This window comes from Ceratotherium simum, chromosome 6 (genome assembly GCF_057802395.1).
Source record: "Ceratotherium simum simum isolate JZ-2026a chromosome 6, ASM5780239v1, whole genome shotgun sequence".
Lineage (NCBI taxonomy): Eukaryota > Metazoa > Chordata > Mammalia > Perissodactyla > Rhinocerotidae > Ceratotherium > Ceratotherium simum.
The window spans coordinates 12954149-13098327 of record NC_141905.1 but is presented as its reverse complement, the minus strand read 5'-3'; the positions used below and the strand labels follow the sequence as shown (position 1 = coordinate 13098327).

General features: G+C 36.0%; 1 long non-coding RNA gene across 2 annotated transcripts; it reads right to left on the bottom strand.

Annotated features, from left to right (window-relative positions):
* Positions 1-76947: 76947 nt before the first annotated feature.
* On the bottom strand, positions 76948-121928 carry LOC147916769 (uncharacterized). 2 transcript variants are annotated; one of them, XR_015552557.1, is made up of 3 exons: positions 121782-121928; positions 99685-99798; positions 76948-77091 (listed from the first exon to the last, which is right to left on the bottom strand). It is a non-coding gene; the product is annotated as an uncharacterized LOC147916769 (long non-coding RNA). The 2 variants fall into 2 exon arrangements; XR_015552558.1 differs by lacking the exon at positions 121782-121928 and adding an exon at positions 120650-121519.
* Between the last annotated feature and the right edge of the window lie 22251 nt (positions 121929-144179).

The following is a 144179-nucleotide window of genomic DNA, read 5'->3' as shown; positions in this document are numbered from 1 at the left end:
TAATGCTTTTAGAATTTGCTCAAATTTAACCTACTATCAACTTAAAATAGACTGATATATATATATATATATATATGTTATTATATAAGAACCTCATGGTAACTACAAACCAAAATCCAATAATAGATACACAAAAAAATAAAGAGAAAAGAATACAAACATAATACTAAAAGAAGTCTTCAAATCACAAGGGAAGAAAGAAGGAGAACAAAACAACAGAGAAGAATTACAATATCAACCAGAAAACAACTAACAAAATGGCAATAAGTGCATACCTATCCATAATTACTTTAAATGTAGATGGACTAAACACTCCAATCAAAAGACTTAGGGTGGCTGAATGGATAAAACAAAAAGACCCATATATATAATGCCTACAAGAAACTCACTTCAGATCTAAGGACACACACAGACTGAAAGTGAGGGGATGAAAAAAGATATCTCATGCAAATGGAAATGCAAAGAAAGCTGGAGCAACAATACTTATATCAGATAAAATAGACTTTAAAACAAAGACTAACAACAGACAAAGAAGGGCATTACACAATGATCAAGTGATAAATCCAACAAGAAGTTATAACACTTGTACATGTATATGCACCCAACATAGGAGTACATAAATACATAAAGCAAATATTAACATACATAAAAGGAGACATTTAACGTAATACAATAATAGAAGAGGACTTTAGTACCCCACTTTCATCAATGGATAGATCATCCAGACAGAAAATCAATAAGGAAACATTTGCCTTAAATGACACATTAGACCAGATGGACTTAATACATATATAAAGAATATTCCATCCAAAACCAGCAGAATACACATTCTTTTCAAGTGGACATGGAACATTCTCCAGGATCGATCACATGTGAGGCTACAAAACAAATCTCAATAAATTTTAAAAGATTGAAATCATATCAAGCATCTTTTCTGACCACAAGAGTATGAGACAAGAAGTCAACTATAAGAAGTAAATGGAAAAAACATAAACATGTGGAGTCTAAACAACATGGTAATAAACAACCAATGGGTCAATGAAGAATTCAAAGAGGAAATAAAAAAATACCTTGAGACAAATGAAAATGGAAACAACATTTCAAAATCTATGGGACACAGCAAAGGGATTTCTAAGAGGAACACTTAGAGTAATACAGTCCTACCTCAGGAAAAAAGAAAAATCTCAAATAAACAATCTAACCTAAACCTAAAGGTACTAGGCAAAGATGAATATACAAAACTCAAAGTTAGTAGAAGGAAGGAAATAATAAAAATTAGAGCAAAAATAAATGAAATAGAGACTAAAAAAAAAAAAAAACTAGAAAAGATCAATGAAACTAAGAGCTGGTTCTTTGAAACGATAAACAAAATTGATAAAACTTTAGCCAGAGTCATCAAGAAAAAAAGAGAGAAGGCCCAAATAAATAAAATCAGAAATGAAAGAGAAGTTACAACCGACACCATAGAAATACAAAAATATCATAAAAAATTAATATGAACAATTATACACCAACAAATTGGACAACCTAGAAGAAATGGATAAATTCCTAGAAACATACAATCTTCCAAGACTGAATCAGGAACAAATAGAACAAATGAAGAGACTGATTATTAGTAATGAAATTGAATCAGTAATCAAAAAACTCCCAACAAACAAAGGTCCGGGACCAGAGAACTTCACAGGTGAATTCTACCAAACATTGAAAGAAGAGTTAATCTCTATTTTTCTCAAATTATTTCAAAAGATTGAAGAGGAAGGAAAACTTCCAAACTCATTCTATAAGGCCAGCATTAATCTGATACCAGAACCAAAGACACTATAAAAAAGGAAAATTATAGGCCAATATGCTTGATAAACATAGATGCAAAATTCTTCAAGAAAATATTAGCAAACCAAATTCAACAATACATTAAAAGGGTCATATATCACATGATTTATTCCAGTGATGCAAGGATGGTTCAATATCCACAAATCAATCAATGTGATACACCACTTTAACAAAAGAAAGGATAAAAATCATATGATCATCTCAACAGATGCAGAAAAAAGCTTTTGACTAAATCCAACATCCATTTATATAAAAACTCTCAACAAAGTGAGTATAGAGAGAACATACCTCAACATGATAAAGGCCGTTTATGACAAACCATAGCTATCATCATACTCAACAGTTAAAAACCTGAAAACATTTCTTCTAGGATCAGGAACAAGACAAGGATGCCCATTCTCACCACTTTTAGTCAACATGATATTGGAAGTCTGAGCCACAGCAATCAGACAATAAAAAGAAAGAAAAGGCATTTAAATTGGAAGGGAAGAAAAACTGTCACTGTTTGCAGAAGACAAGATACTACATATAGAAAACCCTAAAGACTCCACCAAAAAACTATTAGAACTAATAAATGAATTCAGTAAAGTTTCAGAGTACAAAATCGACAAAGAAAAATCAGTTGGATTTCTAAACACTAAGAAAAATCCATCTGATTGAGAAATTAAGAAAACAATCCCATTTACAATTGCATCAAAAAAATAATAAAATACCTAGGATAAATTTAACCATGGAGATGAAAAACTTGTACTCTGAAAACTGTAAGACATTGATGAAAGAAACTGAAGATGACACAGATAAATGGAAAGATTTACCATGCTCATGGATTGGAAGAGTTAACATTGTTAAAATGTCCATACTACCCAAAGCAATCTACAGATTCAAAGCAATCTCTATCAAAACACCAATAGCGTTTTTTCGGAACTAGAATAAATAATCCTACAATTTGTATGGAACCATGAAAGACCCTGAATAGCCAAAGCAATCTCGAGAAAGAACAAACCTGGAGGTATCATGTTGCCTGATTTCAAACTATACTACAAAACTATAGTAGTCAAAACAAGATGGTACTGGCACAAAAAACGACACATAGATCAATAGAACAGAATAGAGAGCTCAGAAATAAATGCATGTTTATACGATCAATTAATTTATGACAAAGGAGCCAAGAATATACACGGGGAAAAGACAGTCTCTTCAATGAATGGTCTTGGGAAAACGGAATAGCTATATGTAAAATAATGAAACTATCTTTTAAGAATGGACCACTGCCTTACACCATATGCAAAAATCAACTCAAAACGGATTAAAGACTTGAATGTAAGACCCAAAACCATAAAACTCCTAGAAGAGAACATAGGCAGTAATCTCCTTGACATCAGTCTCAGCAATATGTTTTTGGACCTGACTCTACAGGCAAGGGCAACAAAAGCAAAAATAAACAAATGGGACTTCATCAAATGAAAAAGCTTTTGCATAGCAAGGGAAACTATCAACAAAATAAAAAGCCAACCTACTGAATGGGAGAAGATATTTGCAAATGATATATCTGATAAGGGGTTAATATTCAAAATATATACAGAACTCATACAACTCAATATAAAAAAAAAATTAAAAATGATTAAAAAATGGGCAAAGGACCTGAATAGACATTTTTCCAAGAAAGACACACAGATGGCCAACAGACCCATGAAAAGATGCTCAATATCACTAATCATCAGGGAAATGCAAATCAAAGCCACAGTGAGATATCACCTCACACCTGTCAGAATGGCTCTCACCAAAGACAACAAATAACAAGTGCTGGCAAGGACATGGAGAAAAGGGAAGCCTTGCGCACTGTTGGTGAGAATGTAAATTGGTGCAGCCACTATAGAAAATAGTATGGGGGTTTTCCAAAACACTAAAAATAGAACTACCATAGGATGCAGCAATTCCACTTCTGGGTATTTCTCTGAAGTAAACAAAACCACTAGTTCAAAAAGATGTAGGCACTCCATATGTTCATTGCAGCAGTATTTACAATAGCCAAGATATGGAAGCAACCTAAGTGTCCATCAATAGACTAGTGGATAAAGAAGCAGTATATATATATACAACGGAATATTACTCATCCATAAAATAGAATGGCATCTTGCCATTTGCGACATCATTAGACCTAGAGGATATTATGCTAAGTGAAATAAGTCGGACAGAAAAAGACAAATACTATATGATTTCACTTATAGGTGGAATTAAATAAACAAAACAAGCAAACAAAACAAAACAGAAACAGACTCATATACACAGAGAACAAACTGGTGGTTGCCAGAGGAGAGGGGTTTGAGGATCTGAGTGAAACAGTTGAAGGGGATTGAGAGGTAGAAACTTTTAGTTACAAAATAAATAAGTCTTGGGGATGTAATATATAGCACAGGGAATACAATCAATAATACTGTAATAACTTGTATGGTGACAGAAGGTTATTAGACTTATCCTGGATCATTTTGTAATGTATATAAATGTCAAATCACTATGCTGTATACCTGAAACTAACATAATAGTGCATGTCAACTATAGCTCAATAAAAATAAATAAATAATCCTTCAGCACAGTAGTGTGTACCACATATTGGATTTTAGAAATGTCTGAATCTTTGAAGAATTGTCTTGTAAATCAACCTGAGCATACTACAATCGTATTGAACTTTTTTGTAAATGGGTCCACTAAAGTTGGGAGCCTTTTTGTTTCCAACACCAGTTAAAATATTTAATCAAATTATTCAATAAATATAGTATCAAAAATGTTTGAAGCTTTTACTGAATAAACAAAGTATACAAACAAACATACATTAGAAGATCAAGAGAGAAACTGAACAAATTAAAGAAAGAGCATGCAACCTGTTCAAACAATTTCATTTGTAAATTGTATAAGCTCTTTCTATAATATGTTGACATACAGGAGGAAATTTTTCATGAGGTTTCTATTTTTAACAGGATAAGTGGATTTTTTTTACTAGCGTGGAATGAAATTAAGAAGGCCTATAATTTTGCAGCATAAACAAAACAATATATTTCAAGAGTTTTTTTTCTACTGAAACTATTCGAAAAAGAAAAGAATTCTTAGTGTACACCAAAGTACACTAAAAGACAATATCTATGAAAATATTTAGGCTAAAATATTGAAAATTTTCAATACAAAATATTCTCCAGTGAGCAAAATTTTCTCTGAGCGTAGGTTTATATTACTCCTATAGAGAGAATATTGTTCCCAATTACAAAGAAGAGTGAAAAATTTAGATTTATAATCTATAAAATAAAATTTCAAAAAACATGACAATTTTATGGAAGAAATTTGAAAATATTAAGACCATATAAAAAAAAATACATTCAACATGCAAATGGAGACTGATTAATCAACTGATTAATGAAAGTGATTATATCTAAATCTAAGATTATTTTGCTTATTTATTTAAATGCTTAAATAATAAATATAATGTTGTTTTTTCAATTTTATTCCTTGTACACAGATGTTATCTTAATTTTCAGAAATAATTTGATTCCTAAAAACAGTTTTAGGACTGGATTATTTAATTCGTCAACCAATGTATTATAACCTATTTATCAGTCAATAAATACCAACTTAAAATTAATAATGTTTGTTTTAGAACACCTTTAACTCCCACAGTGTTCCAGTGTCTGCAAATAACTTCTATGGTAATGCTGCCTATGAATGAGTAATACCCTTGTTCTTTACCCAGAGGAATTCATGCACGAGATCACCAAGACAGGTTCAAAAATTTTCATAGCTGTATTATAAGAGCTTAAAATTAGAAACAATCCAATTGCTCAAAAGCAGAAGAATGAATAAATAAATCATAGTTTTGTTATGGAATAGATTACTATAGAAATGAAAATGAAACAGTGGAACAACATGGATGAATCATACACATATAAACCTAAGGTAAAAGGGAAGGACATAAAGGGGTACATACTCTATGAGCACGCTCACAAATGTCAAAAACAGACTAAACTATCATTACTGGTTAGACATTCATAGAGACTAAAACCCTAAAAACATTTCAAAATCATTGTTACTTGTAAGGAGAGGAAAGACTGGAGGTTTCTGGGGTTGTGCAAATATTTTATTTCTTGACCTTGATAGGGTTTAAATAAATGTTTCCCTTATAACAATTCATAAAACCTACATTTCAGTTTCATTTGTTTTTCTGTATATGTGTCAAATTTTCATTTAAAAAAAGGTATACAGATGAACAGCCTGAAAAATATTTTGAAAATTTTTATTCCTCGTTTTGTCATTTGCTAAAGTAGTTGATACTTTGGAAATAGGAAGCTATTTAACAATTATAAATTATACTTACATCAAGGTGATTTTTCTAATCTAAGTGAGCATGTACATGTACTGGCTTGTTTGTATGTTTTGGGAGATGTGTGTGTGTGTGTGTGTGTGTTTGTGGGCATGGGGGTGTGTGTTTTCATGTACATTTGCATGAGAGAGTGTGTGTATGCTTTGCAGCAAGGTAGGGATACATTTTTCTGGTATGGGAGAATATGATTATCACGGAAATATTAAGATAAACTGGGAATTTGAAAATGGAAACCCCCAAACAGAAAGAAAATGTCAAGTAAATTAAATAAAAGAAATCAGTGTATTGCTTTCATCGTCAAATGCTTTACAACACATACTGTAACAGTTTATTCCCAGCTTCTTGTTTTCTCAGTATGTGGTTCATGCAACCATAACTACTTTGTGGAAACAGAACCCTTAGTTACACGAGGAAGAGCTCCACTTGTTATTCTCAGATTATTCTCATTTCATAATTCTTTTCACTAGCTCTTTATGAGTATTATCCCAAAACAAAAACAAGAAACACCTGCTATTTTGTACATACTTTTTAATTAATTCATCAGTAGCTTTAGCATAAAAGAAAGAAATCAAGCAAATTATGACTCCACTTGGGAACTGTGAGAACAGGTAAAGAATGTGAATATTTTCATTTCAAAGTAATTTGGTTTCTTTGCCTTTTGTAATTATGGAGCACAAAATTCTTTTTGGTTTGCCACTTATAATTTTCATCATTGCCTTTTATAATATTTATTGAAAAGAGTCTCTGAATATTGGGCACTGCAAATTACAAAGAAACACACACAAACACCCCACTCCACCCCATATACACAGATGACATAGTCCAGCATTTTCTAAAAGATTAAAGTTTCATTATAATCATTCTGCCATTCTCTCAAATTCTGAATTCACTTCTTCAATCCTTTCAGCTTATAATTTGTCACTTTGATTCTCAGGTAGCAAAATTCACTTAAACAAAGATTTATTGATTGACTGTTACATAATATATTGAATAATTGCTCAAGCTCTCAAGCTTACAGATCTGGTTTTGAATAGTAGCTCAAATTATAATAAACTGTCAGCTTTAGGCATATTAGTTAACTTCCATACAATTCTATTTCCTCACCTGCAAAATGGTCACAATATCCTGAAATAAAATGAAGAAAAATGAAGTAATTATTATCAAGAAAAATGAAGTAATTGTTAGAAAGTTAGTCGATTAAGATTATTGAACAATTGGCACATCCCCAGCTTTGTCTAGTAATGCAAACATTTGGTGAAAACTTTTGTTGTTGTTGTTTGGTTTCAACTTAAATGAATGGAATGTAAACCAGAATATTTCTAGGATTACATCAAATTTTGTATATATATATATATAGATATAGATATAGATATATATATAGATATATAGATAAGTTAAAAAAATAATAATTTGACTTTATCACCAAAAGAAGTTGCTTGCATTGCATTTTTGCATTGTCTGATGTACTTACAAGTGCAAACCATGTGCTAATTATTAGTAAATACATTAGAGCAAACAGCTTCACAGCTCCTCATCTCTGTCCAAGTTGGAAAGGCTAGGAAAACACACAATCCATTTTTATTCTCTAGGATACGCTGAGTGAAAAAAAAGAAAGAGAAGATGAATGAAGTAAAAAGACAGAACTAAATGTTTTAATATACCATCTTCACTGAGTATTATTTTTTTAATTTTTAAAATCTTTGGAGGTTCATTTTATAAATACCTGTTATTATCACTCTACAGGATAGTGAGGTTAAAATAAAACAATTATTTGTGAATTATATTGTCGTATTTAAGGTCCATACTGAGTTTGAAAATTTCCGACCTGATCTTTCTAGCCATGGAGGTTATTACTATAATAGTCTAAGTTATCAGTACTTCTATTCCTAATGCATCACAATAGGTCCGTAAGATGAAGCAACTTTGGGTGGCAGGGAAAAGAATCTCACTGGAGGAGTGCAAGCAACCAAATGAATGGAGACTGCCATGACCAACCAACACTGGGAGCAAAGAGATAAGTATTTACTTCCATGTATCTGGGAGAACAAGTCCAGACTAATTTTCTCAAGCTTGGTGTTTTTCTCTGTAAAATAGATGGGAGAAATATAGCGGCAGTAGTATGGTCTGCATTTTTGTTTGGAAAGTGAATTTTCAAGGTTCAGGAAAATTATGGGCTTGATATTCAGGACTGTGGACACTGAGGCCCCAGTGCAGATACAAATTAATGTCTTGTCACAGTCTGGGGCATGGCTAATGGACTGACTTGGCCTGAGGGCCCAGGGAGCTAAGAATATACAAGCATTGATGGAAGATGAAAACAAGTGAAAGACAATGTGGAATTCAATTCTGTGACCCCATACTTGAAAATGAAAGAATAAGGTAATAGAGTGGCAGCAATTCTGATGAAGTCATGGCAAAGGAATCGTATGAGTGACGCTTCTACTCCTGCAGGATTCCACAGAACATATCTCTAAGCTCAGTCCACAAGGGGTATAACACACAAGGAAGCAATCTGACGTGGCTTGGGTCTAATCTCTTGAGACCTAAGGGTCCTGGATCATCCATAATACAAAGGGGCATCTATTTCACTGAGAAAAATACTAGCCTTCAGGAAATTAGTCTGGACTTGCTATCAGTGATGTGTGGAAGTGAAAAGATATCTCTCCACTCTCCATTATTGGTTGGTTCACAGTCCTCGTTCATTTATTCAACAAATATATATTCAGAAATGTCTACACACAGTTGCAAATGTAACAGACATATTCTTCTTTGTTAGAGCTTATTGTCTAGAGGAAGAGAGAAATAACATACAAGTAAACAATCAAACACTAATGTGAAATAACCTGAGAATGATGCTATGGTAGAATCAAATCAGAAGCTAGGTAAATATTCAAAGGGAAAGGACACACGTAGACAGCTTAGACAGAGCAGGCCTTCGGAGGAGTTGGAACTGGAAGGATATAAAGATGCCAGCCATTCAGAGCACAGGGAGGAGGAAGAGGCACCAGTCATACTTCTCAGGAACCACACACTCGTGTGCTCTCATAGAGTCCTATCAACTGGTGATGTTTGTCAAATCTGTATAAATTTTCCTGACGCATCCAAAAATCTAAGGCTAACAATATGAACTGTACTATCCAGCACCTTAAATCAATGTGCAAAAAACAAATCATTACGTCATCACCCCATACTCAAGAGTGTTCCATCTCAAAATTCAAATTTTCTATGACTATCAGTGTTTTAACACAAACACTAAACCAGGCTTAAAATTCAGGAGTCATTCCATAGCTACAGCTTCTTATGAAACGTTCCTGGTGATTTTTTCTTTTTGAATGAACTATGAATATACAAAAAGTTATATGTATTTTATATTTACACATATATAATACAATATTTATTAAAAAGCCACTACTGAGCCTAAGAAAAAAACACTGGCAATATTACTGATACCTTCCGAATGCCTCTTCCCAATTTTATCTTTCCTACCCACCAAAGTTAACCATTATTTTGAATTCTATATTTGTCATTCTCTGATTTTTCTTTATGTTTTCAAACCTTGATAAATGTAGGTGTATAAATTCTTCAGTAATTTACTTTCTCATTGAATTACATTCAATATATGTTTCGAAGACTCTGTTAGTGTGTATAGCTATCATTCATTCAACTTCACTGCTGTATACTATTCCATTATACGAATTTGCCAAAATAAGCTTATCTATTTTCCCATTAATAGACAATAAGTGGTTTCCAATTTTTTGTTACTATAAACAATGCTATTATGAACCTTATCCTTGTGGATATGAGAAATAGTTTTCATATGATATATAACTAGCAGTGAAATTGCTAGGTCATAGTGTTGTCTCATATCCAATTAATAGGTAATATCATTATATTTTCCAAAAAGATTGTACCAATTTACATTCCACAAGCAGGTTCCAAGTGTTCTGTTCCACATCTCTACCATTTTCAGATTTTTTTAGTTTCTGCCAATGTATTACATGTAAACTAGTACCTCATTTTAGTTTAAATTTGCATTTCTCTAATGACTCGATGTGCAGAATATTTTCATTTGTTTTGAGGCATTCTTATTTCTTATATGAAATGTCTGATCATGTCTGTTGTTGTTTTTATCTATTGGATTTATTGTCACTTGCTTGCTGTGTTTCAAAAGTTTTTATATATTCTTCATATGATTTCATTGTTGCAAAGAAGTTTTTAAGTTGAATGTAATTAAATTTACCAAAACTTTTTGGTTTGATTTAGTGAATCCATCCCTAGCCCAAAGTTAAATTTCTCCTAAAATTTTAAAAATTTTGCCTCTCACATTTATCTTTAACATATCTAGAATTAATTTTTGTGTATTGTATGAGATAAGGATCCCAATAAATATATTCTTTCAGATAGATAGCTATTATTGAACAGTCTGCCCATTCACTACTGGTCTGCAATACCATCTCATTCATATACCACATTCCTGTGTGTGCATGGGTCTGATCTTGGGCTCTTTTTTATGTTCCATTTTTTACTTTTCCTATCATTTAACCAAAAGCACACTGCCTTAGTTGCTACAATTTTATGGTAATTTTTTATACCAAGTACAAAAGTTCCCCCTACTTATTCTTACATATACATTTTAGAACTAGCTTTTCAAGTTAAAAATATATATATACTGGCTTTCTGGTTGGAATTCCATGGCTTGATCTGTTGTCAGGGAAATTGACATTGTTATGACACCTTAGGAACATTTTACATCTCTCTAGTAAATTTAGGTCTTATTTAATATCTTTCAATAAAGTTTTATAATGTTCTCCACAAAGTTTTGCATACCTTTGCTATATATATTCATAGGTACTTATTATTGATGTTGTTGCTATGCAAAAGGGATTTTTTGTTTAACAACATACACGTGCTTTTTTTTTTGGTGAGGAAGATTGTCCTTGAGCTAACATCTGTGTCCATCTTCCTCGATTTTGTATGTGGGATGCCGCCACAGCATGGCTTGATGCGTGGCGCATCAGTCCGCGCCTGGGATTCGAACCTGCAGACGCCGGGCCACAGAAGCGGAGTGCGCAAACTTAACCACTATGCCACTGGGCCAGCCCCTCACATGCTATTAATAGCATTCAGATATATTCTTTGGTACTTTGGTAATCTATTCTCATTGCTATGCTAAGTAAAATTTTCCTTTTGATAACATAGGTAGAAATGAAGTTCATTATTTTATATCAATCTTACTTTCAGTAAATTTGCTATTTTATTAATTTTAGTAATTTGTAATCCCTGCAGAATTTCTCTTTGAAATATTCTCACATCTGTCCCTTCCTCACGCCTAACTAGCTTGCACCTCATCTTGTACTTTCTTACACCAGGTCCCCATTCTCATCAGGCCTGAATTTCCAGAATAGCTTCTCAAATCTGTCTGTTGTCTAGTGCTTCACCAAACCCTAATCTAGCCTATAGAGAATTTCTTTTTTGTTGTTGTTGTGAGGAAGATCAGCCCTGAGCTAACATCTGCCAATCCTCCTCTTTGTGTTGAGGAAGACTGGCCCTGGGCTAACATCCACGCCTATCTTCCTCCACTTTATATGGGATGCCACCACAGCCTGGCTTGCCAAGCGGTACATCAGTGCATGCCCGGGATCCGAACCAGTGAAGCCCGAGCTGCCACAGCGGAGTGTGCACACTTAACTGCTTGTGCCATCGGGCCGGCCCCACATCGAGAATTTCTTAATGAATGTAAAACCGGTGGATAGTTAGCTATTAATGATTAGGTAGCTAGTAACTAAAGTTTTTTTGGCAATTATTAATTGTAGTGTTTAGTTGTTCACCTACTCATTGTTAGCTGTACTGTTTTATGTTTTTCTTTTTGCTGAGAAATATTTGTCCTGAGCTAACGTCTGCTGCCAATCTTCCTCTTTCTTTTATCCTCCCCAAAGCCCCAGTACACAGTTGTATATTCTAGTCGTAAGTCCTTCTAGTTCTTCTACGTGAGCTGCTGCCACAGCATGGCTACTGACGGATGAGTGATGTGGTTCTGCACACAGGAACCAAACCTGGGCTGCCGAAGCGGAGCGTGCCAGACTTTAACCGCTAGGCCATCAGGGCTGGCTCATGTACTGATTATTTTTAAAAGTCAAGTAGATAGGCAATATATTATCTGATTCCCACTAGGTTCCTCATAGATAACATCTCTCTGACGCTTGGGTCACCATAGTAACAGGTGCTTGAGTCGTTTTTCAGGAGCTAAGAGTCAACCCTATCTGGTTCAGGCTGATCGAGACCACCAAGCCACCAACGGGCCAGTGAAGGGGTCGAATAGGTGACATCCTGACATCAGGGAGCCGAAAACTCCACCCTTAGAGCATGTCAACACCGCCATTTTGTGAACATGCATTCTATGAAGAGCCATGAAGTTTGACTGTGCTTGCGCAGATCATCAATTACCTCACTCCTCCTTGCCTCCAATCATCTATTTCCACACTTCAGACCACCCCACGCCTTTACCCCATAAAAATCCCTAATCCCCATTTTTCAGGGGGGTGGATTTAAGATTTGTTCTCCCATCTCCTCACTTGGCTGCCCTGTGAATAAACACTTTCTCTGCTGCAAACTCGTCATCTCAGTGAATGTCTTTTCATGCTTCAGGCAAAATGAACCTAGTTCAGTAGCAAATGGAAATGAGCCTTTCTCCCCGATAAAAATGTTCAATGGCTAAAATTCATATTCTACTAGATTTTCCCTGCCTCTCATTTAATTTCTTCTAAAAAAGTCTTCCCTTATGTATACTTACAATCTCAGTTTCCATCTTGGTATCTTCCTCTTACATCAAACCAGCAACCACCTTTGCCATCTCTCTCCCTTTACTCCAATGTGCCACATTTACTTACATCTCTGAATGCCTCTGTTTTAAGCATTAGTGCCTGTCTTCTAATGTTTTTCTTACTTCCTATATTACAAAAAATATTCTCACCTTTGAAATTCTAGTTAAGCCCCACTTCTACTTGAGGCTTTCTCCTGTGGTCCAATCCACTTTGATAGCTCACTATCCTAAATTCCTTAGTAATTACTCTTTGCATTCTTATGCTGTTAGAATACAACATAATGTGTTGTTTTCACATTTTTATGTTTCATCTAAAAACAATAATATATTGATTTCATAACATGTGTCAGACACTGGGTCCACAACCAAACCTCTTTGATATGTTTTGAATATGACACTGTGCATCCCAAAAGTAACTTAATACATTAACCTAAAAAGTAATAGCTGCTCAATCAATATCTGTTTATTAATATCCTTTGTTTAGTCTTCAACTCCTATGATAGAGAAATTGTGCACATGATAAACATTTAATGTACACATTTATTTAATGAAAATTAATGAATACATTTTATTAAGAAAATAAGATGTTCTCTTGAAGGTAAAGTGAGTTTCATTTTTTCCTTTCTAACTTGGGAAGATTTTAGAGAAATGGTAGGTTGTCTTTGGAAAAATTTTTATACAGTATAATGAAAATGCCAGAAACTTAGTAGATATTTTGTCTGGTTTGCCTAAGCTCTATTAATATAAGCTGTCTTATTCCAAATCAACTTAGCAAAATTCAGAATAAATCATCATGACTTTGTTTGCTGTTAACATTAAGTAGGCTATGTTAACACTTCATTGTAAGTATATTTTGCTTATTTCTCTCTCCTAGGCTTTATCGATATGGGGATATATGCCTGTGAGTGTCAAACATCTTATCTATAAAAGAGAATATTTTAGTTTAATATCTTACCTAACCACTTACAAGGTACAATTTCTATGGCCCACTATTTACTTAAGAATCAATTAATTTGCTTTCGACCACCTCCTTTAAAGACTACAGTATCTCTAATTTCATCCACAGTTTAATCTGTTTGAACTTTAAATAAAGACAGGAAGGAGCCATGCGTGATACAACACTTATAATAAACTCCCTAAATGGAAAAAGGTTTTGTAATTCCAAATATCAAAGTTTATAATATAATTGAATAGCAAATATTTGGACAAGTAAAGGAAAATTCTCTCCTGTCATTTTATTTCAGGGAAGTAGTAGATGCTAAAAATGCATGTTTCCCATTGTAGGTCTTGTTATTTCAGGAAATATCGATGTAGACAGCTAATTAAGCTCTATATAAATACCCTTACAAGTACTGAAAACTTACAAACCATTAGTTTATACTCTCTCAATACCTTCCTAAAAGCTAAAATTATTTTCTTCCAGAATGTAATGACTATGATATTTCATCATGTTTTTTACGCAGTGATATAATTTATTTTACTATGATGGATAGTAAACATTTCCTGCTATTTTCCTCCCATCCTTCAAAAAATAGCCCATTTAAGAAAGATATGAAAACTGCCATAAACCATCTTTGAGAAATGCTGACAGAAAGTTAGAACAAGAGCTTAACTAAATGTTTTATCAGAGATTTTAATATTATAATATGCTTTATGAAATTTCAGGAGGGGCAACATGGGGTATGAGATTTCCTGAAAATCTGTAACCATGGAACCCTTCTGTTTTCAACTTTATCATAGGACTGAAGACATATTTTTAAAAATCTTGGTATAGTGGAAATATTATGGGTTTTGGATTCCTGAAGACTACAGTAGATGCCCCTTATGCACGGTGTCATTTTCCATGGTTTCAGTCACCTGGGTTAACCACACTCTGAAAATAGTAAAAGGAAAATTCCAGAAACAAACAATACATAAGTTTTAAACTTCAGCCCATTCTGAGTAACACGATGAAATCTTGTACCACTCTGCTCTGTCCCGCTTCGGATGTGAATCATCCCTTTGTCCAGCATATCCATGCTGTACATACTACCCAGTATTAGTCACTTAGTAGCCTTCTCAGTTCTCAGTTGTGTTCAAGTAACCCATATCTTACTTAATGATGACCCCAAAGTGCAAGAGTAGTGATGCTGGCAATTCAGACATGCCAAAGAGAAGTTATTGTTGTCAATCTGCTATTGTGCCTAATCTATAAATTAAATTTTATCATAGATAAGTATGTATTGGAAAAAACATAGTATATAGTATAGAGTTTGTACTATCCATGGTTTTAGACACTGGGGGTCTTGGAACGCATCTCACACGGATATGGGGGACTACTGTACATTCAAATCCCAATTCCTCCCAGTTCTGCCTCTGTTAATTAAATTTTTGATCCATGATATCACCACATGTGAACAGGAAATATTACAGACCTAATAGGGCCATTGTATAACTGCTATAAGATAGTTCAGTTGACTCAATTCAACAAACGTATACTTAGGTCCCAGAAAATGACCAGCACTTGGTGAGGAGCTGGAGATAAAAAGATGAGTAAGACATAACCCCTGACCTCAAGGAATTCATTGTTTTCAAACTCACTGGCCATTTGCTGCCATGGGAATTTTCTCTTTGGCCACATTCCTCTTGGTTCTCTACATCTTTCACTCTTCTCTGGATGCCAGCTCCAACCTGCTACCATCCTAATCAGAACAATTTAGCTCTCCATTTTCCCAAAACAACTATCCTTGAACATCCAAAACCCTTAGATGGCAAACAAAAGGCCATATATTCTAGGTATCTATGTTTACAAATAGAAAGGAAGGCAAAATGTTTCAAATAAGAGTTTTCTCTTGAACAGACTCCAGACAAAATTCTTAACAATTCTCTCATCCAGTCTTCTCATATGTAGGGTGAAGCGATTGAAATTTTCTATTTTCTATTTTGAATTAGAATTGAAATTACCATAGCAATTGAAATATTTCTATTTTCTTGAAGGCCCTGAGTTTATCTGGATGTGGTTATTACTATTATTTTGTCCATTTACACTTAGTTGTTCCTATATAAAACAAAATTCTTTTCAGCCAAATCATATACACATAGATAGTAGACCTTTTATCTTTAAAAATCAGCAGTTGTTCCCATTAACACAGTAGTACATCTGAATGAAGAAAGGGAAAACAGACATAAAACTGCAAATTAACATAAGGAATAAATTCATATGAACATTAAATGTTTCTTAAGTAATAAATTAGTATATACTCAGCTAAAGAAATCATAATTTATTCCTATTCAAAATAAACATTTGAGTAACTAGTATATCAAAGGAATAAAGGCAGTTGCAAAAATACAAAAATGAAGATACATCCTCAGCTTTAAAATAATTTAAATTTCTACTAATGATAAACAATTAAGTATTTATTGAAGCACTGCTGTGTATTTAGCATTGTTAGAGGTCTTTTTGTTTTTGTTTTGTTTTGGACGTGAGGGAAAAAATTAGAAGGTGAAGCTTCAGATTAGAATTTACAGAAAGGAAAAAGAAATTCTTGAGAAATAGAGTCTCTGAGCAGATAATGCGTACTCCTGCCTCTAAGATAACAATAATCATAGAACGTGTCAAATATACATATACCCTAAGGGAAAAATACTCTCAGCTATTATGCAAGTTTTGGCTGATTTTTGTTTTCCTAGTTGATTGGTTATTGTAATTGGCCATTATAGAGGCAAAATCTTTTTTAAATTGTGTTTGGCAAGAAAAACAATAAAATAAGGCATAGTGAAATACACTAAATAATGAGAATTAAAGTTAAATTTTCAAATTGGCTTTTGTTACCGCACACATACACAGGTTCTTTACCTGCCACACAAGAAGGACCAAATAAAAACTGGAACACCAGGCTTATGGCAAGGAAAGGGTTTTTACTTTGGGTGATGTCAGCCTGGAGACGAGAGTGAGCCCTCAAATTTGTCTCATCTCCCTGAAAGATGGGAGGCAAGAGGTTTTAAAGGTTGCGAGGAATGTGGCTGCTTGTAGGGAGGGGGAGCCTGTGGCCTTGCTGGTCGGCGCTTTCCCACCCGCCTGTCTTTGGCCTTGTGAGGCTGCTTGCAGGGAAGGGAAGGGTGAGATAAGGGAATCCGCAGGTGGGTGTCCTTGGTTGTCTGCCTCCGTGGTGGAGGGTGGATTCTGGTGCCAGGAAGCAGGAGTTGGGATCTGGGAAGCTTCAGCTTCTTGATATTCTCTGGGTATCAGTTTCCCTGTAATAAAACTTCAAAAGACCCATCCCTAGCCAAAACTTCAGTGTAAGCCCAGTGTGAGTTCACCTCCACTTTTAACCATTTGTAACTTCTATTTGCCTTCTGAAGTTCAGGGACACAAAGGTTTAAAAAAACCGATGTTTACATATGAATGTAACTTAGAGAAGCGGGAAAGAGGATGAATGCCTTTGGTTTTAAGCCCACGTATGTTGGGTTTAACGTAGGGGAACTGATATTAGGGCTGGTGCAGTCTAAGTTGGCATAAAAAATATTTCCAGAAGTATTCCCCTTCTGCCACTACTTTATAGCCTGCTTTGAATTTGGGTAGCAGAACAAGACCTGGGAACCCGTGCTTTTACCCCAATCCGTAAAAATCCAGAAATGAGAATTTATGGAAGAAAAAGGATAATAGGGGCAAGATCGGATTCTTGAATCAACTAAGGATTTAGAAAATAAGCTTTTTTTTTTTTACATTACATGAATAATTTTATTCCCAACTCTAACAAAAGCTTGTGAAGTCACTTTGTCTCCTCTCGTAATTTTTCATCTTGCAAAAGGAAAAAATATTATTAGTCACTTCTTTTCTATGGAAGTAATGTATGGAAAGAAAATTGTCCCTCTACCCTCTTAGGTTTAATGACTGGGCCCAACAAATTATATAGAAAAAGACAGATTGACAGGAGAAAAGGCATACAAATTTCATTGATCTTAATGTTTTTTCATGCACGGGGACTTCACAGAAAAGAAGAGCCAAAGAGGTGGTTACACTTGAGAGCTTATATACCATTTTAACACAGGGCAATAAATTCTGGAGAAGTGACTAGACAAAGGAAAGGGAGTTTGGGCTTCTAGGGGCAGTAAATTGTGGGAAGGTAAATATATGGGGAAACTAATGGAAGATAAGGGTTATTTTAGTAAGATTTGTTTGTGCAGAATCATCTTAGTGCTGACTTCCTGTCTTCCCTGTAGCCATAAAACTCCCCTGGGGAAAGAATTTATGGCAGTCTTCATTTCTCAGAAATTTCTGCTTTTAGTCAGACAAAGGAAGCTCCAAGAAGACTCCTTCCTGAATCTATTGATTCTCAATTGCCTTCAGCTCAAAATAATCTGTATTCCAAAGTGGCATATTCTGAGGTAGCATATTCTGATCCCCTTCAGTAGCAAAGCTTAAAATCACAGCCTCAAACAACAGTGTTGTTACTATAGTTGTACAGTTTCCCGTAGCAGAAACTAAAATCAATTAACTCTTGATTCTGAACGGTTGTCAGGAGTCATCCCCACTCAGGATTCCAACTGTAGTTTCATTTCCTGGGATAGCGTCAGCCTAAGGTAGAGAGCCAGATTCCCTCAGGCACTTGCAAAATTCTGACTACCTTAGGCCATTCTAGAGGTTCCTTCCTCCGCTAGATTTACCTAAATTTTCAAGGATCTTACCGTAAACAAATGTATCCACCTATTCAGAACATAAGCTCACAATTTCTGAAAATGCATTATTGGTGTGATGTATATACCCAGGAAGAGGAGCCTACTCTCTCTTTTTTCACACATCCTATGTGATGCTGTAGATTTCAGAATAAGTTCAGTTAATCCAATCGGGTGCCACGTGAAAATTGGAGATTAATAGCTTCCCTTTCTCTTCCACCTTTACATCTTGCTCGAATGTCAAATGCCTCTTGTTAAGGAAATCTCTGTGGGATCCTGCTGGTAAGTAAGGCTGAGAAAAATAGTTTTCAGGGTTTACCTTCCTTTAGCAGAGGGGAGAGTTTAGAAAAGTGAGGGTAATAAAGACCATCAAGAAATACATACGATGTGTTGATATGTTACATAGGTAACACACAAGATAGGATATGTTACATAGGTCTGATTTAGAGTTATCATAACAATTATTATAAAACTGTTTCTTTGACCTTTTTGGTTCTACCCAACAAAACATCAGAGTAGTTTTTTTTTTTTTCAAATTACTTTATCCTCTCCTACGGAATCTTTTATTTTTTTAATTGTACAATCACAAAAATAAGTTTTATAGAATTAGATTCTTACTGGTGAGATTAATAAAATGGCTAAAGCATTATGCACATTTACCCCCAAAGAGTACTGTAACTTTTGACCAAAGAAGTAGAGCTTACATGCCAAAGAAATCATATCAAGTTTCAGAGGCGGCTAAATAGAGTAAGTAACTAAGTATTAAGCCCACTGTACCCCTACCTTAGGCAGCCGGTGAATCAAAGGCTGTTGTTCTTCTTGGTGGTCCTTCTCAAAACTTTCTCTAATCTTAGATTATGAAGTGTGTTAAGTATCGCTCGTGCCTCCATAATATTTCATGTCAAAATTTGCTAAGACACTCCTTGCTATTAGACTGTAAATTCAAAGATAAGAATAACTCCACAAATGACTACATTCTATCAATTTGTGTATCCCGTATGTGCCTATCAAAGATGTGAAAACTGAAACACATAATGTGTGAGTCTAGTTCTCTACTATCCTTCAGCTCGAGGGAGTCTTTCTCAGTCAGCACACTCAGACTAAAAATTATAAAAGAGCAGACTCCACTCATTTCTTTTTGTGTGCAGGATCTAAAAGTAAACTACAGCTCCCAGACCAGGCCACAGTGTATATTTTACTCATATGTCTAAATAAGTGCACTGTCTATGTTATGCAATATGACATAGAAATAGAGCAGCATATAGCTTTAAAAAACACCATTTCTGTCATTTTGAATCAAAAGGTGTGGGAGTAGATGGGTAATGACCTTGGATGAGAGAGAAGATCAAGTGCAGGAGGAATTATCAGAGTCTGATGACTGGGGCAACACTCTACAAAGTAGACGCAAAACTTAGTTTTCGTAATGATTTTTCTACTCAGCCTGCATTTTTTTTAGTTTCGGGTTACTGCTGACAATTTAAGAACTGAACATCAAGTCAAATCTCCAGTGAATCCAGGTGGGTATAAAAAATGTTGCTTAACTGAACTGAGTATAATTATAAATAAGAACATGAGCATTTATTCAGCTCAGAGAGGGTATTATGCGTTGGGTTGGAAGTTACAACTTGTGTTATCCAGGCTGTTCTTAGCAGATTCTGTCTGTGGAGTGTTTGGCAGTCAAGGTTACCAGCTGTTCTTCAAGACCAGCCAGGTTAATAATTTTTGCTCTGTTGTATAACAACAGAAACTGAGATAGGCTATAGAAACCTTGGAACAAATACAGAATAAATTATGTTATTTTAAACATTTTTTAAGCCATATGATAAAATATATATGAATGTGTGTATAAAGTATCAAATGAGGCTAGGTAATTACCCTCTTAATGTGAAAGATCCATTTACTCAAGCTGGAAATTTCAAGCAGTATCAGAATGTCAGCGTTTGGGGGGCTGGCCTGGTGGCCCAAGTGGTTAAGTGTGCGCGCTCTGCTGCGGCGTCCCGGGGTTTGCTGGTTCGGATCCCAGGCACGCACGGATGCACTGCTTATCAAGCCACGCTGTGGCAGCGTCCCATATAAAGTGGAGGAAGATGGGCACGGATGTTAGCCCAGGGCCAGTCTTCCTCAGCAAAAAAAAAGAGGAGGATTGGCAGATGTTAGCACAGGGCTGATCTCCTCACAATAAATAAATAAATAAATAAATAAATAAATGTTTAAAAAAAAAAGAATGTCAACGTTTGAGATTTTTGGATTAAGTTAACTAAAGTGGTTGTGTGGGCTCTATAAATTCAATTTACTATATTGATGTGAGCACATGAAAATATATGATTTTGAAGTAAAATCGTAATCATGAATAAGGTAAATATTGCCTAAGTTGTTCTTTCAACTCAAATATGTTGGTTATTTAATAAATCTCTTCTCGATATATCTGTTTTCAGCTTAGTCATATAAAGAGCTCGGAAGGCATCAGTCCCATTGTTACAACATGAAACAAGCTAAACAAACTGAAAATCAATGACTTTTCTTAGACCCATCAAAGAATTGAGGTAACATGACAAATAGTTTCCCAGAACTCTCGAGAGGCGAGTGAATACAGAGAATCACCACCCAGATCAGCTTACCTGGAGCAGAAACCACTGGCGCCAAACACTGGTAGGAACATTTAAATGGCAATTTTCATGAATTTCTGGAGGTTGAATGTAGACTAGCTTGAAAGTAAGAAAGTCCTGAAGGCTGGGTCTTATGAGAACCCACACTTCTGTGGATTTTACTTCCAGGAACCCCACAAAATTCTCATGGTGAAGAGCCAGGAAAGATTCCTTCATGGCTCTGGTAGGGAGAAGTAAAAGTAGCCATTTAAAAATATACCCAGAGTGTTTTCCGTAAGAAAGGCTTGCTCTCTAATAAAAAAAGACTTTATCAGAGCCTCAGTTCACCTAGGAGTAAGAGCAATACACCCAACTGGAGGCCCTCTACATTTCCTGTCTCACCTAGGGTGGGGAAGAAATTTTAAAAAAGCTAAGATACACTTGTGAAAGTCACATCCCAGGCACACAAGCCTACTAAAAAACTGAGATTTCATCAGAGATTACAGAACACTTCCCATCCCCCACTCCTTACCAACATTTCAAATGACTCCAGTATAATGACAGTGGATGCAGCTGAAAGAGCCACAAGACACAGAATCTAAGGAGCTCTTGGGGAATCAAAGACAGCATGAGAGACAGGGATACTGGAGGAATCTGAAGACCCTGGAACCTGCACCTACAGCAAATGTTACACACAGCCCAACTCCTAGCCCAATTAACATACAACTTCATATTAAAAGCATGTTTCTCGCATTCCTATTACTCAATATATCATGTCCATATTTCAACAAAATTAAAAGACACACTAAAAGGCAAGAACAAATATAATCTGAAGGGACAAGGCAAGCATCAGAACCAGACTCAGATATGACACAGAAGTTGGAATTATCAAATAGGGATTTAAAATAACTATAATTACTATAATAAGAATTCTAATGGGAAAAGTAGACAACATGCAATAACAGATGGGTAATGTAAGCAGAAAGGTGGAAACTAAGAAAAAATAAAAAGGAAATGCTAAAAATAAAAAACACTAACAGCAATGAAGAATGCCTTTGATGGGCTTATCAAGAGAGTGAGTAAGCCTGAAGATTTGTCAATAGAAACATCACCAACTGAAATACAAAGAGAAAAACTCATGAAAAAAACAGAACATCCAAGAACTGTGAGACAATTTTAAAAGGTATAATATCCTTATAATTGGAACACCAGAAGGAAAAAAGATAGAGAAAGCAGAAGCAATATTTTAAGTAATAATGGTTGAAAACTTTCCAAAATTAATGACATATACCAATCCATAGATACAGGAAGCTCAGAATACCAAACAGGATAATTACCAAAAAAACTACACTTAGGCATATCCATTCAAACTATAGAAAACCAAATACAAAAAGAAAATTTTCAAAGAAGCCAGAAGTAAAAAATACCTACCTACAGAAAAAAAAAGAAATTCTGCCTACTTTTCATTAGAAACCACGCAAACAAGGCAAGAGTGGAATAAAATATTGAGTGTTAAAAGTAAAACCCACCAATCTAGAATTCTCTATTTGACAAAATTATCCTTCAAAAATGAAAGAGAAATAAAGACTTTCTCAGAAAAATAAAAAGTAAGGGAATTCTTTGCAATGAAACCAGCCCTTCAAGATAAAGTTAAAAGAAGCTCTACAAGAAGGAAAATGCTATAGGTCAGAAACTTGGATCTACATAAATAAAGGAAAATAATCAGAAAAAGAATAAAATAAGATAAATAAAAAATTTTATTTTTTTTGATTCTTAATTGATACAGTAGCTAACTTTCTGTTCAAAGTTATGATAGTAACAATGTATTATGTGATTATATTATGTGGATAAGCGAAGTGAATCATAGCAAAATCATAAGGGAGGAGAGAAAACTTGGGAATACTGTTATAAGTGATGTGCTCTATCCACAGAAATGGTACAACGGTATTTGAAAGTGGGCTTAGATTACTTGTTAGAGTATACTGCAAGCTTTAAGGCAATCAATAATAAAAAGAAATTAAAAAGAAATATAATATGCAAAGAGAAAAGAGAAAATGGAGTTATGTATAATGTTCGATTAAATCCAGAGAAGGCATGAAAAGAGAAGTAAAAAGTAAACAAAGAGCAAGTACAAGGAATAGAAAACAGGTTACAAATTTGGTATAATACATATATATATGATATGCACATGATATAAATAAGTGATTGAACACATACAAAAAGGGAGAGAAGCAACAAATTTCCATCACAGAAGATTTCTGCATAGTCTACGTAGATACTCTTCTCTCAAAAAGGGAGAGCACAAACCTCCTCTCATTAAGTGTGTTCTACATACAGTGACTTCCTTCTGAAAAGGTCCATATGAAAAATAAAGGAAAAATATGAACTTTACAGTGCAGAAAACTGACAAACACCACCTCAGCCAGGTGACCAAGGTCAATATCAACAGTGATGTCACATGGATAGTATGACTCTGAATATGATGTCAACATGGCACAACCTCTGTGGTCTTCCTTCTAAAGACCCAATCATGAGAAAAATATCAGGCAAATTCCAATACAGAGGAATTCTACAAACTACCTGACTAGTACTCCTCAAAACTATCAAGGTCATCAGAAACAAGGAAATTTTGAGAAACTATCACAGTCAAGAGGAGGCGAAAGAGACAAAACAACTAAATATAATATGGTATCTGAGACGAGATCCTGAAACAGAAAAGGACATCAGGTAAAACTAAGGAAATCTGAATAAACTATATACTTTAGTTAATAATAATGTATCAATATCAGTTCATTAATGGTAACAAATGTACCACACTAACATAAGATGTTAGTTAAAGGGGAAACTAGGTGCCTGGCATACGGGCATATAGGAACTCTCTGTATTATTAATTTTTCTGTAAATCTAAAACTGTTCTAAAAAATAAAATCTATTATTTAAAAAAAATCTCTTCATTATATTCTAGTAGTTTAATACAATGTCCTTATTGACACTCTTGAAGAATATATATGCCTGTATTTCCTTTTGAAGGCATACATTGGAATTATGTTTCAATGTTATTTTCATGTGATTAATATTGCTTATGTAAATAGCTAAATAAACATAAAAATCAGGTTATTTAAGAAATAAAAGAATAACTGTTTCTTATATTTCGATGAATGGTCCCATATGTTAATTCAGTGACTATCAGTGGGAGAGCTCACATTGTGAAACTAAGAGCTAGTGTCAAAATCAGAGTGAGCAGGAAAATGCATACACTAGCCTGAAAAGGATGGAGCTTGGTGCCCTTCAAAGCACAGACCATGGGACTTGAGAGCAGGAAGTTAAAAGAGTCCACCTGGAAAGAAATGGGGAAGACACAAAGCACAGTGATTCCATTTAGGTCTCTCCCTTTCATATAAAAGTGGACATGAAACTGAAGAAACTGTTCCTGAGACGCAATCTGGTTTTCTCCACACCAGAGGCAACAGCTGTATATGTGTCAAATTACAATCTGGTGTCCTTGCTGGCAATGAAACATCTTAAGGACTCTTTCTTTAACGTCCAGCTTATTTGAAAAGATGAATTTTTCTTAATAGAAAAGATAAGAAAAATGAAAAAAAAGCATCAGAAAATAGATGCTCTGAGCTAGAGCAGAAGAATCAAATGCAGTGTCAAGAGGCTTAGTGGTGAGAATATGCATTGCAGAGGAGGAAGGAAAGCCAGGTGTCTTCTCGGATTGTATTAGAAAGATAAGACTCTTAGCTGAGAGAGTGAAGCCCATCGTGAGGAGACTTGTTATAGGTCCAGCTAGGAGCAATGCCTCCTGGGGAGGTGGCTCCCTGCTGGAGCGCATGCTCAATAGCATTTAAAACTGTTCTGTCTTCTGTAGTGTGCCTAAGTTAAAGACCATTAACTTGCTAGCCAAACCTTCACAAGAATACTGTCCACTTGGGGGGGTTTATACTAACCAAAAGAAAGTGAGGACACTGAAGCACCTGGGCACAGAGATGGTGTTTATAATTTTTATTCCATTGGGATGTTGAGATGTTGGAAAAGAAAGATGGGTTTGGAAAGAGAAGAGCAGCCTCTACAGAGCAGAGTTTTTCCTGTGAAAAACAGGAAGTGGCTTTGAGTAGGAGGCCTGCCTTGGAATGACACCAGTACATGTGTGAGTCCAGCCTCCTCCCCTCCTCCCCCAGCCCGCACCTCCAGGGTAGCTGCAATACAATGAGTGCTCACCAAGGTCTGTGTGTCATCTGTCATAGCATACGTCACTAATATTGTACTTATCTACTAGGCTGTAATAGAAGATGGAGATGGTGACTCATTGTTGTATTCTTCGCACTTGACTTATAGTTTGCTCAACTAGGTTTTCATAAAGGAAAAGGAAGGGTAAGTCTGGGAAAAGGGAGCAATGAGCCGAATGATACGCCCAAGAAGAGGGCAGGTTCCATATCTCTCTAGTTCCCCTCTATAAACTCGGCATCTATCTAGCATCATGCCTGGCATATAGTAAGATCTCATTAAATTTTTGTTTAATTAAATATTTATTTAATTCATTACTCCAAGGTGGCAGTGTGCATTTTGGAAGGAGAGAAACCACTGGAATCAAGTAGACATGGATTTAAATCCTAGTTCTGCCACTTATTGGCACTGTGACCTACAGGAAGTTATTTGAACCTTGATTCCTGTATGCATACAAGAACAATATTTATTTTACAGAACTATAAACAGGATTACAAAATATACATATGGCATCCAACAAAAGACCAGGTGTAGTAGACTGTAGACATTAAAGACGTGTAGCTACGATTAGTCTTATTGTTGTTTCATGTTATTTTTTCCCCATAATGACATAAGTTATATGTTATCAAGGGTAGGGGAAATCTCTTTTTCTTTATGGCCCCTGCAATGGCCTAGCTAAGTATACAAATACTTCTATTTACCCAAACCTTAACTGAATAAAACTAATTTTACTTGAAATTTGAAGTATACAAAAGTAATGTAATGCCACAAAGTATGTAGATATCTCCCACTGATATAGGAAGGATACATATCAATACACAATTACTCATAACCTATGTAACTATGTATTCCAGAGCTCCCTTACTTGATTTGCTAACCCATTGCAATCACAGAAGAATGTACAACCAGAGAGTTATTCAAATTAAAATTTTGTCATTTTCCAACTATCACTTTGAGGACTTCCACACTCATGATTTCTAAAAATAGAACAGGCAGTTTCTATGCCTTCCTCTATAAATAAAGTGACCATCTAATAAAAAAGAGTTCATTTACTAATCAGTGCTCTGCCCATGTTGAAGAAAACCCTTTGTAAATGCACGTATTCCTACACACCAAGGAGGGATGACATCAGCTCCATACTTAATACAATATCATTTTTTGTTGGTTACAAATAGTAAAAATAATCCACTTTCGCTTTTGAAGTTTGTTGTCTAATAAAATATAAAAAAGAATAGTAGCAAATTTCTTATTAATTTCAGGTAAGTAAATTTTTATATTTATTATTGTGTTTGCATTTAAAGAAAAATCAAAGGTTTAAAGAAAATCTAGCTTGTGTCTCTCTTTCTCTCTCACTCTCTCACTCATACCGTTGGACGGCTTGTGGCATCTTTTGAATATTTATTACCAATTTTGAAAAGAATAAATCTCAAGGAATATCTAGCCCTTTCTTTACAGTTGCTTTCTCTCAAATTCACAAAAAAAAAAAAAAAAAGAAAGAAACCTCCTTGTCAATGAGGCTGCCTGATAACAAAGGAAAACTGTTAACTTTGCTCAGTCCTTGCCTCAAAACATCCTTCCTTTCTGCTCATTCTGCCATTCACTGTCAAGATATAAGAAAAGCTATGGGCTTCTGAATCTTTTGGTTAATGCTGAAGGCAAGGCAGGAGAAGAAGGTAGATGCTTACCCTTTAAAAGACTAGATAGAAATCAGGTAAAACAAAAGAAAAGATAAATAGTTTTAAGAAACTAACTTCAATTTTTATTTTTACATAGAGAAATTGGATGAGATTTTTCTATTTCCATAATTCTGCATAGGTCCGTGAGAACAATAACAGACTGTAGTGTGTGTGTGCACGTGAGTGTGCACGCGTGCATGTTTGGCTCATTTATACGATAAATACAATTCTTCCTTCTGATCGCATTGTGCATAATCTCATTTAATATTTGAGCTCTACTAAGAGAGAGTTGGTTCAACAAGGGTTAAGACACCTTCACAATCAGATTGGAATATAAAATTCCTTTGACACCCATAAAGTTCTTTATATGAATGTCTTCCACAAAGGTCTCAGCCTTATAATGAAAAGAAGCCAGACATAAGTGCACAGTTGTTCATTTCTTCTTTCATTTTACATATTAGTATTTATATAATTTACTGGACCCACTCCTTTTCTTTTTCAATAATAGCTTTATTGAAAATATAGAATAGAGTATATTCACATGCTATGTGAATTATAATTCATATACTATAAAATTCACCCTTTTAAAGTGCACAATTCAATGGTTTTCAGTATATTCCCAAAGTTGTTTCACCACCACAATCTAATTTTAGAACATTTTCATCTCAAAAAACTTCCTACTCATTAACAGTTACTCTCCATTTCTCCCTCTTCCCAGACTCTGGAAACCACTAATCTCCTTTCTGACTCTCTGAATTTGTCTATTCTGGACATTTCATATTACTTCTTTTCTTTTACACCTTTACATAAGTTTTCTCAACACCAGTCACCTGGCATGTTTCCCTTGGGCATTTAAGTCAGAGTTGTATCTCCATAAAGAGAGAAATTATATATTAAAAATTTTTTTTTTCTTTTTTCATTATTGAGGTATAATTGACATATTATATTAGTTTCAGGTGTACGACATAATGATTCAGTATTTGTATATATTGCTAAGTAATCAAAACAATAAGTCTAGTTAATATCTGTCACCACACATAGTAACACAGTTTTTTTTCTTATGGAGAGGACTTTTAAGATTTACTCTCTTAGCAACTCTCAAATACGCAATACGGTACTATTAACTGTAGTCACCATGCTGTACATTACATCCCCAGGACTTACATATTTTATTACTGGAAGTTTGTACCTTTTGACCCCCTTCATTCATTTTTCCCACCCCCTGCCATTGGCAACCACCAATCTGTTCTCTGTATCTATTTAAAAATCTCTTTTAAGGGAAGAATTCTTCAGCTTATTTCTTAAAGAATAATGTTTTATGAAATGATGAAGCTCCTTAGAATAATTAATTCATTTCAACAAATATTTATTGAAGCATTTAATCAGTGTGTCTCCAAGTGTGAAGTTTGGGTGATCTAAACAGAATCACCTAGGGTGCTTTTTAAAGATATTTGGGATCCATCTCACATCTACTGATTTAGACTTTCAAGGAGGGGACAAGGGAAACTGCACCTTAACAGGGCCCCTCGGTTATTCTTAAGATTTGTCAATCAGAGGCCTACTCTGACTAAGGTCTGGAGAGAAGGCAGATGATTAAGATATGGTATTTAATCTTAGATGGTTTCAACCACATTTAGTTTATACATTTTGCCAGTAATATTTTAGTAAAATTATACAAATATATTGATAGGAGAAGGAGCACTAAAAGAGAAGAGTCCCAGTGATCAGCCACTTTCTACTTCTTACAAAATACTCCTCAAATACTATTTTTTTATTTATTGTGTGTCATATGGTACCAAATGCTGTGACATAAATACATTTTCCATATTTGATTTTGCATTAAAAATATTCATGTTAGCATGAATTCATTCAATTTTTATTCATTAAATGAATATTTATGGAGTTACTATTATGTGTCAAGCACTGTTAAAGGCAGTAAATAAAATAAGTTAAGTCTTCAAACTGTAAAATTAAAGGAATACGAGGTGAATACAAGCAATATTCACAAAAGTGAACACTGTGGATAGGTGAAGGCTTCATGGAAGGAGGAAAATGAACTGGTTCTCTGAGGGTGGATAGGATCCCTCTGGAAACCAATAGATAGAGGGCAGTCATATAGTGGAAGATACAGAAATAAAAGAGTATATAGCACTAAAACACTGGAGCGTTTGATTCAAGTTAGATTCCACCAATCAATCTACCTCTTTAGACTCATGTATCTGCTGACACCTGGAATATATAAGAGAGACCTGACTAAAATAACTAATACAGGACTATCTTTTATTTGGGCCATGTAAGAACCTGGAGACCAGTATTGGGGATACCCAAGGAGAGACTGTTAATAAGCATATCCTAGTGAAAACAGCTCTGTACTCTCCAGGGGAAAATGTATCCATCTTCCAATGTGAGCTTGGTCTTCTCAATCCTAAAGAGCTGAGAAGCCAAATGGTTGTCTCAATCCTTTCTACAGACAAGAGAAGGAGAAGAGATAGAAGAACAAAATGTTGACCTTACATGCTCTAAAGGGGGATTGAGAACCTGCTGCCGCTCAACTACTGGCCCATAAGTATAGAATCTTGTTAATTCTGTCACGAATGTGGCTATTTCTTCCGGAGGTACCCCAGAAGATGGGTTGGAACATCAACAAACAAGGAAAGAACAATAGTAATACATCTAATATAGCTGAGCAAGCAAAGAGAGAGAGAGAGAGAAAGCTTAAAGGACCAAAAAAATAAATAAATGAAAGAAAGAAAAGAAAGAAAGGAAGGAAGGGAGGGAGGGAGGAGGGAGGAATTATATATATATATATTTATATAATTAAAGAATTATATATATATATAATTAAAGAATTATATATATATATAATTAAAGAATTATATATATATAATTAAAGAATTATATATATAATTAAAGAATTATATATATATAATTAAAGAATTATATATATATATAATTAAAGAATTATATATATATATAATTAAAGAATTATATATATATATAATTAAAGAATTATATATATATAATTAAAGAATTATATATATATAATTAAAGAATTATATATACATATAATTAAAGAATTATATATACATATAATTAAAGAATTATATATACATATAGATGAAATTGATGAGACAATGTCTAAGACCTCAATAAAATGATCATAAGGATGCTCAAGATTGAAGAGAAATTCTTGAAATCAAATTGATGTAAATTATCAAAATTGAAGAGAAATTCTTGACATTGAGAGGAAAAATATAAAAAGAATCTGGGATTAAAAGTAGTAAACCATCCCAATTAAAACTCTGAGTTAGGGTGCAGGGAAGGAGAGAGAAAAGAGAAAGTCTCTTTCAGATTGTGATGAGAAAGGAGAGTAGGGAAGTAAATATGTTCTTAAGAGAGAGTGCTTGTAGAGAAGGGCGCTGGAGAGCAGGGATGAAATCCTTGTGAGGGAATCACTGGGGACATGTCCCCAAGTACAGTAGGGAAACATGAGTGTGTTTATGACAGCCATGACAGTGACAATGACTATTAATGAAACAAATGCTACCAGAAAAATGAATACAACTTGTTCAATGCTTTAAAAAAATTTTTTTAAAGGATAAAGAGAAAAGAAATTATAGACAAACATCTATTAGTATAAATAAATAAAAAAGAGGAAAGCAATCAAATAAGTAATCAACAATGTTGAATAAACACAGACATATGTAAGATCTATATTAGAGAGAAAGAAATATATGTCACATTTTTATCCTAAACAAATAAAATTGGAAATAAATTACAAAAACCATACCAACATAATCTTACCTACTTAGAAATTAAGCAACAACTGCCCACAATAACTGTTGGATGAAAATAGAAAATGCACATCATTTACAAAGGTAAAGAAAGAACACATCATGCCAAAACCTATACAACCTAGCAGAACTGTAAGTGGGAAAATGGTATTGCCTTAAGTGCTTTAATTATTAAAGGAAACAATTACTGTGCTGAGATTTTTAATACATTATTTTGAATCTAATTCAAATAATTTTTTGTGTGTGTGGTGAGGAAGACTGGCCCTGAGCTAACATCTGTGCCAATCCTCCTTCATTTTGTACGTGGGATGCTGCTGCAGCACGACTTAACAAATGGTGTGTAGGTCCACGCCCAGGATCCGAATCCAGGAACCCCAGGCTGCCAAAGCAGAGCACATGAACATAACCACTATGCCACTGGGCCGGCCCCTCAAACAACATCTTTTAAGATTCATGGTTTTCAGTCATTTTAACATCTACATTTAATCAGCCCCATCAATTGAATGGTTTCAATGGGAGTTTTAAGGCAAAAGAAAAGACATTGATAAAAAAATTCAATGCAGTAAGTTATTGGATGAAAACTGAAATATTCATTAGAACGTCAAAATCAGAGCATTTGAAACAACTGGATAATTCGGTAAATTTTAAAAATCTGTATTAGTCAGCTCAGGTTGTCATAACAAAATGTAACAGCTAGATCTTAAGTTAGCATGAGGGAAGCCATCTTAGGGAAAGGGAGCAATATTGTAACGGTGATCCTGACTCACTAGTCTCTTAAGAATGCACCCTGGCCTGTACATAGCCTAGATAATTAAGCACCTCTTGCTTTTGCAAAATACATGATCTGCTAGTTCTACGACTCTTGCTTACGTATATCTCCCAATTGTGATAAGACGATAACTTTGTTCTCCGAGTGCCCCAGAGACACGATGACCTTCAGAACAAAAACTCTGCATTGGTACCCATCACGGATGACAGAAGAAAGAGATAATGAGGTGCCTTGAAGTCGGTCACAGCAGATGGTTGACATTACTAAACCCCCTCCTTTCCTGCTCATTTCCCCTATACAATTGCCTCAAGATTCTGTATGATTTTAAGATGGTTCTTTAGGACACTAGTCTACCAACTTCCAATTATGCCAGCTAATTGTATAAACTTTCCTTTCTCAACGACCGGCTTATTTGCAATTGATTGGCACCGGATTGCAGCGAGCAGAACGAGCTCCTTTTCACTTGGTTACAAAAATACCACAGACTGGGTGACTTAAACAACAAGAATTTATTTCTCACTTTTCTGGAAGCTGGGAAGTTCAAGGTCAACATGCTAGCCAGTTCTATTCCCCAATGAGGACTGTCTTTCTGGCTTGAAGACAGCAGCCTTCTCACTGTGTCCTCACATAGCAGAGAGAGACAGAGAGCTCTGGTCTCTGTACCTTCTCATAGGACACTTATTATAATGACACTTTTTATAAGGACACATCATGGTTGCTCCATCCTCATGACCTCATCTAAACTTAATTATCTCCCAAAGGTCTTATCTCCAAACATCACTACATTTGGGGTTAGGGCTTCAATGTATGAATTTTGGAGGGGACACAATTCATTCCATAGCAATACCCATCATGGACTTTGTATTTTCGTTACCTTTATTTAGAACTTCCATTCAATTTAAAATTAGTTCAATGTTATACTCCAGCACAGCAACAATTTTGCAATATGCTTCAATGCTATTTAAACGTTTATGTGTACAATAAGTTAGCCAGTCATTTTGTGAGTTGAGTGATTGTAAACATGCTTCCTGCATATAGCCTAAGAAGGACTTTGATATCGGCAGTCATATACCTTTAAGTATACTCTTTCTTCCTTTCTAAAAACTGCAAAACTAAACACGGCCAGCTGTTGAAAGTATCCATTAAACGTTAACTGCTCCAGGGAAAATTTTCACAATCCATGCCTTACACATAAGAAGCTATCTCTGAGATTATTGTTGTAATACTTAACTACACTGCTAACAACAGATGATAGCTTAGCAGCTAATAAACTTGCCACTCCAGCTATTACAAGGTAGGTTAACGTAGTTGAAAGAAGAGTGATAAAATAACCAGGTATCATTAAAACTAAGGCAAACACAATCACATGGTAGTAACTAATTAACATGACACACGCAAATCTTCAATATTATTCACTGTTCGACATCCTTTATATTAAGTGATTATATGAATTCTTTGTAAGGAATGATTACATATAATCCTTCATACGACATTAAGCTCTTCCTCTGTTCTGTGGAAACCAACAAGCCCACCCAAATGAGAACAAGCAAAGGCTTTAATCAGAGCTTGCAGTAACAAGCGAGTCAGTCACCACCACTTGTGCTTGGCAGAGACTCAAAAGGCAGGCAGAAGAGTGTGAGAACTTTATAGTGGAAAAAAATGGAAGGTTTCAGGTTTGCCCTGATTGGAGGTTGTTGGCATGCGGAAGTTGTAGGTGGGCTAATTAGAAGTGGGGCATTCTAAGTGATTGGTTAGAGGAGCACATTTGGCTTTCTTTGGTTGGTCATAAGTTAGAAGTAGAAGCAAAAATCAGGGAAGCTGGCAGTTATTGATTACTTCCATCTTGGGCTGATTGCTACAGAGGTTGTGGTTCGGCTTCCTGAACTAGTTGCTGCAGATTGTAGATCAGGGTTCTATTTTTATATATATAGGGTCTGGCTGTTGTCCATTTGTATGTTCAGTCTCTCAGTTCCCATCCTGACAAATATCTGACAAATATTGTCCCAATAAATTTGTATTCATAATGGTTTTGGGCAGTGTCAGAAGAAATAGACAAGTCTTACTTCTAAGAAAATGCAATCGATCTGATCATCTCTCATTTTAGATACTTTTTTTTACATTAATAGGTTTCTTCTTTTCATAAGTATATTTTCTGCTACCTCCTATATTAACTAAATTATTTTTCAAGCATATAATTTTAAACCCATAAAAATATATATATAGGGCTAAAATAGCCCTATTTCATTTTAAGGCATGTATATAAGTTGTGAAAACGTTTCAGAACATATATCATCTTGTCTTTTTGCCATTATCACAACATTCTTAAGTGCTAATGTATATGACACCTATAGATAGCGAATACATTATAGGTGTCATTTTTAAGTTCACTTGAATGAGGTTTTCAGCATCCCCAGACACGCATATCAATACAGATATTCTAGTCTATTACCTATGGTCACAGGGCCAATGTTAGCTTCAGAGTAATCAAAGCCACCACCCCCATAACAACAATTATCATTACCATTTATCACGCCATTACTGTCTGCCAGGATCTCTGTGTATATTGACATTTAAGTTTATTTAATCTTTACAACACTTGAAATGTAATCTAAAATAGAAAGCTAAGTTATCTTGACTCATTTATTTGTTCAGGAAACATTTGTTGAGCCTCTGTGAGGCTCCAGGACAATCCACTAAAGTGGATGAGTCAGAAGTCAAATCCAGCTTTCTATATTCTCACTCAAATGTGTCCAGTCTTTCTTGAGAGCTGAGGTTTGTTCAAAGGAAATAAATCTTCTGAATTATAGGCTCTAACTTATGGACAAAAATGTCCCTGGTCAGTTTTTCTACCACTGAAATTAAGTGCATAGAGCACTTAAAAAGAAGAATCCAAGGAATAGAAGTTTATACTTTCTCTTTAATATTTTCTTCTGAACTGATATTTGCTGATTATTTTTTCCAATTGGCAAACAGTACTCATCACATGCTGCTTGAGGGTGTTAATTAGATATCCATATGAGATAAGGTGATGAACAGAAAATAGGAGTTCATAAAGTAGCAAAAATATATTCCACGTGATGGTTAATTTTACGTGTCAACTTGACTTCACCATAGGAGGCACAGACATTTCATCAAACATTATTCTAGGTGTTTCTGTGAGAATGTTTCTGGATGAGATTTACATTTATCAGTAGACTGAGAAGCAGATTGCCTCCCATAATGTGGGTGGGCCTCGTCTAATCAATTGAAGACCTAAATAGAACAAAAAGGCTGAGTAAGAGGGAACTCCTCCTGCCTCAGTGCTTGAGCTGGACCATTGATCTTTTTCAGTCTTTGGACTTGGATTGAAACATTGGCTCTTCGTGCATCTCCAGTCTGCTTGTTTTCAGGTGAGAACTTACACCATCAGCACCCAGGTATGTTTTCAGGCCTTTGGACTTGGGCTGGAAATACACATTGGCCCTCTTGAGTCGCCAGCTTGCCTATTCCTTATAATAAGTCTCTCTCACTCTCTCCATCTCTCTCTCTTTCTCTCTCTCAGAAGTCAACATAAATCCTATTGGTTCTGTTTCTCTGGAGAACCCTGACTTAAGTAAACCATCTACGTTCTCTGCTGGCAGCAGAAAACAATAGCACAATTTTTCTAGAAGGCAATTGAGCTATTTATTGGAAAAAACATTTTTCAATGTTTTTTAAAACATGCACTTTGGAGATGTTTTCAATTTGCAGATCTATCAGAAAGAAATAATCAGAAATAAACACAAAAATTTATTTACATGGAAACCTATTGCAATGTTATGTATGATTACAAAAAAATTCAAATATATAATTTAGATATAAAATGCTAGACTAATGGTAAATAAAATGTAGGATAGTTAAATGGGGAAATGTTATGCAATTATAAGTAATATGTTTTAAAAATCAAATTATATATTAATATTTGGATAATTTTTATGTTTATAATTCTCTGTATTATAGTTGATTTTTCTGTTTGCTTTTTAATGGCCACAATACTTTGTAGTAACTCCTTCAAGAATTGTGTTCTATTTCTCTACCTTTTAAATCTGGGATTGGTCATGGGCAAACCATGAAACAAAAAGAAGTACATACACAGTATATTATAATTTATGCAAATTTTAAACCATTTAAAATATTTAAAATAAAATAATACTATGCATTGTTTATGGAAAAATTCATAGGTAATGAAATTATTAAATCACAGATGGGAAGTGTAACCACCGGCCCATTTAGAGCCAGTTCGAAGAGACCCCATCTCTTATCAACAAAGTGATTAAGGATTGTCTTTCAGAAAAACTGCAAAGTCACATAGCCAGGGCATGCGCAAAAGAAGAAATTGTGACCTGAAATGACCTCGGAACAAAAGATCCTCCTTCTATGGAACCCAAGGACCGGGCTACAACCGGAACTGGAAAGCCATACTCTTATCAGAAGCAAGGGGTCCCTCATTCAGGAAGATCTGGTGTTAAAATTCCTTCCCAACTTCATCACAAATGTTTAGAACCTCATCATAAATGTTTAAAACCTCACCGTAAATACCTGAAGCCCACCAATCAAAACCTGTCCCACCAGCATTTCTGCGTGCCAACCTGTTCTCCCTAACCTCTTAAATTTTGTTCCAAATCCTGAATCGGGGAGATGGATCTGAGGGCACATGCCCCCTATCTCCCTGGAGATGGATCTTGCAGAATAGAGCTGATTTCTCCCTTCAAAGGCTGGTGCCATAATTAATTCACTTATTTATGCCCATTGGACAGAGAACCCCAATTTTGTGCAGTAACAGAAGGATAATCAATTACCTCATGTTTGTGGTTTCTTCAGATGATGAAGGGGAGGGAACAGAGTTGAGAGAAGATGTTGCAAAAGGAGTCTCAACTATATTTATTTAGTTTTATTTATATAACTTTTTAAATACCAAAAATAAATACAGCTTAATATTATTTTTAAGAGATGTGTACAAATGTTTGTTATATCATTTTATGTGTTTGAAATATGTTTCTTTTAAACGAAAATATACAATAAAGTTACCTGAAAGCCTAATAGAAATAAAGAAAAAATGTATAAGATAAACACTTGCAAATGATTATATGAAACATCAAATATTTCTTAGATATCGTTTTAACCAGTTAGAATGTAGAATGCAGAAAATATTAAATCCAAAATAACTATAAAATATAAAATTCCTAAGAATATTTTAATAAGAAATGCACATCATATATGACGACTTGATTAAAGAAACGTAGAAATATGTACCTGAACAGGTAGAAGGAATTTTCAAACGCTAATTCTTTAATTAAATAGTTTTATGTAATTTCAAATAAATGTCTGTGGAGACTAATTTGATATCCCACAGAGAGGATGTAAATTCAGTAAAATTGTAAGCAGCCAAATAGTTAAGATATTTGAGAAGAAGACATAAGGAGAAAGACATTGAAATTTCGACAATTAAAAAAATAGGTTATGCAAAGATAATACTAAAACTTCAATGGATCATGATTCTTAAGAGATATAACCTAGCATTCTTATCTATAAGAATTTCTTAATTCTTATTTACATGAATTCAGTACATTACCTTTCATTACAAAGAGCTAAAGAATGAACTAAATCAATAAACAGTGTAGAGTCAATTAACCAAACTCTTAGAAAAAATATTAGTTCTCCAGGATCTCCATCAAATATTTGAATGTAGAATTGCTGGGTACTGAATCTCCTACCCCTGCATTGCTGTCACCACTACACCGGGTTTCACTCAAATACAGACAGCACTAAGAAAATGGAGATTTGCGGCCACAGTGTCTGCTGGAGAAATTATCTCTGGGCCACAGAATCCCTGGGGGAGCCAGTATCAGCTCCCAAAACTAGGAGCGACCCTTTCGTTTTCTTAAAATATGAGCAATAAGTATACAACATTGGAGACATAAGGAAAATAGCAGCCAGAATGGACAACTTCACGCTCTAAAATGAGAAAAACTCCACCAAACAAAACAGAATTAATGAAAGAAATGAGAGGGCTTTAAAAGTATCTAATTAGTATTCTCAGTCAGACTCAAGAAAATTGCAGCAATAAAAACAAAAGCAAGTTGCAAAGAAAGAGAGGCAATCAGACAGCAAGAAGAGTTCTTGGAAATAGCAAGCATGATTGCAAAAATTCATAACTCAATAGTCGTTCAAGAACAAAATGTATATTTCCAGGAAGGAAATTTGTGAAGATCAACTGTGTTAAAACTATGGGAAAATGAGAAGACAAAACACATAGAGAAAAGATAAAATAGGTGCTTGGCACATCTATGCAAGCCAACACTCACTAAACAGCATATAGAAAGAAAAAAGGATGCAAATTAATAATCAAACAAATTATACATGACAAATTTCCATAGTTGAAGAAAACATTTTGAGAAAACACACGCAAATCCTATTAGAAATTTTGACTTCCTAAGATCAAGTTAAAACGCAACAAGTTTCCAGATACATGCAAAAAACATAGCACCAAAATAAACCAAAACAGCAAACAAACAAAAAACTCAGGTTTACAAAGGAAAGAGAATCACAATTGTTGTGTGGTTCTTATCTGCAATACTGTAGCTCAAAGTTAACAGAATTAGGAGAAATCATTGCAAACCCCTCAAACTAGAGTGCAATTGGAAGGCAAAAGCAGGAGAAACAGGTTAACTTAGAGTATATTAAGCATGTTCTTATTTCTTTTTTTACTATATATGTACATATTGCCACACAAAAAGGTGGGAAATTGGACTTTTTAGCTGTTTTAATACATTAATATTATGACATATATTAACATTTATGGAGCCTACAGGGTGCTCTGGAACCAATTCCAATGTGTGTGTGGGGTGGGGGATAGGGGGATTTCCCCACCAACCAGCAACGCTCTGACACCAGCTGCACGTCCTACAATTTAACTGAATTCTGACGCTATCTACCTGGAGATAATGTCAGATCCCACAGGTTAAAGGCTCAGTCCCACAGGACTGCCCTCCCCCCTTCTTCAGACACCAGTAAGCCCAGGTTGTCACCTGTGCCTCTGACCTATCAACTATAAATCTGAGGTTCCCACAAACCCCTCCTTTGGCTCGATTAATTTGCAGAACTCAGGAAAACTGTTTACTTACTGTTTACCAGTGTATTATAACAGGATATGATAAAGGATACAGATGAACATCCAGATGAAAGAGATGTGTAGGGCAAGGGGAGTGGGAAGGGGCTCGGAGCCTCCATGCACTCCTAAAATGCACCACTCTCCCCAGTCTCTACCTGTTCACCAAACGAGAGGCTCTCTGAACCCCATACTATTGGGATTTTGATGGAGGCTTCATCATGTAGGCATGATGGATCACTAACTCCGTTTTTAGCCCTTCTCCCTTCTTAAGGAAATGGGGGGCAGCGCTGAAAAGTCCAAGCTTCTAATCAGGGCTTGGTCTTTCTGGTGACCAGCCCTCACCCAGGAGCCATCCAGAAGCCCACCCAGAATCACCTTATTAGAACAAAAGATGCTCTTCCCACTCAGGAAAGTCCAAGGTTTTCAGGAGCCCTTTGTCAGGAACTGGGGTCCGAGATCCAGTATTAGCACAAAAGATGCCCCTAGTGCTCTTGCCGTTTAGGAATTTACGGGGGTTTCAGTTGCTCTGTGTCAGACACAAATCACAATATCACAGAGTCTCTGTTAGGGGACTAATCGTGATTTCCCTGCCTTCAAGGAGCTCACCTTCCATTAGAGCAGACAGGAAACCAAAGCTAAACCAATGAGGACACACAGCGAGGACGACCTCTTTCCATGTGGCATAAGGAAGCCTCCTTCAAAGGGATGCTAACCCGGCCAGATGGACGTGTACGAGGAGGGGACTAGCGCTAAGGATATGTCCTAAGAGATAGCAGAATTTAACCAACTCACAAAAGAGGAGAAAGCATTGCAGGCAGAAGGAAAAACATGAGACAAAAACAACACGTTGTGTAGGAGGGAAGAAATAGGACTACAAACTGAACAGTTGTCAGAACGTTTACAAAATGAGCCGTTACAGAGAAAGAAATGAGGCCGAAGAGGTTAATGGGGGCCAAATCATAGAAAGCATTATAAACTTACACTAAATAATTTGAAGCATATTCTGCAGGACAAAGCTTTTCAATCTTTTGAAGTAGAATAACGCTTGATTCAAACAATATCTACCCAGACAGCTAGTATATAAAAACATGAAAAAATAGTCCCTTATTAGCATAATTATACAAGCTACAGTTGGTGACATTGACTTATATAGTCAGACATTAAGTGTAATGAGGCCACTTCAATGAACCCCGAAGATCTCACCCTCAGCATATAACGCACTTCTAAACTTAATTTTAGTTGCACATTAGCCGAAAAAAGTCTTAAATCATAGAGATGAGTTTTTGCAAATAGTCATTCAACTTTTATTGAACAGAAGTGGCAAAAGAAGCATTATTCTGGGATCTGGATGGACAAAGAGAGAGCTTGAGTGCTAACGAACCTGAAGCACAGTTAATAAACTGACCAGGGATGGGCCATTCAGGTGAGCCCCCAGGATGGGCTAAGGATTTGGTAGTCTTAAACCAATAACCTTTAAATATTTGTTTAACATTTATTAATGGCAGTGGGCGGTGGGAGTAGCGTAGCGGGGTGTTTCTTTTGGGAAATAATGCGTTTCGTCGTATCCCAAAATTTTCATCAGCAAGTAAGAAAATCCAAATCTGAGTATTTAAGCAAAAGGGAGAAATTATTGCAAGCAATAGTGACTCACAGAATTGGCAAGGGGGTGGAACACCCAGCTTAGAAAATGCACAGGAACCAAGACAACCTTAACGTTCCAAAATCAGGAGAAACGGCAAATCTACCTTCAGTAGCGACAATCCGGTCAGGATGCATCCATGTGCTACAGGGCCCTCTCTCCACTGCATGGACACTGCAGCACTGTCACCGGTGAGTCCTAGTCCACTGGGGGCATGAGTCCTAGTCCACATGGGTCCAGCTCAGGTCCTGAGCCCATCCCTGGCTTTCTGGGGATGGGAAGAAGGAGGATCTTTCCCCTGTGGCTTCTGGAGCGGGATGGTAAGCAATGCGGCTGACAATGAGAGAATGAGCTGGTGCCTGAAATTTAGAATGTAGAAGTCAGTCAGCCATGGAGGAGATCATAGAGAATTTCCCTTGAAACTCAGAAGGGAATGGGAGTATTGTGTATTCTGTGAATAGCAAGGGTTCAACTTCTGTTCTTTCCACAACACCCTAGGGAATTCCTAAGACATCAGGAGGTAGCTGATTGGTAACCTAAGAAGGTTGACCTTTAGGTGACCTTTCCTCAGACCACAGTGGAAAAATGCCTGAGGTTGGCACAGAGGCAGAGAAACACCCACTTTTGTGGGACATTGCTATTCTGACAACACACCAGTTATTACCAATACAAACTGCATATCAGAAGGGGTCATTCCTTGAAACTTCTGTACTCCATAAGACTCTTGAACATTTCAAGGGAGGGCCATTCAATGTGTAAGTGATCAGAGCATATCATAGAATGTAGATGTTAAGATAAAAACAGTCTTGGGGCCGGCCCCGTGGCTCAGTGGTTAAGTGCCCACGCTCCACTGCTGGCGACCCAGGTTCGGATCCCGGGCGCGCACCAACCACTGCTTCTCCGGCCACGCTGAGGCCACGTCGCACATACAGCAACTAGAAGGATTGCAACTATGATATACAACTATCTACTGGGGCTTTGGGGGAAAAATAAATAAATAAATAAAATAAAATAAAAAAAAAGATAAAAACAGTCTTAATTTCAAAAACTAACTGTGGGCCAGGCAGTAGTCAGAGCACTTTATACAATCAACTCATTTTATCATCACATCACTCATATAACAGGTATTATTCCCATTTTACATGTGAAGGAGTGAGAAACAGTGAGATTAAATAACAGAATCCCACACTAAATAAAGAGCAGAAGCAGGTTTGGAATCTAGGCAGTCTCCCTCCAGAGTCCATAGTTTGTAGCCTGTATGCCACGTGTATCCTGAGGGTCTGTCCACTAAAATGGATATTAACTATATTTGCATGAAGAATAAAGAATTTCCATACACTAAAAATAAGTTTTGGAATTATTTTTCAAGTTGTTCATCGCTCCCAACTAGATAACATTGGTTGCTCATGCTCATGAAGAACGGTGGCTAATATTTCTCAAAGTTTTCTTTAAGATGTAATCAATTTTTTCTGTCTTTTATGTGAGAAAAATTCTATTATTCTATTTCTATAAGAATATTCTATTATTCTTATTTTCTCTTAAATATTCTTTTGTAATTTTCCAAATAAAATATTCTCCTGAAACCATATTAAAGATTTTTAAAGAGATAAGAAAATTAATCACACGTTCCCAGTAAAGACTAGTGGGCCACAGTTTATTTAGGTTAGAGCTTGTGGTTACTGGGACAGCCAACTTCAGGGGACCCTTGGCAGGAATTGCACTTGATTGATACTGGGGTCTTATATGGTTTGCAATTTATCTTGATATACTTCGACATAGACAGTTTAATGTATACAATAAAACATCCCATGAAAACTCACATTTACCCATGAATTGATAGCGATTGCCTCCTATCCTCCACCCAGCCCTTGTTCTCAAGGGCTCTGCTAATGGGCTATTACTATCTGCTATGGACTTACTATTTAGAGGATCAGGCAATGTCCCCCATATTCCATAGGACCCATATCCCAAGACCACCTCCACATTACACGAATGAATTTTTTGGATCGAACTTATTTAATTTTAGTGAGGCTGGTGTTCAGGTTTCGTTGTACTCTGTATCTTCAAGGTAGTTAGTTAACAACTCTGGTTTTAGTTATCCTATAAAAGTCTATTATTCAGAAACTCACAATCCAAATATAGCTACAATAACTGCTAACGCTACCTGTATCAACTACGGAGGAGGTTGCATTAATTAGCATACTGGATCTTAAATTTTCCAAGACAAATTTTACTGACTAGAAATTTTTAAGATTCCCACCTTTCAAAAGTCCATTGAGCCCCGTGTCCCACACATTATGGAGCAGAGCCCTGGGCTTAGCATTCGGGCCTGTCTACAGACAGATCTGTCTGTAGCAAAATAATCAGAGAAATATTTCCTCTCCTTGACCAGAAATTGAGCTAAATTCTGCTGCTAAAATGTTGCCACATCTCCCTTGAGTGAATGTTTTATGTAAAGGAGAAGGACAGGGAGCTGGGACTTCAAGATTTCAGAAGAGATGGTACAACTTTTCATAATTTCTTGCTAATAGATGGTTTTAGATGTGGTGGAATTCCATCCACGACTCACCTTCATTTAACGTTTTCTATGATGGCACAGCTGGAGGGTTGAAACCTATAGACCTCAGCGATCTCGACGAATTAGAGAGTGTCCGTATCCACCAAAAAGAACTAACAATTCAGAATCACCAAGACAGCTACATCAATTCACAACAGACTGTGATTGGGTCATGCACTTATCCTGTGCCAGTTATAAAATATTTAACAAATATAGGTCAGCACCAGCAAAGATTGTGGAGTTTTTTGTAATTGATTTATTTTGCTTGTTTTTGTTCTAAGCACTAAACACTTTGGGGGATCAAGAACAAACTTATGTTTTGCTGATGATGTAAAGGGTCCCTCATAGAAATCAGAGTTTACCGGCATCATAAAAGATCTATTCTTATTAGGGAGGTTTTAGTGCCCCTTACACGTGGGCACTGTGTGCAGTCACCTTGTGGCTTGCCCCTTAATCCTATACCAACTTTGAGGGGTTAAAAATAAATTTTATTAAAACACATTTGATCTTTTAAAACAGTAGAACATTAAAACTGTTTCAGACTAAAATTGTAATGGAGCATTTACAGAATTTCTAGAGCACCTACATGCAACAATAGTTTGAAAACTGCTAGCGTAGGTGAAGGGAAACTACCAAAGGATTTTAAGGAAGGGAATAATACTATCAGATTTACATTTGAAAGATATGTTTAGCTTCTGTGGGATAAGCAAATTTGACAGAAAAAGACTGAAAACACAAAGCTCCAATAAGAAGAAATTAAAAGTAGAGCAATGATGATAGGAATGGAAAGAAATGGATAGGCATTGAAAGCTTTTTTAGAAAGTAAAACTGCAAGAATTTAAGTCATTCTATTATCTTTTAGTCTCATTTGTAGTCTTTCCTAAAAGCCGTTGGATTAGTTGATGTTTCCATTGAAACTGCATAGGAATGGTAAAGACCTCTGATTAAATCCCGAATCTGGAACTCATTAACTCTGTGATGTTAAGGCAAATTACTTAACCTCTTGATCCTCCATTTCCTCATCTGTAAAATGGGAATAATAATTTCTGCCTCACAAGTTTAATAGTAGAGAGAAAAAAGGAAAACAAATGCCAATGTTAAAGTATTAGAACAATGCCCACCTAAGCATGTAATAAACAGTTATTTTCTTCTTAAGAGCAGTTTAACGAAGACTAGACAATAAAAGCAAAAAAAGGGTATGTTAATAGTCTAAACGGAAATATAAAATAAGCGTGTAGGAAGTTAGCAGTATCTTCACACGGAAGCAAGGACGTTTAAGAGAGAGGAAGTGAAATGAGTAAAACAATGTTATTTTTGTTTTGTTTTGCTTGATTCAATCTATTTTTTTCTAGTGGAATTGTATGGATGGCAGAGACTTCATCTGCAAAAATAAAATGATCACTGGAGAGAAGACAAAGAAGATGAATTAGATGTGCCAACATATGATCCTTTACAAGTTTAAAGAAGGAATAATTCCCTCACTGGCAAGTCAGCTTGGGCTTGTTAGAAAAGTAAAGGTGAAGAGATTGGATGAGATAGACAATAACTTGCTGTTTGACCAAAAGGCAAAAGATGGGCAGCCAAATGCAGCTCTTCCACTGCATGAGTTCCCGCACATTCCGAGCTCTGCATCTCCCTGGATGCAAGGGGAAAAACCCTTCCACGAGAAGCCGGGAAAAGCTTTTGTCTAGTCATCCTAATTAGGACTGAGAATGAAATGAGCTACTAACATGTCACAGCAGACTCACCTGGATCTTCTCTAGAGGTCCTGTGGGCCTTTAATTCCCAGTCACACTAGGAGGCTGGATTTTGCTATAAAATAGAAGTCTGCACATGAAATCAAGTTTTTCCTCTATTCTAGAAGTATCTAATCGGTACTACAGATTGTTTCCACTAAAATAGATGGAACCACTGTACAGATCTTGGCACCCTTCTTTTATTTGCAATCACAGGCAACTAGTTACCGCTCAGGAACAAATGCTCACTTTTTGGACCATTTTATTACCTTAATTTTGGTCATAAAGTGACATTTTTGTCCCATAATATAACAATAAATTATGCTGACCTTTTGAGTATCACCAAAAAGCAGACAACCCAGGTTTTGATTTTTTTTTTCTGACACCAGTGAATTTTCACCACTTTTTTTTAGTTCATCTCAGTCCTGGACTCCTGTAAAAATGGTTTATTGAGAATTTCAACATAATGTCATTGTGACCAAATGGCACTGGGCTTTAGTATTATGTCCAAAACTTATTCTCAATTGTTTTTATATCTGAATATAATCTTTAGAGTTATTATAATCTAATATATAAACCAACATAACCAACTGCCCCTATCTTAATCTCACACCCATGTGTAATCCTAGTCTGCCTTCTCCTATGCCAGGAATTCCTCTGGATGCTTTAAACATGATACTTTGATTGATAAATCAATCAAAGTTGCCACATAAGACCAAATATATTTGCCACCCCAGCTCTAGGCTAAAACCTTTGTGCATGGTCCCAAGCTTGGGTATTTCTTTAGTTGGGCTATGTCTGATAAAGTTCGGCTACAAATGTCTGATAAAGGACTTTTCTCACTAAGATACAAAGATGTCCATCCATAAGTGGTCAGTTTCCCATTAGGATTACAGCATCTACACTCCCAAGGTAAATGGCTATTCTAAATATAATTCTAGTTCCATTCTTTCATGACTTCATTCAACAAACACTTATGGGGAGCCTAAAACGGGACAAGCACTATTCCAGGTGTAGCAGATACAGCAACGATTGTCAGAGACAAAATCCTCTGCCCTCATGGAGGTCACATTTAGTTGGATTGTGGGGACAGAGTCCACAAACCAATACACAAGTAAACCAAATATTATGACTTGTGGAGCTAAGTGCTACAGAGAGGAACAAAGCAGAGAAGGGGGCTAGGGACATGGGCAGAGGGGTTGTAATTTTAAACGGTGTGTCCTGGGAAATGTGAACTTAGAAGACCCACTTGAGAAAGAGCTGAAGGGTGTAGGGAAGTAAACTATGAAATGCCTGGGTCATTCATTGTCTTTTAAGCAGAGGCCACAGCAAATGCCTCCAGTGTGTCTGGCGGTATGTTCTGTGTTGGAGGAACAGCAAGGAGGCCAGTGTGGCCAGAGGGGAGTGATCCAAGAGGAGTAGGAGACTTAAGTGCAGAGAATTAGTGAGGGAGATGAGAAGGCAGTGGGGAAAGACTGGAGCAAAAGCAGGTCTGGGAAAGAAGATTATGAGGTCAGTTTGGAGCATCTTAGGACCGAGGTACCTATAAGCCATCCAAGTAGAATGGGAAGTAAACTGCTGGAGTTCAGGGGAGAGTTCAGGGAGCAATGGTCCTGGAGGGAAAGCTGTGATTAGCATCATGCGGAAGGCTGAGCCATGTTGAAGGGACACTGAAGGGATAAAAAAATCTTTCTGCAGAGAGGAATACATGGTTTGACAAAGCAGAGAGAGCTTGGCGTTGCAAGGCTTAAAGCCACCTCTGGGAAGAGAATGGGGGTGGAGGGATGTTTAAAGAGCCAGGTAGAAAGTATCTTAATCCTAATATAGAAAAGGAACCCAATCCTAATATGGGAAAAGGAAGTAAATTTGTTAAAGTTACAGCCTCAATTCTTCTCGTTATATTTCTCTGTTAACAACAATAACAAAACACCTGATTCTTCAGGGAGACATGAGTGACATTTGATGTATATCCATCATAATCTAGGGAACTGGTGAGGCAGAATTACTAAAGGATAGGAGGCTGAGGACTTCCAAAGCATCCTGTGAGGCTCCAGTAGGGACACATAGATTAGCAGCTGGAGTGACCATGTATGGACCACTCATCAGAGTGAGCCATGAGAGGAGAGCAGCAGAAATAACCAATTATCAAGATTTAAGGGCAGAAAGTCTGACTTTCCTGATGCTCCCTTATGTTAGCAGTAACGCACTTATAAACAGAAAAGAAGGACTACTTGTATTGCTATTACGATAAAAGATAATTAAGCTCCCACTTGATTACTTCCCTTTGTTTTAAAGAACAATATACAGACAATCTTTCAAGAGTCAAAAAAATTCTAAAGTCCATTGGTGCAGGAAATTTCATAATGTATCATCATCAAAATAATTTTTCTTCTCAGTGACTGACCCCAAATTTAGCATCTTTCAGAGTAATCTAGAATAGAATCTATAGCAATGAAGTCTAGATTTACACATTTTTTATGAAAATAAAGCCTTCTCCTTTCAGTCATGATCTGCTATTCTGATCATCTTTAGATGAGAATTGGGAGAGAATGAAAGTTCCATGAAATGGAATCACCACACATAAGAGTAGTCCTTAACCTGTTGGGGATCAAAGACTCTGTCGAAAATCTGATAAAAACTCAGAAAATAGAGTGCTTAGCATATACAGTGAAATACAAGCTTACATTTTCACGAGGCTCGTAGTTATTTTACCTGGAAAACATTCAGGTGCCTCGTTAAATCAAAGGTCCTAAAGACATCCAGCTAGAGGTGAGCAAATCAAAATAAAAACGGAGCCCACGCCTCTTAGCTCTCAGGCTCTCTGTTGCTCCACACTGCCTTTCTTGGGGGAGAAGGGAGACAGAGGGTCAGTTTATAAACCTTCTGTAAAATATAGAGTCCTCGATAAATTTAGTCTCCTAATCCTGAAAAACAACCTGTTTTAAGACAAAGGAATTATTCTCTGCACATCTTCTTTAAAGAAAAACTGTTTAGTAATGATGTTTCATGTAAAGCAGCTGTCGCCTCTCACAAAGAGAGCTTGATAGTAGTGCTGGAACAGCATGAGTCACACATGAATACGAAATTAGCAAAATGATCATTTGTTTAATTGTCAGGGCCTGGCCCTATGGAACGAAAGTCTGTTGCGAAAGTGCAAGGTCTTCATGGAAATGCCAAAAGGAGGGGAGTCACTTTTATTATGGCCTAGAGACTTCAAATTCACTCTCGCTAAGGTAAAATAATGTATAGAGCATCTCATAAGAGATTCAATTTGGATTTTTGTTTCAGTTATCACAGAATGTAACTAACTCTTGTCTGCAGCCCCTAGGAAGTATGCTTCCAAACCGGGGGCACCTACTGCAGTATAGAACTTCCTAGCATCTTCTACCAGCCTGGCCTCAGGAGTTAGGTGAGTTGTGGGAGAGAGATATAGAACTAAATCTGAGAGATAATCCCTCAGATGTTATGTGGATTAAAATTATTAATTAGCTTTCTAAGTTTAAATGACTCTCACCACTTTAGGCCTAAATGAGATCTTAAAGAGAACTCAGGCACCCGTTCCTTCCAAGAAGAGTATGATGTATGGGAAATGGTCCAAGACCTAGGGGAGAGGGCGGGGCATCTCGAATCTTTAAATGTTTAAAAGTATGTCTGTGCTTATATCATCAGACATCACTTTAAAAGAAAGAAATCACCATAAAGAAAGCTTCCTTAAAGCTTAGAGAAGATGATATTCATTAACATAAGCCTGAAAGTTATCTGAGACAGTGCATTATACTTTTTCTGAGAAACATAAAAAATAGCAGAAAAGTGCCTTTTTTGACATTTTAAAATGTTATTCTTGATAAACAGTTTTTCTTTAGGGAGACATGTCTATCAAAGAGTAAATATTAAGAAAGCTGAGGAATAAATTATTCCCAAATTGTACAAGTTATGATCAAAGCTTGGAAATTGATAGATTTTTACTTTTTTTAAGCGAATGTTGAAGGCCATTTTAAAACACACTATAAATTTAATTTACAGTTTTACACTGTTGATAGGAAGACCACATGCTAATGCGAACTTAACAAATGCTGTGTCATACAAACAATGACACTGCTGAACATGTGTGGTTTGAATCAGCTCTTACATGTTAACATGTACAATCTGTAGATAATGGTTAAGATTCTAAACTTTAGACAGTTACATTATGCTCTCCAGTTTGTGCTATTCTAAGCTGTTTAGTTTATCATTTCTATGATACTCCAAGTCAACTGAGGACAGCTTGATTTTGCTGATAGCTGATGAAACTGTAGAATGCTGGGTAATTAGATAGAAGGGAAGTATCTATTTAAGAAGGAAAATAAACATACAGGAAGTTACTCTGAGAGGGGGAAAAGGGATGTGAAAATATTTTTTAGTCTGTTACTAGACGTTCCCAAAAACTTAGATTTAGCTTTCGTTCACAGCATTAAGTTTGGCATTCCTGAAAATCTTTACTTAAATAATTGACATTTGAATGGTGCTTTATGGTTATGAAACCGCCTCCCACATACTATCTCTTTCAGTACTCCATAATAACTTATAAAATAGATATTGTTGTCACCCATTTTAATGATAAGGACTCTTGGGCTGCCTGAAGTTAAATTATTTCCCCAAAGTTATATGAGGTAAGTGACAAAACTGAGAAGTGAACCCCAAAATCTTCTGCCCTTTCACTAAAGGCTATGCTGCCTTTCACTTGGAAATTTTTAAGACTGAAAGCAAGAAGCCAGTCATCTTGATTTGCCTAAACTATGGTGAAATCTCCTGACTTGTATCTCCCTTTGCAGTCTCTTCACACACAAGCTTCTTCTCTCTGTTACACACTGGTGATTCCTAAAGTAGACGTGATAAAGTCACGACCTACTCAGGATGATCCAAAAGACTTAGCCCAGGAATGAAGGCTCTTAAAAAACAGCCAAACCTCATTTTTGGTAATAATATTTGGTAATAATAATAATAATAGTAATTAACATATATATATACTTCCTACTTATTATGTGGCAGGCACTGTGCCAAGAATTTTATGTACATTATCTTATTAAATCCTAACAAAAAAACCTCATGGGGCAGTTTTTTATTATATTAATCTTTCAATATGGGAAATGTGGTAATCTGAAAGACGAAGTCACTTATTCAGGATGCCTTACCTTCTCTCTCACTGGGCTCACAGTATACTGCCTTTCCTGTTCATTAAAAAGGTGAGAAAAAGAAGGGTCAGGCGTCTTCCACATCTGGATGTGAAGTCAGCTGGAAACTGGAAGGATGTAGGAGTGATGCATTATGGAATTTGAAGTGTTTCGTAAATTTGGCTTACAAAGAGAAAGCTTAGAGATTGTCACATTATGCAGAAAATGCTATCCTCAAAATCCAAGAACAGAGCACAATGGGTACACGACGATCACATCCTGAGTAAATTGGGACAGCACTCAGATTAGTTTACCTAACTACATCCTACATGCTGATTATCCAAAACACCTCTGAAATATACTAACCATGTTAAAAAGAAAAAACTAGGTGGGGGCAAGTAAGGAGGCACCAAAGAAAAATAATGGAACTATAAATTGGGTTATTGCTCATATCAATTTACATAACTCAATCCAACTATACACCAGTTATACGAAACACTTCTAAAATATGCTGAACATTTAAAAATAGAGAAAACAATGAGCAAACAGATGAAAAACAAGAATAAACAGAAATATAAATATCAAACTGCATTGATATAACCAAGAAAGAGATTGTTACTTAAACTATAAGTGCCCTTTTGTCCCGAGGGAAGGAACATAATGTTTGTGCCTGGAGGAATACTATCTTTATGTGGCTTGCAAAGCCTTGTTGCAACCAGAGGAGCCAAGAGAAAGGCCCAGAAAGGACAGCTGACTGTGCAGGAGAGTTTAACCAGCTTTTGCACAAGATAGGATTAAGGAGTCTCAGAGCTGGTTTTGGAGATACAAGCTAGAATGAGTTTCCTCTGAATTCGAAAATGAGGGGAATTTGTTTTTTTAATTCTTTGTTATTTCTAGCTCCTCAAAAGGAGGGAAAGGAAAGACGGATGTCTAAAATTAAATTTTAATTTGTTTCTATTTGGGCTATTTCAATGCCCTTGTTCATCTCCAAGCTCTCAATAAAACACAGCATAGATCCTCGTGCACATGCTTCTGGGTGTGTGGAGCTCCAAGTGCGTGGCTGTGTGTTCGCGTTGGGGGTTTCAGGTGACCACTGGTCAAATCCTGAAGTATCCACCTTCCAAGCTTCTCATCATTTTCTCCTTTTTCTCTTGGGAAATATTAATAGTAATATTAATGGTAGTAATAATAAATGGGATTGTTTATTGTTCTCAGGTATGCCACATGAAGAACTTTGTGTACCTTTCTCAGAAATATCACTTTCGTATGACTGTTAGAAATAAAATATGGGATGCATGTAAAATTCATCTGAGAAATCTCTATCCAAATTTGTGACATTGATGCTGCAAGAAAGCAGAGAGAATGCAACCATTATTCTGCCTAAAAGTATGTTGTAAGATATGTTAACCTCACCATGGCTAATAATTTCTGCCTGGAGAGGTAATACATGGATCTTAATGCTCCCCCTCTTTGGATCAGATACCCAGTTTTGAGGAAAGCCCCTGTGGCCTCATCCATACCTCCCAAAATTGGATGTTTTTAATCTAAAGCATTAATAGTCTCAAGAAATAGGAAACCATCATACAATCATATTAAGAGGTAAAGGCCATTCTAAATTTCAGACACCTAGACATACAGACATAGAGGATGCTTATAGTTGCAATTCCACAACTTTAACCAAGAATAAATACGGAAACACAAAAATTCACTAGTCCAGATATTAAAGAACTTTTCTCCTTCCCAGTGGTCATAAAATTCTTAATTGATCTGAACTCAAATAGACAAATAGGCAGTCAAACAAATTGGAATAACAGAACAGATTTTCCTCAGGGCTAGCCCGGTGGCCAAGTGGTTCAAGTTCCATGCGCTCTGCTTAGGTGGCCTGAGCTCCTAGGTTTGGATCCAGGGTCAGACCTACTCCACTCATCAGCCACACTGTGGAGACGTCCCACATACAAAATAGAGGAGGACTGGCACAGATGTTAGCTCAGGGCTAATCTTCCCCAAGCAAAAAAAGAGGAAGATTGCCAATGGATGTTAGCTCAGGGCAAATCTTCCTCACCAAAAGAAACCAAAACAAAACAAAAAAAACCAGATGCTCCATCATCTTTCATCCAAGAGATAAAAGATCTTGATAAACTGTTAATCCATTTACAGTCATCAGCAAATAATCAGACCAAAAAACAAATTACTAATCACTGCTTCCACCAATGAGGAATAATAACGTATCTACCTTTAACAAACCCAAAACACAATACAATACAGCAAAAAAATCATTGGAGAAGACAAATAAAACTTTTCAAATAGTCAGCCAAGTTCTTCTGCCACTTTGGATAGTCCATTATAAGACTGACTCTGGGCATGAGGTGCCCCACTTCTCTGGTGAGGAGGTTTATCCAATTCTGTCAGGTGAATCACTTGAGCACCTCGGGGGAAGACCTCTAAAATTATATAAAGTTTCAATATTTATGTATTGGAATACTCATACAAAAAATAGGAAAACAATTCAATAAAAGGTGAAATAGCCTCAAGTTCATAGGGTATATAGAATAATTTAATATATGTCATCAGAGTCATCACAGATCAGGGGAAAAAGTAAGGATTATTCAATAAAGACTGAGAGACAGTTATTTGGAAAGAAAATAAAATTAAATCATATCTTATACTATCTAGTACAATAGAGTTCAAATATATCAAATGACAAAATGAAAAAAAATCATTTTAATAACTATAAGAAAAAAAGATGACTATTTTTACACTGTTTGGGGAAAGACTTTATAACACATTTTTTTTTAACTCAGATGGATAGGTGTGATTCTATGGTGCTCTTGGTCCCTGGCATACTCGCATCTTTGATCACTTCTAAGCTCTCCTCTTGTCTCATTTTTTGTTTGTGCTAATATTCATGCCTCATACTCCATTCTTTTTTCTAATTCCCTCCTAGAGAATCATTTTGATGTTTTTAAATGTTGGTATATTCCATTTATATGTGTTCATGTGTATACATATGTTTTTAATTTTCATAAATGTCATTATGTTATATATCTCATTCTATGTCATTTTTTTTTCACTCTATATTATGTTTTTAAAATTCCTCATGTTGCCATGTATACAATTATTATGTTACTTCAAACCACTGTATGATACTCCATGGTGGGTGGGCATGGAGTGTTTTTGTGTTTTGTTTTTTGCTTTTGGTTTGTTAAAGGCCAGTAAGTTATCATTCCCCATTGGTGGCAGCAATGATTGGGTATTTGGTTTTGTGGTCTGATTATATGCTGATCACTGTAAATGGGTTGATGGTCTATAGAGATATTTTATCTCTTATATAAGAGACGATAGAGAATCTATTTTGTTATTGATTAGTTTGATTGCTACTTGTCTATTTGACCTCAGTAGACTCTTTGGCCTGCTACTGACTCCACTCCAGTTGTGTCCAACTCCTGCAGCACAAATCGTACTTAAATGAACAATTTCATGGATGACCCTCTGTGGGCCTGAGTGAGTGTTTCTTTTGGATGTATACCCAGGAGAGCATGGTTGTAGGTGAGGCTTATGTTTAATTTGAATAGATGGTGTCGGCTTGCACTCCAGAGTGGTTATATCTCTCCAAGTGGATTGAATAATCTTAAAAATGATATAGATAAAACAGCAACTTTTACTTAAGTGAGGATAGAGAAATACAAGTTGTCAGGTTTCAGTTCATGTGAGTTGGTAAAAAGTGAGTTTTGGTTACCGTAACAATGCTGCATTACAAGCCACCCTAAAAATCAGTAGCTTATAGGCACAGGCATTTCTTTTTCTTACCGGTAGGTTTGTCTAGGGCTGCTCTGCTTGAGCCTACATATCACCTGGATTTGATTCTAGACTTTGAGTTCAGTTGTGATTGGTTCCAGGTATCTTTTCCCTTTCCTTGGAGCCGTGGCTATCTGAGGCAAGCTATCACTGGATGACATTGGGCAAGAGTTTGAGTATGAAAACTGTGAGGACCATTGAGGCCTTAGCTTGGAACAAACAAACCACTGTTTTGCCCATAATATGTTGGACAAAGTGCCCTGGCCAAGTGCAACATCAATGAGTGAGGGAACAGCTCTCTCAATTAATTGAAAAAGTCAAAGATTGAGATCCATAATCCAGTCTGCCACCAAGGACATTCAAGGCAAGGTTAAGGATGTCAGGAAACTTCTTGATATTTCAGTAACATTCTCAATAGACACCACTGAAACAATAGGTAGGGGAAGGATATGGGAATTAGTAAGGGCTGAAAGAGTCAGAAAGAGAAAAAGTTGGGAATGAAATTAAAAGAAAAGATAGATGACCGCATGTGTTTCCCCTAGGGTGAAGATTCTAGTTCATTAGGAAGAGAAAGATATGTATTTTGGGCAGTGTATAGGGGCCAGCCAATTGAACAAATGGATATCAATTTCCCCAATTAAAAAATTTAACAGGTTGGGGGATATGAAAAAATTCAAGTTGGCAAAGCAAATACCCTTTATTTCAAATTCTCTCCCTTTAAGCAGAAATACTTAACAGACTTCTTTCTGTCTCTTTAAGCATCCCACATCCTTTTGAGAGTTAGGAGGACTGAAGCCCAAATGAATTCCCTGGCCTTCTGATGCTCAATTGTGATAGAGTTTGAGCAGCACTGTGCAAATTATTCTAGCTTTTCTCCTTTACCTGTGGATCGTGTTCCTATTAATTGAATTATGGCGAATGAAATATAAAGTAGTTGAAATGAATGACTATGCCTTAATTAAAAAGAAAGTAAAAAGCACTCACTTCCACATTGTTCTTCATTTGGAAATGGCAATTAGTCACATTTTAGAGCATTTCTAATTTAATCAGAACTTCTATGATGTTAACATTTTAATAGTAAGAGCATGGACCTAGTAAGGATTCATTCATTTTTAAACCTCAGATTCATTCATCTACATGTATAAATGAGAGTTAGTCATTTATAACACTATTTCTCATTCATGTCTATTCACATTTTCGTTATGAAAATCGATCTGCTCTTCAATGTAAGCATATTTAATCAGTACATAAGCAACATTTTGCTGTCCACAGATGGACAAATAAGATTCCCATGTTATCCAACACTAAAAAACACTTTTAATGAGTTTTTTTATTAATTCCTTGAACACATGCCTAAAAACAGTTCTTATAAATTTTATTTTCTTCTCTACCAAAAAGGGCAGCATTGGTAGAGCTGGTGAGGCACTCAGGAGAAGAAACATAATTATTGTGACGAGACCACATACTCTGCCACCACTTCAGCAACCCAACCAGAAGTATCTATCATTGAAAACATCCCTACCCTTTAATCCTAAATACAAAACACACTTAGTATGGTTGATCTCAGTTATCAAATCTTTATTGGGGGTGAGGATTTAAAATATTTTTTGGATACAGAGAAATCCCTAATTGGTAGAGATGTGTTTAGCAGGATACTCTCTTGCTTAGTTTACTCTGCAATACCTACTGTGTAGTGACCAAAACCGGGTATTTGCTCTTTAGACTCCATTTCTGAAAGGGGACTGAAGTCTCCTCTGGACTCGCAATAATCCATGCTAGAAACTCAGGAAAGACTGAATGCAGCATTCCTCGTGTGTACTTTCTTTGTCCTCAGAAACAGAATCACAGCTGAAACTGTTGTGGCCTGTGGAGGGAATTTCCCAAAGGGTAATTGATATTCTCAAAGAAACGCTTTTAAGCTGAATTTTACTGCTAGTATTTTACTATCACAGCAATGTTCACTCCAAAATGAACAATTGCAATAATTACTTGCATTTTTCTCCTTACTTCGTTCCAAGTAGTTCAGTCACACGCCCCTGGCAGAGCTTGACTCCCATGTTCCCGACGCCCACAGAGCTATGCGTGCTCCACAGGAGCAATGGAGGTCAGACTTTTCATCTGCCACGTGGAAGATACAATTAGTCTTACATTGAAGTCCATGGAATCAAGTCACCAGAGGTGGTGGTCAAATTGATGATACGGTCTCTAATGGATTTTATCTCCTTCCTTGCTTCACTTCTTTGTCCCTAATTCCTCCTCCCTGGGATGGTGTTCCAGAATCAATCACATTCACATAATTTTTTTCTCTCAAGTTCTGCTTTTGGGAGAACCCAAAATAGGAAGTCTGTACCTTCTTATCTCATTATCTCTCTCTGCCCATCTGTCTGGTTATCTTTTTATCTATTCACTCATCCTTCTTAAGGACCTTATGATTGAGACCAAAATAGTTAGATTGAGGGAAAGCATAGATCAATGGATAATTAGTATGTTATGCTAATAAATGCCAAGACATGTAGTATGTTATGCCAATAAATGACAAGACATAAGCACTTTTAATATTTTGTGTATACTCTTCCAGAATTTTTCTTCAGATATTTAAATATTTATGCATCTATAATGTATTGTTATAAAAATGGGATCCACTATCATATACACACATACATTCACACATATATATGCAAAGAGAGAGAAAGACTTTAGTTTTCAATTAAACTTAACATCGGTATTTCTTTATTTCAATAACTCTAGATATAGTGCACGTTTTCATAGCTGCAGTGGTAACATTGCAATATTTGGATAGTTGTGCCCAGATTTTAAGAATAGTATCTTATTGATAAACATTTAGTTCATTTCCAGTTTTTTACTCTTATAAAACTTTACCATGAGAAGTGTTACATGCATCCTTGTTCAATTAAACAAATCATTTTCTTGATATAAATTTCTGTGTGAATGGTATTCAGTTTCTACAGAGAATTTGTACCCATCAAAATTCCCACCACAAGCGGTTTATGAGACATGTTTCATCACACCCTCTCAGGCAATTGATGATATTATTCATTTTCTTAAGTATTCTGACAAAGAATACACACACATACACAATTATAGAGATTAGAGATATATACATAAATATATAATTTAATCTGTATTTATTTGGTTGTTATTGAAGTGTCTAAAGTTTCATGTTTGGGCACTTCTGTATGTGTTCTTTTTTGAATTTCTCCTTCATATTCTTCATCTAGTAGTTCATAGTAGCTCTTACATTAGTCATTCATCTCAATGGCAAATAGTACTTATAGAGGACTTACTACGTGCTAGATAATAGTACTTATAGAGGACTTACTACGTGCTAGATAATATGTGTTAGGAGCTGCAGAGACCATTGTGAATATAAGACACAGCCCCTTCCCTCTGGTGCCTCAAAGCAAAGAAGATGGCCACTAACAATTACAGCTGTGACATGGTGGGTAAAGGATTCCCTGGCACAGAAAGTATGTGAGAGAGGCCAGAGTCAGGCCACCAGGGCATCAGGGAAGATGCCCAAGGAAGTAAGGCTTCGATTGAAATTGAAGAGTAAAGGAGAATCAGCCAGGTGAAGAAGGACAGAGAACATTTCATGGAGAGGGAAAAGGCATAAAGGTCTGGGGAGACAAAAAAGTACATCATGTTTGACTATGTTAACCCTTTCTCAATTTTATATATATACCAAACAGTTTTCTTAGGTTATTTTTGTTTTTAGCCATTTAGCAAAATGGAAATTTTAAAAATTCTTATTATGAAACACTTTCCCTTCTGATTTAAATTTTTGCTGTCATACCTGGATAGCCCATTGCTCGTGTAAGTTTATATTATCTTCACTTGTTTTTTTTTCCAGCACTTTAATTATTTTACTTTTTCTCTTTCATACTTTTAAAACATCTGGAATATATTTGGTTGTAGAGAATGAAATGGATATCTTTTTTTAGATGAATTTATAATTATTTTTCTCTCAAAAGCTTACATTATCCAGTAGATTCCTCTACTTAACCAAAGAGCTTTCTTGAAGCAAATATCTATCTCCTGCCACGCATTGGTTCTAATCACAGTAATCAAACACCCACCAAACATTACCCAAATCTCTCCTTCTCCGGCCCAACATGTTCCTCCCTCTACCCCCACTTCTAATTTACATCTGAATCTTCTTTTAAAATTTCTTACAATTCCACGACAGCTCCCAAAATTAAGTCAATTGGTGTTTTCATTAGTCAACCATGTAAGTGAACAATTAGTGAACAGAATTTAATATCCATTAGTAGGAAAATAAAATATCAATAAGAAATACACGTTACCTTCTTTGGAGGTGTGCGATTCAATGAAAGTTTTCAGTCATTCTTTTTATTATAACATTTCAAAAATAACTAAGAGCAAAGGAATTCACTCTAAAAGTAAATAGTAGTTAGACTGAGTGAAGTTGGCACAGTGAAATAAGCAAAATAGTTTACAAAGGGTATTTCACCAAAATAAGAGAATTTAGATAGCCAAATTCTCTCAAGGAGGATTAGACTGTCCCTGAAGCAAAGGTACTTAGTTGATCTTGAGAAACACAAAATACCCCTGCTTGTAGCAGCATGAAGTCTGGCAGACGGTCACAAAGTATTACCAGAAATATGTAATAAACATTGACAAATACATTCCATATTTTTAGAGGTAACTCAACTAAAGCAGCTTACAACAATCTGAATTAGTGTCATTAAAAGGCATAACTAAAAGTACTATTATTTTTATGACAGTAAAAAGAATGCAGTCAATTTTTTTTCCTCTGAATATTGTTTTCAAATTATAACTACATTTCACATGAACTCTAAAACTGCCAGAGAAGTAGCATTGGATCTTGTATTAAAAATATTGGAAAAGATATGATTACTCTTTTCCTGAAGAATTACTGTCTGCGATCAATGAAAGGATGTTGGCCTAGAGTGCAGGCACATTAAGTTTGCCTGATTTGGCAAACACTATCCCTTCTCACGGAAGATTTAGATCCTGATTAGTTTGGTGAGATTGCTGGGGCGGGAGAAGGGGAGTTAATGTGAGGAAAGAAACAAGTAATTAATTTGTCACACTGATTTGAGTGTCAGTTGTTCACACTATCCAGGGGATTCCTCAGCCCTGCAACAATGACTAGCAAGGAGCTGTAGCAGTGAAAGTCTAGGTCTGAACCTATGGTTGGATCAAGAAACACAAAGAGGATCTCAGTCCTGGGAAGCTGATGAAGGTTAGGAGGAGCAGCAAATGCCACCTCTGAGAAGGTTAGTACAAGAAAAGAGCCACAATTTGGTCAAAGTGCAGAACTCTGGCCAGGAATCACCCTAGTCCATTGGTAAAGCGTATTCTTGCACATTCCCTGGTCTGGTCTGAAGAAGGCCATATTTCTCTGTGGCCTGGGCTTTTGCTCCCTGTTGTGGAAGTTTGGAAAGGGAAGCGCTTGGAGCCATGAAGAGAAAGGCCTCCTAAGAAAGAGCTAGACTGCTGTGGAGAACAATATTCTGCTTCCCCAGCACAGGGGTACTTGATGTCTGAGAACAATGCCTCTCAAAAATACCAGCTTTCCTCATCATTTACCTTCCTGAAGAATATAAACTATCCATCTTAAATTAAGACACAGGATCTGCTAAAATGGTAAACCACACTGAGGAGTCAATTCTGGGATTTGGCAGACCCTGTACACCCATATATCTAGTACATAGCTGTCTAAGCTTTTTGTTATGTCTTGTAGCATCTATGTTAAGACTGGAATGAGAAAAAATGAAGAGAGAGCAAAAGTCTATAGAGAGGAGGAATGAGGGATCGTATTGCATTGTTGAGACTTTTAAGGTGCAGGTAAGGAGATTTTCTTAGTAGACATAAAATATCCCAAATTATTCAAATTTGGTCTTTGTACTCTAATGATGTGCATTCCATTCCTAGCTCTAAATTCTTGTCCACTTCACTACAAACCAGTTCACAGCTTTTTCATTGGTGCTTGACTGCAGCGTGTTGCCAGATCTGCCCTACTCAGTCTCCAATGTCAGTCTAGCTATGAAAGCAAAGCGCTTGACATGACAGTGAACAGATGCAGGCCCTAATGTAAGAAATGCCCTCTACCTGCACGATGCTCAGAATACGCTCAGAATACACTCAGTACTAGGTCTCTCCACACAGAATGGAGATATCCATTTTCTACTCAGAACCATTCTGAAGCCACCACTGATATTGTTGGTATCTCCATTTATACCTTATGAAAGGAAACAAACAAAAAGTATCTGGATTCATCCAGAAGATAATGCTTTCAAGGAGGAACCCCTTCCACGACTCAGAGTAATAAAAGGCACTTCACCAACCTTGTCCATTCCAGCTCTTTAAAGGGCTGTAGAAGAATTTTTGGGTAACCACAATCAATATTCACAACTTTTATAAGACAGAGAACATAATGCTTATGATGATGACTGTTATCAACAGAGGGTTGGAAAATCTGAATCGCTGAATCACTGCCAGTACTTTCTTAATATAAGTGGTAAATATCCCATGAGTATCATTATAACAACAGAGAGGAGGTGGTTATGAACTTCGCATGGGGTAAGGAACGCCAAAATGGCAACACCTTTATCACCATGGTCAGCACTGACAGCTTTCCAGGAAGATATTTTGAGTGGCTACATCATTGAGCTCATTAATGAATTTGAAGGTAATTCTAAACAAGAATGTAACTGAGAAGGGGAAAGCCAAGCCCCAATAACTTACTCACTTTCGGTGGAAGACTAAATGTCAGACAACAGTGCAGATAGCATGAGGGCAGCTCAAGCAAAGTGGGGCCACAGACCACCCAGCCTCTTGTTCCTAATCGGGTGCTGGCAAGGATGCAACTGTGGACTTGTGCTAACAAATATTCCATGATTCCTGCCTAACCCCCATGCTTGAAGTCTTCTGATTACTGAGAGACCTTCTGTACAATATCTGGACTACCACTTCCACTTGAGGCCACTCCCCAAAACCTACCTGCTCCTCACCCCTGGCTTCCAGATCTTGAATCTACCAAAGTGGGCTTCTTTCCAAGATAGATTGGGCATTTGATTTGGCCATAATCACTACATACACTCCAAGGCCAACCTAGATATCTCCTGCAACTCTGATCTGAGCTACTTTCACCTGGGTCACTAAAGACCAACCTCTGGTTTCTGCTCTCAGGAAAATCGTACTTAAAATATAGCAAATAGACATATGTGGGAAAGAGCCAGAGCTGAGTGGTACCATTTTACCTGGCCTAATCTCCTGTGCTTTGCACCACAACCCAGATCACACCCAGATCTTAAAACAAGGGACTTTGAGCTTCCGCAACAGCAATCCCAAAGTCTGTGCATCTTCCTACCCAGACTTTGAACAGTCTTATAGATACTTGCTTTATACGTTTAGTAAAGACACAACATGTTTAATTTATTGCATTTCAGCTTACAATATATGAGGAGGGAAATAAGAAGCAGAGAGCTAGAGGATGAGTGGTAGACACTGAAGAAAGAGGAGACTACTGGTTGCCAGATCACCAATAGCAGGAGAAATAAAGACCACAATGGATAGAGCAAAAGAAACCAAGATATTCAAAATTGTGTCGCCATACTGTATCATGATGGCTCTCTGTAATATCCTTGTGTCAAAAAAAAAAGATTAATTTGTTTCTGTACATTCTAAGAAAGTCCAAGCTATTAAAATAAATGTTTCAGTGCCTTTTAAGATAAACAGAGATGAGGTGGGAAGAAGAAAATAATAACTAACAGGGTGTAAGCAAAAGGGAGCAGGACCAAGATGTTAAACAAGTTTCATTTCATTTGCCAACTCCATTTCCTTCTTTGGGACTTCCCAGATCGATTGTATCGATCTGCTAAGAACATCCAGACTAAGTCAAAAAGAGGGCCAAGGCTGATTAGTGATATTTGCCATGGGTTGTCGGGGGGGAAGGTATAGAATGAGGAGTTAGGAGGAAAACTTGGGTCAGGTACTTAACTATTCCCTGATAAAGAAAGTATTGTTGCATGTCAAGGGATGGAGAGACTCTACTGGCACTTATGAATCGTATACAGCTTACTGGTATAATATTTAGAGTCTTACTGAATAAGGACATGTCTGAGGCTTTTATAGATTGAGTTACACAACTACTTAGGACTTTGGTTGAATTTGCAAAAATCAAGACAGCATCATATGGCAGGAGAATCATTTAACATCAGGCTTCCAGTTGGAATATCTTGTTGGTAGTGTGATGCGTTGTTTAAACAAGGAAATCTTTTTCATCTATATTTCATTTTTGATGCTAACAGTGAATTCTTAAAGAATGAACTTTCTATTGTCTGATACAGGTTGGCCTTTAGAGGAATACTTCATAAGGAGTCAAGAGTCCTAAGAACATCTTCTGCTATGGGCCATTAATGAGCTTTGTGACCAAGCGTAAGTCACATTTCTGTACTTCAGTTTCCTCAGATGGAAAATTAGGGGAGTAGGCAAATACACAATAAGTTGTCTTCCAGCTAAAAGGCTATAAAATCATTATAAACTCAGGGAAATTTATATTCTATCACAAATGCAAAATTCTTACAGGAATAGTGGCATCAGTACATTGACATATCTGTAATGTTTTATAGTACTTTAATTCACTACCTGTATGTTCCGATTACAGCCTTTCTTAGGGAAAAAATACAGGCTATTAGTATGTGAAAAAGATGCACGACCTTTCTTGGTCAACAAAACAAGAATTGCAAATTAACATTTCTTAGCCATTTATTTTAATTACCATGCCTCTCAAGACTATATTTGACATGCCTGATTTGAATTAATTTAAAAAATCTGATTTTTGACAAAAAAAAAACCTTACAATTGAGCCCTTTTGAATAATTTGGCAATTATTTCGGGGTCATGTTCGTATCAAATGTCTGCATCCTGTCACAGAGTAGGTATACTTCCAGCACATTCCGGTCATGAGGAAAGCCTCATGAGGAACCCTCTGATGAAATGTGTTGCTTCCAAGTCTTGTTTCTCATCACATGTTCAAAACCAAAACAAAAGCAGAGGTACAATCAAGTGAATTTGCTTAGTGTATTTGTCACCAGATCTAAATCTAGATCTAAGGCTTTGTCCATTTGTCCATTCACCTGGCATAACACGTTGAATGTAGTAGTCAGTGAAATTTACTTTAATCAATGAATGAAAAAAATTATAAATAAGTGATTATAGACCATTAAAAGTAAAAGCATCATTAGATTTAATTTATATTTCTTCTTTCACAGCCCATTATCTACCTATGAAATTCTGAAGCATATTGCTTCAGTATGCAGAAATGTCCTAACTCAAGGTAAACATTTTTATGATTCTTTCCACAGTATAATATGACAAGATAAAAGCATATATTCAAAGTTCCAAACAAGTTCACCTTTAAATTAATTATAGAAGTAAAAAATAAAAAATAAATAATTTTAAAAATAAGTAAGTCAAATTTTAATAAATTTAGTGGTTGTGATAACGGAGAGGAATGGCTAACAGTGCTATTCATTTCTCACTAATATCTTTTATATTATCAATTCTTAATTACAGGGATTTAGAATATCTGAGTAGTCTGCATTTAAATAATGTTATCCAATGGTCAATCTTAGTCCATTGGAATCATCATTAATATTATATAGTTGCTTTGTTTGGTTTCCCAGAGAAGCTTTATATCTAGCTTTTCCTTTTAGAATTATAATTGAGAGCATTAAAATATACTTGGATGCATGTATGCGTGCGCGTGCACACACACACACTCAGATATATGGTAAGAGAAGATATTTTAGTCTCAGTAGAGACGCCACATCCTCTGTAGATCCTTTGTTGGCTCCTTAAGACTGAGTTAGACCCTCTCTATGTTCCCACTGGTAAGATCATAGCACCTACCAGGATGGCCCCCGGCTTCTTGTGTGCCTCTCTACCTAATTTTGACCGTGAGCTCTCTCAATTTTAGAGCTCCAGTGCCTGGCAGAGTACATAGCCCATTGATTCTGTTCATTAAATATTTTTTAAATGAAAGACGTTGCTCACATTATTGGTGGGCAAAAGTAGTACAGAATGTGACCATAAATTTCCACGTGGATTTAAAGCTGTTCATTCTGTGATCATGTAAATATTCATTGCTAGCAATTGTCAAAAGAAAAAATCATTGGTCATTATACCTTGCTCATTAACACCATGCTATAAGATTTGCATAGTGTTTACATCTAAAGTTTAATGTAATTTCAGGACATACATTAGGAAAGACATGTTTTAAAGTTGGCCTTAATTTTTTAATAAATTGCATTTTTATAACTGGATGAACCCTAAAATTCATTATTTTAACAAGTAAGAGGCAAAGTTAAGCTAAAAAAATTAAAGGCAGAACATGAGAACTTAAAAGTAAGAGCAGTTTGGAGGATTAAAATATTCTCATGGAAGAAATAGAGAATTTTTAACATTCTGCATGTGATAAAGACATGAATTTTATGTCCTTATGCAATTTCTAAAAAGTAATCTGTAAAAAATTTAAATTAACTACATAATTAATTATTTAATATTTTTTGAAAAAACTCATTCATAAAGTGATTCCACTGAATTAATATCCCTCTAAGTACATATCCATCTATTCCTCTAGGCTTTAAAAAGAGAACCTGACCATGCTTTGAGTGAGGAGAAGGTTATTTTAACTTAAATCACCATGGTTTACTTCTTTATATGAAATATAATTTTGAATAGCTTGCAATTATTTCATACCATTTTTAATTCTCTGAGAAAATATGTGAAACATACATAACTTTTCCTATATGCTTAAATATCTATTTCTTTGAGTCTGTATTGAACCTTCTATCTTAACTTCAAAAAGCAGAGAGGTCTAGTTTCAAACTGGTTTCTTCAAGAATGCAGATAGGATTGTGATGGCTGGTTTGAGCAGCTTTGTTTTTTGGGATTGAATTTGAGAGTTGGGTGATATGGAATGGAGTGGGATGCCTATGTCCCTTTTCTTACATTCAGAATTAAAATAAATACTGTATCATTTCCATGACTGATGATTCCCCATAGAGCATATTCATACACACTGACAAGATTGGAGGATTCAATTTGGGAAGTAGAATGACAGTCAGTCAAGAGAAAGCAATTTCAGTTAGTAAAGCACTTGGATAATTTTTGCTTGTATCATCCTTGTTCTTTTTATTTGTTTGTTTCATTTTCCCTATAACTCATTAAGTGTCCCGTACTTTAAGTTATTTATCACTTTCATGGATTGGTTTATGTACTGTTTACCTTAGCCACTCTTCTTTTTATTTAATTTTTACCTTGTCAAGGCCCTTAGAAGAAATCATCTTTCATACACATCCATGGTATTCTTTCCCAAAATTAGTCTTTGAGGTTACTGCAATAAAATTATACATTTATGTATTCAGTGTTTTGGAAATGATCTATTCTTCACATGTCCTTAAGATACATTGATTATTTTCTTGACCTGAGAATATCAATTCCCTTCCCCTGCACCATATTTATGTAGAAGGCAGTGAATTTAAAAGAAAAAAGAATTTAGAATATTTGCTAAATCTTCTTTTAACAGAAAGTAGTGTGCTAGCAGATACATAAAATTATGAGGATAATTCATTTGACTCATCTGACCTCATAGGTATTCATATGAGAAAGTGATCCTATGAAATGCTAAGCTAATGTGCAAACAAGTTTCTATTACCAGTAAATCTTTGCTGGGATTGTTACTTTCTTCCAAAAAAATAAAATAATTTATACATGGCAATTATAGAATGCTCATATAAAAAATGCAGAGTCCAGGACAAGCTCTCTATAGAAACTTCTTCATCAAATGGAATTATACCAAAACTTTGGAAGAAATCTCAATGCGTTAAAATATTATTTAAAATTCATGATAATTAGGATGGAAAGAATTTAACATGCGTGTGGGAATGCATATGTAAATGTGTATCCACATACAAATAATGAAATTTCAAACACTGAATTCCAATATAGGTCAAATGTCTTGATGTAAATAGGGCTTAAATCATCAAAGAGCTAATAAAAATATCACATTTTCTTAATTTCTGTTGTCATTGACATTGAAGCATCTAAGTGTTTATTTGGTGCTTTTGTTGCCTAATAGATTATTTTTTCACCTATCTTACTCCATGAGGTTCTCTTTGCACTTGAAAATAATGTTTTACCAACGAACATCCACTTTTTATGTATAAATCTAATGTTTAGTAAAACAGAAAATGGAATTCTACAGAAAAATAGCAGACTTTGGTGACAAGTCAGGTATCTTTTCCCACTACAAACCCAATGAAATACTGTATAAAATATTTAAATTTTTAAAAAGTTATTTGGTTGAATCCTAAAAAAGGATGGAAAATCGTGATGCCTTTATCAAGGAAGAGGGTACTCAAACCTTGGTGATAAAAAGATCAAGCCAAAGTTTCATGTGCTTATCAGCATTGGATTTAAGCTTTGGGAGTGGCAATTTGAATAGCCTCACAAACGTGGGTGATGAGACTTTAGATTTAGGCTCATTATGAAAATAACTTGCAATTGTACTTTCCACATAAATCTTAGAGCCAATGATAGCAGAATCGTCTGTAAAGAAGAGAATAGGAAAAAACTCTACTTCATAATTATGGAATAGAAGTTGACTCTGGCCTAGGATGTGAGTTTGTATCATGATTGATTTTAAATTCCCACTGTCTTCAGTATAGGACTTGAATGTGAAAAAAAACAACAACAAGAAAAAGACTTTTTTAGATTGAAAAAGACATAGCAATTAAAAACAATGCAAGAATCTTGATTTGCTCCTAATTTGAGAATAGGGGAAAAATATTTGGGACAATGTGAAAATTTATAGACTAGATATTATATGATGTTATGGAATTATTGTTAGTTCTCTGAGCCATGATAATGGCATTGTGGTTGTTGGATAATATCCTTATACTTAGGCGATGTGAGCTGAACCATTTGGTAGTGATGTGTCCAACGCAAAGACAGTTTGACTTTAAACAAAGAATTCATGCAATTCAATTCAACACTTTAAAGCAAAGAGGAAAGGATGTGTCCATTTCAATAGTTAAATTTGAAAAGATTTATATTCAGTCATGATTTTAAAAAATAAATTCTTGGCACAAATTAGGCATAGAATTAGAAAAACAATATTTAGCCAGTCAGCAAGTTTCACACGTAATGTTGAAATATCATGAGTACATTAAAATCAAGAATAAGGCAAAGACAAAAGCTAATTCATTAATGGAAAAAAGGCAAAGGGGCTACAAGATTAGAGCTTAAGTTTTGTGTGTGTGTGTGTGAGGAAGATCAGCCCTGAGCTAACATCCATGCCAATCCTCCTCTTTCTGCCGAGGAAGACCGCCCCTGAGCTAACATCCGTGCCCATCTTCCTCCACTTAATGTGGGACGCCGCCACAGACAAGTGGTGCATCGGTGCGTGCGCGCCGCGGATTGGAACCCAGGCCGCCAGCAGCGGAGCGCATGCACTTAACCGCTATGCCATGGGGGTGGCCTCTAGGGCTTAATTTTTTTTAATTTACCATTTCCACATACCCCATAGAATAGTTAGGGAAAAAAAAACTTTCACTGTTTGTACTACTTATAACCAAAGTCATTTTTAGCACTTCTAAAAGGGAAGGACACTAAAACTCACACACAATGTGCAACCTGGGATAACTTATCTGACGTTGAAGAGTTTCAGAAGTCTAATGATATATAAACAAGAGAATTTAAACTCTTAGATTAAGAATGTGAATTTATCCTAGATTATATGCTCTATGACAGCAGGGAAATGGTACTTTTTGTTCACCTCCAAATCCCCAACCCTTAAAAGTGTGATGGATATAAGCACTCAATGAATATTTGTTAAATTCATAATTAATATTAAATTAATTAAATATTTATAAATAATATTTAATTGATATTTCAGTTAAGAATATTATGGCAAATAAGGCATTGTAAGTATTCAAATAAAGAAGTTAATGCACAAAAAGCATGAATATAAAGCCTGGTGTATATAAGCATTCAAATTCAAAAACTGTAGTTATTGTCATCATCATATTCATCAATATTAGTTTTATTACTGTTATCATTATTATAAGTCAGTAACTTAATTAATAGCTTCACACTCAAGGAGATAGAATTACTCTCCCAAATTTTGACAAGACTCTGCAACATAAAACTTACTGAAGGACTGAAGAAATATTTGTTCCTGGGGGCAGCTGTAGAGAATGGTCTGGAAGTCTTTGTTGAACTCTCAAATTAAATAATGTTATTAATAACAATATATTTTTATGTAAGTATTTCTTAATCTAACTGCTTATATACATTTGGCAATATTCTGATAGTTTTGTCCAACTCCTGGTATATGAATAAATTAGAGGCCTCTGGGAATAGTCTTTAGATCTAATTTTATAACTAAGTGATTCTCGTACAAGTGAACAATCATCCAACAGTTTGGATAAACCCCAGACTCTGATGACCATTGGCTATAGTCCACAGGAAAAAGATTTGTTTTTTAATGTATTTTTTTGTCACAGAGCTGCCACTCATCAGGAACAATAGAGCTATGCTTTCTAACTATTTTTGTGTATTAAATTGACTTGCTGCAGTCAGAATTTGTAATTTTATAAGATGTAACATCAAAGAAAAATGTGGATGTTTTCTTCTAAATTAAATTCTGAGAATGACAGCCCGGCAAACTTAGCTACTTAATGAAATATTCCGATTGGCATTTTATTTTACTGTATTTATTAAGAATATAAACAATATGACCTTTAAAAGTTATACTTTTTCGTCTTTAATTGAAAAAATATCACACTCAATGTGGATGTCGTGTTTTAACACTCTATATGAGTGTCTATTAAGAGCAAGCATAACAGGTTGAAATCTTTTATAATCTATATAGGCTGTCTGTTGTAAGCAACTCAAAGAGATACACACAATTTTGGTTGAAGTGTAGATTTATTATGAATAATTAATAGCAATCTTATTCTCAATCTGTAGAACAGAAAATAAAATAGGGACATCTCACCTCTGTTGTAACCAGAGTAACTTTTTTTTTTTTTTGGTGAGGAAGATTGGTCCTGAGCTAACATCTGTTTCCAGTTTTCCTCTTTTTGCTGGAGAAAGATTGTCCCTGAGCTAACATCTGAGCCCATCTTCCTCTACTTTGTATATGGGATGCTGCCACAGCATAGCTTGATGAGTGGTGTGTAGGTCTACACCCTGGATCTGGGTCTGTGAGCCCCAGGCCACCAAAGCAGAGCATGCGAACTTAACCACTATGCCACCAGGCTGGCCCCCTGGAGTGACTTTTTAAAGTATAAGAATTGAAAAAAGAGAATGATGATGATATTAATAATAACAAAACAGTAATCTCTAGCTTGTATGGAATGCTTGCTGATTACTAAGTGTTTTTTATTTTATTATATAAATTATCTTATTTAATCCTCACAATAACCCTACAATATAAAACTATTATTATCCATGTTTTGCAGATAAGGAAAAAGAGGTACAGGACTCAGGTCTCGAGCTTTTCTGTACTACAAAGACATTCTGCCATAATACCCTATATTATGACTAATCCTAATATTTTTGAGAACCTTTGTATATTCAAGGTCTTAGACATGTCAAGCAGTAGACATGTTAACGAGGCAAGTTGCTATTCTCTGTAGGTTCAAAACACAGCTAAATAAATAACAGGTATCACATCTCTACCCCCATATACTCTGCCACTCAGAAAGTCTTACAGCCTGGGGGTCTGCCTTCCAGTTACCTCCAGCATCAGCATCAGTGGGTTCCAGCTCTTCTTGTTCTTGAGCTAATCCTGACAGAGGCAATGAGTACATTAAAGCTTCAGACCTAATTCCACCCTCTCCTTTCCCCTTTATCCTGATGTAGCTTGAGTTAGCCTCTCAAATCTGAGCTCAGGCAACACTACAAGGTTTTTGCTAAGAATCAGAGCCAGGAATTGTCCTCGAGTGCTCACACAGGTCAAGCTCGCTTGGTCCTCTTTCTCTGATGTCATGCTTGCCCAGACATAGAAATTATATGGGCTGTACTTTGCTTTCCACCCATATGTTCAGTCTGATTCTTCTATGCCCCTTTATGATATGAGTTGTGCCCTATTATTTTTCTGATGATAATTAGCTTCTTAAGGGTTGTTTTGTCCTGGATCCTTAATGTCATAGGCTACCTGCCCTACTCCACTCCATTTAGAAATGCTGGTACCAACCATTGTCTGAATCTCATCTGAGCATTCCACATACTCTGAACTCTGTGTCCACCCATCCAAGTATCCACACAGTCTGGAGTCAGCTTCACTCCTCTCCTTATCATCTCTTTAGTCTTAAAGGGCAGTTGTGCTATTTCCTGGCTCTTTACTCCCTCTACCTTGTCGCATAGCCATATGTCATAAATACATGCAGTCCCCCAATAACTATAATACAAAACAAATGTCACAATTGCCCAATGTTTACAACGTGTTAAGCGTCTTCAGAGATTAGATAGAGAATTTTTCACGGTAAAAAATGATGAAAGGTACTATTGGACCATGAAATGTGTGGTACAAATTTTAGAATTTTATGGCCAGCAGAGATGGTAGAGAAGGGTATGCTAGTAGAGGAAATAGCCTTAGCAAACTGCACAGGCCACGAAAGTGTGTTAACAACAAGACAACAGGCCCAAAACTGAGTCACTTATGCTAAGATCCACATCACCAAACCAACACTTAATTACAGTTTCAATTCTCTCAGCAATGGAATCTAAAACTAGTCAATCAGGAATCATCTGATCAGCACTAGTTAGGTCACCTGTCTGATAGACCCTTTTTATCCCCTAAAGGAAAGTAACCTTTCAATAACCAATCCCCTTTTTCGCCTAGTACAACTTCCTTGTTCCTGCTCCTTCTGCCTGTAAAAGTCTTTCATTTTTAGAGCTCCTTGGAGCTCTTTTCTGTCTGCTAAATTGGATGCTGCCCAATTCATGAATTGTTGAATAAAGCCAATAAGATTTTTAAATTTTACTCAGTTGAATTTTGTTTTTTAACAAGTCCAAATCATGTACCACAAATAAATAACTTAATTTAGTCTCTCTGTATGCTATATGGAAGAGAATAATATGACACAAATCTGAAAAGGCAGATTAAAACCACATTGGGAAGGATCTTGAATATCAGACAGATGAGTTGTACAACATATTTTAGACAATACAAATAAATAAGAAGTTTCATTCTCTCTCTTTTTGAAGTTGACATTGGAGTAATCAGAACTGAAAAATATTAGAAGCTGTAAACATATTTAGGAGGCAATTGCAACAACACAAACAAGATGAAGATTAAATAACAGCCTGAAGTAAGGTGTTGATAGTATAAGAAAAAAATACTTAGTAAAAAATAAAGCACAATACTGAAGTTGGTATTTGAAAGAGAATCTTTTTGTTGGAAGAGACTGAAAGATAACTAAGCCTAAATTTCCTCCCCGAAGTTGACCTTCCCTTTGGGGACTCTAGGATTACCACCCCCACAACTATATTGACCAACCAATACCATGGCTCTCTCTCTGTTCTCTGACCCAAGAGTGGATGCCTGACTTTCCTTCTCCATAGACCTCATAGCATAGCAGAGACAAAATTGGAACCATCAAGAAATAATTTATTGACTAGTCTGCAAGTTGATATAGAGTGTAAAATCTGGATAATTTGACATATAAAATATGACTTACAATCTTTAGCTTGTGACCCACTAAAGAGGACCTAGCTCACAAGCTACTAAAGCTTAATAGATTCTTGGTAATCATGAGAATTACAGATCTGAACATAATCTAAGTCAAAGGATGAATTCAACCACTTAGCTACCTAAGTATTATCTTTCAGTGCTAGCTTTCTGCTTGAGGACTTACTTCATTTCCTGGCCAACTTATATTAGGTACGAACTCATCCTGTTCACTCACTTGTCCATTGTTTTATTTTTGACCTATTTAGAATAACTGTGTCAAAGCACAACATTAATAAACCCAACATGAGTGGTATGCTGGTAAACGTTTAGCAGTAGGCTTTCTAGGAAAACAAAAACAAACAAACACAAAACTGTTTTGTACTGTTTGCCAATTTCTGTGGTGTAAATATCCCCACCATGTCCAATTTCAAGCTACCACTATGAGGTCACTGAATGAAGAGTCGGGAAGAGCCTGTGTGAGCTGGCTCCAGCACCACACTGCTATTGCGTATAACAACAATAGCTAGTGTTTGTTAAGTTCTCACTAAATGCCAGGAAGAGTGCTAAGCAATTAACATAATTTTCTCCTTTACTATTCCAACAGCTTTCTAAAAGGGACATGATTCTTGTCATTGTTATGTATAAGGATATTAAGAATCAAAGAGGTTAAATCTCTAAAACGAACAAAGCCAGTAAAGGGAAGAGCCAACATTTGAGTCTCATTCTGTCACTTAACTCCTGATGTACATGTCTATCTCTTAATCAGAGAGTTCAGCGTTGGCATCAATTTTTTTACCCAAGAATCTGCCTCCAATGCTTGTATTCTTGAGTACTTTTCTATACGTTCTTTTACAAAAGAGAAAGCACTAATATAGAGATTATTACCATAAAAAGTAACAAGCAGTAAAATAATAGGTATCATTTTATAAATATGGCAGACATTTAAACTATGTATGAGTAGTCAATGGATTAAATATGGTGATGAAAGGGACAAAAAATAACTATATTTTTATTCCTGGGTGACTGAAAGAATGGAAAATCATTAAATTTTTTTGGAATCTGAGAAAGGTCTTGATTTATGAGAAATATATTTCAGAAATGTTGGTTTCAGAAGAGGAAGAGCCCAAAGATTTACAAGGAAAATATATTTTGTAGTACTCATTCTGGCAAGACAAAGGAGAAGTCTGCTAGGATCAGGTTGGGCAATGTGGGAGCAAAGCAATTAATTTCCATGAGCTTAAGTTTCTCAACTTTAAAGACCCAAAGTTAGGAACTCTGCTCGAATTCATTCCTCAGGGAATGATGGGAAGTTTAATGTACTTTTATCAAAAAAGCTCTTATGCCCACCTCCAGTAGCTTTTGGGGGAGGTTAATGCCATCTGAAATGGTAGTCTATACCGCTCCATGAGAGAAATGGTCAGTTGAAACATCATTCTAGTTATCAGAGTAATTAATTCTCCCCGTATTTCTTCACATTCCCTTTTTTCTTTCTTACCACGATATTTGCAAAGGGCCTCTTAACGGGAAAGAAGGCCTTTACTTAAAAACAGCTCTACAATTAATGTTGTGGCTTTACAGTGTGGGGGAAGAGGGAGAATCCCCCTCTGCCCTTTCCCTTAAGGTTCTTATGGCTGGCCAAATAATTAACAGACAGGTTAGCAGGAGAAAATAGTACCAAGTTTAATAACATGTATACATGGGACAAACCAGGGACACTGTGTTTCTCAACACAATAGCAGAAATTCTCGTCTTAAACACCATCTTCAGCTAAAGACAAAGGAGGGTGTTGGGGGTGGGGGGAGTCAATTACAGGAGATTACCACTAAAGCACAGTAAACAAGAGTAAGGTTATTATGCAGATTTAAGGCCTCACCTTCCACATTGATAAGTTTCTAGAAATGAGGTCATCCCCCTTCTTCCCAATACAGAGAGGGAGATACCTTTACAAATGGAGATTTCCCTTATGAATGTAAATGTTTGTCGGGTAGCTCCTTGCAGGGCCATCCAGAGAATGTGGCCAGAGAGACAGAATTTTTGATAAGATGGGTTTCTTGGTGCCTTTCCTATTGTAACATCTATTGTACATTGTATTACAGCCATCAGATGGAAGATCTGTTCCAGGAAGGAGTTACTATGTCAAATTCTTTAGGCAGTTAGTGGGGGAGGTCAAATGTCCATCAGAGAAAACAATCAAGGTAAGGAGATATATTACAGGGTGGCCAAATCTTGATCTCCCACAACAGCAACCTTGCTGTAAAACCTCACTATCATGCAGATAATACCAATTCTGAATACAAGGAATGTGGTACTTCCTGCTCTATAAGTTTATGTAAAATCTTTTTCATGTGGCCACACTACCCAAGAATCTGAAAACTTTAAATTAATATTTTCTTCCCTCTATGAGGTTGAAACTTGCCCCTTGGAAATCTTAGCATTTGAATTGTCTGATTTCATAGATCACATATTTTCTAATATTTTCCATTTTCACTTTATCAGGACAAAGATTCTGTCTTGTTCACTACTGTATCTCATAACACAGCATATATTTGATGATGAGGGAGATCAAGATTTGGCCACCCTGAAATATATCTCCTTACCTTGATTGTTTTCTCTGACGGACATTTGACCTCCCCCACTAACTGCCTAAAGAATTTGACATAGTAACTCCTTCCTGGAACAGATCTTCCATCTGATGGCTGTAATATAATGTAAAATAGATGTTACAATAGGAAAGGCACCAAGAAACCCATCTTATCAAAAATTCTGTCTCTCTGGCCACATTCTCCAGATGGCCCTGCGAGGAGTAGCCAGACAAACATTAACATTTATAAGGGAAATCTCCATTTGTAAAGGTATCTCCCTCTCTGTATTGGGAAGAGGGGGATGACCTCATTTCTAGAAACTTATCAATGTGGAAGGTGAGGTCTTAAATCTGCATAATAACCTTACTCTTGTTTAGTGTGCTTTAGTGGTAATCTCCTGTAACTGACTCCCCCCACCCCCAACATTCTCCTTTGTCTTCAGCTGAAGATGCTATTTAAGACGAGAATTTCTACTATTGTGTGGAGAAACGCAGTGTCCCTGGTTTCTCCCATGTATACATGTTATTAAACTTGGTATTATTTTCTCCTGCTAACCTGTCTTGTTGATTATTTGGCCAGCCACAAGAACCTTAAGGGAAAGGGCAGAGGGGGATTCTCCCTCTTCCCCTACAATGATATAAATGAATAAAAGGTGAATTGAATGAATGTGGCAAGATGATTAGCAGTTTCAGACTTACTACATGTTTCAAGCCTTACCTGACTTGCAGTCTCATACATTTGCCAATATTTTCGTGAATGCCATCTTTTAGAAAAATGTACTCCCCAAACTTTTCTTATTACCTCAATCAGGAAAAAGCATATTACATAATACTAATAGACTTCTTGCTCTGAAAATGCACTTATGATATCCAGGAGCATGCCAGAAGCAGGAAAAGAAAAGAATTTTGATATCCTGGAAACTACGATTCGCACCTACTTCAGTGTCCACATTGTTGATGTCCAGAATAGATAAAAGCAAGAGCGTTTATGCAAAGGATTTTTCCAGGATATGGAGACTAGAACATGGATGAATTGAGAAGGGAGATGTGCAGTGATATCAAAGTCGGCTTGTACAGCTTGTACGGGCTTGTAACTGGGTACATCTCATCCCAACTGCAATTTCCATGATGTATGTTGGTATTTTGAAATTGACCATGGTGGGAGTCTTTACACAATGGAAATAGATAACTGCTGCAAATTAGGGCTTCTTTCCCTGAGAGCCTATTGTTAAGCATTTACCAGTACACCACTGAAGGTATGCCATTTGAGGAATCAGCAACATTCTCCTAAACTAAAGTCAGATAAGTAGACATAAAAGCAAATAATCAGGAGTGTGAAGGAAAGGATGGGTGGGAACAGGAAGGAAAGCAGAGAAACGAGAGCTTGGCAGAGTGCAGGACATTCAAATACAGGACAGAGAATGTGGTGGGAACAAATGATACCTTAAAGTAGTGCTGGTAAATGAGAAAGAGAAGGAAGTGGGTAATCTGAATATAGGCTCTGGTGTTAGCTTGGGGACTCTAAGAAGCAGATGCCAAGATGAGATTAGATAGACAAGAGGTTTATTAGGGGAAATTCCTGTGATGGAGGAAAGGGAAGGAGTAGGAAACAGGAGTTGGCAAGGAGAGCTATCAGACCACGATGCAGATTTGATACCTGTGAAAGGAGAGGGGTAAGGAAAGCAGATTAAGTAGCAAGAGTCTTAAGTGCAGTTCTAAGAGAGTTTCAGCCAGACTGATGGGTGTCCTTCACTCAAAGTCCTTCATTAGAAAATTCCATATACTATAGGAATAGGCCAACACTAGTGCCTCTGCCCTTCTCTATCAACTGGGAGAAGCATGGCCTTGGCATGAATGCAATGATGGCTCCACTGTGGCAGCTGCTGGGACCATGTGTCAATTATATTTCCCTGTAGCAGTTGAGTTGAGAGGTGCATTTAAGTGCACATGGTATAAAATGTGCCATCTTTTTGCCAGATGCCGAGTTTTAATGAAGACGCTCAAGGTTTTCCTTACCAAACCCATTTCGCTGCACAACTCCAGGCTCTATGCCTGGACCTTCTCTCCTATGGGGCTACCTTGAGAGATATTACTATTTCCTCATAGTGGGTTCCATATTAGAATCCAATATGGATTCCTAGTACACTCCCCTCTTACAGTTATATCCTAGGTCTAGGATCTTGCTTAGCTCTGAAAATAGAGCATCTGACAAAGCTCAGAATCTGGGCTTCTCAGTGTCAGTGTTCTGTCCTGCTTGAAGTTGGAGTCATACATGATTTCATAAATTTGCATATTCCATGCATATGGTTTGATATCTGCTTCAACACCAGGTATTTTTCTGACTCCTCATAACATGTCCCAATTCCTCAGTGCTGGTCTTAAATATATTTAGTAAGGACTGCCCAGAAGTCAAGCTATGACAGCGTGACATATTTCCCAGCTGAGCTGTATGTTTCCTGAAGGTAAGAACAGTGTCTTTTTCTAACTCCATAGGTGGACATGCAGTGGAGGTTCTGAGACATTAGTCAAGATCTTTCTAAAGGCTTCATATTTGGGATGTTGGAGACTTTTTTGTGTTTTGCCTAGTATTTCTTCTATCTTCTTCCTATAATTCTTGGTTTGACTTACAAAGTAGTTCCGTTAGATATTTGACCTATGCTTACAGTTTCAGGGAAGCATAGGCAGACTGGAGGCAGATGGATATTATTTTTAATAGATTTTATTATTTCTATTTAATATTAATACCTTATCTACCTAATATTTTGCAATATGAAATTTCAAAATTGCAGAACTCAACTCACTGAACATTGAAATAATTAATTGTTTTATCACTATTGTTTCTTCTAACAGCAAATGGATACTTTTCTAATGTTTCTCCATGGATAAAGAAAAGCATTTATTTTGTGTATATAAATAGTGATAATTTGCAAAATGAACACTCAAAAGCAGTGTTAGAGGAAGAATCTTTTAGGAGATTTTTAGTGAGACACTTTCTTCTTTTTGTAGTAAGGAGGCTTGCATCAAAATCTGTAAGAAAAGATAATAATTTAGTTCCTAATTACAGCACTAAATATAGCCTAGTTTATTTTCTTTTAGAGAGCAAGTAATTCAAATTAAAAATAAATATAATTTTACCTTCTGTTAACATTTTATTCTGTGCATTTAGAATAATAAAAAGGCCCCACTCACCATATAAATTTCCCTCAAAGTAATTTTTGACAGTTAAGAACAAAAACATGTAAAGGTTTTATCCTAATCTTCCTCTGTTTGGTAATGATTTGAATGTATTATAGGAAAAATCACGCCACCCACAAGATACTTAAAGAAGTAAACTCTTAATACAATTGAATTAGCCTATATTTTGGGTAGTAACTGAGAATGAAATTGATCCCATTTTATGCTCTGGAAATTTGTAGAATAAATTTAATTGGAGGTCTCCAGTCGTCAAGACATCTTTATTTTCGAACAGAGGAGAATGAAGGCAAATTTCTATGAGACATCACACATTCTACTAAGTCTTTTAGACAATGCCTCATAGAACTGCTATTGTATTTTTTCCTGCCAAAAAGCTGTTTATGATTATTAAAGTATTGTTATGCTTATATTCAGGTAAAAGTGTTACATAGTTAATTTAATTGATTGTTTTCAAGGAAAGTAATGTATTTTAGCATCTTTTGGGTTGGTACTACCTACTTCAAGCATTCTCAAAGGAGACAGATGTGATGTTAGTTTAGCGAGTTCTAAGCATATCACATTCCCAAACTCACCCACTCTAATTTGATCTATTACAACACGGATTCTTAACTTAATGTCCAAGAACTAGAATTCAGTAGGTTCGTCAATATGGATGGGTTATTCTCACTAACCTGCAGCCAAAACTTATCATTTCTTTCAATTGTGAATCAGTGAACAAACCACAGTAGTAACAGCAGTGCATGTGGATTTGTCACTAATAGAAGCACAGACGTTTTCATATCACATTACAGCAGTTGGAGATATCATAAAGTAACATTTATGCTCATCCTTGAATTTACGTTGAATAGATCTACGTCGAGATCTTTGATGTACAAGACAGTTCCATTAATGAATTAATAAACCATGTTGTTATATCCCAAATTTATTTACATATGTATAGGTATGTATGTATAGACAGGTAGATAGACATATATACAGAGAGATGGATGGAAAGATAGATTTAGATTAGATATATAACTGATACTTTCCTTTGTATCCTATACATTGTTATCTTACGCATTTAAAAATTTATCTTGAAAAGGCATCCGTAATTTTCTCCAGAGTACCATTGGAGCCCATATTACATAAAAGTTAGAACTCCTGTATTAATGTTTAGTTTGTAACGGCAGGAAAAGAAGCTTGTGCTTTCTCAGGTTATAACTTAAATAACACAAGTATCCTCAAAAAATCTGCAGAAACTTGCAAATACTTTTCAGGATAAAGCCCAAACTTGTGTCTGGCTTCAAAGTCTTTCTCAAGATGATCCTGAAAGACATTTTCTCTTACTCCTTCTCTAGATTAAAGTTCTGCTCTAGCCAGGGCAGTCTAAATAACACATCTCACTTCCTTGCCCTGAGATTTTCCTCCTGCTCTATTTGGTCTAGAAAATGACCTCTCTCCACCAACCAATATTCTACTCATCCTTCCTACTTCCTCAATGTAGTCTTCCCTCACAACTCAAGCCTATAGACAGATCTTCATGATTTAAATTCAGATAGAATGATAACATTTTGAAAGCTGAAAAAGGAAGCCAGAAATTACTTAAAATAACCTGTTAATTTGACGTGTAAGGAAATTTATCTTGTCCAAGTTTAGAATTATGTAATAACAGAGATGGGATTTACACTGTAAGGTTTTTCAAGTTAGGTTTTGTGGAGATCAAGGTTTAATCAGAGGGGCCTCATGATCTGAGGAAAGAGTTATCCAGAAAGACTCTTTCCCTACCCATATGTGATGAAAGAAGTTTTGTTTCTATTTTGAAATTTTTAGATTGGTTTCCCTATTGGAATTTCCTTGAAGAAAGGGTTTGCTGTCAAAATAAATAAAGAAAAAATTTTTAAGCCACTGTGCTAAATTATGTTGACTCAGTATCTAAACTAACTATTCATAATCTATAAAAGCTCTTTGTCATTTAATTATATACTAAATTGGTCTTAACTTGTTTGGTTATTTTATATATCATTTTGCTATGATTTTCCACCCCAACTATACTGTAAAAAAAGTAGGTAGGGAACAAGTGTTGTTTATTTTTAGTGACTTTAGTACGTTGTTTAAAACAGGTTTTAGTAGGGCCTGCCCCGTGGCTTAGCGGTTAAGTGCGCGCGCTCCGCTACTGGCGGCCCCGGGTTCGGATCCTGGGCGCGCACCCGGTGCACCGCTTCTCTGGCCATGCTGAGGCGGCATCCCACATACAGCAACTGGGAGGATGTGCAACTATGACATACAACTATCTACTGGGGCTTTGGGGGGGAAACAAAAAAAAGGAGGAGGATTGGCAATAGATGTTAGCTCAGAGCCGGTCTTCCTCGGCAAAAAGAGGAGGATTGGCATGGATGTTAGCTCAGGGCTGATCTTCCTCACACACCCAAAAAAAAGAAAGAGCCTTTATAAAAATAAATAAATAAAATTAATAAAATAAAATAAAACAGGTTTTAGTAAAAATGTCCTTTTTGGATAAATAAATGAATGAACGAATTGATGCATAAAGAATCAACACTTTTGGAGTCTTTCCATTATCTACTCATAGTAGGATTGGTTTTCCACTACAGCTATTAAAAAACTGGCAGGTAATATCATTTCTTACTCTTTAGGCTAGGTAATTTTAAAGGATATGAATTCTTTCACAAAAATTAATAAAACAAAAATAGCGTATAATTGTGTTTTCTAAGTCATATAAAATAAAGCTCGAGTACCCAATGGCCAAGGTTATCAAGTGTTCCAATACCAGTTCTTTTAAGGGTAATTATAAATCACTTAATTATGTATCAGAACTTTGTGACTTATGTAGAACCAAAAAAATGGAAGAAGCCTTTGGTGACCATCATGGTCACCTGTCACAGGCCCTCGAAGACCATTTGAAGGCAGGAGCCTCCAAAAATGACACCACTCTTTTCAGGCTAATTTTCACATGAGGAATTTCCAGTAAGTCCCAAAGCAGGCAGCTCTTATTTTCTAGTCATTGTAGGCAACCAGCCATCCCTCTGCATCTGAGACCTTGACGGCTCAGAGGTGCTCTCTTGGTGAGTGCCTATCAGCGAGACCAGCTCAGGGAAGTGCTGTCTCACTTCATCTAATACAAGTCATTAGTTGGCATAACAGGCTTCACTGAACATTCTGGATTATAATCAATTATGTCCAAGCACCACATTATAACAATCCAAAATTTGAAGATTAAACATCCCTATTCTTAAAAGCTCTTCTGCCATTCTTCTGATGAAGAATTTCCTATTGACCATCTTTTGCCTCAAGTTCCAAAAATGAAAGTAAATTTCTTTCCCTTATATACAAAAACATTACCTCTTTTCACCTTATTCATGCCTAGAACTATTATTGCATATTTAAAGACTCATTCATGTGTTCTGCTATTTAATATAAAGAGCACTGATGTCCAACACTTAGAAGACGAAAAAAGTAATAGTGCCTTTAAAATTCTAGTCTTCCCTTACTCCACCTGCGTTAGTGTTGGCAAGAAAAAAGAAGCAGAAGAGACATGTACTTCTTTCATGACAGTAATTTTCCATCTATTGCACATAGAGGGCAAAATTATCTGCAGTGATTGTTACATTTGAATGTATTCTTTTTTCTTTCCATTATACATTTAATATTGTTTGGAATTTGAACCAATGCAATGACATAGAACAGATATTAATATATACCTTGATTACTGGAAAGGTATAAAAAATTATCACTATTGCAAACGACATGATTGCATACTAAAAGAATAATTACAACACATTCCAAGAGAATCAACTGAAAGTTTACAATTAATCAGCAAATTTATTATTTGATGGGGGTCACCTAAATATATAAGAATTAATTGCCTTTTGGTTTATTACCTATAACCAATTAGGAAACATAATAGGAAAGAAGATCGCTGTCTCTCAAAGTAGCTGCAAACACAAGGTTGTAAGTTGAAATGCATGAAGAGGGGCCGGCCCCCTGGCATAGTGATTAAGTTTGTCACGTCCTGCTTTGGTGGCCTGGGTTCGCAGGTTCCGATCCTGGGCACAGACCTACACCACTCATCAAGCCATGCTGTGGCTGCGACCCACACACAAAATAGAGGAAGATTGGCACAGCTCTTAGCTCAGGGCCCATCTTCCTCACCAGAAAAATAAATAAGTAAATGCATGAAGAAATGTGTAAGATACTTATGAGGAAAGAAGCATTTTGATACAAATTATAAAACTTTTAAATGATTATGCTCAAAATTCTTCCCAAGTTTATGTTTAATGTAATATGAATTAAAGTGTCATTAAAATTTTCAAAAATGATTCAATTTTTTTCTGGAAAAATGATAAGGCAGGAATAGATAAAAACATTTTGAAAAGGAGTAAGGATGGTATAGTATTTAATACACCTGCTCATAAATATTGCAATTCCTTTTACAGGCACGTAGTTAAACTTTAATTTCTAATTTTATTTTAATTATATATAGCCATATGGCATGTTTTTTCCAATGAAATGTGAAGGAAAATGACGTATATTACTTATCACTAGAAGCTTAAAGGACCAGTTTGTAGTTCAACGTGTGCCCTTCACTCTACTGAGCTGATTGTAGAAATCTGTTTAAAGATGGATCCCCATCAGCCTGAGTTCCAAAGTGACTATAATGTTCAGAGCCCCATGACAATGTATATTTGACATATAATGTATGCAAGAAATGAACTTTTTATTGTCATAGGTAATTGCATAAACTTGCCTATCTTGACTGATACAAATGGAGTACTTCCTTTCCATTAATTAAGGGAGCCTATTAGTACAATAATTTGTTGATCAATGTTGTTTGGGTGCATTAGTTTACAAAGCAAAGAAATAACATTAATGACTCGTATACATATGCACACTTAAAATTTAAATATTTAAAAAATATGAAAGGTAAATCAATGTGAGACGGAGATATTCAATGAATAATGTTGAAACTATTTATTGAGAGAAATAATTTCATGTCTTAAGTCTGTAAAATAATAAGCGCTAACATTGACCGAGCACTCATTTTGTGGCTAATGCTCTTCTCTCTGCTTTACATGTATGTTTTTATGTAAAATTCAGACTCACTGCATGAGAAAGCTAATAATGATGTCTATATTTCACATATGAGGAAACTAAAGCACTGAGAGTTATAGGATTTGGCAAAGGACACACAGCTGATAGTTTCAGAAATTAAATTATTGAAAACAACTTTCAAGCTAGAAGAATGAAGAAATTGAAACCTAAATAAAGAAGACTCTCTAAGATTAAAAGCATGAAAAAAGGGGAGTATTTGATTACATAAAAATTATGCCAATATATCTAAACAAAATTTAAATTCAAAATATTTTCAAAACATCAGAAAAAAATCAAATAATGCAATTTTAGTAAGCATACAAAAAACATTTAAAAATTAATAAAAAAGAAATTAAAAACCAAAAGCATGCAAAATGTTCAGCTGTAGTAGTAATTAAAATATGCTGATAAATCTGAGATGCTGATTTTTGCTAACAATATATGAAAATATTTTTAAATAATGTTTTTTATCCATACAACTAAATATTGTACAATACTTAAATAATTATTATAACAAGGTTTTATTTATATGGGAAATTGTATTATAACATCAGTAAAATGCTAGGTGTTTTTAAAATGTAGGAATGACATTTAAAATATGCATATGGGAATATTTAGAAAAATATTAGGGAAAAATGCCTAAATATTAATTGTAATCATCTCTGGGTGGATAACAAACAATTGTTACCCCTACATATTCCGTCTTAAATTTCCTAATACTCTTCAATGAATGCACATTATTTAATTTGCAGAGAAAAAAGATGATGTTGATTTAAAACATCAAATAATGGAAGGCATATTCAAATTGACCTGAACAAAGTTAAAATCTATCCTTACTCCCTGATGATTCAGCATTCAGCCAGTTTCTGGTTTGGAGATGCAGAACATCTGACTGTGAAAGATTTTATAAATCTCCATCATTCATGAGTAAGTAAAAGGTGAGGGGCCAGAAAAAGGAGACAGAAGTGGTATTTGGCTGCCAGGAACAGAGTTGATGAAAAGTTAAACAACATTGTTCCTGGAAGAGTGGAGGACGAAAAACAAAACATTATCTCTCTTCTGTCTATAGTCTCCCATATGTTTTCAAATATTTGTGGAAAAATGAATACACGGCACAGCTAAGCCCTGAAAGGTAGTAGGTGCATTAAAATGAAATGAGCCACAGCCTGCAAGTCAATGCACTGGGTGCTAATCTGCACTCTGAGTTCCCAGCCATGGAAACTGGAATGGTCCTTTTATTTCTATGGACCCCAGTTCCCACATCTATACAGTGAGGAACTGTAACTTAATCATCTTTATGATTCCTTCCTATTCTAAAATTTCTTTAGGTTAATATAGGATAAAAAATGATAAAGACTGAAAATTCAATTATCCTGCTAATAACTTTAATATTTTAAAATAACCATCATGGCACTAGTTGAAATCTGAAGATGTTTTGAGTTTAACTTAGGATAACAAAATAGTCGAAAGCATTGAGCTCACAACACATTATTTTGAATTACTTAAAAAAATTTTTTTCAATTGTGTATTTGCAATAAACAAAAAACAAAACAAAAGAAAATCTCCTACCAAAATATGGTGACCTGGACCTGGGTCAGTCAAAAAAGTTAGCTAAACATGTAAATATTTTTGAATGTACTTTAAACATATTCTTTTAATCTAAAACAAATATATGTGCATTTATTGGGACATTTTTTGATAAGGGAAAAAGACTTTTTCTTTAAACACGAGTTCTCTGATTTGAGTTTTATTTTGTCTGTATTGCAAAAAACATATTCAAGGGGACTGTCCATGATTTTCAGTTTCAGTGAAATTAAAACCACCTCACAACCATTGCAACTTAGGTGCAGAAGCCTTCTAGATTTGTAGACTATTTTCCCAGTCTCTTACAGTTGTCTTGCTCACTCCTAATCTGACTGATTTTTTAGCAAGTCACCATTATTGATTCTTTTCAAAGAAATCAGCTTCATTTTCATAGAGACAAGAATTATTTTTATTATATTGGTTAAATAAGATTTATTTAAATAGTCTATTTAGAATAGTAATTACTAGGGTCATAAATAGTGAAAATGACTATTGAAAACACAATTAACTGACTATTGGTAAATCAATTGGAAGCATGAAAGAATACGGATACTGACAAATGGCCTACTAATTCTGAGCTTACCACGTAGCCCTGAGAGGGAAACTGAAAACAAGAGCATTTTGAAAATAAAGTGCTGTGTGCAGTCATAACTTTGTTTTACTGAGAGAAGAGGGAGTGTCCTTTAATCTGATATGTCAGTTAAGTAAAAGTGGATAACAGAGTTAAGGAATTTCTACACAATGTGATGTCTATAAAAAAGTTGCTGCAAGAGTTAATGAACAAGACATAAAAATAAAACAATCTTCAAAAAAAATATTTCAGGTGCTAGATGATTTTAAGTGTCATATTTCAAAAGATACATGAATCAGAATTAAGTGCAAAGCAGCTTGTAGTTAGAAAATTTTGAATAGACAAATAAGCATCATCTCTCGGGTTGTATGCAATCGTGATGTTCAAGGTAACATATTTACCCAGGAGAATAGCAACATAACCTACCTTCTCTATGAACAGAATCTCCTTTATTAGTATAGTCACCAACAATACTTAGCACACACAATTATTCTCAAATCAGTCAGCTTAAACCCACTTTGTAATTCTAACAACAGAAATTGGATTTAGAGGGAAGATGAGCACAATGGAAAAAAATAATTAACCTATAGATATAAAAAGCTCATCTAAAAACATTTGGTTATGAGCTATAACTTTCGTTTCCAGGAGTAAGTAACTTTGAGTCAGGACTTAGCAATAGGTTGGGATAGAGTCCAGGTGTATCTGATTCATTATAAAAAAAAATACAAGTCATTTAAAAATTATTTTCACCTTCATTCACCTCCTTATATTGGAGATAATATTGATTTTTTTGCTTTGGATTATTGTGTGCCCTGATAGTGAAAGTGACAATCAAAGCATTTTGAAAATAAAGTGCTATGAAAATTTTAATAATTTGCATAAATGAATTTGCAAGGTCTGAAAAGAATTAGAAAATCAGTGTAAGTTTCTAAATATAAGTAAAGGTATTTTATCTCGTAAAATTGGAAGAATGCATAATAGAAAAATAAAATTTTAAAATATAGAACTTTAGCATGTGTAATATCCCTTTATTATGAAATTTATTTAAAATGATTGTTTCTTCAATATCACTCAATATTAGAATATATTAACATATAGTACAAGCCTCTCTAAATTTTCATGTCATAATTCAACATTTATTGAAATATCTACTATACGAAGTACATTATTCAATTACTGGGGAAATACACTGATATAGTCACTGTTCCCAATTAACTTTCATTGGATAGTGTAGAGTAAAATCATTTTTATTATTATCTGGATCTCAGCTTTCTTGTTGGAGTAAAGCAAATGCAAAGCTGAGACAAAAGTTTTACTGCCAAATCATACTAGTCTAAATGTGACCAGGAGCAAAGGTTTAATTTAACATCATTTATTAAATACCTCCTTCTTGTCAAGCACTCTATTATTTCCTAGGAAAACAAACAAAAACAAAGCATGACTCCTGCCCAGTGGGTCTCACAAGATATTAAAGGAAATACGCAAAAAATAAAACAGTGGGGAGAAGACAAAATGTTTCAGATCTTTTCTGGAATTATTACTAGATTACAATTGGGGCCCAAGCAGAGAGCATTCAGTGCCGCAGGAGTGGGGTTGGTCTGTAGCCCTGAAAGCTATGGCACTGTCATCACTGTAAGCCAACACTCTTCCTTTGCCAGTGTTCTGCAGAAGCATACTCTGATGTCTCACAGGTGTTTCAGCAGTAAACTTTATTCAGTGACTTTTTTTTTAAAAGTCATATAAAGTTCTTTTCCTCTCATTCTTTGTTTTAATTATTGAGGCCATAATAGTTTACAGCATTATGAAATTTCAGTTGTACATTATTATTTGTCAGTCACTATATATATGCACCCCTTTACCCCTTATGCCCATGCCCGAACCCCCTTCCCCTCTGGTAACCACTAATCTGTTGTCTTTGTCCCTGTGTTTGTTTATCTTCCACAACGAGTGAAATCATGTGGTGTTTGTCTTTCTGTGTGGCTTATTTTGCTTAACATAATACCCTCAAGGTCCATCCATGTTGTTGTAAATGGGATGATTTTGTCTTTTTTTATGGCTGAGTAGTATTCCACTATATATATATATATATTCCACTATATATATATATATTCCGCTATATATACATATATATATATATACCACATCTTCTTTATCCATTCATCAGTTGATGGGCACTTGGGTTGCTTCCTCGACTTGGCTATTGTGAATAATGCTGCAATGAACATACGGGTACATTAGTCTCTTTGAATTCTTGATTTCAAGTTCTTTGGATAAATACCCAATACTGGGATAGCTGGGTCATATGGTATTTCTATTTTTAATTTTATGAGAAATCTCCATACTATTTTCCATAGTGGCTGAACCAGTTGCATTCCCACCAGCAGTATATGAGAGTTTCCTTTTCTCCACATCCTCTCCAACATTTGTTATTTTTTGTCTTGGTTATTATAGCCTTTCTAACAGGTATAAGATGATATCTCGTTATAGTTTTGATTTGCATTTCCCTAATGATTAGTGATGTTGAACATCTTTTCATGTGCCTGTTGCCCATCTGTATATCCTCTTTGGAAAAGTGTCTGTTCATATCCTCTGCCAATTTTTTGACCAGGTTGTTTGTTATTTTTTTGTTGAGTTGTATCAGTTCTTTATATATTTTGGAGATTAACCCCTTATTGGACATATGATTTGCAAATATTTACCATGACATTAGTCAAAGAAATAATATCTTTGCTAAAGACAGGATGTTAACGTAACTGTATATCACCTCTAAGCTTTTCCACAGAGATAGATAGTATTTCTCAAATTGTGTTCTGCAAAACAAGGATTCCATGGAATGTTAATAAAATTCCTTGTCAGTAACAAAGGAAAATGACAAGTTAAAGAAAAAGAGTTTTCATAGCTTTAAATATGCTAACTTGCATTTTGAACAACCAGAAAGGAATTGAAATATAGGTTTCCCAAAATATTTAGCCATAGTACTGTTTTGATGGAACACCTCATGGATATATTGTGTTGGACTATGCACTATGGGAAGCGTTCCACCGAAGCTGTAAACAGAAATGTGGGGATGATGTATGAAGAGGAACAGGAAGGAGATGTGCCAAGAATTATTTTAGGCTTCCTGTAGTTAGACAATCTTTATGGAAAGTTATTGCTCCAGGCCAGAGAAAGAGGTCTTGAGTTCCAAAACTGGAAGTAGTGGCCCAAGTACTGCTGCTGCTATTTATATTGCCCAACCCAAAAGCAGAGGCAGATACTTTATTAAAAGACTTCCACCTACAGCTGTTATGAAATAACTGGGATTGGTTAGACCCTTTTGCCACACACACACCCAAAGATAGAAAACTGGGCAAAATCTATGAAAAATATCATTACTAGATGCTGGACAAGAGATGGGAATGATAGGATCCCTAAGAGAAAAGAAAAAAATGAGGTAAACCCTGTGTCTTAGTCTACTCGAGCTGCCATAACAAAATACCAAAGACTGGGTGGTTTAAGCAACAGTAATTTATTTTCTCACAGTTCTGGAGGTTAGAAGTCCCAGATCAAGGTCCTGGCTGATTTGGTTCCTGGAGAGACCCTCCTCCTGGTTTGCGGATGGCTGCCTTTTCATTGTGTCCTCTGGTGTCAGATAGAGAGAAATCTCTCATGTCTCTTCTTATAAGGACCTTATATTGAATCAGGTCTCCACTCTTATGATCTCATTTAACCTTAATTACCTCCCTGAAGGCCCTGTCTCCAAATATAGTCACATTGGGTGTTGGGGCTTCAACATATGAATTTGGGGAGAACATAAACTTTCAGTCTATAACACCCTGCCATCACTCTAGCTTTCTGCTTATAGACATTACTTGGACCATGATATAGGGGTGAGTTTGGGTCTGTAGGACAAGAAAATGCACCTCTCAAATCCCTGACTGCAAGGATACTGAAGACCCCAGTTCTGTACTCTGAAATTTATTGGTGCATTTGGCCTGAGGCCACACTTCTCAAGGACTGCTCTCAGTTAGAAACTGAACATGACAGGAACACTAAGGCAGATCTGTTCTGAGAAGTGCAGAGCAAGAAATAAGAAAATAACTCAAAAATATGGTAAGCACATTGTGTAGTACAATATTGTAAAAAAATCAAGAGAGGAATTAACTAGAATTTTAAATATACACATACATATATATATAAATACATATATATATCTTAAGAAATATATATACAATTTTATTTTTTTATTTTTTAATTTATTTTTGATTTATTATTTTTATTGTGGTAACATTGGTTTATAACATTGTATAAATTTCAGGTGTACATCGTTATACTTCTATTTCTGCATAGATTACATCATGTTCGCCACCCCAAGACTAATTACAATCCATCACCATACACACGTGCCTAATCACCCGTTTTGCACACCTCCCTCCCTCCTTCCCCTCTGGTAACCACCAATCCAATCTCTGTCTCTATGTGTTTGTTTGTTATTGTTTTTGTCTTCTACTTATGAGTGAGATCATATGATATTTGACCTTCTCCCTCTGACTTATTTCACTTAGCATAATACCCTCAATGTCCATCCATGTTGTCACAAATGGCTGGATTTCATTGTTTCTTATGGCTGAGTAGTATTCCATTGTGTATATATATCACATCTTCTTTATCCATGCGTCCCTTGATGGGCATTTAGGTTGCTTCCAAGTCTTGGCTATTGTGAATAATGCTGCAATGAACACAGTTGTGCATGTATCTTTATGCATTGGTGTTTTCATGTTCTTTGGATAAATACCCAGCATTGGAATAGCTGGATTGTATGGCAGTTCTAGTCTTAATTTTTTGAGGAATCTCCATACTGTTTTCCATAGTGGCTGCATCAGTTTGCACTCCCACCAGCAGTGTATGAGAGTTCACTTCTTTCCACATCCTCTCCAACACATATTGTTACCTGTCTTGTTAATTATAGCCATTCTGACGGGCGTGAGGTGATATCTCATTGTAGTTTTGATTTGCATTTCCCTGATAGTTAGTGATGTTGAACATCTTTTCATGTGCCTGTTGGCCATCTGTGTATCTTCTTTGGAGAAATGTCTGTTCAGGTCTTTTGCCCATTTTTTAACCAGGTTGTTAGTTTTTGGTGGTTGAGCTGTATGAATTCTTTATATATTTTGGAGATTAACCCCTTATCAGATGTATGATTTGCAAATATCTTCTCCCAATTGTTAGGTTGTCTTTTCGTTTTGTTGATGGTTTTCTTTGCTGTGCAGAAGCTTTTTAGTTTGACATAGTCCCATTTGTTTATTTTTTCTATCGTTTCTCTTGCCCGGTCAGACATGGCACTTGAAAATATGTTGCTAAGACCCATGTCGAGGAGTGTACCTCCTACGTTTTCTTCTAAAAGTTTCATGATTTCAGAACTTAGTGCAGGGATGGTTCAACATCCACAAATCAATCAACATGATGCACCACATTAATAAAATGAAGAATAAAAATCACATGATCATCTCAGTAGATGCAGAGAAAGCATTTGACAAGATACAGCATCCATTTATGATAAAAATTCTGAATAAAATGGGTATAGAAGGAAAGTACCTCACCATAATAAAGGCCATATATGACAAACCCACAGCTAATATCATTCTCAATGGTGAAAAACTATATATATAATTTTAAATATGTAAGAGACACAGAGGAACAAAATAAATCTGAGATATAAATAAAACAAACAAAAAAATAGCAGACATAAATCCAACCATATAAATATTATATTAATGGGAAGGGACTAAACACTATAATAAAAAAAACAGAGATTGTCAGACTGGATTAAAAAACAATTTCCAAAAACATACTATGTACAGAAGACACATTTTAGTTTCAGATATACTAATAGGTTGAAATTAAAAAGATGAAGGTATTATATATACATATTTCTTAATGGTACAAAAGGACCTCAAAAATTCACTCCTCCATAAGAAAACCAGCAAAAAAAACGTCAGAATCAACTTTTTCAGAACTCCAGAAAATAAGCAAAGGCTTGAAACAATCCAGGGGGTGTTTATTAAGGAAAAGTGAGTGAATCTCAGTAAGAACAGTGAGCTTTGTGGCATTTTAATTGCACTAGTCACATCTTTCACTCTTCAGCTCCATGGCAATGCAAAATAACAGGACACATTTCTGGTCAAAACCAATAGCCTGACAGCCTTGAGGGGACAGAAAAAGGCTGGAGCTCTTTCAAGGCCTTATTCCCAGAGAATTGTCATTATTTGACTTTTCTGGTCATTATTGACTCATGACCTCTTTCTCTGTTTGCAAGGCTGTCTGTATTTGCCTGATTTGGAGCTTGCTCAGTGCAAAAATCCTCTTCTTCTGGGGTACTTTTTGAAAAAAATTAAAGTCCATTGATTAACTGAGTATCTGCCTGAGGTGGTGAATAACTGTTGGGGCAAACAAAACAAATGAAGTAGCTTAAAAGAAAAATTTGGGTTATGAGATGTCCATGTGGAATTTTTTTTTTTTTTTTTTGAGGAAGATCAGCTGTGAGCTAACATCCATACTAATCTTCCTCTTTTTGCTGAGGAAGACCGGCTCTGAGCTAACACCTATTGCCAATCCTCTTCCTTTTTTTTTTTTCCCCCAAAGCCCCAGTAGATAGTTGTATGTCATAGTTGCACATCCTTCTAGTTGCTGTATGTGGGATGCGGCCTCAGCGTGGCTGGAGAAGTGGTGCGTTGGTGCGTGCCGGGGGTTCCGAACCCGGGCCTCCAGTAGCGGAGCGTGCACACTTAACCGCTGAGCCATGCAGCCAGCCCCATGTGGACTTTTAAGAGCTCAGATATATTCTCAGGAGTCTAGAAGGCCGTGTATGCCCAGGATTGTGCATACACTCAGGAAAGATCTGAAAAGGCCCCACTCTCCTCTCTGGCTGACCTCAAGTCTCTATGCAAGCAGAAAGTAGAGGCTAAAGCAGAGTTGTCAACTGGCTAGCTGAATATTGAAAGCATGCCACCAACATGCCCACAGAGCCACTCAGCAAAGACTGGGAGACTTACTGGTTCTTTGTTTAAGACATTGTCTATACAATTATTAAGACGCCTCTAAGATAACCATGCAGAGACTTTCATAAACACACGTGACAGAGAACACAGACTTTACAGAATTATTTCAGAACAGCCACTAAACAAACAAACAGCAACTCTCAGAACAAACAAGAAAAACAATAAACCCTGGGATGGGGGAGAATCTGATTTTCAGAGTTACCACATAGTGTTATTAACTATGTCCAATTTTAACAAAAAATAATGACACATACAAAGAATCAAGAAAGTATAGCCTATACACAGAAAAAAATAAATGGAAATTGTCCTTTGAGAAGCCCAGGCATTGGAATTACTAGACAAAGACTTTAAATCAGTTATTTTATATATGTTCCAAAAATTAAAAGAAACCATGTCTAAAGAGATAAAGAAAATTATGTGAACAATGTTTCACCATATACAAAATATTAATGAAGAGATAGAAATTATTTAAATAATGAATTAAAATTCTGAAATTGAAAAGTTCGAGTGAAAAATTCATTAGAAGGGCCAACAGCAGATTTCAACAGGCACAATAAAGAATCAGAAAACTTAAAAATAGATCAATGGACATTATCTAGTCTGAGGAAAGAAAGAAAAAGGAATGAAGAAAAAGGAAGAAAGCCTCATGGGCCTTGGAGTACCATGAAGCCTACCAATATTAGCCTAATAGGAGTCCTAGAAAAAGAGGAGAGAAAAAGGCAGAAACACTATTTGAAGAAATGATGACTGGAAACTTCCAAACTTAATGAGAAACATTAATCTACACATCCAAGAAGTTCAGTGAATTCTAAGTAGAATAAATTCAAAGACATCCACACCTAGATGCAGCAAAATTTAACAGTTGAAAACCAGAAAAAGAGAGAAATATGAAAGCAGCAAGAAAGAAATGACTCATCACATAAAAGAAATCCTCAGTAGTATTAAATGGAGGCAAGAAGGCAGAGAGACCACATAATAAAAGTACTGAAAGGAATTTCATGTCCATTGAAATTATCCTTCAAATTTCAAGGAAAAATTAAGACATTCACAGATAAACAAAAACTGAGAAAATATATCTCTAGGAAAGACTTATTCTAAGAAGAGAATCCTTCAGTCTAAAGTGAAAGGACACTAGATATTAACTTGAATCCATATGAAAAAATAAAGAACACCATTAAAAGCAACTGCATAGGTGAATATAAAGGATAAAATAAATACGTTTTTTGTTTATATATCTTTTGTTTTCTTATCTGATTTAAAATACAACTGTATAAAGCAACAATTTTACATCTGTGTTAATGAGCACACAATGTAATTTATATGACAATACAGCCGCAGAGGAAAGGGAAGGGAATGGATTTCCATAGGAGTACAGTTTTGTGTACAATTGAACAAATTTGGAGGACTCATACTTCTTGATTTCAACACTTACTAAAAAGTTACAGTGATCAAGACAGGTAATACTGGCATAAGGATAGATATATAGATCAACAGAATATAATTGAAAGTCCAGGAAAGAAACATCATCTAAGGTCAATTGATTTTCTACAAGGGTCCCAAGAAAATTCAATGGGGGAAAGAAGAGCCTTTTTAACAAATGGTGCTTGAACAACTGGATATCCTCATGCAAAAGAATAAATGTTGACCCGTACCCCACATCATATACAAAAATTAACTGAAAATGGATCAAAGAGCTAGATATAAGAGCTAAAACCAAAATTCTTAGGAAAAAACTTAGGTGTAAATCTTCATGATCATGAGTTAGGCAATAGTTTCTTAGGTATGACACCAAAAGCAAATTAATTAATTAATTAATTAACAAACTTCTAAAAACCAGGATGGCAAAGTAGATTTCACAAGAAACATTGTAAAATATTTGAATAAAAAATGTTTAAAAATTGATATCAAAATTTGTGGGATGCAGCCAAAGCAGCAGTTTAAGCTCAACAGCCTATAGTAGAAAAGTAAAAGGATCTCAAATAATTAACTTAAAATCTTCCACCTAATAAACTACAAAAAAAAAAGAGAGCAAAATAAATGCAAAGCAAGTGGATAGAAAGAAATAATAAAGATATGAGAAGAAACCATTGAAATAGAAAAAAAATAGAGAAAAATCAAGGAAACCAAAGGCTGGTTTCTAGAAAAGATCAACAAGATTGACAAAGCTTTTACCAGACTGACCAAGGAAAAATACTAATGAAAATGACCAAAATCAGGAATGAAAGAGGGAACATTACCACCAACTTTATAGATTATAAGGAAATATTATGATCAACTTTATGCAATGAAATGTAGACAACATTGACGAAATGGACAAATTCTTAGGGGAAAACAAATTACTGAAACTAATTCATGAAGAACTAGAAAATCTTAATAGAACTATAACAAGTAAAGAAATTGAATTAGTAACTAAAAATCTCCCCACAAAGAAAAACCCAGGATCACATGGCTTTACTGATAGTATCTAAAAAACATTAAAAGAAGAAAAAATATCCGCAAACTCTTTCAGGAAATGAGAAGGAGAAAACTTTTCACAACTCATTCAAAGTAGCCACATGATACCAAAACCAGCGAAAGACAATGCAAGTAAACTAGGGATGTATTTCTCTTATTAATATAGATCTTTGATAAAATGTTAGCAAACCAAATCTATCAACATATAAAGAGGATTATACAGCATGACTAAGTGGGAATTATTCTTGTTATGTAAAATTGTTTTAACATCTGAAAATCAATGAATGTAATCTATCATATCAATAGAAGAAAGGACATAAACTATGTGATCATCACAATAGATGTAGAAAAATGATTTAACCAATCCAACACCTATTTATGATTAAACTCTCAACAAACAAGGAAGAAAAGAGAAATTCCTCAGCCTGATAAAGGGCATCTATGGAAAACCTATGATTAACATGATATTTAATAGTAACAAATTTGTATGTTTTCCCCCCAATATCTGGAATAAGGTAAGGATGTCTGATTTTACCACTCCTATTCAATATTATAATGGAGGTTCTAGATAGTGTAATCAGGCACAAAAGACCAAAAAAAAAAAATGGTATTCAAAGAGAAAGAAATAAGTAAGTTGTCTTTTTCACAGAAGACATGATTGTATATGTGGAAAATCCTGTAGAATCTACAAAAGAACTAATAGAAATTATTCAACAAGGTCTCAGGAAACAAGATCAATACGAACATGAGTTTTATTTCTATGTACTAGCCATGCACAATGAGAAATTGAAATTAAAAAGTAACAACATTTATAATAGCATCAAAGAATGAAATACATAGGGCTAGATCTGACAAAAGATCTTTATACTGAAAACTATAAACCATTCCTGAGAGAAATTAAAGAATACATAGATAAATGAAAAGATATACCCTGTCCATGGATCGGAAGAATAAATAATGTTAAAACGGCAATTCACAAATTGATCTAAAGATATGATTCAATCATAACCACAATGAAAGCAGGCATTTTTAAAGCAGTTGACAAACTGTTTCTGAATTTCATATGGAAATACAAAGGACCTAGAAAAGCCAAAACAACTTAGGAATTATTTTAAAATTAGAGTCACCAAGGCAGTGTGGTATTGGCCTCAAACTAGACAAATGTATCAATGGGTTAGAACAAGAGTACAGAAACAGACCAGTACGTATATGGCCAACTCATTTTTGACAAAGTTTCACAGACAATTCAATGGAGAAATGATAGTCTTTTCAACAAACAGACAAATGGTAGTCTTTTCAAAAAGACAGATGATACTCTTTCCCAATAGTATTGGAACAATTAGACAGCCATTAAAAAAAGTAACTTCAATCCATATCTCACACCATATATAAAAATTAACTTAAATTGGATCATAGACCTAAATGTAAAACTAAAACTATAAAATTTCTAGAAGAAAATTTGTATAACCTTGGATTTGCCAAAGATTTCTTAGATCAACATCAAAAGCACAATCAATAAAAGGAAAATTTGGTAAATTTGACTTTTCCAAATTAAGAAATTCTTCTCTTCAAAAGATTGTAAAAAGACAAGCCATGGGGGCCAGCCCAGTGGTGCAGGTGGTTAAGCGCGCACGGTCTGCAAGGCAGCCTGGGGTTCGCCAGTTCGGATCCCAGGTGCGCATCCCAGGTGCGCGCTGACGCACTGCTTGTTAAGCCATGCTGTGGTGGCGTCCCATATAAAGTAGAGGATGATGGGCACGGAAGTTAGCCCAGGGCCAGTCTTCCTCAGCAAAAAAGAGGAGGATTGGCATTGGATGTTAGATCAAGGCTAGTTGTCCTCACAAAAAAAAAAAAAAAAAGACAAGCCATGGATTAGGAGCAAATATGTGCATATCACTTACCTCATAAAGACTTGAACCCAGTACATATAAAGAGTCTTCAAAATTCAATGATGAGAAAACAAACCAATAAAAAAGAGTTGGGGGAAGGATTTGAACAGTCATTTCACCAAAAATGATGGCAAATTAGCACACTGAAAACATCCTCAACATCATTAGTCGTTAGGGAAATGCAAATTAAAATCACAATGAGACGTCAAAGTGCACCTATTAGAATAAAACACACTTCTTAAAATAAAAAAAATGGACCATGTTAAGAGTTGATGGGGTTGTGTAGCAACTAGAACTTTCATATACTGTTGACGGGAATATAAAAAGATACAACCATTTTGGAAAATTCTTCAGCTTTTTCTTAAAACGTAAAACATACTCCCATTATATAGCCCAGCCATTCTTCTTGTAGGCATTTGTCTAGGAGAAATGAAAGCATATATCCATACAAAAACTTGCACACAAATGTTCATAGCAACTTTATTAGCAACAGCACAAAACTAGAAATAACGCAGATGTCCATCAGTAGATTAATGGATAAACATGTTGTGGTACCTCCATACAATTAAAAACTATTCAGCAATGAAAAGAATAAACTTGATGAATCTCAAAATAATTATTTGGACTGAAAGAAGTCACATAAAAGAGAATACATCTATATGATTCTATGTATATATGATTCTAGAAAATGGAAACTAATTTATGATAACATAGAGCAGGTCAATTGCTGCCTCAGAATAGGACAGAGATGAGAGGAAAGAGAAGGTCCAGTTTATTCTATGTCAATTATACCTCATCAAAGCTGTTAAAAATAAATATTATTTCCTCCACCATCTTAAAAGAATAAACAGTATATAGTATTTCTTAGAGATAAGTAAATCAATGAAATTCTAGAAAAAGCCAAAGTTTATATGAGTTTAACATAGAATAGAGTGACATATGTAACAATGTAGGAAAAATGAATTATTTACCATAAATTCAGTAATTCAGTGAAAAGGGATAGATCTCAGCAGTCTAGAGCACAGATTACAGAGAAAGACTTCCTGCAATTAGTCTTGGCTCCACCACTTAATAGCACTATGAATTTTGAAAAGTTATTTAAGCTTTCTAAGACTCTAACCCATGACCTTCCTGTTACAAGCTACCTCCAAAACAAACTATTTGTCAAGGAAGGAAACAAGTAGAAATTTAATTTAACCTTGACCTCTACCTAACAATATCTCTAAAAATTAGCTCATAAAGGATCATAGATTTATTCGTAAAAGCAAAGACCATAAAATTTCTAGAAGAAAATAAAGGAGAAAATCTAGTTATTCCTGATAATTGAAATAACTCCAGTCAGAGACTGGAAGAGTCTCATATTCTCCAGGAGTTACCAGAAAAAGTAATCTCACTGCCAGAGAGTGTAAAAATGGTTGGATGTGCACCATACATAAGATATCTTCAGTTTTCATCTACAAAGAACAGAACATTTGTTTTAACCAGTCTCATGAGAAAATAATCCTTAATCCTCTTATTCAAAACTAAAAACAAAGAAAAGATTATACTTCTCACTCATTCTTCTGGTTTCTAAGTCTTTTCAGGTCTTGCTTTCTCATGCCAGGATTAAGGCTCACCTACATTCTTTTTCCATCTTGAGTTAACGTGGCACTGTAGGAAGTACAATGTTTTTGAAGTCATGCAGGGCTGATTTCAAATACCGGCTCTGCCGTCTATTAGTTGGGTTAGCTGAAGCAACCCTTTTAAATACTCTGTCTCAGTCTCCTCCTCAAAAAAGAAAAATCGAGTGGGGTAGGATGGAGCATAGTTTTTATTGTGAACAGTGAATGAGATAACTTGGTGACAATGTGTCTCTCACAGTAGTCATTTAAAACAGTTAGTCTCCTTTCCTTTTTGAATATCAAACCTTATATTTTATTTGTATCCCTAGCCAGCCTAGCTTCTCTTCAATCCTTCAAGAACCATTCAGGGAAAAAATATTTTGGTAATTACCCTAAGTAAAACCATTGTTATAGATAATGCTAGCATTTTCATTGTCCCCTTGTATTGTCCTTCACTTCTTTTGGTTTTTGTTTTTCAGAATGCATGACATCAGGACAGAGGAAAAATGGTCCATTTTGTCTTATTTATGACAAAGGGAACAGCCAGTGAAATACAAACAATTGAAATCATAAGTAGTAACCCATAACATTCCTTGTTACAACCTCCCTCCAAAACAAGCCGTTTATCAAGAAGGGAAAAAGTAAAAATTTAACAAATCTCTATCCTTTCCATTCCTCTCCTCTTCTCCGTAGAGTCTTTCTGACCCTCTGTTAAAGCTGTAATTATAGTAAAAGCTATCAGACATTTTTAGCAAAAGAAGGAGAAAAGGTAAAGTGTTTAAATGATCAACAACAAGAAATGAGTTTTTAATAATTAAGAGAAACTTGTTTTTCAGAACCAATAGAAGAACATTTAGTGGTATGTTTGTGACCATGTTTCATTAGTTAAAAACATTTTCACAACTATTATCTTCATCAGCAGAATCAGCAGCGTCAAAAACCCTCTCAGTGAGAAGGAAGAATGGCTAACGGCATTTTCCCTCTCATAAGCAACAGCTATTATCATTACCTAAGGTCAATACATATAAGAAAGTAGAAATTTAGAGGAAAGAATGTGAGGAGTTTTTATGAGAAAAAATTGCTGAGGGCTTTGCACAAAAGTGGCAAATTATTGTAGTGTTTCATGGAAATGATCATACAATATTGTCAGAGAAAGAGGGAGAATCTCCCTCTGCCCTTTTCCTTAAGGTTCTTATGGCTGGCCAAATAATCAACAAGACAGGTTAGCAGGAGAAAATAATACCAAGTTTAATAACATGTATACATGGGAGAAACTCAGAAATGAGCAACTCGTCCCTCTGTCTAAGCTGCTTGCTTAAGTATTGCAGCTAAAGGCGAGGAGCGTGTTGGGGGCGGGTAGTGGTCTGGGACTTCAGAGGGCAGGAAGACAATTCTTTTCAGGGTTATCTATAGATAATGTGGTCAGGGAGAGACAGAGTTTTTGATAAAATGGGCTTGATGCCTTTCCTATTGTAACCTCTATCCTACATTATCTTTACAGCCATCATGATAATAACTCTTTCTTGAAAGAGATCTTTTGTTTTAAATTCTTTAGGCAGTTTGGGAGGGGAAACTCAAATATTCTTCCTGAGTTCTCTGAGTCCTTATTGTTTTCAGCTCGAAATAATCCGCATACCAGAGTGGTGCCTCCTGGGGTAGCTTGCCCTGAGCACCATCAATATCAAGTATATGAGATAAAAATTACTTTTTAAACTAATAATGATTGTTCTGATTATTAACTTTCTAAGAAAAAAAACTCAACCTGATAGTTAATTTCTTATTGATGCAAAATAGTCACATTATTTTGATAAAGCAGAAAGATATCATTAATCATATTTTCATGATGTATTAGGAGAAATTTTCAAATATTACAGATCCTTTACCTTTAAAATCTACTGGAGTTACTTGCAATATTTCTATTAATTTCCCATATCTCTGAGCACAGATATCTGGTATCTGTTATAGCTATAAGTTATTTAATGCTTACTTTATAACAGGTACTCTGCTAAGTAATTTACATAGATTATTTTATTTAATCCTCACAACAACTCTTTGAAGTGATTTTTATTGTCATCTTTATTTTGCATTTGAGAACAGTGAGACTTAAGGAGATTGTTTCGGCCTCTAATACCACTCTCTCAGTAACTCATCAAGTTTACGTTTTAAAATGATGTCTATCTGGTTACCAAGTTGAGTAAACTTACATAATGTCTCCATGACGAAGCTTCTTCAATACATTGTCTTAATCTTCCTTTACCTTCATTTACGTAAGCCATTCCATAGTCACTATTTCTTAAATGATGTTTCCTCTTTGCAAACTGAAATATAAAATGATAATTTTACTCCTATAAAACCATAATAATAAAAAGTATTTTTCTAAGACTTCACAGTTTATAAACTTTGTATTGTTAAAGAATAATTTTTAAAAGATAAAATGACTCTTATACAAATTTGAAACAGACACATGTCAAATACTAACCATTAATGTGGGGACCAGTAAGATGTTACAAGGGTTGCAAAGGAGAATCCAAAGAGCAGATACATATTTGGGCAGAGAGAAATGCTGACATAAATTTCCCTAATAGATGTAAAACTGGGCCAGTAATCAACAGGGCAACATCAACCATATCTCCAAGGAAATTTGCATTTCTGTGGTCAAGAGTCATTTGTATTGCTATCAGTAGTTGACAATTTACAGAAGAGCTCAAAAACAATGAAAGGCCCAGAGATTTCACACAACCATAAACTCAGTGCCTAGTTTCTTTGTGAAGACACCCAGTAATCTTTTCATCCATTTCAAAGTCTTTCACAATTTTTCCCTAAAGTATCTAATTTTACCTAAATCATAACACTGACTTTTAAAAAAGAAAAAGGAAGAGGAGTTGACTGACTTGATCAAGGTCACCACAGCTAACACTGCTAAACCTGGAGGAATCATCACATACATTTCTCTCCTTTCCCTCTGAAATCTCGCTAAAATCATTACTGCAGAAATTACAAAAGCATAATCCCTCAAAAATAAAGAAAATGTCAGGGTAGAAAAGTTGGGCCACCGGAAAGCTACTGGCATCCAACAAATAGCACTGTCAGCCCACTAATCCTTGCCTCCCACAGGAGATCCATCCGATGTTTAATTTTTGTAGAAATTTGACCAGAAAAGCTCTGTGCTCAGTAATATCAAAAGCACCTGATGGAGGGAGGTAAGCACAGGGATGAAAACAGCAGGATTAAGTGAAAGATGCCCTAAATGCAAACTGGTGTAGCCACCATGGAAAACAGTATGGCAATTTCTCAAAAAATTAAAAATATAAAAACCATATGATCCAGCAAAGCCACTTCTGGGTGTTTATCCAAAAAGCATGAAATCAATAATTCAAAAGATATATGCATCCCTGTGTTCATTGCAGCATTATTCACAATAGCCAAGATGTGGAAGTGACCCAAGTGCCCATCAATGGATGAATGGATAAAGAAGATATGGTCATATATATATATATGTGTGCAAACAGTGGAATACTACTCAGCCATAAAAAAGGACAAAATGGTGCCATTTGCAACAACATAGATGGATCTTGGGGGTATTGTGCTAAGTGAAATAATTCTGACAGAGAAAGACAAACACCATATGATTTCACCCCATATGTGGAAGATAAACAAACAAACACATAGATAAGGAGAATATATTAGTGGCTACCAGAGAGGGAGAGTGTGGGGAGAGGGTGAAAGGGGTAAAGGGGCACACATGTATGGTGACGGATAAGAACTAGACTATTCGTGGTGAACACGATGCAGACTATACAGAAACTGATATATAATAATGTACACCTGAAATTTACACAATTTTATACGCCAATATGACCTCAAGAAAATAAAATAAAAAAGCAAGATACCGTAGTGAAATGTGAGACATTTTGCACCTTCTTCCTCCTCTCCAGGATAGCCTCTAAGACCTGAGATTTGAGGATTCTTCTCTCAATAGACTGAAAGTTCCCAAAGAAATGACCTTCATGTACTGATATTACAGATCTGCCAAATTATTGCCTAGCAAGCAAGAGACCCAGCAGGTAACAAGTGTTGGGGAGAACAAACTTTCCTTTACCCTCTTAGGTTTATTTATTGGGGGCCTGCAAATTAAATTAACAACAGATAGACTCGCAACAGAACAAAATAGAGTTACTTGTGTACATGTGCACCAGAGTCACAAAGAAACGTGACTCAAAGAGGAGATTAGAATTTGGGGCTTATCTGCCATCGTAATAGGGGATAAGGAGGAGCAGAGAGGTACTTCTGAGAGAACAAATGACATATTTGAAGGGGAGAGAAAGGGCACTTCTGAAAACACAGATGACTTTTGGGAATATAAATGGATCCTTACAAGAAGAGATGAGAGATATGATAGTTGTGTGACAATGTCAATTTGGGTGTGGTGCCGACTTCTCATCTGTGAGAAGAGAATATTGAAGTTGCTCTGGGGAAGGAATTTATGACAATTGAGTTCTTTTTGGAGTGTCTTCACTTGGGCAGCTAGGGTTTTCAGAAACTCAAATGCTTTCAGTTCAAAATAATTTTTATGCCACAGTGACTTATTCAGGACCCCTTCACAAATCTTCCCCACACCCCATGTTTAGAGCGATTGAAATTAGATACTACTTACAATAGCAGCAACGACCTGTGAAGTATATAGGAATTAGCAAAGAATACAATCTCTGTGGGGAAAATAAAAATTAAAACTTCTCTGTGCTCTCTGCACTATTTCACACATCCATAATTTAATGCCTGAGATTTCAAGATGATATAAATCATTAAATTGCTTGACAAAAGAGGAAATAAGAGAAGATCTATTCAATGTCTATCTCTTTTGGAAAGGGCTATTTCCTTTCTGGTGCGGTATGATACAAAAGGGATAGAATTGCCTAAGTGAGAAATCAATGCCTTTTGCTACAAACTTGAGGAAAGGATGAGAGACAGACATTAAGAAATAAAAATGTTTTAAGATGTTATATTCATTATGTTTTCATAGCTTTTTGAGCCTGGAATATCAAAGAACTATGTAAGCGATTACATCATGAATCACCTGTCAGTTAGAAGCAGCAAAACAGAGACGGGGCATATTAGAAATGGAAAGAATCTTAAGCATCATTTAGTCCAACTGCTTCATTTTACTGAAAGCAAACCAAATTCCAGTGAGGCTAAGGAAGTCCTGCAAGGCTTCAAAGTATGCTCAAATTTTCCCAGGTGTTTAATATCTAATTAAGGACTTAGGTGAACTGCCTCGACTAGAATGTATCAGTACTTAAGAAGTGGAAAAGCACAAATCTATATTTATTAATTACAGATAAGAAAATCAAAACACAGATATTAAAGGACTTATTAGAACCACATACAATTTACTGTCTTGATTTCCAACCTAGGCCACTTACCATTACACAATACTGGCATGTCTTAATTGATTAAAAAGAAAATTTAAAAAGTTTTATTTTTAATCTCCAGGTAATCTCTAGTGGGAGCGGTCAGAAGAAAACTGGAAAGTCTAAATTACCAAAAATGTTATATTTCTCTTAAAATTCACCTTGAGCATCCTATGATATGATTGGTTTTGAATTTCCTCAATATCATCATATAATTCATATTATATTTTTTTAAAAAAACAGGTTTTTTTCTGGAAAACTATACATACAGAGTTTCTTTCTTTACGAAGATCAATACAATAGAAGATAATTTATACATTTTCAAATTTTCTTTGTAAAATTAGATAGCACTATATTTGTGCCCATTTTATATTTGTAAAAACTGAAATTTTAGATAGCTGTAATTCCCTTTCAACTCTTATGCCCAAAACAATTTTTTCATTATATTTTTCACATATCAAACTCCTATTTCCTGGTTGTTTTCAGATTTTGTTATACACGTATCCCCCACTTTTCGAAAGTTTACTTTATGCCACTTTGCTTTTATGAAAGACCTACATTAGTTCTTGTTTTCGATAACGCAAAGAAATCCTAAGAGGATTTTCGCTTTTGCAAAAAGCGAAAACAGCATTCAGCATTTGTTTTATAGCGAACTGTTATATAGGCAGCCGGCACCCAGAGCAGCGAGAGTGGCACCACCAAGCTCCTTCCCCAGAACTACATTCAGCATCTCAGCATCAAGCAGCCACAGCTGTGAACTGTGTCTGTGAGCATTTGTGCTTTATATCGATTTATTTTGTGCATCCCTTAGCAAGCTGTGTCCTAAGGTAATTGCTTCTTGGCTTTATGCCATTTCGGCTTAGGAATGGTTTCATGGGAACGCTCTACTTTCGGATAGCAGGGGAAATCTGTATTTTACACGTTAAACTGATTCTCCTATCCAGAAGCTTGTATCTTTGTATTTATTCAAAACTCCTTATATACTCCAATAATCTTATTGTATCAGCAACACTCAATTTTGTCTGTTGTTCCTTTGATATGTTCTGATATATGTTTGTGCCACTTTTACTGTCACATTTGTCTTTTATGCTTTCATAGTCTCATATAGCCTAACCTTTGTGTTGTGTAAGATTAATAATAATTCTCTAAAAATATTATGCTAATTTTGATTGGGATTGTGATAAATATGTAAAGGAATTTGAGAAAAGTTGAAACATTTAAAATATCTTTCCTTTCCATTAAGTAAAATATATCTCCTCATATAATTGTCTCCTATATTTCTAAGAAATTCATTTTCTCATACACTTTTATACATCTCCAAGCAACGTTAATTTTCATTATTTAATTTTTTATTATGAAAGAGAAATCATATTTTTATTGTAATGTATACCCTGTGATCAGAGGAGTCAGGGAATGTCATGGATATACATTTTTTATATTTTATAATTATATGAGTCATATATAGTTATTTCATTGCCACTTCCTTTGTGGAGGAAGTACAGTGATTAATAGCTTAGGCTTAGTAGGCAAAAGCAAAAACACACATGGATTTGACTCCAACTGTTTATTGCTGACTACTGAATCCCTGTGGTATGACACCATGCCTATTAGAAAATATGAAGATTGGACGTGTGCCAAGTTTCTTCAGCTCAATATTCTCAAAAAAATGAGAATAGTGTTACACAGTATGTAGTCTTTAATGACCGGGCTTTTTTCATTTAATTTTATATGTTTGAGATTCCCCCACGTTTTGTGTACACATCTTTCTTCATTTTTACTGTGATATAATATTTTATTTTGTGGATATACTACAGCTTATTTATCCATCCTAATGTCGATGGCCTACTTGGTAGTTTTCAGTTGGGAACTATTTTGATAATATTTCTGTGAACATGTTTGTATGTGTCCATTGTTTACACTTACACACGTTTCTGCTTACTTTTACTCAGGAGTGGCATTGCGGAATCATAGGTTAGGCGTATGTTCAGCATTACTAAGCGCTGCCCAACAATTTTCTGAAGTGATTTAATGAACTTATTCCACAAATAATGTTGTTCCACATCCTCACCAACACTACAACTCACCTAAAATAGATTTTTTTGTATGGTGTGATGAAGGGGTCAAGAGTAGTTGTACGTTTATTTTTGTCATATAGTTATCTAGTTTACACTGCACCATTTTATAAAACCTGTTCTTTTTCCTCCCCCAAAGTTCACCTTTGTCATAAGACAGATGTCTAAAATATGTGTGCAACTGTTGTTGAACCATCCATTATATTCATCATTCTATTTTCCTATCAACACTGTATTAGTATAGCTTTGTAATGAGTAATGTTTTTTTTAGTATACATTCTCCAACTTTGTTTTTCAGGATTAATTTTTGGCTATTCTTATGTATTCATACTTCTTTACTAAATAAATTTTCAAATCAAAATTTTATTTTCCATTTTGTGATGTGATTTTAATTGTGTTTGAACTAACTACAGATCAATTTGAAGAGTCAAAATATTTGTAATATAGATTCTTTCTATTTATGAACATAGTCTATTCCTCTGATTTTTTTTGTCATCTTAATTTCTCAAAGAAATGTTTTATAGTTTTTCTCGTGCAAGCCTGTGGTAGGCAAAATCCATTGGCCTTTATCCTTGTATAATCTCAATCCTCATGAATATAGGCAGAATCCATATATATGATGAAAAATCACTTCCATGGTTATGTTCCATTGTATGACAAAAGAGATCTTGTAGATGCAAGTAAAGTTGCAAATCAGTTGACCTTAAACTAGGGAGATCATCCACGTAAGACTGACCTAATGACACCAGACTTTTAAATATGGAAGTCAGAGAAGGAGAAAGTCAAAGATTCAAAGCATGAGAAGGATTAAACACATTCTTGCTGGCTTCCAGTTTCAGTGGGGCCATGCGGCAAGACATGTGTGTGGTCCCTGAAGTTGAGAGTAGCCCTGGCTGACAGCCAGCAATGAAACAGGAGTCTCAGTCCAGCAACCACAATTAATTGAATTCTGCCAACAAGAGTGACCTCGGAGGTGAATTTTCTCCCAGAAATTCCAGACAAAAATCCCACCTGCCTGACACCTTGATTTTGGCCTTGTTGGGACCATTAGCAAAGAAATCAGCCAAGTGTATGCGCTTTCAATAGAATTGTAAGCTAATAAATTTGTGTTGTTTCAAGTTGATACATTTGTGGTAATTTGTGATTCAGTAATAGAAAACTAATAAAAGGCTTTTGAAGATCTTTTGTTAGGTTTGTTCCTGGTTATTTTAGTTTTTGATGCTATTGGAAATGGTATCGTGTTTTTAAAACTTTGTTTTCTAAATGTTTATTCTTGGAATCTAGAAATATATTGATTTTTATATAATGATCTTATATCCAGTGACCTTGTTAAATTCACTTACATATTCTAATAGATTATCTGTTGATTATTTTTTATTTTCTACATATACAATCATTTCACTTATGAATAACAAATGTATTTGTTTCCAATTTATATACATTTTTTCTCGAGTTACTGTCCTGAACATGAACTAAACAACTGGCAACAGTGGGCTCCTTGTCTCACTCATTATCTTAGGGTAGGAAATTTCAATATTTCAACATTAAGTATGAGATTTTCTGTAGGTTTCATGATGATACCTTCTATCAGAAAGAAGTTTCCTTCTATTCCTATTTTGCTAAGAATTTTTTAAAATCATGACTGTATGTTGAAATGTTCAAATACTTTTCCCACATCTATTGGAATGATCACAGAATTTTCTTCTTACTTTTAATGTAGTGCATTACTACATCGGCTGATTTTCAAATGTTAAGGAAACTCTTCATTTCTGAAAAAAAATACAACTAGACTTTGATGTTGTGTTGGGATTCCCCAAGACCAGCCTCAGGTTCAATGATTCAAAAAGACGACTCACATTACTCAGCATATGGTTGTACACACGGCTGTGTGATTTATCACAGTGAAGGATACAAAGAGAAGTCAGCAAAAGTAAAAGTCACATGAGGCAAATTTCGGAGGAAACCAAGTGCAAGCATCTAAGAGTCCTCTCCCGGTGGAGTCAAACACACATGTAATGCCTCCAGCAACGAGATGTGACAACACATGTGAAATGTTATCTACCTGGGAAACTCATTAGAAATTCAGTGCCCAGGGACTTCAGAGGGGCTGGTCAGATAGGCATCCTCTGCCTAGCATATACTAACCTGCCAGATTCTCAGAAGGAAAGCAGATGTTCAGTGTAAACCATATTTTTTGCCCAAGCAGTTTACACACAAGAAGTCATTCTTATCCCAGAATGATGGAAAGGTTCCTGAAATCTAGGGTCCCAGATGCCAGCTGAGGCCTAATCTGCAAACAGATCTTTCAAAGGTGAACATTCTAAGGCCTGCTATGTTAACTCTTTTCTGCATAGATGTATTATCCTTTTTATGTGTTCCTGGATTTGCTTTGCTAATATTTGTATAGGATTTTTGCATTTATGTTTATGAGAGACGTTGGGCTATAATTTAGTTTCTTATAATGTACTTATCATGTTTTAAATATCAAAGCTATACTCATCTCATAAAATGCTAGGAAGTGTTTCCATATTTGATTTGATTTAGTTTCCATATTTTCTATTTTCTGAATGACTATATATGAGATTAGTATTATATAATATGTCAACAGATGACTGAAACAAGGAAGCCAGTGTCAGTCTTATTGATTGCCCTTTGAGGAAGAAATATGTATTTTTTTTGCTTTGGCTGCTTTTAAGATTCTCTCTCTCTCTCATTTTCAGTTGTTTAACTGTGATCTTTCTATGTGTGATTTCTTTCTTTTTAAAATCGTATTTGGTTTTAAAGTCTTTCTTTATTCTTTTGCTTGATGTATATCTTCTGTTTTGGGGAAATTCTTGGTCATTATCTTTCCAATTATTGTTTCTACTTCATCTTTCTCTCTCCTTTCTTTCCGGTCCTCCAATTGCACCTATAGTATCCTTTTCAGTAAGTCCCGTATATCTCTTATTATCTTCTCTATATTTGCTGTCTTTTTAATTCTTTTACTTTTTGCTCTTTTATCTGAACATTTTCTACTCACTTATCTTCCAATTCATTAATCATATTTTCAACTATGTCTAATTTTCTAATTAACCTGTCTGTTGAATTGCAAATTTTAGTTATCACATTTCTCAGTTCTAGAATTTCTATTTGATTGTTTTCATAGATTCTATTCAGTGCTGAAATTCTTGATGTTGTTCTTTATTTTCTTGAAGACGTTATTGTAGTTATTTTAATGTCTATCTCTGAAAAAATCCAGTACCTGAATCTGTGATCTTTCTCCAAGTTTTGGTCATTAGAGTTTTGTCTCTTCACATGTCTGGTAATTCGTGATTGAATGTCCAACTTTTTGCACAAACTATTGTAGTAATAATTTTAATTTCTCTCTGAGTTTGAGGGTTACTTTATTTTCAGTTTTGCACTTATTATTAAAATAAAGCCTTCAGATGGATCAAGTCTTACGATAAAGTCCTGGTTTGATTATTTAAAAAGTGGGGTTTTATCTCCATTTTTTAATCTCTTTATTCCCATGGGACTTCAGAAATCTCTGTTTAGTTTATCAACCTCTTAATTGCCTCATTCTTTGTCTGTTTCTCAGACATTTGGTAGCCACTTATAAAATGAAATATGTTTTAATGGGAAAAGCGTTGTTGGATGTCAGGCACACCAACCTAGGTTCCTCACCTCTCTTAGCTCTTGGCCCCTCAAGTCCTCGCAGCCTTGGTAGATCTCTGACGCCTTCAGACAGCTTTTGTGTTTTATCCAGATTTCAGAGTTGTTTTCAGTAGAGGGGTTTGTCTAATGTAAGCTAATTCCCATAGCTAGAAATGCAATTCTCCATTCCAGACGCTGAGGCCATTTCTTTCCAGGAATTCTTCTTGCCCTTGAGAAGTGGGTATTTCCTGTGATTCTCTCCCTGAGCCTTTTTGGTACATTCTATATGATTTTCATGAGAAATTACTTCTTTCTTAGGATTTCAGTAACTATCTATGCTTATAACTTTTCAGTGTTTGACTTAACTCCAAAATTCTCTTGAACACCTAACCTGTAGATCCTGTTGCCTAGTAGGGAGCCTTCACTTGAATATACCAACTATACCTCAAAATTTATATATTTAATTGTATTCTCATATTTTTTGTCCCTGAAAATTACCCTTTCATCTAGAGTTTCTATTTTTATGCATGGTATTAGCAGCTTTTTAGACAAATTAAAACAGAGATTCAATTCCACACATCACAAATTGGGATAAATTTTGAAAGTCTTATAATATCAAGTGTTGATGCTTATGTGGGAAAATGGGAACGCTCTGATAATTCTGGTAGTAGTGTACATTAGTTCAACCATTTTGGAGAGCAATTTCCAAGTATCAGGTCAATTTAATAAAAATGTGAACACCTTAGATCAAGAAGTTCCACTTCTGGGTATATACACTATAGAAACACTCATATGAGTACCCAGAGAGGCAGGTAAAAGAATGTACCTTAGAATGCTGTTGGGAAGGAAGGAAGGAGGGAAAGAAAGAAGGAAGAAAGGAAGCAAGAAAGAAAAATGCAACTTAAAATTCCATCAATACGGGATTGAGTAATTAAATTATGATATACTTAGAAATGAACCACTTAACAGCAGTATAAATAAAGTAACTTAAAATATATCTTCCCTTATGTAAATTTTAAAAACAGCAAAAATACTATGTATTAGTTATGGATACATATATATGTAGAAAAGGTATGAAAACACAAATGGAAAGGGTAGACAACAAATTTAGTTTATTGATTATATATCTAGGAAGGGATAAGCGTGGATAAAATTGGTCAGGTGGCTTCAATTTCATCTGTAATGTAATAGCTCTCTAGAAAACAGTAAACATTTCTGAGGTGTACTGGCAAATTATCAGTATGTTAAAAATTCCAATGTGAAGTATACTGATATGTCATATTATTTTCTGTTATTTTTTGTTTGCTTGTGTCACTTAATAATACCTCTTTATAGTTTAAAGATTCATGACAGGTCCCATTTTTTATAACATAAGTCTTTGTTTTTAAACTGAATCACTACTTAAACCACTTTGCACCTTCTTCCCAGGTGATACCCAAACCAGAGCCAATCCCCATTCAGATGCCACTTGGATAGACAGCATCTGTAAGCTCAGTAAGCTCTTCAAGGTCAAGAAGTGTGTCCTCACTATGGCTTACCCGTTAAGGTAGATACCTTAACATAAGAGCTTGGTAAACAGTTTCTCCAATGAACTCACTGATAGCTGGTAGACTCAACCAGGTGTGTGCCGTGATGGAGAGCTGCTTAGATCTATCCCATTCCAGGGGTTGTTTTTTTTTTTAACAATTCTGCAATATTCATTGTTATTATGTACTTCTGGCAATGACAAGCAATGAACTGAGAGAAACTAAAATGCGTCTATATTTGAACTATGTATCCACTCCCTGAACTGTTAAACATGTATACCTAATAATAAAATGTATGTCACCTAGTTGTTGTCGCTTACTGCCAAACTCTCTTAACTGAGAATTCATGAAGTCTTTTCAGCCCGGGCTGGGGCTTGGCTGACACTGCTTTGTTTTGCCCTCTGCTTGGGTCCTATGCTTGTCTTGGCAGGTCATTGCCTATTCATGTAGAAATCTCTCTAAAGATGAGCTGGCTGCAGGGATGCTGCAGGGATGCTGCAGGCTTTTAAGGCTTCAAATTACAAGGCTTTCTGCCTAAAATGCTGTTGCTTCTATTCTGCTCCTGTCTACCTCTCCAACTCATCTCCCACATAATCCACTTCACAATTTATGCTCCAGAAGTGGAAATTACTTAGAATTCTCTGACACACTGTATTGTTTCTTGACTCTGCACCTTGGCACAGGCTGCTTCCTATGCCAGGAATGCCCTTCTCTGTTTCTTGTCTATTTGGCAAGCATCTAAGTCTACCTGGCAGGGCCCTACTCAGACATCTCTCCTTGTCTCCTGACTTCCCTGAATTTTGCAATCCAGAGTTATCATGACCTAAAACAAGAAAGAACAAAATCTGTTCACCTTGTCATGACATTCAATATCTTCCACAGTATGCCCAACATATTAATTCATCCATTTGTTGATTTAAAATTGAGTGCTTACTAGGTTTTAAGCAATATACAAGACATTAAAGATAAAAAGATGTCTACAATACAATCTCTGGCTATAAAGAGCTTACTGGATAGTGGAAAAGACCAAAAACTAAACCAACAAACAAAACCCAACATGTATAGTCTAATAGGCTCACATATATATTTAGCCTATGAGAACACCAAGGATTAAGTAAATAACTTGGACTGTACATAACAGGTTTTCAACAAAGGAAGGAAGGAAAGAAGAGAGGGAACAAGGCAAGAAAGACAATGGTAAAGAAAGGAAAGGAAAGAAAACAAATAAGAATAAGATATGTACGAAAAGAAATTTTTCACAGAAAGCCTTAATTTTAGACTTAAGTTTGAACGATAAAAGGTATTCACCAGGCATGTAGTAAGACAGCAAGAAAGCAGCCTTCTGCAAGCCAGGAAGAGAGCCCTCATCAAAAACCTGACTGTGCTGGCACCCTGGTCTCAGACTTCCCAGCCTCAGAACGAGGGATAAATGTTGGTTGTTTAAGCCACTTAGTTTATGGTATTTTGTTATAGCAGCCTGCAGTAACTAAGACAATGCCTGAAGATTCTTCAGATTTAATGAAGGACATAAACCCTTTAATGAAAGAAATAAACTCACAGATGCAGGAAGCACAATATACACAAAGAAGGAAAAATAGAGAGTGCATGCCTCATACACTGTAGTGGAACTTCAGAACACCAGACACAAACGAAGACCTATTTTAGGTAGCAGATCAGGGAAGCCTATCTAAGAAGATGAAATCTGAACACAGAACTGAATGGTGAGAAAGAATGAACCATATAGCCTTGTTTAAGAAAGAGCAAGAAGCCAATGAGCTGGAGCATATTTACAAGAGAAGTGATGGGAAATGTGCTTGGAAATTTAAGCCCGTCATGTAGGCCCTGGAGGTCCCGAGGAGAAGGTTATATTTGTTTTTCTAAGTGTGATGAGAAACCATTGGAGAGTTTGAGCATGTGAATGGCATGAATGAATTTAAGATTTAAAATCATCACTCTGCCTTGTGAGGAATGAACTATATTGGATCCATAGTGGAGGCAGAAGGGCGACTTGGGTCAGCTACATTGCCATCATCTGAGTGAGACATGAGAGTGGATTGGAATAATGTGATAGCAGTAGAGAGATGTCAAGGAGTTGGATTGGGAATATATTTTAAAAGTATAGCATAGAGGGCTTGTTGATGGATTTAGATATGAGTACTGAAGGAAAGAGAGGAATAAAGAATAACTCCTATGAGATAGGAAGATTAAGGGATGCAAAACAAAAATTCTCTTTTGTCCATAATAAACTTGAAATTAAGATTAAGTGGAAAGGTTGCATAAGCAATTGGCTAAAGGTGTCTTAAGATCAGGTTAAAGTCGGGGCTGAAGATTTAAATTTTGGAAACTTCAGTTTATTAATGCTATAAATAATATAAATGATATATGTTGACTATAACAGGTGACGATTAGTTGATCAGTGGGTCCCCTGACCTAGAGAAAGCAGCCAAACTTCTTCCTAAGACCAATGATATCAATACAACTACTGTGGTCTGAATGTTTGTGTCCCCCCAAAATTCACATGTTGAAATACTAACCCCCAAAGTGATGATATTAGGAGGTGGGGCCTTTGGGAGGTGATTAGGTCACAAAAGTAGAGTCCTCATGAATGGAATTCGTGCCCTTATCAAAGAGCTCCAAGAGAGCTCCCTTGCCCCTTCCACTATGTGAGGACACCGTGAGAAAACAGCCATCTGTGAACTAGGAAGTCCTCACCAGACACTGAATCTGTCAGTGCCATGATCTTGGACTTGCCAGCCTCCAGAACTATGAGAAATAAATTTCCGTTGTTTATAAGCCACCGAGTCTACAGTATTTGGTTACAGCAGCCTGAACGGACTATGACAACTGAAAGAGATTTTTGCAAGAGCCACCTTATTTGTTTCAACCGTATTATTGTGATCCTGCCTTGCAAGTATATTGAGGGCTGCAAGGTGATTTAATTCAAATAGTGCAATACAGGTTTTCATTTTTCATTTCACACATTTTGACCATGTTTTATTGAATAATAAATTAATGAGATTCTACTCCAATATTAAATGTTTCTTGGTGTTTGTCTACCCAAAACATCTCCCTCCCAGCGGGACTGGAGTGCTCTATTGACTTGCTTACAAACAGACAGGAAAAAAATAACCCTTCAATAGCCATTTACTTATACTTCAGGGAGATCCTCTGCTTTTCTTTTCCTTTTAGCCAAAGTTAAAAAAAAGGGGGGCAAAAAGATTGAATTTAATCAATGTCATCTCAAGCTGGCTAAGGGAATATCTTTCCATGGCATTGCTGCAAAATGACACTGGGAAGCTGCTAAGTCTCATTAACTTTACAAGTCAATCTGCTATAAGCATCTGGTTGTAAATTTGCCAATAATGAAAAAGGCTGGGCTATACCTCCTGGAATCACGGCTTTATATATTTTGGGTATTCAGTATGATCTTTCCTGTATTTCTGATCACATGCCAGCGTTCTGATGTTTTAGGAAGAGCAAGGGACGTTGGAAGGGAGATTGACAAGAAGTAGAAACCTGATTATTTTACAGTCTCCGTCTAGCACATTGGAACAGTTGCCTCAATTTCCTGTTTATGAAAAGAGATGCTCAGTGACTAATGAGCCCGGCTATGCCAAATTTTGTACTGAAAACCATGGATTTCCTATACATCCAAACCAGTCATCTGCTTTGGCACCTCCGTTACAAGATACATCATCAGCACTTCTCCAGATTGACTTCACCGTCCCTTTTGCAAGATTTTTTTTTTTTTTTTTTTTTTTTTTTTTTTTTAAAGATTTTTATTTATTTTATTTTTCCCCCCAAAGCCCCAGTGGATAGTTGTGTGTCGTAGCTGCACATCCTTCTAGTTGCTGTATGTGGGACTCGGCCTCAGGATGAACGGAGAAGTGGTGCCTCGATGCACACCCGGGATCCGAACCCGGGCCACCAGCATCGCAGCGCGCTCACTTAACCACCAAGCCACAGGGCCGGCCCTGCAAGATTATTTCTTAACACTGAGATTTTTTATTCACAATGAAAGTTCACTGATGTCGAAATTTAAAAGTAGCTTTTAGATCCTATAATTTGACCACAGAAACTGTTATTTAAAATATAATTTCCTAGGTTTTAACAACATTATAGTGAGACAGGACCAGTGACATGACCACAGGGGAAACTGAGATGAACTCAGGCACAGATTTAAGTCCCGTATAGGTGTTGCATAACTGGTGTCAGAGAGTCATCAATAGGACTCTTAGCTACACATGTCAAGCTGCCTTATTCGAGCTATTCTTGGCAAATTTCATAATTTCTAAATTAAACACACTGAAATCAACACTCATAAATCAGAAATGATATGTTTAAACAGGAAAATTACTCAAATACCCACAGTGCTTTTGTTATACTTTGTACTTGTAGTGCCTCCAATACACTGTAGAAACTGTTTTCTACTAGTCAAAAAATTGCTACATATCATGAAAATATAAGCCACACACAATCAAGAAATCACATCCAGTGATATTGTTCATCCAAGTTTTCCTAGAGTGAACACAGAATAATAAATCATATTCTCAAAACCAGAGCCAAATACTCACCTACTTAAAGGCATAGATATGTTAATACTTCCTAAAATTTAACTACTTTCAAATATATCACATCACCTATTTCTTTCAATAGGCCTTAGAGAAAGATATTATTTTATTCCCTTTAGAGATGAGAGTCAATGAGATTCAAGCACATTGCAAATGGCAAGAAAAACAGTTTCAAGTCCAGATCCTGTAATACTGTTCTTTCCCTACTACAAAGTTTCCATCACTGGAAGATAGACATAACTTTTATAAACTATGATCATGCTACTAGCTCCCCATCCTTGAAACACAAACTCTGAGTTGTTTTAGGCAATGTGGATGTGTAGGCTGTCTTTTACGGTTTTGCCCAGATGTCTTGCACCACTCCCTTACACCCAACAATGCAAGAAACAAAAAGGAGGCTAATGCTATTGGTGCAAGCTGTGGCTATAAAATTTTAAAAAGCAACTGATTGCCATGAAAACTGAGAAATTTATAAGGAAAGCATCTTAATCTATACACATAATATGTTCACAAATGTTTGAAATATCCTGCTAATATTTTTATAATTCCTTCCCCAAATATGAAATCCTAAATATAAGGAAAGCTTCTACCCAGTGAATGTGTATGTCAGCTTCAAATTGAGGATAAAACAGTTTCATATATAACTGCAAATCCAGAACTCTTTCACTACACAGTGATATGTCTCATGATTTCATTCAAATATTAGAGATTAGCTGTCAGTCCAATCAGCTAAGGGATTTGCAAAGACTACAAACTATATAAAAATATATGCAGTGCCAACTTTTCAATACTTCAAGCTTGGCAATTCGGCTCAAGTCAATTTTAACAGGACGTAAAAAAAATTTTTAACACTCACCCTTTTTACTTCATCATTCTGTTTTTTTCACTGATGACTTAACACAAAAACAATAGGAGGGACACATATCATCAGTATTTCCTCCTACAGTGATCAAGTGAAAATATTGTTTCTAGAGACATTTCTAAAAGTTATGGACTATGGTAGTTCATCGTATATTGAAATAAGTGGAATTAACCACAAAGTTAAGAACAAAAGGCATTAGTTGCTATATTTGGTAATTCTTGAAGTACTGAATGTCTGAAAATTTGAGTATCTTAGCATGAAAGATAATAGTGCTTGGAAGATACAGGGAAAAAAAGACAATATATATTTCTATACAGAAAAACTGACATTAGGCCCCATCTGGGAATAAAAAGAAAGTGAGCATAATTTGACCACATATGATAAATGCAATTGTTAAAAAGTATTAGAAGTGCATATTTAAAACCTCTAACTTATCATTGTTCATACTGATAAACTTATTGGGAAATCCTAGAATCATACATTTTCCCTACACCCTACTCCTCTTTATATCGCCAGTAGTTAACCCAGTGCCCGAAATATAATACTTAAAAATGTTGTCTCAATTTTCCTGAGTTTTGTAATATATGGATAATATCAATTGCCACAACCAAACCTCCAAGGCATGGAAAAGAGCATTATGGACCAAATATAAAATGTTCCAAATGAACACTTTGCCATCCTCATAAACTTCTCCCAAGAAGGGGAAAATATCCATATGCTTTGTGATCAATTGGCTGAAAATATTGCTGTGTGCTTTGTCATAACAGGCTGTTCTGCTGTAGAGACTTATGAATACTGGCTCATGTCCAGTTTGTATAAGAGATTAACTTTATCAAAGTCTCCGAAGATAAAGGCTTAGCCCAATTCATGTGACTGTGGTCACAATAGCATAGCCAATGCGAAAAAGCTTACAAAGGAACAAAGACGGCTTCATTCATGGTGAAAGGCATATGTACATAATGACTGCAAGCTTCAGCAATGCAAGAAAAAATTGGCAGAATTACTTCAATGTGGTCACCAAAACCAATTCCATTTTTTATGGAACTGGTCCTTTGAGCACTGATTAGATAAGAAAAGAAATGCTGCCAGGACTTAGAGAAAAACACTTTCCATCAATTGACGATGAAGCAGTGCTAGAGCATAAAATATCCTTCTTTCTAAGCAGGTGACCCGCAGTGAAGAAGAATCTCTTGTGTCTTCCCATGATTCATTTCTTTGGCATCTACCTTCCCCCTGGGGATTGTTCCCCCATAGCAGGATTTTGACCACTGGATATCAAGACCACTGAGGAGGCAATGGAGCCAGATTTGGCAGAAGTTGTTAGGATGGTGACATTCATCTTAGCATTAGGTTTAGAAAAAAGTAGCCTGGCCAACTGTCAGACATATTCTTTTGGTCTGTAGGAAAGGCTACTCAGCCACTAGAGGTAGAATTTTGTACAGCTATGGAGAACAGAGGCGTTGGAAAGAAGAATGACAAATCTGTCTTTTTCGGGAAGGGGCAAGGAAAGAAGTCATTGGTGTTCTTCTGCTTTGCTGATAAATAGTTAAGGCTCACCTTTTACGTTTCTTCTCAATGATTCATAATTTGCATTCTCAAAAATTAAAACTGGGGTCCAGCCCGGTGGTGTAGTGGTTAAGTTTGTGCACTCCACTCTGGCGGCCCAGGGTTCACGGGTTCACATCCCAGGCACAGACCTAAGCACCACTTATCATGCCATACTGTGGCAGCGTCCCATATAAAGTAGAGGAAGATGGGCACGGATCTTAGCCCAGGGCCAATCTTTCTCAGCAAAAAAGAGGAGGATTGGCAATAGATGTTAGCTCAAGGCTGATTTTCCTCACAGAAAAAAAAAAAAAAGGAAAAGTAATAAAAAAAAAAGAAAAAGAAATTAAAACTGAAGTTTAAGGTCAGAAATTCCTGGGTGAAAAATATCACTTTCAAATGCTTATATATTAAAATGCAAAAAGCAAGATTTTCACTTTTTCCTGAATTCTCCACATTAATGATTGAGAATTATGTCCTTTTATCATGGTTTCTCCTTGCATGTTTATTATAATATCACATGATTGTAGAGCTCCCCTATTATAACTGGTAGTTGTAACTTTTTTGTTTTACTTTCTGAAGAGGACCCTACAAAATGTTTCTCATGACAGTCTACAAAAGATAGTTATATGCAAACTCTGGAGGAAAAGGCAAATGAATATAATACAAAAAATTTTAATTTTTTTTTTTCTTTCCATTCATCAAGTAAACCCCAAACATATGAAAACACAGTGAATTTTAATTGGGGAGCCCCATTTGGCAGACATAGAGTTTGACTGTCATATCTAATGAAAAGAATTTGAGTGCTGGAAAACCTACACTCATGAATATTTGGTCCTTGGTCCTCTGTATTTTAAGTGGATTTTCTACCATCCTATCTTGTATTTTACTTTTGCAAATTAAATCCTTCAACAAATACCAACTCAGTGCACACTCTAAGCAATAAATACCTGAGGTACTGGTGATGTATGATGGGCATTATAGTAAAGCTTATGATATTGTATGTTCTGACTGCAATCTTCATAAGGAAACTTGTTCAGTATCATTTAGGTCTAGAATTCAAATATCTCTGTAAATATAATTTTCATTCTAACCCTTAAAATTTTAACTTTATAATTTCTATGAAAATAATTCCAAGGGAAGCAGAAAAAGCAATCTTATTCCCTTGTTTGGTTAATGCATAAAATAAGAACACTGAAAAATCAGCCATTAATGGGTGCTCACAAGTGCCATTCACTGAGCTGTGATTTTTATGAGTTATTTGTTTACTCTCACAGAAGAAAATTAGTATTAACATTCTTATTTTGCAGATGAAGAAGCTGATACTTAAAAATGTTAAATAACTTACTTGAAGTCACACAACAAGCGGATGCTGGATCCAGGATTCTAAGTCCCGTTTATATCGTATTTTAAGTATCATTAAACAGATGGCAGAATTTCTTCTGTTCTATGTCTTAGTGACATAGAGAGCTATCTTGCCCCATTTTGGAATTAATCTCTCCCTAATTTAACTCCCAGAGCATTTATTACTGTTATGAGCCTCAAAGCAGACTACTTTCATTATAGATATTACATGCTTGTCTTAATACTCTTGTTGATTTTGTTCATATCAAGATCCATGCCTTTTCCGTATGTTCATAACATGATATTTTATACATAGTAGGTAATCGATAGTGAATGAATGAATACTAGCCAGAAAGTTCTTATCTTTTGTGAAACGTCATACAGATTTGCTAACACCTTGCTCTTCATATTAGAGGTGATTGCTTAGATTAGGCATTGGATCAATAACTCACCATATAGTAACCATAATTTTAAAATTCATCATTAACTTCTCCTTGCTCTTTCTATCACAGTAACACTTCTAAAGCTGACCTCCTGGTTGTCCTATTCTGTAGACTTTCGATAATTTTTTTACAAACTTATTTATGTCCTAATTGCTATTTAACCATGCTTACGCTCAAACCACACCACCACTGCTGCAGAGAAAGGCTTCCTCTCATCTTTTGCAATCTATTCTTTAAATTCCTCAAAACCTAATTTCAGGTTTTCTATCCCATCTCACTTCTCAGGGGGCTTCCCTTCAAACAAAAGCATGCATGCCTATCTCTGTCAATATTTCCTGTGTAAATATGTCCAATTCTTCTGTAGCTCTAGTTCTCATCTAAACAAGATTCTAAAATTTCTGGAAGAAAGGTGCTCTATCTTATATATGCCCTTAAAAATGACCTAAACTCGTGGCACTTAGTAGAAGGCTTTTGGTAAGCCCTAAGTAAATATTAACAGGAGTACGGAAGTAGAAAATACTACAATGATTAATTTCCCTTGTTAGACAAATTAGTGCCAGTTGCCCAGAGTTTAAGGGTTCTATCACATTTTTTGCCAATGTTCTGAGTGAGCCAGTCATCCTAAATGTGTTTTATTAACATCCTACACCATCAACAGATGTTCACTTACACTGAGTTGACAACAGACTCATTCATGTCAAGGTTTATTTGTATAACCATCTTGTCCGACCATATGCAAAACCATTTGATCTGTGAGAGTTATTAGTTCACTTACACTATTCTCAGGATGGTAGAGAGCTGAAAGAAAGCCAAGATTTTATGAAATTATTCCAGATGTTCAGCACCAAAAGTTTAGAAGTTGAAATTCAAATAGCACATTATATATTATTAGATCTGTTAAGATCTGCTTTCAAGGATTCTTAAATACTTGTCCTTTTCTTTCTGTCTCCTCCGTGCATTATATTTCTTTTCCCTAAATGGAAATACTTTATTGACATGTTTTGCAGGATATCACTGCCATTAATTATTATCCTAAAATACGTAATGATCCATAATGCATTCACATAGAGTGAAACAAATCATAAAGTTCTATCATTTATTATTCACTCATATGAGCCAATAAAACAAGAATGGATAGTTGAAAATAAGTGGTTTTCTGTATATATACACCTATATATCAGAATATTGAGGAGCAAACTACCAAATTATTAGGTTTTCTTTTCATTGTATCCAAAAACAAAATGATTATACTATAATCAGAATTTGGGGCTCATTCAGACATAAAACCAGATTACGTCTATAACTAGGCACAGCTGGACATAACTGGACAGATCATGGGTTGTGATCCAAGGGATGGACCTGCCCTGTGCCACTTTACATACTTAGAGGGAAGCTGGGAAAGGACAGGGGCACCAGACTAGTTGATAACTTTCTTCTCTGGTTAAAAAGCCTTATTGAAGAGAGTGACATCATCTACAGTTCAACACAGTTATTAATTAAAAAAAAAAAAAAAAAAAAACCTTCTGAGAGAGCTCAGTCCTGCTGATACAGGTCATTGCTTGTCCTCCTGAGGAGGAGGTGGGAGGAGAATGGGGAGAACACAGCAGGGCCCATCTCTGCTCCCCCAGTAAAGAATGCTATGAAGGTGCAGAATGAGCAGTGTGAAACAATGAAGCGAAAGGGCACAGCTCTGTTTGATACATTGTATGCATAAAGTTTGATCACTAAGTCAAGATTTTTCAGATGAAAATTGCTTACTACTTACTCCACGTATTGTTCACTCCACCGAGAGAGACTGTTACCTTCTCCCACACTTGGGGATCAGGCCAGCCACGTGCATGTTAGTTCCCATTCCGAGGAGCAATCTGACAGAGAAGAGTACCACTCATGGAGCTGCTTCATGCATTAAGGTGTTTCTCGGCACATTGTGTAGCTGTTGGCCTTGCTTGACCTTAAATTCCTGTGGATATCCTCATATAATTAATTATTGCCCAGATAGTAAAAAAATAATGACTTTTATTATTACACAAGTAGTAGAAGCTCATTCTAAAATAAAACTTTTAATACAGATAAGGTCACTTGAGGTCTTCAGGATAGACTTCCAAAGGAGGAGAGCTAGCTATGTGAGTTCCCCTTGGTTCACAGGGCTGGTCAGCTATCTGGGAGATCACAAGCCACACCCAGGGCAGACATGCACACAACAGGTTTCCAATGAGTTAGCTGATTAGCAACTTAGTCAATTTAGAATATGGCGTATTGTTTTGGAGAAGCCAATTTCAAACACATTGCATGTGACAATGACTTAGACAATAGGTTCAAAATCAACACTCCAAACCTACACACAAATGACTTCCTATAGGTAGCCTTATTGAAAGTTAGAATGGAGGGGGGCGGAGTCAAGATGGCGGCGTAGGCAGACTCTGAACTCACCTCCTCCCGTGGACACAGCCAATTTACAACTACTCGTGGAAAAGTTACCCCTGAGACAGAACTGAAAACTGGATAAGAGGAACTCCTGCAACAACGGACAATCCTAACTGGGGTAGAAGAGGCAGAGACTCCCTTCTGGAGAGGAAAAACGCCGCCTTCACAAGCCGCCAGCTTCACGGCCGCCGGGAGCAGCTCACAGGTACGCAGCCTCCCTGGAGGCGCGGGGCCCTGAGCCGGGGAGCGCCCCCGCTGTGGGCATTTTGTGGACCCAGCACAATTGAGACCAGCAGCATAATATCTGACTTTGCCTGCTACTAAAGCATTGGGTAGCACCCCCAGAAAACCCGGTTCACAAAGAAACTAAAACTGGCTCTTAAAGGGCCCGCGCACAAACTCACCCGTTCCAGAAAGCATCCTAAAATCACCAGAAAGAAAGGTGCACAGTGCTTCGGTGACAAGAGACTCACCTAATAGGCCCTGAGTGCATCTCGGTGAGGGGTGAGACCTCTCCAGGGACTGGGACATTGGCGGCGGCCATTGTTGTGGCCTGGTGTGAGCGTGCCGACACAGACGCCATTGGAGTTCTCCCTGAGACCTGCTAGCCCAGGGTCTGCTCTACCCACTAGAGCACCGATTTAATCCAGCTCAGCCAGGGCAGGCAGCCCACCCTAGAGACTAGCCCCACCCAACAACAAGCCCTCAGGCAACGTGTGGGCCTGCATAGATTGGTGACTGGATTCTCTGCAGCCTGGCAACTGAGCTGACTTGAGCGGGGCAGGGTGTGCACAAGGAGCGGGTGGAGAGTGTGGGGCGGTGGCAGAGTGTGTGGGGCTCCCGCCGTGGAGAGACTGGGTCCACTTGGGGAGGTCGGGGCGCTCACACGGGGCAGGACTGTGTTGACTGTGTGTGTGGACCTGTGGGCGGCAGGGCTTCTCAGCCACAGAAGACTTGTACTTCTCAAAGACCCACATAGGAGGTTTGCTCCACCTTCCAAAACCTGAAACAATTGGGTGCTCCTGTGCCTGAGGCCAGCCCCACCCAGCTGCAATCCTCAGAGAGCTGACAAGAGACCTAATAGGCTAGAGGCTTACAGCAATTGTAAGGCCCTGAGCCTAACAACCTGCCACGGTGGGGGCCTACTCACTTAAAAGAAATACTGCAACACAAATGTGGTATTAGAACTTACAGCCAACTGTGCTGGGGCTCCCCACAGCTGATAAAGAGACTGAAGGACCCACAACAACTACAAGCAGCTGAGCATTACAACAGCTGGCCAGGAGCATAACTCAGCCTCCCTGGGCACCTACAGGGATAGCAAACAGGCCACAGCAGAAGGATACACGTAGCCCACATAGGGGTCACCCCTGGAACATTGAGAACTGAGGGAAGCACACTGGAAGCCTCCTAAGCCATCACTTACATAAGGTCACCTATCCAAGAGCAGGAGACGTAGCTGACCTACCTAATACGTAGACACAAGCACAGGGAAAGAGGCAAAATGAAGAGGCAAAAGAATACATTCCAAGTAAGGGAACAGGACAAAACCCCAGAAAAGGAACTTAGTGAAACAGAAATGAGCAACCTACCTGACAGAGAGTTCAAACTAAGAGTGTTAAGGATGCTCACTGATCTGGGGAGAAGAATAGATGGACTCAGTGAGAATGTCAACAAAGAAATGGAAGATATAAAAAGAACCAATCAGAAATGAAGAATACAATACTGGAAATGAAAAACTCATTAGAGGGACTCAAAAGCAGAGTAGAGGATACAGAAGAACGGATCTGTGAGCTGGAAGAAAGACTAGAAGAAATTACCCAAGGTGAACAGGTAAAAGAGAAAAGAATTAAAAAGAGTGAGGACAGTCTAAGGGACCTCTGGGACAACATCAAGCACACTAACATCCGTGTTATAGGTGTCCCGGAAGGAGAAGAGCGAGACAAGGGGGCAGAGAATCTATTTCAAGAAATAATAGATGAAAACTTCCCTAACCTAAGGAAGGAAACAGACATCCAGGTACAGGAGGCACAGAGAGCCCCAAACAAGATAAACCCAAAGAGGCCCACACCAAGACACATCATAATCAAAATGTCCAGAATTAAAGATAAAGAGAGAATCCTAAAAGCCGCAAGAGAATGTCAAGTTACATACAAAGGAAACCCCATAAGGCTATCAGCTGACTTCTCAGCAGAAACCTTACAGGCTAGAAGAGAATGGCATGATATATTTAAAGTGCTAAAAGGAAAAAACTTACAGCCAAGAATACTCTACCCAGCAAGGTTATCGTTCAAAATGGAAGGAGAGATCAAAATTTTCCCAGATAAGCAAAAATTAAAGGAGTTTGTCACCAAGAAACCAGTGTTACAAGAAATGTTAAAGGGACTGATTTAAGGGGAAAAGAGAAGACCACAAATAGGAAAAATTATCTATTTCCACGATTAGAACGTAATGGATACAAATGCACAAAAAAGAGGTTGGATATGATATCAAAAACATAAAAGGAGGGAGGAGGGTAGTTAAAGAGTACAGCTTTCAGACAGAGGTCAAACTAAAGTGACCATCAATTCTGTATAGAAGAAGTAAGGAACAGAGAAGGACTACTAAAACACTGAGAAAAAAAAAAAAAGAAAAGTTAAAAAATGGCAGTAAGTACATACTTATCAATAGCTACTTTAAACGTCAATGGACTAAATGCTCCAATTAAAAGGCATAGGGTGGCTGACTGGATAAAAAAACAAGACCCATATATATGCTGCATACAAGAGACACACTTCAGACCTAAAGACACTCACAAACTGAAAGTGAAGGGATGGAAAAAGATACTCCACGCAAATGGCAATGAAAAGAAAGCTGGGGTAGCAGTACTCATATCAGACAAAATAGACTTTAAAACAAAAACTGTAAAACGAGACAAAGAAGGGCATTACATAATGATCAAGGGAACAATCCAACAAGAGGATATAACACTTGTAAATATCTATGCACCCAATGTAGGTGCACCTAAATATATAAAGCAATTATTAACAGACATAAAAACAGAAATAGACAGTAACACAATAATAGTAGGGGACTTTAACACTCCACTTACACCAATGGATAGATCATCCAAACAGAAGATCAATAAGGAAACATTGGCCTTAAACGACACACTAGAACAGATGGACCTAGTAGATATATACAGAGCATTCCATCCAAAAACCGAAGAATACACGTTCTTTTCAAATGCACATGGAACGTTCTCCAGGATTGATCACATATTAGGCCACAAAACAAGTCTCCATAAATTTAAGAAGATTGAAATAATACCAAGCATCTTTTCTGACCACAAAGGTATGAAACTAGAAATCAACTATAGGAAGAAAATCAGAAAAGCCACAAATACATGGAGATTAAACAAAATGCTACTGAACAATGACTGGGTTAATGAAGAAATCAAAGAAGAAATCAAAAATACCTGGAGACAAATGAAAATGAAAATACGACATGCCAGAATTTATGGGATACAGCAAAAGCGGTTCTAAGAGGGAAGTTTATAGCAATACAGGCCTATCTCAACAAACAAGAAAAATCTCAAATAAACAATCTAACAATGCACCTAAAGGAACTGGAAAAAGAAGAACAAACAAAGCCCAAAATCAGTAGAAGAAGGGAAATAATAAAAATCAGAGCAGAAATAAATGAAATAGAGACCAAAAAAACAATAGAAAAAATTAATAAAACCAAGAGCTGGTTCTTTGAAAAGATCAACAAAATTGACAAACCTTTAGCTAGACTCACCAAGAAAAAGAGAGAAGGCACAAATAAGTAAAATCAGAAATGAAAGAGGAGAGGTTACAACAGACACCTCAGAAATACAAAAGATTATAAGAGAATACTATGAAAAACTATATGCCAACCAATTCGACAATCTGGAAGAAATGGATAAATTCTTAGAATCATACAACCTTCCAAAACTGGATCAAGAAGAAGTAGAGAATTTGAATAGACCAATCACCAGTAAGGAGATCGAAACAGTAATCAAAAACCTCCCCAAAAATAAAAGTCCAGGACCAGACGGCTTCCCTGGTGAATTCTACCAAACATTCAAAGAAGTCTTAATACCTATCCTTCTCAAACTCTTCCAAAAATTGAGGAGGGGGAAGCTCCCTAACTCATTCTCTGAAGCTGACATTACCCTGATACCAAAACCAGACAAGGACAACAAAAAAACAAAATTACAGGCCAATATCACTGATGAACATCGATGCGAAAATCCTCAACAAAATACTAACAAATCGCATACAACAATACGTTAAGAAGATTATACACCATGATCAAGTGGGATTTATTCCAGGTATGCAGGGATGGTTTAACATTCGCAAATCAATCAACGTAATACACCACATTAATAAAATGAAGAACAAAAATCACATGATCATCTCAATAGATGCAGAGAAAGCATTTGACAAGATCCAGCATCCATTTATGATAAAAACTCTGAATAAAATGGGTATAGAAGGAAAGTACCTCAACATAATAAAGACCATATATGAGAAACCCACAGCTAATATCATCCTCAATGGTGAAAAACTGAAAGCTATCCCTCTAAGAACAGGAACCAGACAAGGATGCCCACTGTCACCACTCCTATTTAACATAGTATTGGAAGTCCTAGCCAGAGCAATCAGGCAAGAGAAAGAAATAAAAGGGATCCAAATTGGAAAGGAAGAAGTGAAACTGTCACTACTTGCAGATTACATGATTTTATATATAGAAAACCCTAAAGAATCCACCAGAAAACTTTTAGAAGTAATAAACGAATATGGTAAAGTTGCAGGATACAAAATCAACATACAAAAATCAGTTGCATTTCTGTACACTAACAACGAAGTAGCAGAAAGAGAAATTAAGAATACCATCCCATTTACAATTGCAACAAAAAGAATAAAATACCTAGGAATAAACTTAACCAAAGAGGTGAAAGATCTGTACACCGAAAACTATAAAACATTTCTGAAAGAAATTGAAGAAGACACAAAGAAATGGAAAGATATTCCGTGCTCTTGGATTGGAAGAATTAACATAGTTAAGATGTCCATACTTCCTAAAGCCATCTATAGATTCAATGCAATCCCTATCAAAGTTCCAACAACATTTTTCACAGAAATAGAACAAAGAATCCTAAAATTTATATGGAACAACAAAAGACCCCGCTTAGCTAAAGGAATCCTGAGAAAAAAGAACAAAGCTGGAGGTATCACACTCCCTGATTTCAAAATATACTACAAAGCTATAGTAACCAAAACAGCATGGTACTGGCACAAAAACAGACACACAGATCAATGGAATAGAATCGAAAGCCCAGAAATAAACCCACACATCTATGGACAGCTAATCTTTGACAAAGGAGCCAAGAACATACAATGGGGAAAAGAAAGTCTCTTCAACAAATGGTGTTGGGAAAACTGGATAGCCATATGCAAAAAAATGAAAGTAGACTCTTACCTTACACCATACACAAAAATTAACTCCAAATGGATTAAAGACTTGAATGTAAGACCTGAAACTGTGAAAGTTCTAGAAGAAAACATAGGCAGTACGCTCTTCGACATCAGTCTTAGCAACATCTTTTCAAACACCACATCTGACCGGGCAAGAGAAACAATAGAAAAAATAAACAAATGGGACTACATCAAACTAAAAAGCTTCTGCACAGCAAAGGAAACCATCAACAAAACGAAAAGACAACCTAACAATTGGGAGAAGATATTTGCAAACCATACATCTGATAAGGGCTTAATCTCCAAAATATATAAAGAACTCATGCATCTCAACAACAAAAAAACTACCAACCCAATTAAAAAATGGGCAAAAGACCTGAACAGACATTTCTCCAAAGAAGATATACAGATGGCCAACAGACACATGAAAAGATGTTCAAAATCACTAACTATCAGGGAAATGCAAATCAAAACTACAATGAGATATCACCTCACGCCCGTCAGAATGGCTATAATTAACAAGACAGGAAACAACATGTGTTGGAGAGGTTGTGGAGAGAAGGGAACTCTCATACACTGCTGGTGGGAGTGCAAACTGGTGCAGCCACTATGGAAAACAGTATGGAGATTCCTCAAAAAATCAACGATAGAACTACCATATGATCCAGCTATTCCACTGTTGGGTATTTATCCAAAGAACATGAAAACACCAATTTGCAAAGGTACATGCACCCCTGTGTTCATTGCAGCCTTATTCACGATAGCCAAGACTTGGAAGCAACCTAAGTGCCCATCAAGGGACGAATGGATAAAAAAGCTGTGGTATATATACACAATGGAATACTACTCAGCCATAAGAAACGATGAAATCCAGCCATTTGTGACAACATGGATGGACATTGAGGGCATGATGCAAAGTGAAATAAGTCAGAGGGAGAAGGTCAAATACCGTATGATTTCCTTCATTAAGTAGTAGATAATAACAACAATAAACAAACACATAGGGACAGAGATTGGATTGGTGGTTACCAGAGGGGAAGGGGGGAGGGAGGAGGGTGAAAGGGATAATTGGGTACATGTGTGTGGTGATGGGTTGTAATTAGTATTTTGGTGGTGAACATGATGTAATCTATGCAGAAATAGAAGTACAATGATGTACACCTGAAATTTTTACAATGTTATAAACCAATGTTACTGCAATAAACAAAAAATTTAAAAAAAAAAAAAAAAAAGAAAGTTAGAATGGATATTCACATTTCCTGATAATGGTCAGGTAATGATTCACTCAGGGAATATAATAGATCTGGGTTAACATAATTTTTCAGCAGCGCTACTGTTATGAGCTGGATTGTATCCCCCCCAAGTTTATAAGTTGAAGTCCTATTCCCCAGCACCTCAGAATGTGACTGTATTTGGACATAGGGTCTTTACAGAGGTAATTAAAGTAAAATGAGGTCATTATGGTGGGCCCTAATCCAGTCTGACAGGAGTCCTTATAAGAAGAGGAAATTTGAATACAGATTTGTACACAAGGAAGACGACGTGAAGACACAGAGAGGAGACAGCCATCTACAAGCCAAGGAGAGAGGCTTCAGAAGAAACCAATCCTGCCAATACCTTGATCTTGGACTTTTAACCTCGAGAATTGTGCAAAAATAAATTTCTGTTGTTTAAGCCACTCAGTGTCTGGTACTTTGTTATGGCAGCCCTGGCAAACAAATACAGATACTGTCATCCTAGTTTCCGGCATATACAATGCCACAAATGCCCTCTGTTCAGATGATGCAGAAGCCTTCCTGAGTCAAGCCAGTTTCCCCTGAGGTGCTGAATTGATGCCTGAATCATCAATGCCATAAAAGCCAAGAAATAAGGACTGGGCCTTACATAATGGCTGAGCCAGTTGCTGGTCTCAGGTAATGTCACCTCAAATGCAGGATTACAGCCAGATTTCTGCCTGCAGGCAGATGTTATCTGTTAGAGCTCAGCATGGTTATGGCTCGGCCTTGTTAATAGGTTTATTACCTTTGCCACACTACTGGTAATAGAAAAACAATTAAAAGGAGTGTATCATTACCACCTGGTAACGGATTCATAGGGATCAGAATACTCCTGATTCCCATAATGGCAGAATGTGAAATAAGCTTACCCGAAATTCCATCCCACTGATTCAAACCAAAGTCCCAGTCCTACCAGGGAGCTATTGATGAGGACTGAGATGTTAAATTTGGCTTAGCAAACGTGTTTGTAAACTCCCTCCAACTCTGAAAGTTGGAGGAGCAGATACGACAACCTGTTGTAGGAAGAACTCACTGAATACCTGGGCAGGTACCAAGGAACACCACTGGTCTTGCTGGGGGAGGCTTTCACAGGCAGCCTAACACAGTGTCAAAGATTCAGGCAGATTCAGTCCAGCAAACAATCCTGTATCTAACAGGGAAGGAAGATTCAGGAGAGGTGACAGGAATTCAGAATGCAAGGTTTATGGATCTTCTAGTCTGCTGGTGCCTCAGGCTTCCTGGTTTGTTTCTAGGGTATATTGAACTCATACAAAGAGCACTTGAAGAAAACAGAAACACAGGAGAGGGTGCCAGAGCGTTGATCTAGTTATAAGCCACTAGTAGTGGCACTAATCAAGCCAGGATACAAACCTGCAAATTTTATGCTTGGCTGGTCATAGGAGTTTACACTGACAGGGAGAACAGTCGTAATTTGTAGCACAGGCAGCTCATGAAAACCCTGAGCACGGAAGGCATAAGTTGATATAAGCTTTTTGCGTGACTAAGGAAAGTGGTTACTGCTAATTAGGGTTAGAGGTAATACCAGAAGAACAACCACAAAAGCAAATAGGGAAGCAAAAAGCCATCAACATAAGTTACCTGAGCATGGTTTGGATAGACCCCCCCTGGTGGAAATTTTGGGGAATGACATCAACAGTTATCCTTTTCCACCCACAGGCCCTATAAGGAACACTATGGCCCTGCACCTTGTGAGGGCAAAATAATCACCCAGGTCTTGTGAGCTGAACAAGTATGGCTAGCAATCAGAGATCAGAAAATCTAGAATGTAGCAAAAATTAACGCTATTATTAATGTTGGCCCTGGAGTGAGTCCATTATATATGGCCCCATTTAGAGCAAGTAATTGTGGCTGTACCATATTAATCATTTTCCTCTCATAGCTTGTCGGGCAGTAGTCTTCATTAGGTTAATATACCTATAAGAGAAAAATGTGCTAATTTTTTTGTACCAAGGATAAAGCTAACAGCTCGTTATTTTCTTCTAACAGAATTAACTCTTGAACAGAGAAAAGATCTCCAGAGACTTTTTTAATTGAAATATTTTTTATTACTACAGTCATGCATCACTTAACGATAGGGATATGTTCTGACGAATGGATTGTTGGGTGATTTTGTCATTGTGTGAATATCATAGAGTGTACTGACACAAACCTAGATGGTATAGCCTACTGTACACCTAGGCTATACGATACCAATCTTATGGGTCCACTGTCGTATATTTGGTCCATTATTGACCAAAATGTTGTTACGCAGTGCATAACTGTATTTGTATACACCCTAGACCAATTGGGGAGGAAGTTGAGTTTTCTAGGCCTGGAGAGAATAAGGAATATATTTCTCAAACCTCTAGGCAGAATGGTACATGCTAAATCATATCCTGATATGAAATTAATTGTTCCATATCATCCAGTCAGGGGAGGATATACAATTGTGTGCATGGATTAGAGCAGGTACAATAATAAAAAATGCAGACTGGAGTATATACCCTATTATATTAAGCCACATCAAATGACAAAGTTGGCTGATTATGGGCCTTATTGAGTGAGGTAGGCCTTCATAGGCAAGGTTACTGCACCAGGTCCGTTTTTGCCCACCGCCCAGAAAGTCAAACACTGAGATGACAAGATTGAAGCAGAGAGAGAAGGTTTATTAATTACAAGGCAACCAAGTGAGGAAACGAGAGAATGAATATCAAATCTGCTTCCCCTATAATAGGGACTCAGGGGTATTTATGGGGTAGGGGGCAAGGTACTCTGAAATGATTGGAGGTGAGGGGAGATGAGGTGATTGATGATCTGCACAAGCATAGTCAGGCTTCATGCCTCTGCGTAGGATGCATGTTCACAGAATGGGGGCGTTAGCAAGCCTTGAGGGTAGAATTTTAATCTCTTGATGTCAAAATGTTGCTTATCACACATAGGTCTGCGTGGGCCCAGTTGATGGGTTGGTGGTCTCAACTGGCCTGAAGTGGACAAGGGGTTCCAATTCCTGAAAAAAAATAGCTCAAACACCCATTACCATGGTGACCCAGGCTCCAGGGAGATGTTGTCTATAGGAACCTAGTGGGAGTCAGATAGCATATTGCCTAAACAGCACAGTTAATAATGGTTAAGTTATCCTGCAGATTTAAGTCCTCACCTTCCGTTCTGATAAGTTTCTAGGTAAGGCCATCCTCCCCTTCTTCCTGGTACAGGGAAGAAGATACCTTTACAAATGGAGATGTTCTTTACAAATGTAAATGTCTCTTACACAGGGTAACCAGAACTAAGAATGGGCTTAGCAAGGACCCTCCCAGATACCCAGAGATGTCTATGGTGATGGCCTGTTCTGGGGGCAGGCCTCCCATCCCAAACTCTTTTGGTCAGTTAGTGGGGGTGGGGGTCAAAGTGTCTTTTAGGCAGAGACATGTTTTGCGGTAGCCAATTCTGATCCCCCATAGTTACTAGCTGCTTAATCATCAGTGGCTAACTGTTTGCCTGTTTCAGCAAAGCCAACTCAGCATAAATAATTCTCCACGTCTCAAGTTCTATCACCAAAAACCGGTGATAGAGACATCAGCAAAAATGGCAAAGTAAAGACCTCTGAAAATGAGCTCCTTCATAACAGATATTTTTAAAAATGTCAAAATTATCATTTTCAGAGCTCTGAAAATCAACCAAAGGTTTACAGTAACCCAGGCAGCATTTATTCAAGAAAAGCAGTTGAATCTCAATAAGAACAGTAAGTTTTGTGGCATTTTCGCTTGCCATGGTCCCATCCCCCACTTTCCAGCTCTGCGGCAACCATGATAAATAACAGCCCACAACCCTGATGCAGCCTGGCAGCCACTGGAGGGAGCAGAACAAGACTGGGTCACTTTCATAGCCCCATTCCCAAAGAATTGTCATTATTAGACCCGCTGGTAGTTCCCTGGAAGACCTTACTTCCAAGGTTGTCTGTATTTGACAAAATTTCGTGCTCACCCAGAGCAAACATTAGTCACCTAGGGGATGTTTATCAAAAGCAATTACAGGCAAGTGATTTAACCTCACACTACTTGATGTAATGGAAGATGAGAGTTGATGCAAACAGCACACTAACCAAAGAGATTAAAAAGAAAAGCTGAGGAATGAGACATCCATAAGGTGTTTGAAAAGTTATGACATATTCTGGGAATCTAAAAGTCTGTACATATGCACACTTCCCCAGAAAAGACTTAAGAGAGCCCCAAGTTCTCACATCTAGCTGACTTGGAAGCTCTACATAAGCATGAAGTGAAGGCAAAGGCAGAACTGTTAACTGCCTTACTGAGCACTGAAAACATGCCTTGACATAAACACAAGACCCTCAGCAAAGATTGGGAGATTTACTGATTCTTGACATTTAAGGAAATATCTATCCAATCATTAGTCAAGCCAAAACTAAGCTAACAGAGATTTCAATGATCACATACAAGAAAGAATATTGACTTTACAGAATTACTTCAAAAGTCACTAAATGATAAAACAAGCATCAACAACAAGAACAAACCCTGGAAAGAGGGAGAGTCTGATTTCTAGAGCTGCCACACTATATTATTTAAAATTATCAGTTACCAACAATAACAAAAAATGTATGAGACATACAAAGAAACAACAAAATGTAGCCCATACATAGGGAAAAAAATCAATAAATAGAAACTGCTCTTAAGGATGTCTAGACATTGGACTTCCACACAGAGACCTTAAGTCAGCTATTTTAAATATGCTTTAAAGAGTTAAAAGAAACCAAGTGCAAACAACTGAAGAAGCGTATGAGAAAAATGTCTCACCAAATAAAGAATATTAATAAAGAGGCAAAAATTCTGTATAGACAGTATACATATAGACATGGTATATATACCATGTGGAAATCCTGAATTTGAAAAGTACGTTAACTGAAACAAAAAAATTCACTAGAGGGGCTTGAGAGCAGATTTGACCTGGCAAAAGCAAGACTTGGTGAATTTGAATGTAGCCCAATTGAAATTATCCAGTCTGAGGAACAGAAAGAAAATAGAATGAAGAAAATTTGAGATTGGTTTATATTCTCTAATCCACATGAAAAAGACAATTCATATGCATTAATGTTATATTTATATTATATTATATTTATATCAGGTATTTCCCATTTCAAAGGTAAAAGAAGAAGTAGGAAAATAAGTGTCATGTTAATTTATTTGATTCAAAAGAAAGAAAAAAATCATTTAAACACCAAATAACTTCACCAGCAACAGGAGAAATATCTTTCACAATTGAAGTGTTGCTCCAGGCCTGACCATCTGACTTGAGACAGCGGATCTGAGTAGTGTGACAGAGGGTCTTGACAGAGTTTGTCCCAGAGATTCATTTTCATAACTGCTTTAAGTTAAATATCTACCAAGTCAACTGTGTTATTCCAGTAGTGTTCCTTTAATTTTTGTATATAATATTGATTTAGCTGTGTTAAATACTAATATGTGTATATGTCAAGCTTTTCTTAGAGTTTAGCTTAGTAGTTTTACATCTTCAGTTTTTCACACTTTGGAAATCAAGGGCAAAGAAGCAAGTAAAAAAATGAGGAAATGTAAACTACAGGTCACCCTCTTGGAAAGGATGAATGAAGTCTTTGAATAGAGGCTAAACCCCAGTGAAATAAATAAAAATAAGCAAAAAGCACAAAATGCTATATGAATACATTATTTTTACATTCCTTTGCTTTGGTGATCCTGAGGAAAAGATAAGAATGTAATATATAATTACAGTCCTTCAGATTGTATAATCCCAGTGCAGTCATTTCCATCCTCCTGCTGTCTGTATCTTTAAACATTTGTCTACCAGCCACATTGGGCACCTCGCTGAAAAACTGTGGATCATTAAGTAAATGAAGTAAAGAGAGAAACACAAGTATAATTTGAATGCAAAATGAGCAAAGCAGTGAATTGCCAAGGATTGAAAAGCAGAAATACTCTCTCCTGCTGAATCTCAGATCAAAGGGATACTGCCCTTCAAACAACTATTAACGGGAAGTCAGAAAGACAGACAGTGTGGTTACCCAGAACACTCAGATGACTTCTCGAGTTGGCAGCCAGTTAGGTGGCCTAATACCAGTCCTGGTTGTATTCTAGGAGATCTGATCCTTTAGATGAAACAAAGGACCAGAAATTTCTGGGCAGTGACAACCCTTAACAATGATTGTGAGTCATAATTGTCATTTGTTTCAGAACAGAACCCTCCCAGAGCCTGCTAATACAAAAGGAATGTTGAAAAAGAATATCAGAGGATCAGCCAAGTTATCTACAGCTGCCCTGTCCAATACAGTAGCCACTAGCCACAAGTGAATGTAAATGCTTTAAAAATAAAAAAATAAAGATGCAGTTCCTTGCACATATCTAAGGAATGTGTGCACATTCCTTAGCACACATCTAAGCACTCAGTGGCTGACATACTAGACAGCACAGATATAGGACATTTCCATCGTCTGGGCAATATGAGCCAGAGTCTTGCTACTCCAAGTGTGGTCCGCAAATCAGCAGCATTGGCATCACCTGGAAGTGTTTAGAAGTGCAGAAGCTTGGGCCCCACTACATCCTCGCATGACCCATGTGCACATTAAGGTGTAAGGAGTACTGGTCTAGAGCTCATTCCAGGACTCAGTCATTGAAAGATAAAGGGAATGCAAATCAGAAAGCTGAGATAGAATAACTCAGTTGATTGTACAGCAATTACCTATGAGCCCAATTGTGTCCTGGGTTAATCCAAATAACCTTTGAATGTGGAGCTGAGATGACTAATATTCTGTCTATTTTGGTCAGGACTGGCTAAGTAATGAATATACAAGCAAACAAACAACAACAACAAATAACAATAGCACTTGCTATTTGCCTGACATTGTTTGCTGGGCAGTTAGGCTTGCTCTACATTATTCCACATAAGTGCCCTTCAAAAGGTTTACTGATGGTATAATTTAGCCTCAACAATATAAAAATCATGCCCAAGATCACACAGCTAATAAATGACAGAGCCAAATTTGAAGGAAAAAAAGGGTTTTTTAATCAACAGAAAATTAGGAGACATGTGTTGTTATTTTTGCTTGAAGGCCTAGAATTTCTAACCATAATTACTACTGTAGCAGAAATTAAATAAAGCTTATTTGAGATTCAACTAAGAGAATATAAATAAGAAAGATTTTGTACCCAGGCTCAGCAGTGGTGAAAAGAAATATTTATAATTTCCTTCAAAGCTTTTAGTCTTTTGAAGAGGCTCTAATGTGCATTAGCGGAGGTTCCGCCCTTGAAGTGACATCCAGTTTTATCTTCTGTGCGTTTAGAAATCTGAAGTTCAGTTTCTCTCAGCATCATTTAATGGAGGGCCACTTTTCTGCATGCATTATTAACTTTAACTCATACTGTTGTGTCCCCAGAATAAGACATCACTCTGATCTCTCATTAGCTATGAGAGCAAACTGTAAAGCTCTTAGTATTGATGGGGTTCACGGCAGGCTGCCCCAGAATGTGCCACTTTGGCAAGTGTATTATTTAGAGATGAAGACAGTCAAGGCTCAATAGACTCAAGAAGACGTTTTTACCTTCCCCTTGACTGCCTAAAAGAATTTAGATAGGGAGACTTTACCAGGAAGAGAGCTTATCACCAAAGATAACTGTTTTTACATCAGAAAAATTTCTCCGCATGGCATGACAAACATTTGTTTACCAAACGTTTGCATTTCCCATCTTCATATAAATTGACTTCCTCCCCTTTGAAGTCCCAGACTCCTATCCCCTTCTCCTTAGCTCAAGATGGCATTTAAGCCTCAATTGCCTGACTGTCGGGGAGCCTCATATCTTTGGGGCTCCCATACATACGGAAAAATTTGTTTTTTTCCTCCTGTTAGTCTGTCTTATGTCAATTTAATTATTAGACCAGCCAAAGAATCTAGAAAGGAAGAAGGGAAAAGTTTTTCTCGTCTACAGTTTGCAGGCAAATTGAGTGTTCTACTGGTGAGCGTGGAATTTGGTAGTGCTGCCAAGCGACCATATCAAGACAGCAGTGAAGAAGATATGGTTTTGACGATTCTTACACCGACCACCACAAGCAGCTGCTTGTCCGCTTGGTTTATTCCTAAAGGCCACCCTTACGCAAGTTAAAGTTTATGAATTCTTTAATTTATAACCAGAATTGCAACAGCAGCAAATAAAGCTGGTCTTTGGCGAGTGAATATTTCATTTTTAAGCAAATAATGCAAGCATCTATCCTCTTAGTGGAAAATTTAAAGAAAAGATATGGAGTAAAAAGAAAATTGAATGAAGATTAGCTGTGAAATTCTCATTAAGTATAAAATAACCCCATTTATAGTTCTTTGCCCTCAATTATTTATTTATTTATCAATTTGACTTATCTTAAATTTTTGAACACATATTTCATATATTCTAAGTTGGCCTATGTATTTACAATGTATTGCAAATATATATTTAATATTTTAAATATAAATGTATGCTTTTTTATTTTAATTTAACTTTTTAAATTTTTTTCCTGAGGAAGATTCACCCTGATCTAACATCTGTGCCTATCTTCCTCTATTTTGTATGTGGGTCACCAACACAGCATGGCCGATGAATGGTGTGGGTCCGTGCTCAGGATCCAAACCTGTGAACCCAGGCCACCAAAGCAGAATGCGCAAACCCAATGACTACGTCACGGGGCCAGCCCCAATGTACTCCTTTTTAAAAAGAAAATGGTTTGATAAGAGCTGGTAGCATACAATATTTTCACATGTGCGGTGGAAATTTAATTTCAGAAACTATCATTTGTCCATATAAGGCAATCAAGTTTGTTGAGTAGTTTGGAGAAGTGACTGGGGGAATTAAGTATCTTTAGCCTAAAGAACAGAAGTTTAAATAATTAATGGACTTTCATATGGAGAAATTTTGTGTAGAATCAAAATGCAGATCTAGGGTCGCTAAATGATTAAACAATACTGGAGACAAATTCTAAAGCAATAATTTCTGACAATATGCTTTAAAAAATTAATCTCAAAATAATAAATTGAAAACAAACTAGAAATTAAGATGTCAGATTGTAGGTCACTGGCTAACCTCTTGGGGGAGCTCATTTCATTCCATCCTCAAGGAGAAATGTAATTGGTGGATCAAGGAAAAATTGAAGTTCTGAAAGACATGCCATCAGTGCGGCAGTGGGTGGGGTTTTAGGGGTGATATCAGAGGAGCTCTGAGTAGTCTTCCTTCTTGTGTTTTTTTCTCCTTTCCTCTCCTGCCGCAGTTATGATAAGGTAGCCTGCAGATTACTTCTGCTTGCAAGTGTTCTTACACTTGGAAGGTAAACCAGTGGTCACAATTCAAAAGCCCAGTGTATTGGAATTAGTTTAGGTAAGGTTTGTTCCAGGCCTAAAGAAAAAGACATTCACAGCCACTGTGCTTTTCAAGGGAACTGCTTTAAAGTTTCCCTGGCCAACATCCTACTTGGGCCTTAAGATGAAGGCAAAAAATAACCATCCGGGGCCAGTCCAGTGGTGTGGTGAAGTTCGCACACTCTGCTTTGGTGGCCCAGGTTTTGCAGATTCAGATCCTGGCAAGAACCTGCACATTGCTCATCAAGCCATGCTGTGTTGATGTCCCACGTACAAAATAGAGTAAGACTGACAAATGTTAGCTCAGGGACAATCTTCCCCAAGCAAAAAGAGGAAGATTGGCAACAGACGTTAGCTCAGGGCCAATCTTCCTCACCAAAAACAAAAAAAAAATAGCCATCCAAGTTTTTTATAAAATATCGACAAAGATACCTTGTCAATATTCAAAAAATAATGAAGAATTAAAATATTTTTCCTTTTATATTAGTTCCTTAGAAAGTCTAAGTTAACTTCTTATGAGGTTACAATGTTGATATTCAATGAATATCCAAAATAAATTTCATAACTTACCTTAAGCAACACATGTAGCAGTTCAGAACAAAGTATTGTAAATATTACTCCTTATTACATTGTTTCACATACATATGGCAGCTACAAATATAAAGTCATTGTCATATTATGTGTTCTTGCAACTTGTGAATGATACTACCGTTTCAATGCATTTGCAAAATGTAGAAATTTTAATCTATTTGTTTCTAAAATAATCACCTGAAATTACTAATTGTTGATTATTTTCTCTGAAGAGTTGATTAATTCATTTCTTAAATCATTGTATGGTTCATTAAACTAAAGTTTTGACAGAGAATTAAATAAAGTAACTATGTTAAAAAAAATTTTAAACATTGCAACCATTTTCTCCATTGCCTTTCATCTGTATGTCTGTCATATTGACTTAGAAATGGTTGAGTTGATTCTACTTTGATATGCAAAGAAGGTCCTTGTTTTAACAGCAGACCACCCACCAGAACATATCTAAATTCTCATTAGATAATTCAAGAGTGAAAAAAAGAAGACAATAGAGTGACAGGTGTGAGAAAATAAAAGACATTTACAATTATGTAGAACAATAACAGGACTTACTATTGAGGGCTTACTATGCACCAGACATGTACATTTTACATGCAATAACTTATTTAATTCTCATAACAACTAAAGGAAGAAACTACTATTAGCATCATCATTTTCAGATGAGGCCAAAGTCAGATCACTAGTATATGACAGTGTTGGACTCAAACCCAAGTCTCTCAACACCAAAGCCCACACTCTCAAAAGAAACCTTATACTACTCTGTGCAGTCAGCAATGTTGTTAACGATATCTTTAACAAATGTGGACACTTGCAAGATGGGTAAATAAATGGGGAAAAATTTATGTAAATATAACCTTAATATTGCAGAAAATATCACAAAGTACACCCTGAAGGTGTTAATAAAAGTTAGAGTTTTATGTTTTTGTAAAAGGTTAATTGGATTTCTACTTCCACTTAGGATGTAGGAGCACATGAAAGAAATTCACTCCCATGGTAGCAGCAGACAAAAATAGATCTGCTAAAATGGATAATTTTTATAAAGCTATTGAAGAGCAGTGGACACAAAGATGTCTTAATGAACTAAATTCCAGGGAGAGATGAGCCCTTCTTAGGTAACCAAAGTGCCACTTCCACACCCAGGATCAAGGGCCTAGTGTGAGAACAGCTAAGCGGAAGAGTAGTCCTGTCATTGACAGAAGCCTTGCAGAGACGCTGTAAAATCAGCCAATGACAGGTGGAACATAGAAAATCAGCAAGAAAAAAATTACATACCTTGCCTGTCAATCCTCTCATTTCTCTTTGCAGAATATTGCTGAGTAAAGGCAATGTGGTGGGAGTGAAAAGCAGAAAGTCTTAATGCAGCCTCATGCAGCAACACAGTGTGTAACATTCCAGGGACGAGCGCAAGCAGAATCCAAAAGTGAACAAAAACCACCCAAAATTGCAATCTGAACCACTGCCGGCTCAACGCCTGACAAGATCAAAGAGATTAGCTGAAGAGCAAAGAGCCTTAATCCAATTTGAAACTACAGGTGAATGCAATCAACTTATGGTAACAGGCCACGCAAACTCAACTCAACTCTTCCTGAATTTGTAAAAGCATTCCTTTATCCTACTTGCCCCCTGAGAGAGGAGTACTACTTGAATTCTCTAGGAAAAATAATAACACAAACCACCACAACAAAAAATACTGTAGTTCAATCTCTGCTCTATTTAATGTAAATGCCCAGCACTAAATCTTTTTTAAAAAATGTGCAAAGAAGCAGGTAAGGTTACCATAATTAAATTGAGAAAAGGTGGTCAATAGATGCAGAACTACAAATGACCCAGATATTGGAACCAGTAGGAAGAAGTTTAAAAGGACTATGATAAAGATGTTCGCAAAACAAAACAAAATAAAAAACAGGAAAAAGAAAGATAGATTGGGAGAAAAAATAGGGAATTACAGAATAGAAAAGGAAACCGTATAAATGAAAGAAAAATTCTAAAACTTAAATATAGGATATCTTAAATGTAAAATTTATTTAAAATAAGAAATTTAAAGTAGGATAAATCAATTTTCTCCTTCCTATCCTTTGTGATATGTTTGCCCAAAGCTCAGACAAAGCAGAAGAAAGGGTTAGTGATCCTTATACAGATTGATCAAATTATCCAGATTGAAGCACAGAGGCAAAAGCAAATAAAAAAATGGAAATACAAAAAGTGGCATGTAGGAAAACATCAAATTTCTATCCTACTTATAATTGAAGTCAGAAGAAGAGAAAGAATGTGACAGAAAAAATATTTTATAAAATAATGGCTGAAAATGTCCATATTTGTTGTAAACCATGAATATACATTTCCAAGAAGCATAGCAAACCTAAGCTCAATAAAGACAAAAATAACCACTCCTAGACACATCAAAGCCAAACTATTGAAAACCTAAAATAATTTTTAAAATCTTTGATGTAGACTGGAAAAAAAGACACATTGCCTCAAAGGGAAAAACAATGAGTGATAACTGACTTCTCATCAGAAACAGCAAAAGCTAGTAGACAACAAAATGAAACCTTACATGTGCGAAAAGAAAAAAAGTCAACCCTTCATTCATATTCAGCAAAAATATTCTTTAAAAATAAAGGCAAAATAAAGAAATATTTACATAATTAAAAGCTGAGAGAATTCATTGGTTCAAGAACCACCCTAAAAAATACTAAAGGAAGCTCTTCAGATTAACAAAGGAATGCAAAAGTATCTTTTAAAAAAATACTGGAAAACAGGAGACAAGAGGCCAATTTATAAAATTTAATTGCATTTCTACATAATAAGAACAAATAATGGAAAATGTAATTTTTAAAAAATACAATACAGTATCAAAAACATAAAACACTTAAGAATAAATTTATTGAAAGAAACACAAGAACTCCACAACAAAATATAAAAAATAATTTGAGAGATTTAAAGACGACTTCAATAAATGAAGTGATATGCCATGTTCATAAAGTGGTATCAATATTGTTAAAATGTTAATTCTCAAATTAAACTAGTGATTTGATGCTATCTAGATCAAAATCCCAGCGTGGTTTTTTTTTTTTTTTTTGTAGAAATGTACAAGGTGTTTCTAAAATTTATATGGAATTTAAAAGGATCTGGCATAGCCAAACAATCTAGAAAAACAATTTCAGAGGGCTTTCACTACTCAGTTTCAAGGTATCATACTATATCATAAGATACATTTACTTCCTAATCGTGAAGCTTACTACAAACCTATATTAATTTTGACAGCATGGTATTGACAGAAAGATAGGCAGAGAGGTCAATAGAATAGAATAGAGAGTCATAGGAGTCAATGCAATTCAATGAGGAAACAAAAGTCTTTACAATAAACGGTGTTTAAACAAGTGGAACAATGAAACTTGGCCCTACTTCAAACTATGTATTCCAAAAATTAATTCCAAATGAATCATAGACCTGAACATAAAAATTAAACTATAAAGTAACTAAAAGTATACGCAGGAAAATATTTTCTCAACCTTGGGGTAGGCAAATATTTCTTAGACGTGTCATGAAAAGCACCAACTACAAGAGAAAGAAACAATAAATTGAAATACTGCTCATCAAAAGACACCAATTAAGAAAAGGAAAGGAAAAACCACAGACCAACCAAGAAAATATTTGTAATATTTATAGCTAACAAAAGATTTGTATTCAAATCACACAAAGAACTCCTACAACTCAATAACATAGAGCAAATAATCCAATAAAAGCTGGCAGAACACAAACAGACACTTCCCAAAAGAAGATACCTGGATGGCTAATCAGTACATGAAAAGGTGCTCCATATCACTCGCCATTAGAGAAACTTAAATTAAATCCTCAATGACTTGCTACTTCACATCCACTAGAATGAAAACAATAAAAAGCCAGACAATACCAGCTGTTATTAAGGATATGAAGCAGGGGTTTAATATTTTAATAATAAAGTTTAATATATACCATGTCCTACTAGTTCTGCTTCGAGGTATAAACACAAGAGATATGAAAGCATGTGATCACAAAACAAGACAAATACAAAAATGTTCATAGCAGGAAATGTCTGTCAACAAAAGAACGGATAATCAACTAAGCAGAATATTCTACTCAACAATAAAAATGAACAAACTATTTATATACACAAAGCATGGATGGATCTTCAAAACATTATGTTGACTAAAACAAAGCAGAAATAAAAATATATTCTACATGATCCTGTTTGCATCGAATTCTATGAAAAGCAAAATTTAACTGTGGTAGAAATCAAAGCAGTGTTTGCTCCAGGAGAGGTCTGAGCATTGACTGGGAAGCGGCAGGAAGTTGATTTCTGGGGTGGTAGAAACATTCTCTTTATTGATTAGGGTTTTAGTTAATGTGAGTATATACATTTTCCAATATTCATCAGACTGTATCCTTAAAATCTGCGCATTATACTGTAAATAAATTATTTAAAAATGCCAAAAGTTTACTTGGGTAAAGGAAAAAATGATAGACGTGTAAATCCCAAAAAGCAAGCGTCTCCTTAAAAAATGTTCAGAAGTAGTCAAATCTTATTCTTTGTTATGTGCAGCCCCAATCCTCTCATTTAAAACTAATTTGGAAAAAAAGAAACAGTACGTTAACAAATTATGGGAAGCCAGTATTTTTTTAAAAGTTGAAATAAAAAAGTATTCTTGTATTTTGCCTTACTGCAAAATACCCAAACTACATATTTGCAATCACAAGGCTTTCTCTCGTAAATCAAGGGTCCATTACAGCTCCTGAGTAGGGGAAATCAATCTTTCAGTCTAATTCTGTTCTCTTTTCCAACCCCAGGATAACCGTGATAAAAGCAAAATCACTTGTACTTCAAACATGTTTATCCTTGCTCTAGGGAACAGTCATCATGGTATAATTTTATGTGACTGGGGATGGAGAGGTTCAAATGATCTTTGAGTCGCTTCATTTAAGTTTGGACTCTGCCTTATAAAGTAGGTTTGCATGCAGGTATTACAAATTTGGAAGTACCTTTCATTTTTAAAAATGAAAAACTTAAAACATTTATTAATTGATTAACTGATAAAATTGAGAGTTTTTTACAAGTTTTCTCAAAATGTACCCTAGATATAAACAGGAACACTCTTTTCCCCAAGACCTAGACAAGCCCATGTTGAGGTACTTTCCTTCTACACCTAACTTAAGAGTTTTTCTCATGAACAGATGTTGAATTTTGTCAAATGCTTTTTCTGTATCTATTGAGATGATCATATGATTTTTGTCTTTCATTCTATTAATGTGGTGTATCACATTTATTGATTTGCATGTGTTGAACCATTCTTGCATCCCAAGGATAAATCTAACCTGATCATGGCAAGTGATCCTTTCAACGTGCTGCTGAATTCAGTCAGCTAGTATTTTATCAATAATTTTTGCACCTATATTCATCAGGAATATTAGTTTTCTTTTATCCTAGTGTCCTTTTCTGACTTTGGTATCAGGCTCACGCTGGCCTCATGAAATGCATTTCTGAGTGATCTCTCCTCTTCAATTTTTTGGGAGAATTTGAGAAGGATTGGCATTAATTCTTTAAATGTTTGGTGAAACTCACCTGTGAAGTCATCTGGTCCTGGGTTTTCCTTCACTGGGAGATTTTTGATTACTGATTTAATCTCCTTACTAGTAATTAGTCTGTTCAGATTTTCTATTTCTTCCTAATTCAGTCATGGTACGTCGTATGTTTCTAAGAATTTTTCCATCTCTTCTAGGTTGTCCAGTTTGTTGGCGTGTAGTTATTCAGAGCAGCTCCTTATGAGCCTCTGTATTTCTGTGGTATCAGTTGCAATGTCTCCTCTTTCATTTATAATTTTGTTGATTTGGGTCTTCTCTTTTTTTTTCCTTGGTTAGTTTATCTAAAAGTTTGTCGATTTTGTTTATCTTTTCAAAGAACCAACTCTTAGTTTTGTTAACAGTCAAGACAATTTTAACGGACATTTGTTTTAAAGAGGAGAAGACACTAGATGGGTATATAAGGTGCCAGGAGTTTTGTGTTTTATTTTTCTTCTAGAAATATCATAGCAGGTCTGAATTTACTCTCCACTTGCTCATTTAGGTTATTAGTGTTGAAGTAAACACACACACATACAATTAAAAAAATAAAATAAAATAAAAAAT